The 126,445-nt window shown below is 42.0% G+C and overlaps 1 protein-coding gene across 2 annotated transcripts; it reads right to left on the bottom strand.

Annotated features, from left to right (window-relative positions):
- Positions 1-6,446: 6,446 nt before the first annotated feature.
- On the bottom strand, positions 6,447-83,143 carry EGFLAM (EGF like, fibronectin type III and laminin G domains). Of its 2 annotated transcripts, XM_051643270.1 has the most exons (24): positions 82,931-83,143; positions 64,359-64,468; positions 62,311-62,394; positions 60,334-60,360; positions 55,933-56,050; positions 55,542-55,677; positions 49,090-49,256; positions 41,752-41,867; positions 41,177-41,513; positions 38,580-38,680; positions 37,239-37,339; positions 33,040-33,184; positions 30,555-30,744; positions 26,667-26,792; positions 25,694-25,937; positions 20,706-20,817; positions 19,055-19,171; positions 17,131-17,311; positions 14,772-14,795; positions 12,586-12,664; positions 11,613-11,756; positions 8,903-8,986; positions 7,693-7,796; positions 6,447-7,126 (listed from the first exon to the last, which is right to left on the bottom strand). In XM_051643270.1, exons 1-24 carry the CDS (start codon positions 83,043-83,045, stop codon positions 6,972-6,974), a joined length of 3,117 nt encoding a protein of 1,038 aa, XP_051499230.1. In that variant the 5' UTR covers positions 83,046-83,143; the 3' UTR covers positions 6,447-6,971. The 2 variants fall into 2 exon arrangements, with proteins under 2 accessions (XP_051499230.1, XP_051499231.1); XM_051643271.1 differs by lacking the exon at positions 14,772-14,795.
- Between the last annotated feature and the right edge of the window lie 43,302 nt (positions 83,144-126,445).

The following is a 126,445-nucleotide window of genomic DNA, read 5'->3' as shown; positions in this document are numbered from 1 at the left end:
TAGGACACTTCCTCATTGTGTTTTAGTAGAATAGAGATGATCAGCTTCTATTGTGGTGGTAACATGGGCCTTCTGTTAGAGACAACTTATGTTACAGCATTTACTTGTCCTAGCGACAGGCAAGGAATTTTGTGGCTCATCTAACCACAGCATCTGAACTAGTGATTGACACACGGGCCTATCACAGTGCAGACAGGCAGGTGCCACATCACAGCATGTCACATAAAGCCATCACGGCATGGCAGCTCTATGCTGTCTCTTTGGAAGCGGTCTCCAAAGCCAGAGAGTCAATTCCTTATCTTGCAATAACAGATTGGTGCAACCTACAGGTATGACCAGCAATTAGGCAGGATGTGTGAGCTCCCATGAGCTCTGGGGAGGTGCAGGATCAAGGGTACTCAGTCCTTTAAGCAGAACTGAAGAGTACTACTCTGAAAAGACTGAAACCCATAGAGCTGTGGAAGTAGGCTTTGACTGTTCCAAAGGTGAAATCCCACAGCTGTGCTCCCAAGCCCTGTGATAGCTTTGGCCAGTGCAGGAACACCAGGGAGGAGTTCAAGACAGATCTCACTTCATCAGCTGGGCCTCAGGTCTAAAAGACAGAAAAGGATGATGGTTTTGCAGTATCTTCTGAAGGTGTTGCAAGTTGTTCAGATGTATCTTGTTCAAACCTCGGCAAGCCCTTTTGGATTTGGTACTTAACACATCTCAGGGACAGCTGGGTCTCTCCATCTATTAGCACAGAGGTACTCACTCAACAGCAGCACCAAAGGATCATAGAAGCAGCAGTTTTCTTCACAGGGACAGAGCTGTGTCACATCCATAGTGGGTGCAGACCAGCCCGTGCTCTGCCGCTGCAGAGCAAATGTGCAGAGACCTGTGGCCCTGGGGCAGGCAAGGTGGCTCTGGCCTCTCAGCACCTGCACTGCCCCTGCCTGGGTGCAGGATGCTGGGCTCCTGCCCATGGCCCCACCACCTGCCCTGCCTGGGCACAGGGTGTGCAGCCCCATGGCTGTGCCCATCCACTCCCAGGGCAAGGCAGGGGTTCTAGCCAGCGCAGAAAACAGTTACTGACAGTATCCTGCCATGCCACATTTGCAAAACATGGCCAGAACAGAGCACAGAATCATCTTGGTTGGAAAAGACCTTTATGATGACCAAGTCCAGCTGTTAACTCAGCACACTGGAAGTCCATCACTAAACCATGTCCCTCAGCATCACATATACACATCTTTTAAATACTTCCAGGGATGGTGACTCCACCACTGCCCTGGGCAGCCTGTTGCAATGCTTGACAAGACTTTCAGTGAAGACAGTTTTCCTAATGTCCACTCTAAACATCCCCTGGTGCAACTTGAGGCCTACAACTTGCTACATGGGAGAAGAGACCAACCCCCACCTCACTACAAACACCTTTCAGGTAGTTGTAGAGAGCAATAAGGTCTCCCCTCAGCTTCCTTTTCTCCAGACTGAACAAGCCCTGTTCCCTCAGCTACTCCTTGTAAGTCTTTTGCTCTAGACCCTTCATCAGCTTCATTGCCCTTCTTTGGATGCACTCTAGTACTTCAGTGTCTCTCTTGGAATGAGGGGCAGAAAACTGAACACAGTATTCAAGGTGTGGCCTCAATATCTGCAGGAGGGAGACTCCACAACCCCTCTGGGCAGTCTGTGCAAATGCTCAGTCACCCTCACCGGAAAAAAGTGTTTCCTGGTGTTTAGAAGGAGCCTCCTATTTTCACTCAGCAGCTTCATTGCCATTATTTGGATTAAACACTCCAAGCCAATTGTGAGTTGGAGCTTTTAATTTTCGGGGCTTTTGCAAGGTACCTGGGAATTAAAAATACAGACACTTCCACAAAGTAAAATCAGTCTGAGTTTCACGTGGTGTCCTGGCTAATGAAAGACACTAAGTTGTGCTACAAAATCACAGCAACTGAGTTCAAAGTTTTGGTAGTTATGGTGTGCATGGGCTACCCCATTTTTCACCATCAGGACAAGGGTGGGGAGAGGGACTTGAGCCCTCCATGTTTCCTGGACTCATTCCAGCTTTGAACAACCTGGTCTAGTGGGAGGTACCCCTGCCAATGCAGGGGGTTTGGAACTAGATGATCTTCAAGGTTCCTTTCAACCCAAACCACTGTGTGATTCTATGATTCTGCTGCTTCATTTTTTAATTGTGCTGTGGCAGGGGAAAAAAAAAATGGAAGCAAGAGAGATTGTATAGACAATATTTCCCCTCAGGAGTCCTCAAAAGACAGGAAAATTTCTAAGTGTCCAAAAAAGTGACCATGTATGGTATTCCCCCTAGAAACTATTTAAGGGTCTACAAAACAGAAAAAAATTTTGGAAAGCCACTGGTTTGTGAACCTGAAAGTGGGGTGTCCATGCTCAGCAGCCCCATTTCTTCCACACTGTCCCCATATGTTACTGTAAGATACAGTGCTGGAAAACACAACCTGTGGGGATGGATGCTGAAAAACTGGCACTGTTGTTTTCCTAGAAAGGGAGACGAAAGAAGATTGAAATAGAAATAGTGTGGTGGGGGGGAGAGAGACAACATTGTCTTTGTTCTATGCACAATAAACAAAGAAAAATGCTCTGACAGCAAACGGATACTCAACAGAAATGAGGTCAGTCGGTCGCATCGCTGCCAGGCGGTCTCTGTCACAGGGGCTTGGGAAGAGGGCACTCACAGACGAGTCAGGTCCTGCCCCTGGGGGTGCAGAGCCAGGACCTCACAGAGCTGTGTGACCACAGGTGCCAGTGCCAAGCTGTTACTGCTGTGTGGGAGGCCTGAGCACGGGGACACATCATTGCCAGACGAGGGGTCCATGGATGCCCATGGTGACTCAAACCAGTGTAAAAATGGAACGGGAGTCATGGGTATTGTGCTCACCAGAGCAGGTGACACCCTGACTTGGACATCAGAAGAAGGTGTTGATTTAGAGAAGGGAAAACCCTACTGTGTGCACACATGCCTCCCCAAAAAGTAAAATGCTAATAAAAAGACGCATCTGGTTGGTGGGATGTGGCTGCCACTCTCTGTGAGTAAACCACAGCTGCATTTTATTTAGCTCTTTAAAGTGAGGAGTTTTGCCCATTGAGGGGTGATGCCACCATGAAGAGAGCTGCATGTGCAGGGCCGGAATGATGCATTTACCACATGGCTTATTTTGCTTTATCAACAGAATTAAAACGTTTTCTCAAAAGCAAAGTCTGCCTGAGAAAATAGTAACTTTTAACAGGCATCTGTGGCAGGCTAATGCACCAGTAGGAAATAGCCAGCTTCCCAAGCCTGGCAGCCTCTTCTCTTTGCCACTTTGCTCCCCAGGGCCAGACTAGGAGGACTGGGATAGAAAAGAGCTCCTGGCCCCTCTCTTTGGACCACCCAGGACACACCAGTGCAGCAAGAATTTGCTTACCTTAGGGACCATTGCTAAGTCTCATCTGGCCTTATTTGCCCTTGATGTCCCTTTTTGCTTGATTTTTTTGCTTTTTTTTCACCTTCCATATTTTGCTTTAGGATGACCTGAGTAAACCTAACTGCTGATTCCCAAGTGGCTGGTCACCAGGGAGATGGAGAAATGGTGGAGAATAGTGAGACATGCTGTGCCCCAGATACAGTGAGGGGCAGGCAGGGAGCAGCTCTGCCCACAGCTAGTGCCCAGCACAAAGCCTGACTTAGCCCATCCAGGCTGGCTCCACAGGGGGTGTTTAGCCCTAGAAAGTGGAGGAGGATGTCTTTTGGGATTAATATAGAAAGTTAGGAAGAAGGCTGAGAAGTGCAATTCTAGGAAGGGGATTAAATAGGAAAAAAGAGGCACAAGCATCTGGGACTGCTGGCTTCACTGCTGGTTTGCACAGGCAAAAAGGACCTGGCTCTGACAACTGGCAAGAGATCATCCTGCAGCAGCACCAGGGTCAAGCTGAGCATCTGATATGGCCCAAGAATACATAACATGATTAATAAATGGTTTCGGAGGCAGTAAGCAGTATATCCAGGCCAGTTCCTGCGAAAATGACTAAGCACTCTGCCATGCACTGTTGGCCTTTCCTTCTCTTTCCCTGGCCTAGCATCAGAGGGGTGGTGGGAGTGGCTGGGAGTCCACTTCTGATCAGATGTTCCTGAGTTTTTGGCACCTGTATTCTGCTCATCCGTTTGAATGGAAACCCAATGCCTCTCACCCAGCCTCCAGCTCCACCAGGGAGAACAGAGATGTGGACGCGGGATGCTTCCCTCTTTGGAAGTTTCTCAGACTATCTTTAAAAGGATGCAGAAAGGACATTGTTTGTTTGTTTGCTTGGTGTTTTTGCTTTCGTTTGGTTGGGTTGTGGGGTTTTTTTTGTTTTGTTTTTTTTTTTTAAGCTGCAAATCCTGCAGCATCTTTGCAATTCCCCCCCGCCCGAGCGGCACCACGCAGCTGTGCCGCTCGTGCTCCGTCTGCGCCGCGGCCGGGCGATGCTGCCAGCTCCGAATTCCCGCGTGGTGACACGCACAGTTGGAAACAGGCGTTTGGGAAGCTGCCGTTTGTTGCTCTTCCTGTTCCACAACAACAACAACGGAGATATTTCCTACTCTGCATTTCAAAGAGCTGCTTTTGTTCTGGGTAAGTAGCGCCTTGTACCAAAACCCCTGTTACTCTGCAGTAAATTATCTTAAAATAGAGACCTCTCCCACCAGATGTTTGTCTTGGAGCCGCTCCCCAAACTGCAACAGAAATGAAAGGGCGGGTAAGGCAAGGTGCAAGTGACAGAGCAGAGGCTGATGCCGTTTCTGAACCAGCTTTGTCCCCTGTCACCAGCGGCATGTCAGGTCCCCAGGACTTGGGGTCCTGACGCCAGATCTCCCTACCCTGTGCCAGACAGGGCAGTGCCATTTGGGAGACATTCCTTGAGCACATAAAGCGTGACCCTTTCCCTTCAGCAGCAGTGGCTGAGACGCAGTCGGAGCACGGGCTGTCTGGCCACTGCCAAAGGGCTGCTGCAGTGAGCAGCTAGCAAGACCTCCAGTCTCCAGAGGTTGTTTTTTTTACCCTTTTTCAAATTCTGCACATTTCTCCTTTAAACTCCATGGCATCAACTTCCATTTACTTCAATTTTAAAGCCATGCCTTGAACATATACTTTATCCTGCTTTTTCAGGACCATGCACAGGTTTCTCCCTTTACACGGGGCTCCCCAAGCCAAACAAAACTTTGATTCTTCTGGTAAGAAAGCCATGAATGTCTCCAGCTACTCTGCAAGCTGCCCAGGTCTTCTACAGGTCCCATTTTTTCTGAAGTGTGACTTAAACAGGTTCACGTGTTGTACACTGGCATCACCATGTATTTTTCTGCTCCTTTCTATTTTTAGCAAGTCTCAGTATTTGTTCCTGACCACTGCTGCCATATCTACAAAGAGCACTAGAACTTTCACTCAAGTTATTCATGTAACCTTTTCAGCACACAGAAGAGGGGCTGGGGGTCTCCTTGACAGTTGCTTTGTATGTACCATTCTCTAGTACCAGATATTAATTTTTCCACTCGAGTGTACAACTTCTTACAGTCATCTGCAGGTGAGACAAGCCTCAAAAATATGTTTTAGCTCCCAAGGAGCTAGGAGCACTCTAGGCAAAGTAAAAAGCCATCAGAACCCTCCTGATCTCCAAACTTTTGCCAAACCAGGTCCTTGTAACTCACAGGCACTCTGGCAAGCCTGCGCCAATGAGGAGTCTGAGCCAATGAGGCTCCTGCTGCCGGCATGTGGGGAGCCCCACTGCATGGTGGGTCTTTCTTCTCCCCCACAATGGCTCACTGATCTGCTTCAAACAAAGAGTTAAGGAAGAAAAATCTTCAAACTATGAAAATCTGGTCCATTTCCTTAGTGTCTCGACAGCACTCCATTTGCCTGCTTACATTACAGTTTGGCAATATAGGTTGCATAAGTGTTGGTCCAGTGCCTAGAAAAACCATTTCATTTTAGAAGGACTGTGACCCACCAAGGTCTCTTGCACATGCTTTTTCTCATTTTTCAGCAAACAACCCCCGGTGATTCATACTACCACAGTAGCAAGCACTTATCTTTTTTTTCCTAATCTTTTAATCTGTTTAAGCCAGGAAAGCTTCATAATGTACAACTTTGAACTGTCAAAATTTACAAAACAAAAAGAGAAAATTTAAAACTGGTCATAAGTCACAAATATCCCCATCAGAACTGTATAGTACAGACATTAAGCTTTTTGTATAACAAATTTAAACCACAGGTCACTTTGCTATTTTTAGGTAAGAGTGCAAAGAGCTAATTGTGTAGTACACCTAAATGTTAAAAGTTATACCATGTAAGCAGATCTGCTGCTGCTATAAAAAATATACAAGTATAAAATTACTTCTACAAAATTGATTCATTGATTTTGTTGCCTGTAATAAAAAAGTAGACTTTAAGAACTTTCCTTCTCGACAAACAACAATATTTGAAACCAGTCACTGTAGATGTTATTTGCACAGGATGAAACATAACTTAGGTAAATCAGATAAGGAGAACTGCTTGTTCCAGGACATACATTTGAATGCATAGATACATTGTCTCATGGTATATTTGTTGAACAACAGTCATACCACTGCAGAGTGGGATGAGTGCAGGTGTTTCAGGACTGCTCTCTGGTATTACACAAGATAACCAATGGACCACAACACAGTCACTGAGCTACTCATAACATCACACACTTCTTTGCCATTTGCACCAATGCACAACCTTTAGGGTTCACTAAACATTCAGTGGGTAGAGGGGATGGGTTCCTACACAAAATATTCGGTTTTGTTTGATCAGCAGAGGAGTGGAGAGGTTTTTGGGGTTTTTTTTCAGGATTTCCCTTTGGCTCTGTCACCTTCCCAGATGGCAAAGGTGGGTCACCCAGAGAGGGCAGTGGCAGCCAGCTCACACTCAGCCACACACACAAGCACACGACAGGTCCTCGGCACCGGGATTCCTCTCTTGTCACTTGGTCCCACACATGTTGATGTTCTTCCCATCGGCAGCATCCTCCACCAGTGAGATGTGGTAGTCGGTTGAAAGTGTGAGGTGGGAGATGCAGCCCACCAGGCCCCGCATGTACTGCCTGTTTGTCTGCAGGGCTATTTCCTTCATGCCACCTGGGGGAAAGGCAGTGATGAGAAACTCTTTACTAACATGGGTTTCTGCTCCTTCTTGGCACACTGCATGCCCAGTAATGCCATTAGCCTTCCTAGTGCACCTCAAAAGTTAACTTTAACTTACACATTCCTCTGTGGTTTTGTGTTTGGTTTAGTTTGTTGGGGTTTATTAATACAGTTTTTAAGCACTTGAAAGTACAGAGGGGATAAGCAGAAGATAATAATTATTAACTAGGATAATTATTATTTATTGCAGAAATCAAAGCATCAGTAAGAGCTGAATAAGCTGTGCCCAGATTCTCAATAAGGTGAGGGGTTCACAGTAGACACTCACTGTTTCCCTCTGTACCTGCTGGAGGTACCAGAGTGCACTCAGTGGTGCTGGGCCTTTCTCATACCAGTCTACCCATCCCACCCCAAGATGCTTCCCTATGAAAAACAGGCTGTGGAGGACCAGAGACCTTCACCTTGACATGGACAGAGCTGGGATGTCCTCCCTGCCTTGCAGTCAGCCCCACAAACACAAAAATGCTCCTGGGTCCTGAACACGAACGGTGAACACTCACCCACATAGAGATCTCCATTGATATTTAACTGCCTCATTTTCCCAGGAGATTTACCAGTCCTGGCACCATAATCATCCACAGTTACTTTGCCAGACTGTCCATCCCTGAAAGGAGAAACAAACCTCTCTCATGCATCCAGCTTACAACCAAGAGGGAAGATGAGCAGCAGCATCTCCCCATCACCAGGAGAGCAGAATGATTCAGTGCTTGGGAGTGTTCCTGGGAAAGTCTTGGGACTGCAGAACCAGCAGTTTGCTATGGCAATCCAGACCCTTTAGTGTGGTTTTTCTTTTTACAGGGACTAAGATGTCAGAGACCTGCAAAAGGTGGGAGATGTCAGAGACCTGCAAAGAGTGGAAGATGTCCAATGGAAGGACACATTTGCAGAGGAGAAAAAACTGAGAAATAAGTAGATTGTACATCTCAGGGAGGATGGATAGGTTCTGCTGTGTTGATAAAGATCAGATGTAATATAACGAGTCAACAGCAGAAGCTTCAACAGAAAGGAAGAAACGGGCAAGCTAAGGTAGAACATACCTGGAAGTAGTTTTGTTTCCTCCTAGAGCTTTTAGGCCACTTCTGTTTTATACGTGGTCAATAACTGCATTGACAAAAGAGCCATATGATGGGCTCCTGTTCTCAATTTGGTGACACATTGAGCTAATGTTAGCTTGTAATTTCCAGGGAACTGATATCCCATGAAGAGAAGGATGCATGCTTTCCCTGCTGGGCACAGTCGCCTCCCATGAGGTAATGAGTTATAAATATGAGTTATATATACACTGCAAGATGTCTGCACCTCCTCCAAATAGAAAACGTAGGCATATACTGTCTGTGCTCCAGTGCTTGTGCCAGCACGCAAAACGCTCACTAGGGAATTTCAAAATGCAGACATTGAAGAAAAGCACTCTTAACCCAAATGGAATGGGCTTAAGAGACTGTCTGTCACAACCCCAGAATAGCACTGCATGACTTTGGCAGCCTGCCTCAAGCTGTGCTGAGTTTCAGAGTTGGCACTGTCACCTCTAATACAATAATCTTTGTGTACATCATCCTGAAACAGCCAAGTTGCTAACAGTTCAACTCCTCAGCGATGTGAGAGCATGGAGTGGCAGAGATTCACACCCGACCAACATCCAGACATGCCAGCCAGTACCTTTAATGGCAGAGTGGCTCCAAAACCCCTCCCAGATGAAGCACGACCACTTACCGAACAGCTTTGACCCTGTGCCACCGGCCATCACTGAAAGAGCCGTTCACCATGATGGAAGCAATGCCACTGCCCAAATTGTAGCTACAAATAATAATAAAAAAAGCATTAAAATTGTATTGTGTCCCTTACAATGACTGTCTGCCTGCCAGCTTTCTCAGACCTCCTTACTCTGTGCCCCATTCACCTGCTCAGCTCAAGAACAACCTTCACAGCTCGCACTTTGGAGAGACTGGTAAAGAGTCCTTTGGAGGCTCAGCAGTGGTGTGAGTCAGGCTCACAGAGGAACATGCAAAACTCCCTCCTGCCTCAGCTAGAGTGAATAACATCAACGCCATCCCATGGGAGCAAGGAGGGGGTCTTCTGCATGTCACTTCCTCTCCAAAACAGGAGGTTATGAAGGTCAGTGACCTACAGACCTTTGGCCTAATGGGTGAGACCAGTGGGACGTTGCAAACACAATAAATAAATAAACTATTACAAGAGAAAATAAGTGTGTGATCTATAACAAATCTGCAAATCATCTGAACTATAGGGAAGGTTGAGACCTGTGTTGCTAAAAACGATGAAGCCTAATAAATAAATACAGATAATAATGAAGTTCCCTACTTCAGTTGCAGCTCTCATTACTTCTTTTTGTTTGTTGCTACTAAAATTACTGAGCAGATAAAACATGCCCATCATGGTTACACTTCAGACATCTTAATTTCTGGTCCCAGAAACCTCAGCAAACCTTCACAAAGGAGAAGTAAATGCTACACCACAGTGAGCTATTGGGTGCTTAGCTGCCTAAATAAGCAGGATGAATTAGCCTGAGCTGCTGGATTTGTCTGCACGAAGCTTGGGAATATAAAGCCAACATAATCTCTTCAGAAAAGACTGAACCAGGAATTAAGTTCATGGCCAGGGTTAGGTACTCGAGAATAGCACATTTGAATTGTCAGCTGCTCAGAACAAAATAGTTGTTCAAAATTTCACTCCTCCCCAAAAGACTGAGTCTCAAACAAGCATCTTTTTTTTTCCCAGGAGTCAGATATTAGTCTAGGTTGAGAGCTACAGAAGAATTTGGATAGGCTGGTAGGTTTTTCTGCATTTGCTCTTCACCATCTACTTCAGTGCTCTTTTTCATCATCAGAGTTTTTATTTGGGGTCTTAAATTTTACACCCTCCTAAATGTGTGTGGAAGGTACAGATATTTCAATAAAATTTGGCTGTTCTGGTCTAAAATCTTTCTGTATCTTCATCATTTGGAGATAACAACAACCCTAATAAAAATGAACTGTGCCTAGAAAACAGACAGAATAGATTGGCCATTTACTACCCACCAACTTGGAAAGACAGTTTATCCCAGTGACATTTTAAAAATGCACCATTTCTGCAGAGTCAGTGAGGAAGCTAAGAGTTTTTGCAAAGTTAACCATAGAAAACCACACAAAACTCCCCAGTTTTAAATAAATATTTTAAATATAAAAGTGTAACTGCCAAGGTCCAGTTTCCATGGCAAGCCGGGAAAGAACATGACACACCAATATGATGTAGATTCAGTCCATGTTTATTAGGCTGCGTGCAGATTATATAGTCTCAGGACAGCGTGTACGCCGTCCACGTGGCAGAGCAAGGCTCTTGATTGGTTAGTACACACTGTTTACACGTCCCCATTCCCCTTTTGATTGGTCCCGACTCCAAACCCTTTGTCCAGCCCCCCATCCTGTTTACCCCACTACCCGACTGCTGTACATGACCTTCACTAACTAGTTCCCACTGAATGGCCTTCACTGTTTCTCTTGTTATCTAAAGTTTCTCATAATCATTCAGCACAGCTAGGGCCCCAACATGTAACTTTGTTCTTGTGTCCATGGTAGCAAACAGCACCAGGTAGTTTCAAATTAGCCTAAACTATTAACAAAATCTTTGTCATTTGATCAGGTGTCACACAACAGTCTGTAATAATTTTTGTAGTTTGCTGCTGCAGTATTTGTCTTACATGACCTAAAAGGGTATCATGAGCAAAGATACGGCTTTCAAAAGGCAGGAGTTCCCCCAAAAAAACCTGCAAAAAATAGCAGTTTGCCTAAGTGTCTGCAAGGGAGAAAGCAATTCTGGAGAGAGAGAACATGAGTTCAGACATTTCCCAACACTCCCCGGTTTCAGCTTTTTACCGTAATATTATTTTTTTCTTAAACAAGTTCTGTGGATGTTGGCTGTAGCAATGCCTGGCCTGGTGCCAGCTGGGTTTGTGTCACAAGTTGGATATCTGGAGGTTTGAGAAGGTGCACCCTCTGGTGAAGAGTGATTCTGCAGTCAGTACAGACATCAGCAGGGCATCCTTCCTCAACTGCTCACTCCTCACACCCTACACCTGCTCTGCTTAACTGAGATAGCAGGGGCTTCAAGGGGAGAGGAGAGTTACTGACAGCACTTGTACCCTCATGGGGTGACTTTTGGAAAACCATACTAAAAATCTGATGCTCTAAAAATTGGAAGGGAGGGAGAGGGAATGATGCTAACCTGACAGCACATTGTCTTTTCAGCTCACATCCTTTCCCAGAGAACAACAGGGCTCATCACTGAACAGAACTTTGATGCAATTGTCTCCCACTATACCAATGGACAAGTGCACTGGATGTGTTGTGGAGATCCCTTTGAGCACTGATTGTAGTGCATGCAGAAAAAAAAAAAAAAAGAAAAAAAAAAGGGAGTGACAGTTTACCTGAATATTAGTGCTCCTTCTTGAAGGCCTAGAGAAATGAAATCACTGTTTGGTCGCATGGGACTGTCTCCTCTCCACATCAAAAGACCTTCCTTCATTGTGGTTTTAAACCTCATGAACACATTTGTTCTTGATCCTGATACCCTGTTTTTACGTAGAGAAGAAGGAAATAGTAGTAAAATATTGAACTGGGACAGTGCTCTTTCAAACAAACCAGAAAGATGATGGCACTATTTCGTCTCTGCTGGTCTTGCTGGTTAATGCCTTGCAATTTGCCTACGTGCTGATGTGTGAGACACTCTGGTTCTCATCTCCATTTCCAGCATTTCAGAGAGGGGGAATTTAACTTGGTCCTCCAGAATCCCAAAAGCAATAGCTACTGGATTATTCCACACAAATAAGATAAAATACTTTTTCTCCCCAAGTCTAGTGTGAAATCCAGTCCAGTAGGTTTGCTGCCCTCAGAAGCCAGTGGAAGAAGCATAAGAAAGCACAAATCAGAAAGTCCTGGTAGGTCAGAGGAACCAACCTGCCAGTAAAGCCTCCCCTACCTAGTGCCTGAAATAGAGATTGATGCATTTGTTATAACAACCCAAAATTTTCTGAAATTTGAACATCTTGAAGCAGCCAAAAAGAAGTTTGAAGACCTAAATTCTAGACTAAACCAGGACTTAAAATACTTCATGTCTTCACAGATATCAGCTCTGTTTGTCTGTTCTTTGCTCTCAGAAAGCAGACACCAGTCCTTCTCCATATCAGATGTAGCCTGTGCATGCTACTTTTTAAAGGGTGGAAAATGCTCAGATATTATAATAGACTGAGCCATAAGCATATGCATAGAGATTTTTTTTCCTGGTATTTAGAAATATGGTAAAGCTTCAAACAGTTTAATATACAACATCCTCCCACATGATGATCCTAGCATTATAATGGTTAACAAACAGCATGTTTAGGTTCCCAAGAGATACTTTACCTTTTCAGGATATCTGGGTTATCATACGTGAGGTAACTGCGACCAATAAATTGTGGGATTTCAATTGCTTCAGTAATGGCTGAAAAGTAAATTAAAAAACAAATATGAGTGTCATTTAACTGACATGGAAATGGAAGAAAAACACAGACAAGATTACAGCATTGCCTGCTACAGGCCGGTAGCAAAGAACGGAACGTCCAGTTCATACCCAAATGTAAAGACAGTAGTTGCAATTTAAACAGCCAACAGTGCCTTACTTACAGCTTTAATGTCATGGGTCTCATGTATTGCTCCACAGTAAACATTAGCACAGTAAAGTATATAGTACTGGGAAAACACTGCAGATTTTATTTTTATCCCTGTTTCCACATTCCTTGATTCTCCATGCAGTCCAAGCCACCCTCCTGCCAAAGCTTATGCATTAACCAGCCTCTGTTCTTAGTCTAAGAAATTCCTCCCCAGCTCCCAGTGGAGCACCACATGCAGAGCACATGCTGGGACCTCTCAACAGTGCAAAGCAAGGCTGGAGGGCAGAAGAGGCAACCTGTGAGCTCCCCATTTTCTCCTTTCAAGTATGTGACTGCACAGAGCAGCTGCTGCCACACAGGGCTTACCCCTGGGCAGCAGTGCAGGGGAAGGCTAACTCCAAGGAGGCCATGTAGATTCCCCCTAATTCCTTTAGGTCTATTGGAAGCAAGACTGACTATGCTGAAGACTGTGTGACAGAGGCTGCAAAGCCTCTTCATGTGTACATTTGACATGTTGCAGTGCTCCCTTGGATGTTGTTCTCAGACCTCACTGGTGTCCCACACATCATCTCCCATTTCTCTAGGGACAGCCCTTTGTACAGCTGTGCTGTACAGCTGATGGGATAGCAGTGCACCTTGCAACCAGACCTGGAGCTAGTGTACTGCAGCCCACAGAGAAAACTTTGGCAAAATAACTCAGATGTGTGATATAAATCACTGAATATCCTGCATACATTGAGTTTGGCAGGCTATGAGCATTGGCCTGAACAGATTTTCTTTTGAGTGAACATCCTACAGTTCACTGCTGATCTCTCTTCACTGACTGCTGCATTCATATAAGCCAGTTTCAGAAATTCCTTAAAATAGCTGCCTTCATCCTATTTGCTTCTTGAGAACTAATCCCTGCAACCCACAACTAATCCCATCTATATAAATTTCGAGCTCTCCAGGGCATGGATGCTTGATTTCTTCGTGCAATGCAGAGGCTGGCTGGGCTTTAAGAGCTCACTGTAACACATATATGCAACAATTGGTGTAGTTCAGCAGCCCAGAATGGCAACATGAAAGTTAGCTCTAAGTGCCGAGACTGAGAGTTTTAGATAGTGAAAAATGCCCGTTTTCAACCATGCTGAAATCAGGAAAGCTGCATAATGCATCTAAAGAAACCACCACAGGCGGTCCACAGCCTGCAGCCTGCCGGCATCAGTGGACAGCTGCAAAAGTTGTGTTACACTCAGCCAGACAATCCTCACCGGGCCTGATGCTTTCTGCACTGAACAGTCTCTGATCACAGCAGATGGCAGGAGACCATAAAAGAAGCCCTTCTTCCCCCATCACATTCCAGACCAGCATTAGAGCCCTGCTGCCCTTGTCTTTGGCAGAAGGTGCCCAGGCTGTGCAGCAACCCTGGTGCTTGCTCTAGCACTCCATTTTCTGCCATGGAGCTTGATGGACATTTATCTCTGCTTGCTCTTTACTTACTGCACTGAATTTGGCCACAGAAAGCAATTTCAGCAACACCCTTGATGCATGCAGCAGCTTCACAACTGGAAGGGAACAGGTGCAGTAAAGACAATTAGGACTGAACACCTTCACTCCCTCCCTGCTCATCATTTGACTGAGAGGCACCAAAGCTCTCATGAGTCAGTGCTGAACTCTGAACTGCAGGGCAGCCTGAAGCAGCACCTACCCCTACAAAGCGCTCAGTCAGCTGCCTGGCCCCCCTGCTTTGTCAATATAAGGATCAGCTCTGCATTTGTCTGGATGTAGTTTAAAATATCAATGAACAAGGTTTAAGGACGTACTATATAATCCCATAAATATATTTGCTTAATAACAGAAACTTGCTAGGCGTAATGGAAATCCAGTATCCACCTTGCTAGAGCAGACACAGACACACAATGACAGAGCACTTTTCGAATTATTTGCAGTACTTACTGTTCAGGCAGTAACTTCCACACTCTGCAATGAGTCAGCACAAAATAAAACAAGAACATTTTGGTTTTATTTTTCTGTAGCATAAAAGTCTTCCTTCCAGTGACAGTCCAGTTTCATGCCCACTTTTCCAAAAATGCTTGATCCCCACTTCCCTTTTGCATAGGCAGTTATAACCATCTATGAAGGCAGCACTCTTTTATTAATGTTTTGCCCAAGTATTTATATTTGCCTGCTCAAAACACACAAAGATGCAGACAGGTAGGACCAGCACCAAAAACCACAGTTCTAGTTTTCAGTTCCTCATGATTCATCATGGTTTATCTGAGGACCAGCTCTAATCAGGGGAAAGCAACAGGTCACCGTTCTACTTTATAACTAAGTATAAAGAATTTATAGTTTAACACTCCCCACAGTTTATACAGAAGATAAAAATCCCAGCAATGCCAGCAGAAATTCTATTGAATCCTAGGCCAATGATCCATTATGATATTAATCAGTATCTCATACACCACATACCAGTATGATTTAAGTTGTTTTGTAAGTGACGTGTAATTTTGGAGAATGAGCTGCAGTTCCTCTCAATAACTTTTTTTTTTTCAGGGTTTGGGGATACAGCAGCGCACTAGGCCACAGGATGGAGAATGCACCTTCAGCCTCTCACATACTCTCTAAGTGCTCTAACCAAAATCCTGCGCTGAAGGAGGAGGGGGCACATGTGTGAATCCTGCCTTAGCTGTGTCTACACCCAAGTGAAGAGACACAGGTAAGGATTATTTTGAAAAATGTGCTCCAGGTTCATCAAAGCTGTCCTGGACTGAGTTTCAGGAGGAGAGACATCCATGCTCTCTGCACATCCATCTGCAAAAACCTGGACTTTTGGCACCAGTGCAGGAGGACATTGAAAGCACCTGAACGGCAGCCACAGGCAGCAGAACAGAAGACAGATGACTTGTGCTTTTGGCCAGTTTTAGATCTGAGATAAGGTCGGATACACATAGAAATCAAACCCCAGGATTCAGTCTAAGCCAAAGGCACAAGGGGCTTCAGGCTGTCTCCCAGTGGCAGTGCACCCCCTGGGGTGACACTGGGGAGCAAAGCAGTGGAATTCCAGGGAGCAGAGCAGTGGCATGCAGGCCAGGGGCAACACTGCCACTGCCACCAGGCTGCAGTGGCAGCAGGCAGCTCACACTCTGCTCTCAGGGCTCAGGACAGCTCAGAAGCAGACCAGCAGTGAGGAGCTGTGGCCTGACCAACACACAAGTGCCCACTGAATAGTCAGGCTGTCACACACCCAAGCTGCAAAGCATCCACTTGCTCTGACTGGCCTTGGAGATCCCGGTACTGCTGCAGATACCAACTTGAAGTCAGGAGCCTGGCACCGTGCACCTAACTAAAAAGCCAAAAGCACAATTCTCTCTCCTCCCCACAGAGAAGCTACGATAAATGATGTTGCTCCAGCTGTTACTTAGACCACAACAACGTAAGCAAATGGATTTCTTGCATTGCATTTTAATAAAATGGTTTTGTTCTAAGATACTGGTTTGGGTTTTTTTTGTTTGGTTGGTTTGGTTTTTTTTTTAAGAAAAGGCCAATCTGCTCATCACAATTTAACCAAAACCATTACTTCTAACTTAAAAATGTGTCCTGGGAGAAATGAAGGAGTGGGTGAAGACAATCATGTCAGTAAGTTCTTTTGAACGGAGTTCGCTGTTGTATTACAAAATCTTCCCTTAGGGATTACTTAAAATCAAGCCTGACAGTAGGCAAACATCTCCATCTAGTGGAGTAACCCAAGGTGTATTTTTTAACACCATGTAATCCGGAATCTGTAATTTGAACTATTACAGTGGCTCTAAGGGAAGAATAATGTGCAGATTTTCCTCCTTGGTGGTCTCTATTACCATACCAGAGCAGGGTTTGTGTAGATTGTGAAATTAGCATCAGAGTAGTCAGTGACTAAAAAAGGACTAGACCTTTCTGTATACGAGAACAGAGCTTGCTGTGAGCCCCAGGGAGGATAAAATTACATGGGTTATTAATACTCATGCATCAGGACACAACAATCACTGGCTGGAGTACATTGGAAGGAATTCCCCCTTTGTATAGCACTGAATCATTAGGAAGATGTATGAAGTGTATGCTCATGTTGGCTACCACAAACAACCAGATACCAGGCTGCTGGGATAACTGTTACCACATTCCTAAATAACAAAACAAATTCTTCCCTGGGTATGTGGGATATTCAAAGGGAGCTCTAATTTCCAGTTCAAGGGTCATGTATAGCAGCAATTGTAGGTGCTAAACCTCTCATTTTTGGGATCACCTCCAGACTGCTGGATTGAAATGCAGTCATGGTTACCTTTTTGGCAGTGTTGCCCATCAAAACCCAGCGGACAGTCACATTCATAGCTGTCTTTCTTGGGAACGCAGGTGCCTCCATTTGCACATGGGGAGCTCACGCAAGGGTGGGCAGCATTTGCTAGGTTGACTCCAAAAGTGAAATCTTGTTTTACATCGATTGCCCGGTCATTCAAGATAATCTATGAGGTAAGTAAAATAAAATATAAATAATTAATATTAATAATAAATTCATACTAAAGCCCTCCAAACTTTCAGTAGTGCAGTTCTAGTCAGAAGACTTCTCTAAAAGACCTCAGACAAAGGTAACTGTAAATTTTTGCCAAAAAACCTATATCTTGTGATGAGTATTTTCCAGCTGCAGCAGTCCAACTCATTATGTTGCTCACCCTGACCAGCTGGAGATGAATTTATATTATGTTTTGTGACACAGACTTAGGCAACCTGCATATGGTGTGACGCTGTGTAGGATTTACCCATTGTGTCTGAACGCCAGCGGAGCTCTGAGCTAGGATTGTAAAATTAGATCAGCGCTGTTGAGGGAAAGCATTTCTGAGCACAGGAAACCCACCAGGAGACAAGTGTTGACAACAGAAATACTAAGAGAACAGCTTGTTTTTCACATTTTCTGTTGCTTTCTGGGATCTCTTCTTGCCTGAAAGAAGCTAGAGATCCAAGAATGGATGAAAAAACATTATTAATGTATTCACAAAACTGTTTGTATATAAACTAAAGAGAATTGTTAAATGTTGGGATTTTCTGTATGTGTCAACAACATATGTTCTCCAATATAAACTGACACTTTTTATAACCTCAACTGATATCTTGGCAAAGAGTTTATGTGTGGATACAACTTCTGATCTGAGCTACATGACAAGAAGAAGACTGTTTTCACAAAGATACATTTTTTAAAGCCAGAAATGAGAATGGCCTGTTACTCTGGCTCCTGTGTAACTCAGATGATGGACTTTAGGGGGACTTGCTAGGGAGAAGAGATTGTATCAAGTCAATATATTTGGTTTCAAACAGCATTGAACAGGTTCAACAGCAAAAAGCATCCAGTCTTGACATAAAGATGGACCAGTGAGGGCTCCACTACCTTTTCAGCCTCTTTTTAACTTACAGTTATGATGTTCCAGTGATTAACAAGCCTCCACTCTTACAACTGTATATCCTATTTCCAGTCATTTAAAACTCCCAGGATTCAGGGCCCTTCTTTCAGCTTTATCTAAATTATTTCAAATATGACTAATCCAGGGAGAGAAAATGTTGGTTTGAGTTTTGAGTTTTCTTTTGATTACTTATTAGGACCAATAAACTTACAGATTTGTTCTCCAGAAGAGAATTGCACCCATGCAGAGCTGGCCCCACTGGAATATCATCCCTGAAGTCTGACAACGATGGAAAAGATCTCCTTCATTCATGTGCCCAATTGAAAATTGTAGAGAGGGGAAGGCAGTAAGGTTTTTACCTACTGCATGGTACAAGAATACTATAGCTTTTGCAGCTTCTTTTTCACTCTTTACTGTTTTGGTTACCTCAGACATTTAGCTGTCTTAGTGTGCACATCTTGAAGTCTTCGAGCATTTCTTCTGTTGATTTATTTATATATGATTGCTGAAGGGCACTTTGAAGCTTCTCATCTTGATACAGCTTCTTGCATCATTCTGAACTTGATCCCTTATTGGCTACTGATCACATAATAGTACAGTATGAAAATTATAGCAGTGGTAATATTTACTGCCTATTAACATCTGAATGACTTTTTACTGTGAAGGATGTGTTTAAGTACTTTCTGGTGGGCTCCTGAGATGAAATGTTGGATTATTTTGAATATTGACAGTAACATAAGGGCAGGTTTTCACCTGAAGTGCATACTAAGTGAGATGGAAATAAATATCTCCAGTGTTACTCTGGGCACATACCTTCTGGATGCTCCCACTGAAGGGCCTGAGGATCCCAGAGTTCTTCTTCACAGCATCATAACTAGGGACTCCACCAATAAATATTTCAGAGCTGCACTTAATCTGTGTAAAAGCCCCCTGCAAGAAGCAAAAGGAAAACGTTTTCATAGAGTAGATGGAGCCATGATTGTATCTTCAGATTAGCTTACATTAGGTTAGATTAATGCCTCTTTAATTCTGTTAATTGCACTTCTTTGTACAATTCTCTCAATAAATCCATTGTAGGACACTCTACTGACGGTGTTTTATCCTAATCAGAACTAGCTGAAAAATCTCAAGTATTTTAAACTTGGAATACTGAAGGAAGAAAGAGGAGAGAGGAGACTGACTGATTTTGCCTTCTAACTGCACGTCTAGCTGTATTTGCAATTACATGAGGGACAAAAACGTGAATCTAGAACCAGAACAAGGTTCATAATTTTAAAACCAGAATAAAGTCCAGAGACTCGCTTAATCTTTCCAACATCTGCAAAGCTAATCCATTGCAAGATGTGGGGTTAAATGGAAGAAACATTAAGTTTGCATTAGCTACCAGAAGCAAATACCAGAAGCTCAGGATACCTAATGGGACTAGTCAGTGACATGGAGTGAACTGGCAGGTGTAAGAATAGATTAGCTGTGTAACTCCAGTCCTGCAGAAGCTCCTGTGATTTCTTCATTGGGAGCTTCCAGACAACTCTTTGTCCACCTGCAATGCAGCACTTGGAGGAAAAAAAAAAAAAAAAATCTCATCTATCTTGACCCATCTATCTAAAGAAATCTCAACTGCTTCATTTGAATGTTTCCCAATCAATTGGTTTCTTGACAGGAAAACAGAATTTCAATCTTTTTAATTTCCTCAAGAAAAGTCTAAGCTTTAAATAGTTTCCCAGTTTGCAGAAAATCTCACAGATTCTTCTGCTAGCAGAATTTGGAGTTTGGTTTTCTAACCAGACCTTCTACTGGGAAAAAAATAAAAAGCATTTTCTAAGCTGTTCTAGCCTCAAGTTCTTGGGATGAAAAAACATCTCTGTGTATGCATTTGAGTGCTTAAGAGTGAATACTCTGCTTGGTACGTGCAAAATTTAACCTTATTAAACACTTGACTCACTATGATGTCTTAGTGAGTGAAGAATAGAATACAAGCCTTCATCTGTCTAGGTATTCCAGCTCTTACTCTGTGCTGAAAACTTATTTAGAAGGAAAAGCCAAAGAAACAATTCTCTTTCAGCCTCCTTCTTAGCACAATACAGGGAGAGGTATAACAGGATGTTTCATCCTTTTCCAGTTACTGCCTTTCACAGAGCACACATTGTTCAAAGGAATTAGCCACAACCAGTAACAATCAAGAAAAGAACCTCAATAACTTGTGAGAACCAAACTCAAAAATGTGAGTCCCCAGGTCCACTGGCAAGAGCAGTCAGGTTGTGATTTCAGCTGCCTTTACAAGGATACCTGTCTTCAGAGGGTAGACTTCTTGTGCAAAATTCCAGTTTTGGGCTTAAGAAAATGATGCTCTAACATGTACACTTTTTTGAGCTCATAAGATCTTTAAGAGCAGCCTGGGTTGTTTAGAATGCAACCATTTTTTGTCTAACAGCCCTTTTCATGACAACCCATGTCATATGCTCACCTCTGCCATCCCTTCCACTGGCTTTTGTTTGTCCACTTGTAAGATACCATTCTTTGCTGTGCGAGACACTTGCAACTCATGCCATTGGCCCAGACTGACAGGTTCTTCACTCCTGTTTTAGGGGGAAGAAAACTTTCAAGTATTTATCGGCTTTTGCCTTTCTGTTATTTTCAAATATTTTTGTCATGTTAAAAAGTCAAGTCCTCTGGGATTATTTTGTAAATAAAAAATAAAAATAAAACACTGTGTTTCTTTCCTTATAAGGAAGTAATATAATTTCTGAGTCTCATCAGCAAAGCAAAATAAGACTATGCTCCTACAGCAAATAACAAGCATTATACTTTCATTTGTAAATCAAACATTTCTATAAGCAGCATGCATCTAATCTACCTCCAAGCTAATTTTTTTGCTCTATCATTTATAAGACATAAATACAAATTTTTGTCTGAGCTGTACATCCTGATTTCATAATGACATAAGCCTGGAGATAAAGCTTCCCACTTAGTGGTCAGTCTAGTCCCATATTCTTTGTCTTTTTTTAAAACAGAACTCCTCTGTTTTGGGCTTTTATTTGCTCTATTTATGCAGCTCATTACAGTCACAACCACACACACGACATGCAGCCCCGGCTGCTGTACATTAAGGGGAAGTAACTAAAATATGACCTTAATGATGTGATGAGATCCTGCCTAGGAACAATAATCCCCACTTGTGCAAAGCATTCACCAGTCTCAAAAGGAAGTATTTTAAAACTGTTCTTAACAATCTTTATTAGTTGAGCACAAATATGAATAGCAGCCTGTATAAAGGGCAAAACCCCATTGCCCTTTACAACTTCTACAGAACTTTGTATCTTTTTTTCAGATGTCATTTTACTACACTGGTTAAAACATTTTCTGCCTAATGTTATCTTGCAGCCTTTCCTCCAGAAGCAATGAAAACTTGTGTTCGATTCAGTAGTCCAACTGGAAAAATCAGAAACTGTGTTATCTGGGACACCTGAAGACTTTCTAGCTTTCAGTGGGAAAAACAAACAAACAAACAAAAACAAAACAAAACAAAAAAGCAACTGTTTGAGGTGAAAGAATGTTTCTTATTTTCAGGCTATTCACATTTAAAAATGAAAATGATACATATAAAAATGAAAGGACTGAAAAAACTGTGATTTGAACTAGTGAGTCAATAGTGATTTGAATGCCAATTTAAAAAAGTGTATCATGTTGAAAATGTGAAAATAACAATTTCACTGTTTTCTTTCTTTTTTCTGATCAGTTGTTGTATCTATTTTGCTGCTCAAATTTTCTCATTTTAATTTTGTTGGAGGATGCTGGCAATATTCTTTGACTCTTGGTTCAGAAAACCCCCAGAAAAATAACACTGAACGATACCACTTGTCCTTTTTCATATGTAGGGGCATTTGGGGTTTAATTACCTTGGGTAAACAAATAGGCAACAAAATTTAATCACCTTGAAAAGTCAATATACATACACAAAGGAACCAGATAAGCTTGGCTACGTAATAAGTGGCAATATATGCATTTTATCTCCTCTGCTGATTAGGTCATCACCATGCTAACCTTCCTGCTCTGCTAGATTTAATTATAATTTGGGATGATTAAGCCTTGAAGAGTCATCAGTTCAGAGTTTCATGCTATTTCTTGGATTCACAGGCTTTCTGAAACCAGCATTAGTTTGGTAATGCTTTTTGCAGGCATTTCAACACTTTTGGCTCCTCATGTGCTGTGGGTTTAAGGACTGTTTTTCCCCAAGCAAACCAAACCTTAAAAAATACACCCAGTGATTACGATCTTGACCTTGTGGATGTCTAGCCAAGAGAAATCCTAGGGGACAACAAATTCTCCCCTAAGATATGTTGGTAAAGAGCTCAGTTTCTACATCTATGAGTCCACAGTGCGTCCATGCTTCTCCAGAGCCCCCTGCACACAGTGCTGTTTCCATCCTGGGACACTTCAGGCCAAACCCAAACTTTACCAACATCAGCTTTCCTCCTATTGGTAGTGACGTACATAAATCAGCTTGCCTCATCCTTAATTACAAAGACATTATAATTGTGTTCCGATGATATTACAATACTTATCAGCCTGGTCCTATGGAAAACATAGTCAGGATGACCAGACTGACTATCACCAAGGGTAGGTGTGAAGTACTATGATGAAGATCAGGGCAGACTTTTAAGTGTGTATTGTCTAAGCAGGCATGAAAACCAGGAATCTACTTATGTAATCACTGACAGCTGATAACAGGCTGTGAGTTGCACACCTCATCTAGAAAAAAGAGCTAAACAGGACATTCTGAGAATGTTCAGTGAAGCCTCACAGGTCTCCCCCATTACTCAGCTATCTCACCACACTCTTTTTCCCCAATGCATGTCACTCATGTCCTAGCTGGTGTCCTGCTCACTTGTCTGCTTTCCAAGAGAAAGAGCCAGTTTCCACTCCCAGGCACATACTTGTGGCTCTTGCCACATTTTACAGGCCTATATATCAGTTAAACTTTATTTTGAACTGCTTTGGAGCACTATAATATTTGGGAATGCGGGGGGTAGGGGGTGGGCGGAAGGGGTGGGGGAGGGAGAGGGCAGGGAAATTATGTCTGATTAATGTCTTATGCTTGCCAGCTTAGAAGATTTCAGGCTGTTGTTAGAAGAGCCATTTTGGGTTAGAGCAAAGGTCTCTGACATTGTCTATTTCTGCCACTTTTCACTAAAAGAACAGGGCAAGTATGGAGTGATTCTTCCCTCAATATATCCTCCCGGTTTCTGGCAATGTCTCATTTAGCAATTTCCTGAGTCAGAGGCTGCATCCGCACAATTTTGTTTGATCTTCCGCAATGGAGCTTTCTTCAAATTTGCCTTTTTTTATTGTTGTTAATTTATGTATAGTTATGGCATCTGTTACCTGCTGTGACAATTAGTTTCCACAACTTACTTATGTGCTGTCTGAAAAAAAAACAACAAAACAAAACAAAAAAGTCTTATTTTCTTTGCTGCTTTTTGGTTTGCAGTTTCACCAGTCTCCTAATTCATCCATATTGAAAAAATACAGAATAATAATTCCATATTTAATTCAATGTCTTTCACAATATAATGCCTTCCACCAAACTCTCTTTTCCAGGTTGAAGGGTCCTGCTCTATTTGTTAAAGTTGTTTCCTTCCCTCCTCTGCCTACCAACATGATGATTCTTTTTCAGTTTTGCTAATTTCTTCTGAAATTAAGTGACCAGAATGACAGCAACTTTTTAAGATGGTGTATTGTGGATTTTTGCACAGGCATTGTTCTTTATTCCATTCTTATTAATTTTCTGTATTGTATCTGCATTTCTGTATTTGTCTCTAAGTAGTTAGCTGTTGTTTTCACAGAAATACCCATGATTACTCCAGTATCTCTCTTTGTCTGACAGCACTAACTGTATTGTCACAGCTGTGTAATATCAGGCTTGAGCATGATTCTGATTTTTGCTCCCTAGAAATTTCATCTCTTCCTTTGTCAAGGGAATGAGTTTCTTTGCTTGAGTCCTCATTCAGTGGCAAATCAGTACATTTCTCCTGATGGTAGTATAGTTGAAATTCCTAATGTCCATCCACAGGAAACACGTGGTATGCAAGACTTGCAGGCACTACACACATTTTGCATAAGCTTTCTATAGATTATTTCTAAATATTAGCTGGTTGGCTGGACCACATCCAGCCCTTTGGACCACATCCAAGGTATTGAGTGCCTCTGTTCAGCCCATTGCCTTTCCAGAAGAGGCCAGGGAACAGCAGCGTAGAGACTGGGCACTCAGCTACACAGACACGGAGAGCAGTCCTTTTTGAGGCGTTTTATCGCTCCTATCCTGGACACTAATTTTAGGACCAGAGAGGTGGTCCTGCCCCTCTACTCAGCCTTGGTGAGGCTGCACCTTGAGCACTGTGTGCAGTTCTGGGCACCATAGTATGAGAAGGGTGTTGAGGTGCTGGAGAGGGTGCAGAGAAGGGCAACTAGGCTGATTAGAGGTCTGGAGACCAGGTCTTATGAGGAGAGGCTGAGGGAGCTGGGGCTGCTCAGCCTGGAGAAAAGGAAGCTGAAGGGAGACCCCATTGCTTTCTACAACTACCTGAAAGGAGGTTGCAGTGAGGTGTGTGTTGGCTTCTTCTCTCCAGTGACCAGCAATAGAACAAGAGGAAATGGGGTCAAGTTGCACCAGGGAGGCTCAGGCTGGATATTAGAAAAAATTTCTTCACACAAAGAGTGGTGAGGCATTGGAATAGGCTGCTCAGGGACATGGTGGGATCACCATCCCTAGAGGTGTTCAAAAAAGTTGTAGACATGGTGCTTCATAAGCCAGTTTAGTGGCTAGGGGTTGTAGGGTGAGTGCTTGGACTTGATGCTCTTGAAGGTCTTTTCCAACCTTGACGATTCCATGATTTTATGAATCATTCTTAAAAGGTATGTCTTTGTCTCAGAGCCTGGGTGACTTGTTTAAACTATGTACTTATCTTTTGGAGTACTTAAGTTATTAAAATTGGATATTAGTTTCAGATGCCCAAAAAAACAGTACTATGAGAAAACAGTGGACCTGGTATATCTTCCTGTGACACCTCCATTCTAGTACTTACTGCCTGGAACTGGAGAGCAGGGAGGAGGACATTCACAAAAGTGCCAAGATTGTGCCATTCTGTGGCTAGAAAGTATATGCATAAAATATTTACAGATCCCTTAACTGGCTATGGTACAATAAGAGAATTTATACAATACAATACATATCTGCAGTAAGATGGCAGCATGACATGGTAACACTTATAATAAAGCTTTGAAGTACAAACTTGTGTAGGAAGAAAATTCTGTCCCATTGAACACAGCTCCTTAGGCACTAGGGACTCACTGGGTCCCATAACTCATTAAAGGTTATTACTCTTTCCAGCCCACTCCTCTCCTGGATCAGCAACATGGCACTGTTGGAAAGCAAGCATAAGCAATGCTGCTTACCTGATAACAGCCGTTCCTGAGCCACAGTCGAACCTGAACTCCACGTAACCAGCCACCATGTTAATGGAGAGGAAATCTTTGCTGTCTGTGTCATAGCTGTACAAAAGGACACCAGTCTCTAAATCTGGACGAAATGTCATCTCAAACTCCATGAAGGAAAGGTAATTCTGTGGTTCCAAGGGCCAGGGAGTGCTAGCAAATGACTTTAAGGACTCGTTGAACTGAGGTATGGCCAAGGTGAGTGCTGGAAATCAAGAATACACAAGCAGGTCACTTGAGGTTTCAAGATGAGGGATTGACTCCTACCAACCAGTGTCAGTTCCCTTTGACAGATACTTAAAGTTAACATTAAGAAAAACAACATGAAAATTTTGTCTTCCAAGTTAAAAACTTTGTGTGTGTTTTTTTTTTATCTTAGCCAACACTGCTTACATCCTTAATCCCTTCCTTTTCCAGAAATGTATTTGTGTTACAAAGCATTGTGCTCCTTTTCTTTAGTGATTCACCGGTGTTTTTCAAAGTAATAAGCATGTACACAATAGGTGGTTGCATGAAAAATTCCTAGCACAGAAAATAATGCTGTATATATTTGGCTATTCTTACTTCTGAGATTTCAGCAGGAAATCCATATTGGGTCCTTTACACTCCAGAATATACAACCGATATTGATTTTTAGGAGAAAAGTGGTGATTTTTTAGAGCTAATAATGTGCAGCTGTGGAGTCGTGCACTGTTCTAACTTCTGAAATGTATGTCTGAGATACTTAATTATAGTTAGTTGAAACAAATAAAAAGGTTTGAGAATCACTGGTTATGTAGGAGCTGGGAGTGAATGGAGGGGGATGATTCCACTGTGTGCTTTTAAAAAGATGAAGTAAGAAGTACTCTCTTCTGTCAGTGTAATAGTATAAGACCTCCTTGGATGTCACTATGTGGAAAACACACACATGAAAAGAAGCTCAGCATTCTCTCACCTTCCTCACAATGATGACCTTTAAATCCAAGAGGGCAAAGGCAAATGTATGAATCTGCTTTGCTTGCAGTACAGGTACCACTGTTGATGCAGGCAGCCTCGTCACAGATGCCACTGCTACACTCGCCTAAACACAGAGTTAAACATCGATATGTCAGACAAGCTTGTCAAAGAAAATTTATTTGGCTGTTGGTCATTGCTACTAATGAGTATGATCTGCATTTCTGCCTAGATTCTTTCTTAATTTGTCAAATGGTTTGCAATTTCGACAATGTAACTTGAATTTTAGCATTGAATTTTTTAGTACCAGACCAGGAAGAGACCTTAAAATTAACAAAAAGTATCCTTTATTAAAATATCACAACAGCTGTAGCTTTCAAGCAAATCCTTGGATCACTTCTCTTCTGTTCTTCTTCCTATCTCTATTTCTCATAAAATAGAAGTCTCAGATTGTTTAGAAGCACTGTGACTCATTTAATTACAATCAACTTAAGTGCTTCATTGTTCACTGTAATTTATGCCATGGTAAGCACAGAAGATGTTAACCATCAGCAACTAATCTTATTAACTAAGATGAGGTTGTCAGCCCTCTTGTCTGCACTAAAAGGGATCCATATCATCAGCATATGGGGTTTTTAAGAAACATTTCTACTATGCTGGCACACCAACTAAAATAACAGGGAAATTATTTCTGTTTGCTGGAATTAAGCTGAAACTTTTGTAGAACAATTAATTTACTAATTTACTTCTTAAAATGGGTATATGCAAGGTTTCTTTTGTTTACTTTCTCCTCTATTTTAGTTTCTGTTTAAATAATGCTCCCCTCACGGATAGTGATAAACTGACTTTATACATAAAGTATATGACATCTGTGGTAAAAAAAATGCAACCACATCATTTGAAGGGGCAAAGTGTTTGTGACAAACTAAGAATTCCACATTTATTTAGAGGCACAATGGAATATCACCTCTGAGATGACACAGATGTCATGAGGCAGCTCTGACAATAAACACTGAAGGACAGTTTTGTTAACGGAAATGACTGAGAGAAGTCTTGCAAAACTACTGTAAGAAGGGGATATGCCCTTTTTGTTCTAAGTACAGCACTCTGGTTGTAAAGACAGTTTCCAGACCAGGGCACTACAAATCAAAACCTGCTTGGATGCGTTCCTTTGTGGCCTGTCTTAGGTGATCCTGCTCTGGCAGGGATGTTGGACTCAATGATCTCCAGAGGTCCCTTCCAATCCCCAACATTCTATGATTCTATGAAATCTTCAATAAGGTGCTGGCATTAGCACAGCACCAGCTTTACAGATTGGCTTCCCATCCCACAGACAGGAAGAGAAGCACAGAGAAGTGTGCAGATGTAAATGGCTGATGATGTCCAAGGTGGAAAAAAAACTTTTCCTCATCAACTCAGGACAGAGGCAGTAATAACTCTCATGTCATCTGGTACAACTCCCTGCCAGACCTGACTAGTCTTGTCTTGTACTTCCACGAATCTCCTGCCAGGTCCATTTTCCATTGTAGAGAGCAAAGCAGTCATAACACATGGCTCCAGGGATAACCCAAGGAGCATAAGCAAAATAGAGAAGTCCCCTGCACAGAAACAGGGTCTCCTTCCTTGTGGAAGGGGATAATTACCCCTTCAAATGGCTCCTCCATGCCCAGCTATGGGAGCAGGGGTGCTTGCCATGGTCAGTGAGCCATACTTTCCCGTTCTGGCTCCATTCTAATGGCTATGGTGAACTGGAGCAGGAAAAGTATCTAGTCTCAGACTCTTCACATACTTATCAATTTTTGCAACAGAAATGAGTAGCACTAGCTCTGTTTTACACATCAGGAAACAGAGATAAGACGTGGGCAAACAAGGACCTAGATGCATTGAGTTTGAGACACAAACAGAAAACTAAGACAGAGCTCATCTTTGCTGCATCTTCTGCACTCTGAGTCAACGCTGGAAGTAAATTCAAACAGATCAAAGTTAAACGATGTCTCTGAGAAACAAAAAAGGACAAGGAAATAACAATAATAGGACAGGTGCCAGGCCCACTGGTTGAGGGACAGCTTGAACTGGGGAGTCATGATATTCAAGGACAGGCTGCTCTCACAATGTCTCAGTGACTTATCACAGCATTCAGACCAGCATCAGTGACTACACCGAAACGACAAACCACTGGTCTGATGGTTGTGTCTGCCATCAGATGAGGAAGGAGGGAAGCTGCTGTGGGAGTACAGGGCCCTGCCTTGCCTGCTCCGAACCATGAGCACTGCCTCCCACATCAGACCCTACATTCATGATCAGGCAGGACTTATGCCACAGCCAGCAGAGACGGAGCAGGAGCAGGATGGGCCACTCTCCTCCCTGCACTCAATTCTACAACCCATGTGCCACAGCACCATTGATTTATACACAGTGCCAGCAGAAAACAAAAGACAGACTGGCTAGCAAAAGCCATCCCTAAACCCTAGCAGAGTGGACTTGCAATTTATTTATTTTAAGATTAACTTACATGGCATACTGTTTGCGAGTCTCTCCTGGAACAGTTTCATATAAGAGTGTGCAGCCAGGTAATGACAGTAAGTCTCTATCCCTAGTTTCAAGTCACACATGGCAGAACCCAGCATTTATTTTCATTGATGTTGATTGTTAATCATACAGTAGTATGTGGAGCATTCATGGATGGCAATGAAGCTAGATGCAGCCCAAACATAGATTCGGGCTCAGAAAACTTCAGCAGGGCTTTAATCTATCTATCTAAATTCCATACATTCTCAGTCTATCGTGAAATTACACTCTGATTCAAAACTCTTATTCTTTTCAGCATCTGTTTCTTGGACCACTCTGTTCCCCCAGTACTCAGAAGTTTGGTCATGTTATCTAGAGAATACAGAGTGATTGTTAGGAAGTTTCTCATTAATCACTTCCTTCTTGGGATGCCAAATGTACAGCTGTAGAAGAGAAGAAAGCTGACTTTGTGGTTGAAGCATGGCACAGAGAGTTCAGCAACATAGGATTTATTTCCTGCCATTACCACTTATTTTTCTTACTTGGGTTTACTCTTATTCTTAAACTGTTTAGACTGGGAGGTCAATCCACCAGGAATGTTGTCCTGTCATCTTTTCAAGTGCCCATTATATGTATGAAATAGAGATTAATAAATAAGACAGGACTAGTTAATTAACTTCCCTACTTCTTAATCTTGTAATCTGTGAGGGGGAGATGATGTTGTAACACCACTTCATAAAGCTGTTGAAATAATTTATTAAATGGTATTTTAAAAACACATTGGAAATGAAAACATTGGATGGGCAACAGGAAAGCCTGTTTGACTCATCAGTAATTGGCTTTCATGGGAAGCAGCCATTGTAATGCCCACAGCACTGCTGTGGGTCTGAAAGTTCCCTGCACTGCTTTGGACAAGTGCAATGATCCCTATAGGCAAAATATTTTCTTATGTCCATTGTCTTTTAAACACACAGTGTGCATAGTACTGATTTCTGATCATATGATTGTGTCAGCCAGGAGCACAGAGAGGCATCCTGAGGGATGTCGGTAGAAATACTGGTGCAAACATTGTGGTATCAGCAACGCTTGAGTCTCCTGTTTGCTCATGAGAACTGGTTTTACTATTGTGCTGCATTACTGCATCCACAAGGGTTTTGGCATAGTATAGAGATGTTTACTTGTACAATGTGAAAAAAAAAACCCTCCCACTAGACCCAGGAAAAGCAACATGCAAAGGGACAAAGAAATACCATGCCAAAAATTGAGACCACACCTTCCATCTCTCAGACCTGAACCATCGCTCAGTTTTTTTTCAACAGGCAAAAAAAAAAAGTGACCGCTAGTTTATTGCTGATTAAAGACCCCATATAATTGCACTTACCAACATCAGCCCCACTGAGAGCTTTCCCTAATGGCCAGGGTCTCATGTCAATTATCTTTCCGTTGATGCTGAGTGACTGAACACAGCCCTGAAACCCACGGTTGGTGCCTGCAGCTCTGACCAGCCAATACACGCTGGGGGCACCGCCAACGTAGAAGGGAGTCCGGAAAGTAATTTTGCTGTATTGACCCTGAAGGGAAAACAGGATGTCATGATGTAGAACAGATATAACATAGGATAACTAATTAACCCACACTGTGTATAATCAATTTTTTTTCTCCACAAGAATTATGTCAGGGGATAGGCATGGTCCTTATTGGTAATTCCTTTCCATTAGTCATTCCTCTACTCACTCATTCCTCTGTCACTTTAAATGCTACTTTTTGCATCTGCATCCATCATGATAACATGGACAACTTAATAAAAAATAAAAAGTTTTAAAAATCACTGTGTTCTGGGGAGGGATTGTAATCTGTCTTTTGCCACAGTTTCTTCCTTTACTTTTGCCAAAATAATTTGTCTTCTAAATTCTAAGCCCTGTGGGACAGAGGACAATGGAATATTGCCTTTTGGACAGAACCCAGCAAGTGCTTAGTCTTGAATAATAAATGACAAAATAAAATTATGAAAAATAACAGTAAAACCCATGACAAAGCATAAACTGATGCAACTATGACTTCAGTGGGGTTCTGCTCACTTTGCCAGCACTAAATTTACTCCCCATCTTTTCTTTTTTTTTCACCTTACCCTGCCTATAGAAACATGCATGTGCAAGTTTACTAACACTGCTATAGTGTGCATGGGAAGAAACAAACAAACAAACAAATGCCAGTGTTTACCGATGTGTCCTTCTGCCAGCAATGAACTTTAGCCTAAAAGCTCTCCGGATTTTTCTTCTCTGCCCTGCCTCCCTGATATTTATAACAATAAACTATATCCCTACAGCCTGTATTTTTCCAGGCTGGGTAAGCCAAGGCTATTGAGTGCAGAAGTTCACTGCAGAAACACATAAAATGGATCTCAGTTTCAGCAGAGAAAAATAATTCAGGTGGAGCCTGTGGCTAATGAGTACAGATGGTTCATTGTGGTTTTATGCCAGGGCTGTGGGCATACAGCTTTCCAGCTTCTCTCCAAGCACTTGCCATCTTCCATCACTTTTGATGCTCTTCCTCTGCTTGGTCTGTCAAGCTCCACTTCTCTTGTGTGGACACCTTGAGACTGTTCAAGTCAAAATTAACCAGGTCAGAAAAGACTACCATGCTGCTGAGACTAACCCAGGATATTGTAATAAGTAATAGCTGAGAAGGAGTCACTGGATCAGCAATACTACAAGAGCAGCAAGTCCTGGTGGAGAGCAGCACCTGCAGCGATTGGCTTTTTGTTCTGGTACAGCTGCAGCTAGAAAAATGTATGTCCACTATCAAAGTCTTCTTGTAATAGACTCTATGGACCATAACCCTCCTACTAGCCCTTTGTTGCACCTTTACTTCTTCAACTTTATCTTTCTTGGCTATAGGTGATCATTGCGATGCTTAGTAGCCAGATACAGCCTTACCAAAGTGCTGCACAATAGCATTAGTCTTTATTGGACATATTTCTCCTGATTCACATTTGTCCCTTGCGGGGCCTCACAGCTCTGGTAACACATAGTGACACACAATAGACACTGAAATTCTTCTCTCTGTTATTTTCAGCTGATAATAACATGAAGTGCAGCATTTTTGCCCTTCAGTGCCTGCACTTGGAAGTGTAAAGTAGTAAGATGTCTGAAGCCGTTTTTTTTTCGGGGCTAGGGATGGCATGCCAATAGTGGCTATCAAAAGGAAGAGGAAAGACATTTGAAACAATTTGCAACTGTCTTTTTTCAGTACCTGAATTTCATTTCTGTTTCCTGGTCTGGCAACAGCTAAGCAATTCTAAACATCTTCCTCTATTATATTTTATTCTGGTGACCTCATCTGAAATTGTTGATGTAAGTCAGGGCAGAATGCCTATCTATCTCCATTACTGAGCTTAAATCTATGTCATGGTATATGTGCAACTACATTTCTGTATACAAACCTTGTGTGGCTACACGTGTATCATGTATGAATATATACACTTAAACACATATGCATCTAATTCTTCTGGTTGAGAAAGCAGAGCAGCTCTCTGAGGCTTGAAAAAGAAAACAATCAGGAAGAGCAGCTGTAAAACCTGGCCAACTTTTAACAGCATGCTGCCTCTGAGAATAGCAAAGTGTAGCAGCAGGGCAGCAGATCAAGCATGGAGGATGACAGGGAAATTGTGAGGATAGTCAGCACTAGGACATTTATCCATGTGATTTCTAGACTAAGTATGTGGGACAGGAATCTATACACTGATCCTGGTTTACTAAATGCCTCGATGTTGACAAATAAAAATGTGCCTTTTAAATCTGATCAGACTTGGGTCATCATAATCTTCAGAGAGCCCAAGGTTGAGCTGCAAGTGCAGGACTACCTACCTGAGATCTTCCTGTCACTGGAGGATCACTGTCCATCCCCAGCCAGCCATTCACCCCGTCTCTGAACAACGTGATGGTGTGCCAGTTCCCCAACTTGATTTTGTTTTCACTTGTTATGACTGCAACTCCAGTGCCACAGTTGAACCTTGGAGAATGGGACAGAGAGGGCAAGGTGACAATCTTACATTAATCAAGTAACAGAAACCCAGTTTTAGACTCCAGATATTCCCTTCTCTCCTGGGAACCTCTCTGTTTCACATCACGTATTAGCAGACCACAGGAAAATTAGACAGCAGGTCTATATATGATCTGTTCTAAATTTCAAACTTCATTATCCGTCTTTCTTGCCTGGAGAAGATTTTGAATCCTCTGGCTGTACCAACTGCACCACAAAGCTTCTCAGCAGCTGAAATTGTTTCAAGATGGAGGGTATTACAATCTTAGCTCCTGCTATCACAGTAATTTCTCTTGGGAATTTTTCCAGCTCCCTCATAAAAGGCAGTGCTACCCTAAGGATGGCATACATGGCACCAGGCTTGCTGGTGTTGGACTGGATTAACCTTTCTCAAAGTGGGAGAGGGTCTTTTCTCAGGAGCTTGTGGGGCTCACTGACTGAGCTTTAAACTAGATTTGAAGGTGGGGGGATCATATCAGGCTTCTCTGTGACAAACTGTGGGATGACATGTCAAGGTTAAAGAGATGGGGTGCTAGTGATGGCCCTTAGCCTGTTGCTCAGGTACGTGCTGGATACACTGCAGCACACATGAAGTCTTTTGGAGGTGATCCAGGGGCTCCTGAGGTACTAGGAGACAACAGGGAGGCATCAGAGAAACACCCGGAAGGACTGCCAGCCACTCCAGTCAGCAAGTCAGCTTCTTTGGGGGCCCAACTTAAACGCCTGTATGCAAACACACGCAGCATGGGGAATAAACAAGAGGAGTTAGAGACGTGCATGTGCTTGCAGGGCTGTGATCTTGTTGCCATCACAGAGACATGGTGAGATAACTCCTATGACTAGAGCAGACTCTTAAGGAAGGACAGGTAAGATGAGAAGGTGATGTTGCCCTCTACATCAATGACCAGCTCCATCTGGGGATGGACGAGGACCTGACTGAGAGCTTATGGGTCAGGGTTAAATGGAGGGTAGGGACAGGACACATTTTTGTGGGGGTCTGCTACAGGTCACCCAACCAGGAAGACTGACTAGATGAGGGCCTTTAGAAACAGGGAAGAATAGCCTCATGTTCACAAACCCTGGTCCTTATGGGGAACTCGGACCACTCTGATATAAAATCTTTCTGGTTGGAAAAGACCTTTAAGATCATCAAGTTCAACCATTAACCTAGCACACTGTCAAGCCCACCACTAAATCATGTCCGTAAGCAGAACACCTACACATCTTCCCCACAGGGATGGTGAATCCACCACTGCCCTTGGCAGCCTGTTGTAATGTTTGACAACCCTTTCAGTGAAGAAATATTTCCTAATATCCAATCCAAACTTTCCCCGGTGCAACTTGATGCTGTTTCCTCTTGTCCTGTCACTTTTTACTTGGGAGAAGAGACCAACATCCGCCTCACTACAACCTCCTTTCAGTTAGTTGTAGAGACTGATAAGGTCTCACCTCAGCCCCCTTTTCTTCAGGCTAAACAACTCAGTTTCCAGAAGACCCAATGAGGAGAGGTGCTATGCTGTACCTTGGTCTCACCAACAAGGTAGGGCAGGTGGACAAGGTAAAGCTGAAGGGCAGCCTTGGTTTCAGTGACCATGAGATGGCGAAGTTCAAGACCCTTAGCGTAGCATGGAGAGTACAGAACAAACATACTACCTGGGACTTCAGGAGAGCAAACTTTGGCCCCTTCACAAACCTGCTTGGTAGAGTACCATGGGATAAAGCCCTGCAGGGGAGAGCAGTCCAAGAAACTGCTCATTATTCCAGGATCATCTCCTCCAAGCTCAGGAGCAATGAATCCCAACAAAGAGGATGTCTGGCAAAAACACCAGGAGGCCTGCATGGATGAACAAGAAGCTCCTGGACAAACTCAAAACCAAAAAGGAAGCCTACAGGGATTGGAAGCAAGGATAGGCAGCAAGGAAGGAATAAAGAGAAAGTGGCCAAGCAGGCAGGGACCAGGTTAGGAAAGTTAAAGCCCAGACAGAAGTAAATGTGGACAGGAATATCAAGGGCAACAATAAAAGCTTCTATAGGTGTGATGGTAATTAAAAAAAAGACTAGAAGGACTCAAGAAGGAAATGGGAGACCTGGTTACTTGTGATATGGAGAAGGTCGAGGGAGTAAATTATTTTTCTGCCTCAGTCTTCAGCTGCATGTGTTCAAACCACATTGCACAAGTCACAGAAGGCAAAGGCAGGAACTTGGAGAATGAAGAACCACCCATGGTAGGAGCAGATCAGGATCAAGACCATCTAAGGAAACCTGAAATTGCACAAGTCCATAGGACCTGATGAGATGCATCAGTGGGTCCTGAGTGAACTAGAAAAAAGCTTGGACACAAGTGACAAGTGGGGTTACTCAGTGGTCGGTATGGGAACTGGTGCTGTCTAACATCTCTGTCGGTGACATGGGCAGTGGGGTTGAGCACACACTCAGCAAGTTTGCTGATGACACCAAGCTGTGTGGTGTGGCTGACACTCTGGAGGGAACAGAGGTCATCCAGAAGAACCTTGACAGGCTTGAGAGGTTGACCCGTGCACTGTGCAAACTGCATGAAGTTCAGCAAGGCCAAGTGCAAGGTTCTGCACCTATTTTGGGGCAATCCCAAGCACAAATACAGGTTAGGCAGAGAATGGATTGAGAGCAGCCCTGAGGAGAAGGACTTAGAGGTGATGGTTGATGAGAAGCTCAACGTGAGCTGGCAATGTGCACTTGCAGCCCAGAAAGCCACTGTGTCCTGGGCTGCATCAAATGAAGCATGGCCAGCAGGTCAAGGGAGGTGATTCTCCCTCTCTACTCTCCTCCTGTGAGACTCCAACCTGGAGTGTCCAGTTCCAGAGCCTCCAACACAAGAAGGACATGGCGCTTTGAAGCGAGTCCAGAGAAGGGCCATAAGGATGATAAGAGGGCTGAAAATCTCTTCCTATGAAGACACGTTGAGAGAGTTGGGGTTGTTCAGCTTGGAGAAGAGAAGACTCCAGGACGACCTTGTAGCAGCCTTCCAGCACTTGAAGGGGCTACAGGAAAGCTGGGGAAGGAATTTTTTTCAAGGGCATGGACTGATAGGATGAGTGATAAGAGTTTTGAACTGAAAGACAGTAGATTTAGGTTAGATATTAGGAAGAAACTCCTTTGTGTGAGGAAGGTGAGATCCTGGAACTAGATTGCCCATGGAAGTTGCAGATGCCTCATCCCTGGAAGTGTTCAAGGCCAGGCTGGATGGTGCTTTATCCAACCTGGTTTATTGGAAGGTGTCTGTGCCCATGTCAGGGAGGTTGGAACTAGATGATCTTCAAGGTCCTTTCCAGCCCAAAGCATTCTATAATTCTATGATAAGTCTGTCGTTCTATGATTGACAGGAGAGTCTCTGTGGAGCTGAATGTGTTGTTTTCTCTGCTCTACAGTGCAGGTGAAGAGAAACACAAATAAGCTGCATCACTCATTTTGTTATTCCCCACTTTCAAATGATTCACTCTGATAGTACGAAGATCCTTGAAATAATCCTTCACATGATTCCTATCTATGATACTACAAGTAACACCCCCCATCTTCACTTAAAAATCCTGCAATTTCATCTAAACAAGGGATATGAAATTCAGTTCTGGCCCCCTTGCCAGCACTAAATCCTTTATTTTGCTACATTATCTGCAAGACCTTTTGCTGTGAAGCAAAAAAATTGATTATGCACAGCTCGATATAGCATAAACTTAGGAAAGGCAGTGCCTCAATAGCTTTTCTGATAATACAGCAATGAGTCCCGGACTAATGCCTAGCAGAAACTTATTTTTTTTTCCTTTACACCAAGGTCTAAGTAAAAAGAGGTCAACAGGGCAGAAGTCCACACACTAAAGAAGAATGAGAGAAAAAAATATTGAAAAAAATGTTTTATGAAGTAATACTGTACATTTCGTGCACTGAGTAGGGCAGAAGTCAGAGGCACAACACATATTCATCACATATAGCAAGTCCCAGAAGGCAGCAATGGCTCCTTCTCTTTACATCAGATTTGGGGTGGAGGTTTTACCTGAACTGGATGCTACGGCGAATGATTGCTAGTGACATAAAATCACCACGGCCATGTTCATTTTCTCCACAGTATAGCAGCAAACCATCTTCTGATTCAGCCTGCAACCACAGTATCAACATGAAAAATCAAAGTCTGAGCCTCATAGTGATAGAAAAATGAAAGCAGCACCAAAGCACTTTTTTTCCGGGGTGTGGGGAAGGGGGTGGAAAAAGCCAGAATTTTTCAGGTGGAGTTTTTAACTTGCAAACTGGTTGATCAATTTTGAATCCTGTGTTTGAAGAACCTAGAAAAACATTGCCTTAATGCTTAAATGGTGTAAGAACTTCTCTTCTACTTGCAGCATGATGCTATTGGACATAAAAGGCCTGAAAGTATTAAAGACAGTCAAACACGTCCCATGTGAGATCTCTGAGTACAAAATCTAGCAAGGATGTCCTGGAAAGTATGTTAAGCATAGGCACAAAGACTCACTGCACATGAATACACACACCCTGCTTCACATCTTCTGGGAGCCTGACGCTTCTCAAGCCAAACAACCTGTGCAGGCAGGATTTCTCCATATGTGCATGGCAGCTGACACAGTGGCTTTTTGCTGCCATCCTGCATTTTAAGCTGACACATTGTCAGAGGAGTGTCAGATCACCACGTGAGGCAATAGACTGCTGCTGCCCTAGTGACAGTCTCATACCCAGGCTGTGAGGCTGTCGAGTCTGACGTGGGAGCAGGGCTGTATCCACGAGCTCAGCCATCCTCCCTACAGGCAGCCCTGCCAGCATTAACACAAGGCACTGTGGGTTTTACACTATAGAGCTGTAGTGTAAGTAGTCCGGTATCTCGCATGGTAGTAGTAGCTGGTGTCCCAAACTTCAGAGGTGGAAAATAATGCCTGCTTCAGGCCTGCAGGGTAGGAAAAGAACTCTGGGTATAGGGCATTATTTTGCTCAGTACAAGAAATTCACACTTTCTTATATGCAAAGGTACTGCATACCACTTCCAAACTGCAATTCATAAAATTTTCAGTGTTATTTAGTCTGTAGCTCACTCATATGGCTATAACCTTGCCAATGTACACTGCCACTGCACTGCAATGCCAGTATTACTAGTCCCAGAGATTCTATCATGCACTGCCTATCAATAATGGATCAAAACATTTTGTATCAGTTTACCAACTTAATTAGCATCCATTGAAGGTGAAGTCTGATCTTTACAGATTAAGACTATGCATAGGTTCATCACAATTGCATTATAAGTTATACTGAAGCTAAGTTATTTTTCCATTGCTCGTATAATCAGAATAAGTGAATTAGAGTTACAGCTCTTGGAATTGCTTAAACTTACCCTGAACTCAAGGGTAATTTGAAATGTCTGATAGGAGTTTTTCAGTGGTTCAAAGGTGATGTATGAGTAGCCAGAGAACTGAGGATACTGAATAATAATATCTAAAAGCAAAGACAGAAGCATGTTATTTAGCAGTGTTCTCCCATATAAAAATCAATACAAACATTTAGCACTAGATAACACCATGTGAAAATGCAAGGCAGAGTTCCTCTAGAGACAGCCATTAGTCAGCAGCAGTCAACAATCGGTCAACCTATTGCCTTGTCCTCCCACCACCTTTCACAATTCTTTTATTCCCAAGGACCTGATGAACTTGGAAAGAAGCAAGAACTGAAGGCCAAATACTGCTCAACATTTTAATCGCTGGCTTCAGTGGAACTTTCTCCAGACTTTCATCCTTGTTACAGAAGGCAGAACACATCTACTTTGTATTTATTCCCTTTTAAGAATTCTTTTAACACAGAGACAAAAAAGTATTTTTCTGTTTTGCAGGATTGTAAAAACATATGCAGGAAATGTGGCCAGACTCCACACAGCATTAGTCACTGCTGCTCAATAGCTGTTGTGTCCAGCATCCACAGAAGCCTTGGATGGCTCATAAGAGCCCAGCATCTTCCAGTACTTCCCCCAAAACAGTTCAGGGCAGAAGGTAAAGAGAGTGATGAGGAGAAGAGAGTCGCTGCAGGCATTTCTCTGTCTCTGGCTGCAATAGTGGCCCTTCATATTGCTCATATCAGATAGCGTTATCAATCCTCACCCTTTGCTGTCTCATGCTGGGGACTGTCCCAGCTTCAGCACAGGAAAAGGAAATCAGAGAGATGTCTTACTGCTACCTTTGTGGCTCATCTTCCCAGGATGCACTGAGGATAGACACAGTTTCAGGCCTGAATTCTTAATTTTGCTTGGATCTAAGCCTAATGAGGAAGGAAGAATGAGGAATCCCATTCCTCTTGCTATTTGAATACAGAGTGGGTTTTTCTTGCACATTTGGATTGGGATACAGCTGTCTCAGCTTTTTGTTTGCAAGGCACACATTTTAGACTGAGGTGAACAGAACTGGTGCTGCAAACCTGACTGCAACTGCAGTAGATAGCAATTAACTCATGCCCTGATCACTAGCAGAAATGACTGGACCATGTAGCTGCTGATTGTAAAGAAAAGTCTGTTTCCATTCAGATTATGTACTACTAAACAGTATTGGCTGCTGTGGAGAAATTCAGTACAAGGGAATATAGGTTCATGATGCTACTGCTTACCAAGGAATAACACACTCCCTTGTGAAAAATAGTGGGTTTGGACTGACATTAACAAACCAACATTCTCCAAGTTGTATAGAGTTATGTCAGTTCAAATAAATCTTCAAGTCTTCATACTTGATCAAAGCCAAAAAACACATCTGCAGCTGTTCCATGTGACTGAGTCACAACGGATTGTTCTCAGAATGAACTCTCTTTACTCCAGCATTGGGAGGAGAAGATCAAACACCCTCTATGTCTTCATCCCTGATGCATCACTTATGTCTAACATGAGCCTGCAGAAGAAATGTGTGCCTGATGCTCTGCTTTGTGGCAGGGCCTTGATAGATCAGAGCAGCATGCAGAGGGATGTATCAGCTCTTTCTTAGATGGTGGGAAAGCACCACTACAAGCAATGTGACATTTGCTTTGCACAAGCTCTGGCATTCATCTGACACCTTGTTCTCGAAACAAGAAGAAAAATAACTCGGGGGGGGGGGGGGGGAAGTGACCTGCTTATAACCCGGAAGCTAGACTGGATGACCAGGTGATCAGCTCAACATCAGACCCAGCAAAAGGGCAAGGTTAGGTCTGCAGAGGGAGTGGACAGGAAGGTGACAAGGGAAGGAGAAGCAGGACAGTTTACTTCAGCTCATCAAACTGTTGCCCTGGCTCAGCTGCCCTGCAGAGCAGTGAGAGGACAAGTGGCAAGTCCTGACTGGGACAACCATGCTTCCTCACATTGACCCAGGCTTCAGGTCATGCTTTCTGAACTGAAGGGGTGGGTTTGTCCCTTCCTTTTCCCAGGCTGCCTGACACAAGTTCTGGGGCTACTACTCCAGCACTTCTGCCCTGCAGACCATGGGGAAAGCCTCCACTGGAGATGGTTTTACAATGGGGAGCTCTCTCACATCCCTGCTGCAGGATCAACATAATCTGATGGACCATGCTGGAAATGTAGGTGGTTAAGGGCTTCAGCTGCAGGCAAAAGGCAAGGGTGAAAGGGGAGCTAAACGTCCCTCCTGGAAGCTGTATATGCCGTGGCTGGACCCTGTCAGAACTGGGTGCCTACCAACATACCTGGTTCCATCATCCCTCCTAAGTAGGGAGGGGAAGGAGGATCAGTCTCCCCTTCACATGGTGTTTACATTCAGCTTTATTAAAGAATAAACTCTTCACATCTAATTGAGGAAAAAGAAGTGAAGGGGCTTTTGTCTGTACTATGATGCAGAAGCTGCTCCTGTCCTTAGGGATCCATTAAGCCTAGCTGGCTATTCCCAGCGCAGGCTTGACTTCATTCACCATGAAGCTGCTGCTTGCCCCAGACAAAAAGAAGCCAGCAGCAGGCATGCAGAAACCTACCTTCAGCACACATCTCTCCTCCTTTTCCCAAGTTGCAGTGGCAGCGTGAGCCACCCCGGTCATAGTCATTGACACAGAAGCTGTCTGCAGAACAGATGGCCTCATCACAGGAGAGATCAAAGAGGCGCGTTACAGAAGACATGCTGCTCTTCCTTGCTGCCCGAGCTGTAGTTGCCCTCACTGTGGTTGAAGGCTGTGTGGTGGTGGGACTAGAAGTACTAGGTTCAGAGGTGGTCACAAGAACCCGTGACAGGAGCCTGGAACTAGACTCTGGTGTGACCTTAGTTTCTACCAGAAATTTTCTGTTGCCTCCTTTGATAGCAGGAAGAGGTCTGAGCTGAAAGGAAATAAACACAAATTCAGTAAAACTTAAAATGCTGCATGGAAATTCAAATAATACCTTCCACAATACAGATCTGAGGTAACAAATTCATCCTCACTGAAGAAAAAGAAACAACAACATTACTGTATCCGAGCACATAATACCAGATATTAAACTCCCCTACAAGATCAGAGACTTAAGTATTGAGACTATAAAGAAAACAGAAATGTCAAAGTGAAATAGTGGTATTTACCTCTTCTATGTAAATGTCATAGTCTGAGTCATCAATATCAAATCCGTCATCATCACGAGTCACTGTGTCTGTGATATAGCGGTGCCCATAGCTTCCACTTCCTAACTCCTCAGAGCCTAAAAAAAACACAACTGGCATATTCAGTTTTTGTATTTTTTACCTCTTTACACACAGCAACTCAGATCTTACTACCCCCTGATTCACAACGTCTGAGGTGGTGTTAATGTTCATCCTGTACAGACAATCCAAGTGTCAACCTGAAGATGGGAGACACTGTTCAAATGATACACATGCAACTTAAAGTTAAGACTCTTTTTTCGTCACTTACTGTGATTCCCAAACAAAGCAGGTAAAGCTCAATCTTCCCACTGCAAACTGACTTTTATCCCTCACTCATCCAGGAGAATGGCTGTGAACTGCTGTACTGTGGACAACATTGTAATAACTGTACTGCTTTTAGATCAAACTTTTCTCTTTTTCAAATACACAGTCCCATATCTCTCTTACTGGTGATCAAATAAATGAAACAGCAAAAGAGAAGCATTTCAGTAGGACTTTTCTGGCACAGTCTGCTTAGGGCTTTATCTGCCTTCACTGGCTCTAAACAATTCTGAAATTAGCACCCTAAGTGTATTTTTATGCTATATTTTAAAACTCAGTTTAGCACCTCAAAAAAAGAGTATCATGTGTTATTCACATCCACAATCTGATTCTGCTTCTCCTCTCCCTGGAGCACTGAACTGTGCTGTGAATTAATCCATGCTGGAAGTGGGCCGTCTAAACAGCAACAGGGTCCTTGTAGGAAAAATCTCTGCTTTTCACAGGGGAGGGGAGGGGAGGGGAGGAGAGGAGAGGAGAGGAGAGGAGAGGAGAGGAGAGGAGAGGAGAAACAGTTCAGTTGGAGGGGACCTACAACCATCATCTAGTCCAACTGCAAGGTGACCTCTTCCATTCATTAGTGTATCAGAATTGCTTTCTTTGGCAACAGTGATTTCATAAGACATGCATTTCTACAAAAGAAGGTCAGTGTGCAAAACCTCTAACACAAACCTTCTAAATGTGACTTGCAGTTTAACAGAAATTATATGAACAAAGCAGAACCCAGCACTAACTCATCTCCCAACAGATGCAGCAATTGTCTGCTCATATCAATATTTTTCTTTTAAGTCAGGTCTGTAGTATAATAATTGCCTTTAAACTGTGTGTCTGAAGTGATTTTGGAACTAATTCAGTTCTTCTAACATATGAAACTGTAATTTACCTAGGAGTAACAGAAGCCATAAAGCTAAGCTGGGAAAAGGAAAAGAAAACATCAAAAACATGAGCCAGTAAAAACAATCTCATCTGTATTCAAACAAGCTGTGATACATAAACTCCATTTCCTAATTTAGAGGTCACAAGCTACAAAATAAACAGCCATTGTAGTCCAAATTCTGCCAGATTTTTTCTCTTTTTAAGCAAACTTTCTATGGAATTAATGGTATTTAGGTTCAATAAAGATGGCAGGAACAAAGTAATACAAAGAATGAAGTATCTTCATATTCACACGTAGGAAAACGTTAGGTCTCAAATTCACATGCAACTATGCACACTTGCTTACATGTGACATGATTTTAATGTGATTCCAGTTTTACAGAAGTGTGACTCTCCTGATTTGAGTGGAGTTATCACTAAACTACATCAATACCCTCCAGCATGAAATAAGACCTGGTAACCTGGGGGAGGAAGACAGTTTCCCAAGTAGAAAGGGTGTCTTTTTTATCTGGCAGACAAAAACGTTCCCATGCTTTTCCAACAGAAGACCTTGGGAGACAAAATTTACCCACTACTTCAAACCAGCCAAAGATTCCCTTCATCTTATTGAACTAGCACAACATTTAGAGCCCGGAGAGAGCAAAGACTTTACAGCTTATTATGGTTGGCAGATAAGACCGTTTTGAGGCTTTTCTTCAGGACCAGGCAAAGTATTTATTCGGAAGGTGTCCTAATATCCAAAGGTCTCTAATATAGTCCAAAAATCTCTGCTTTTTCTCCCCCTGGCTCCATCTGAGTTTCAGCCAGCACATACTACAGCTCCACCTGCTGACCTGTGAGCAGTTTCAGTAATGCACAACACACGTAGGAGCAATGAAGCATGAAGTTGTACTTTCTTCTACCTATGCCTGAATTTATACAGGCGAGTACACACACAAAGGATGAGACTATCTAACACTGGCTTCTCAGTTGCCTTGCTCTGCCCTATACTTGGTGTTTGCTCACTGAATGTGACTTGACACCCACGTGTGATGTGATGCAACAAAACTGCAAAGTAACAGCAGAGAAGCTAACATGACTTTTTGTAGAGAAAACCCATGTAAGCCCATCTCTTAAGAGTCCTATGCAGCTTTGGTGGAGAGCTCATCTCATAATGGGTGGCAAATCAGGGACAATTAAGCACAGTGGTACTCCGCAAATACTTAAAAAAATTACTACAGAGATTACAAGCATGCTGTATTTCATTAAATCAGTGTTTTGGTGTACAAGGAGATGAATGAAGCCTGCTTAAGACTTTTCCAGGTCCTTTAATCCTGTTTTATAACTAATTGTAAAACCTGTGGGGGGTCATGAACTTTAGCAGCTTCTTTGCAAATAATCAGGAACTAAGTTATATCAAAGAAATCTTTTTCGAAACAAACAGAAAGCCACACAAACTTTTGTTTTGCCAATTAGGTGGCCACCAGCATAGTGATCAGGAGACACAGGAGAGCGTAGGAGGTTGGCTAAGAGGCACTGCAACATGGGAAAACTGAGTGAAGTCTTGACAGACTAATCACCTTCATGCAGAACCCCTCGCAGGTCTAAATCCAAAATATATCAGGGGCATTTTAATCTCAGTTTTATTCTTTTCAATGACTCACAGTGAGGCACTAAATATCTCTTGATCTGTCTCTTGCTTTTTGTCCCTGTCTGCATAAATATGAGTGCTGCTTTTGTAAAGCCTTTGCGGACCTGTGGGAAACAGTTCTGTGGAAATCCTTATCCATTTGCTATCTCCGAGACACATCACCATCATTTACATAGAGGTTTCGGCCCAAGGGACAGTCCTTTTCGTATGCCTGGGCCTCAGCTGACACTTTCAAGCACTGTGCAGAATATTTAAGCACCTGTGTCAATGCCTCTCTCGGTATGAGCTTGGCTGTGACAGCAAGGACCAGAGGAAGGGATGTACCCAGATTAGGCAGCCACTTCTGTTACACTTGCTGTGGAGACAAGCAGGAGGGTATTTTTAACAGAAAACACTTCCTCTGTTGGTCTGGCAAAGCCCTAGGCTGGTGACCTTCCAGGCACAGTGCAAACCCCATCTGTTTCCCCAAGCAATGAAGGGTATTTAAGTGATGCAGGTGATGACACTTTGTTTGTTTGATTCTTTGGGATAGTTTATTTTTCTGTTACTAAACTTAATATATGGAATCTTCTTCTCAAGTAAGTTGTCCATGACGCACTGAAAGATTTGATACAGCAAAACCACAACAAACATGTAAGTGAAATACCTGCAACCTGCAGCTGTAATTAAGCAAGGCAACAAAAATTGATTTATTACATAATTTCCTTCTAGGAAAAAAAAATAAATAAAAAAGCACAAAAAAACCCCAAATCATAAATATATGAGAACCCTTGGGGAAATCTGCCATCTCTTTCCTCCCTGAAAATGGAGCAATGTATCATAAACCAAGCATACATTTTTTACTAGGAAAGGGGATAATTGCTTATAATCAAGTCCAAATGTTCTGCTTGCACAGACCATGGGAGGTCTGTCACACTAGGTGATACTATTAGCAACCCTGCAGAGGAACATTTTAGCAAAGGCAATGGTTTCCTCTCCTGACCCAAAACAATGCAGTCAAGAGTACTGCAAAGCCAGACACTTTTTAAAACCAAAATGAGAGAATTACATACAAGAATCAGATAAACCCCAGCAGAAAACATCCCCAAGTAGCATGGGCTCAGTGTCTTCGGGACTCATCTCTGTCAGCCTGCCTAGAAGAGCTGCAAGAGACCCCAGCCAATGCACCATACCCTGAAGGTCCACTGCACTTGAGGCAACACTTGGAGTTTGTTCTTCAGTTAAAGTAAACATCATAAAAGCACTAGTTACTTCAAAATAAGCATAACAATACAGAATATTCATGCACAAACCTATAAATTTTTAAAATCCAAACACACTAAGTACTTAAGTGCCAGCACTACCTGGACTAAGTGTAATGCAAAGGAGCCAATATGGACTTCTGCCAGCTTCCTAAGATATTTCAGATATTTCTGATTAATATACAGGCACTCAGAAAATAACATACAAGATTTGTGGCATGTTTCACTGTTCACGTGGAAGGAGGCACCATTTCAATAATGAAGGTAGTAATTCCTATGATTCTTCACCCTGAAGAGCAAAGATGGGTCATTGTCAGACGTGTCAACTGCCTGACACCCACCCACTAACCACATGTAACTAATAAGTATCTGCTGGAAGTTTGAGAGATTCAGGCATCTGGTGCCACCTGAGATGCATTATGGTACCTGAGGCATTCCCAGATGATTGTCAGGTGTCCGGGAGACACATGGGAGGCACGTGTCCTCCTGTAGTGACAGCTGAAAACCCCAGGACCTACAGGACCTCAAGCCCACCAAATGTCTGTACCTGAGCATCTGGAGGGAATGGTTAACTGGGCCAAAGAAGGTAACCATTGGCTTTCTGGCTACTAGAAGGGGGGAAGGTACTTACAGACACATGATGTGAATGAGGATTAAGTTTTACTTGGTTGGCCTTAAGCTTAGAAGGGTTTGGTTGGGTTTTTCTGCTTTTTTTTTTTTTCTTTGGTTTTGTTGTTTGGTTGGTTTTTTTTCTTCTGTGTTAAGCTCATCAAACATTTAAGTCACTCTTCAGGGACTTATAGTGTTTTGGGGGAAAATAAATGTTCAGGCTATGCATGGTTTTAATAAAGAAATTTTTTCACAACAAACGTTTAGCTTTTCTACCCATGCACAAAGTATTTGTGTATCTGGTTAACATCATACTAGGCTCTTACACAGACATTACTGCTAAAGCCAAGTGAGAGCTGTTATATAAAATTACTCTCCTGCTTCCAGAGAGCCACAGAACTTATTGCTAAAGGCATGCATCTGTTGCTGCCTTGAACACTGCTCCTTGCTCTGTAAAAAGGTGGTTGTTACAGTTATCCCCAAGATAACACAGGCTTTCACAGATAGTGGCTATGTGTAGTTTTTAAGCCTATTTGCAAAATTCACGAGCTAAGAGCAGCCTGACAAGGGAACATTTGCATTTGCCAAAGGACCCAGAGTTGGCTAAAATAGCCCTAAGTGCAAATGACCTGGTGTGGGCCTGGAGCACATCATGGCCATGATATGGCCCCAAACTGCCGAAGCGCTGCCCGTTATCGGGGGTTGACCCCAAGCGTTGCCAGCCCCTTGGTGCAGGGAGACTAATCTTTCAGCCACAGGAGAGCCCATGTGCCTACCATGGGCCAGCACAACATTTTTAAGCCTATTCAGGGAGCAGTGCAACACACAGAATACACTCACTCCTCAGGTCTGATCCAGGCAGAGCATCAAGCTCATGCACCCTATGAACCTCTCCAGAAATCAGTGTTTATATACACTAAGTGTGAATTTCACTCCAAGCTCTACTGACAAAAACCCACGTTTTAGAGCTATCTCGACAGGTCTCTGCAGAACAAGTGGTTCCCAAAGGCAAAATACCTTTCCTACAGTACCGCAGTAAATAGTGCAGCATGAAGACTACTCCACATTTATTAACAGAGCTATACACTATCTTTTCTGACCAAAGAATGCAGCCACTTGCATCCACAGATAAACACAATAACAAGAAATACACAAGTATGCCTAAGGCAGTAGGGATCCAGGGGCCAACAAAGCCCAGAGCACACTGCACCTTCCTGGTTTTCACAACCATACAAACGCTTCAGAAATTAAACAGCCCTAACAAACTTCATGCAAACTGTTAATGGCATTGAATTTATGACACAGGCAAAAAACCCTCAAAACTGCAATGTAAGAGTCAATGAAAACAAGGGATTCACAGTTAGGGGGGCAATTTAGGAATAAATCCTTCATGGGTTAAATTGGTGGATCGTTAAGGACCTGGTCCACATTTCTGCAGCATGCAGATTCTTCTTGCAGGGCTCACAGTCCAACCTGAATACCAGCTGCTCATTTTCCACCAGTTAATGAAAAATGATTTGCAATTCAACATGGAGGTGAGGAAGAAAAAGAAGTCAGTTTTGTTGCTCTTTTTTAATAGTTCATTGATCTGCTAAAATTATATCCAGACCTTGTCTTGCATGGTATCCTGTCCCATATAAATGCCTTCAAAACTGGAACTTAGAAGTACTGGAAACTTTTAAACACAATAAATAGTTTGGCACACTCAGGATATAGATCAATTAGTCCCTGTACCCTGCCAGCCGTGGGTCTGTTCCATGCACTTAACTCTCTGTGACACTGGGGTTTTTGCTGTGCAAGAGATGTGATTGTTGGCTTGGTTGGGATTCTCACATACAGCTCTGACTTTGGGTCTGATGATGAGCAACAGCATCTCAAGGTCAGCCCACTGACACACCAGCACTGACAGAGGATTACATCCCAAGGAAGACCATCAGAGGTGCCCAGGATCTACTCCTTATTGCAGTGTGCATGGCCTACCTTGCTGCACAAATGTGAACGTAATAGGTAACAAATTGTCATTATTCAAGTGCGTTTGAATGTATTTTCATCTAATAATTTTGCTACTCAGCTTCTGGTCAAAAAGGGATACTCACTTGTTTATATCATTATTTTAATGATTGTGCTCAACAGTTTAAGACCCTCACTCCTCAGAATACAGCATAGATTTGCTTTGTTTTCCCCAGTTGTTTAAATTATAGCTGTAATACGTACAGTACTGTTTCAAAGGACAGAAAACGGAATTAACATTGGACTTCCCTCTTCATTTTTCCTCATTATATTCACCTACCAGTTCTGTGTGAAGCCAGCACAAAATTCAGTAACTAGCAATCAAAAAATTTCTTGCAATGACCCCCCAGAGCAGAGAAACGTCATGGGATTGCTTCTGCTTGAAGCTTTTCAAATCTCTGCTTACATCTTAACTTTCACAGGATGTTGCAAGCTCCATGGGCAGGACTGAGAAGTGTCAGGCTGTGAGTGACTGTGCTTGGAATGTGGCTCTTTCCACCAGAAGCCCTCCCACAGGCTACCCCAGACAGATTTTATTTACAGATACACTTCATTCTTACATGGCTCTAATTACAAAAAGGCAGTTCTACTCACTGAAGGTTCGGATGATGTCGCTCGGTGCACTGGCAGGGCTGGATCCATAGGAGTTTGCAGCTCGGATGGCAAACTGATACTTGGTATTTGGGAGAAGTCCCTTGAGAACCATAGACTCCATCTGGATCTGCTCTCTTATTACTGTCCAATTGCTGTCAAGGTCTGGCCTTTAGGATCAAAAGAAGTCAAAATGATAAATAATTAAAGCTGGCTGTGTAAATTAATTGCCTTTAAACTTTCCTGGGAAATACAAAAAATAAATGAGATATAAGCCTGATAAATCATCATTGAAATCTTTTACTCTTAAGGGGCCAGACCATGCAACCACTACTAAGCTGCAAAGCCTGTGATATCAAAACTATCGTCATACAAAACCAATATTCAGATTTTGTTTATAAAGCCAAGGAGGCTGTTTAGAGGACAGTTTGACAGATCATGCTCTGTTTATCTATTTTCATGGATTTGGGGTTCACAGGTTTCAAGTGCGGGTATATTACTAGCAGTTCCTAGTCTCCTATTTGGCTGTATGAAGCAAAAGTTCACAACAGAAGGAAAGATCCTGATTTATTTCTAAGAGTTCATGCTCTAATGCCACCAAGTCACTTCAAACATGCACAAGCACTAGCAGGAGAAGAATCTAACAGCTGATCTCCCAGGCAATCAGATTAATCCACCAACACTGGAAACTCTGGATCCAGTGTCTTCTCTTAAAACAAACAAACAGACAAACAAAACAACAAACAAAAAACACACCCCAAACCAGAACAATAATACAGATCACACAGCCCATGCACGTAGATTTTGTGACAACATTCCCATGACTGCCTTTGGAAAAAGCCTGGTTAACTCCTGATTCCTACTGGAAGCCAACTGTCAATAAATGCTTGGTTTAAGTGCCATTATAATCCATCTAAAATCAGCAGAACCATTCACATGGCAGTTTTGTCTCAAATGTATAAGTTCATCTGCAGAGGGACATCAAAAAGGAGAGGGCTACTTCAAATGCTTTGAGAGAGCATTCTGATGCATTTACACAATTTCTATCTCTCTAACAGTGGTTTCTACTTAACAAAGAGAGAATGGAACAAGAAGGCAAGAAACTACTAAAAAAAAACACCAAAAAATGTAAATGTTAAGTCTAGGCCACCCAAAATATTAAAATTGAAGCCTATGAAAGTAAAATAAGGACAGAAATTCATTTCAGAGAAAATTATTCCAGTGTCCTCTAGTCAGATGTCCTTATGATGTTTATTACAGGAAATAACCTCCAAGTGCTCCCTGAATCTACCGATGTTTACATAGCACTAGCTGCAAGTGTCTCCACCAGTCTTCCTGTGAAAATTATAGCACAAGGCAGGCATTCTATATGTGTTTATTTGCAGCTGGAAGGAAATGCCAAAGTTAATGTACGTTTCCTTTTACCAGTCAATATGAGATTTATTGATCGCTGAGGTTTCATTGCTTTGTGCCAGCAGGGCCAGTGCAGTGACAAAGCAGCAGCAGCTCCCAGCTGCTTAGCTCCTGTGCACAATGCGCAGGGTGCGAATATTTCATTGTCTTGCTAAAAATAAAAATAAAATCAGAAAAACACACAAGATGCAATGACAGCTAAACTGACCCTCTTAAGTCACCCTCCACCACCATTTACTGGTGGACAGAGAAGCATGTCTTTTGGCTATTCTTTCATTGTTTCCCTTCCCTGAGCCTGGGCCAAGTTGAAAATCCATGGTGTTTTCCAACTGAAAGCTGTTAACATTGCTTCCTTCCACACACTTAGTAGTGTTTTCAAGTTTCCTGTACACATCTCTTTTTTTGGCTCTAATTCTAGCCCAAGAAATTCCTGCTTGCTCAAGAGGAGCCTCAACAGCCTCTTTGCGACACACCCTGCCGATGTCTGTGCCTGAATGCAAACACACACCTCTGAGGAAGGGGCTCAAAGGATGTACTGCAGTGTGGAGAGTCCTTAAGATGATCCTAAGATGATTTACAACATAACACAAACCCTAGACTAGCATTCAACTTCACAGACTGTCTCTTGCAAGGCTTCCTTCTGCAGAAGTGAATAATAAAGGAAATGCCTGAAAACATGTAAGCATCTGCAGCTGAAGGAAAGGGAACAAGGGAGATTTATCACTAGACCTTTGCTGTTTCTCCAGAACATTCCCTGTGTGAACAAATCGGTACAAGATGAAAAAATGGCAAACAGATGGGGAAAGGAACAAAATAAACTCAGCTGGTAATGGTGTCCTGGGCCAGCCAGCTCCTGCGTTTTCTAAGCTGGGAACATTTTGTTGAAAACTGTCTCCGTGGTCCTTTTTTGCATCAAAATTCAGTTTGTGTCAACTTACACATCAGAAGAACTCATTTTCATGCCATTTTTCCCATCTTTCTGCAGAGCTACATCCCTTGAACCAGCAAAGATGTCTCTGCCTCTGGCCAGGACATCACAGGGCTGCTCCAGAGAATGTATCTGTGCATGGAGAAATCAGACCTCTTTCAAGGGCATTTTCTGCTCCTGAAGTTACAGCTGTGCATCTCCAACACAGAAAGGCCATACAGTAAGAGCTTGGTCAGTGACAGAGTTAGTATGTTTTTAAGATAATAAACACATGGATCAAGTCAGTTATGGACAGATACACATCAAGGGCAGAATTCTGCCCCAAACATACCCAAAATGTTTGTATCGTTCCTTTATGTTATAACCCAGGGACTGACTCAATTTAGAAAGCAAAATCTTTCTGATATAGAGAACAGCAATTTTACACTCACTTGCATTTCCTCTTAAAATCACCTGGAAATTATTCAACAGGGTGAAGCACCTGCTAACAATCCAGTTTTTATACAGTTCTTGATTGTTCTTTTGTGCTACATTTGTATTTATATCAAGTAGCAAATTCAGCTCTACCTTTTTTTTACCTCTTCTTGCTGAAGGTGACAAGTACAACACATTCTTATTCATATGGAAAATACTCAATGAAGAAAATAATGCACTATAGGATATTAGTAATTATTATTTAACTTTATTGGCACACTTTCTACAAAATATAGTAACCACAACGCCAGTTCAACTCTAAGGAAAGGAAAAGTAGACAGTTTTCTAACCTCATACTTCTAATGCTGCCTTACATTGTTAAGAATATCCTCCTTAATTTCTACATCTTCCACTCATCTTTCTTTGTCAATTACTTTTTCAAGGATTTAACCCTCACAAATACTGAGGTACATATCAAGACAGGTGTATCCTGCATTAATCAGGAAAGCAGTATTAAAGGTATTTTTGCTGGATATTAGGAGGCATCTCCCTGATCAGATCCGTTGTTTCATGTTCTTTGCAAATGAAAGTAAATATGAATGCCCAGTACAGTGCCGTGCCAGGGACAGCTACTTCAACATGGATTGGATTCAGGGTTACACCTTTTTTAAGGTGGAAAGCTTCAAAGTAATTGAGAACTCTGTTCACACCACTATGCTGAATCTGCTCCACCCTAACACCCATATACATCTTCCCAGTTTAATCGGCAGAGCTCCTCTAGGTCATTGCAGGAGAAAGTTCATGTCATGACTGAAATACTGAAAAATTTCCCCACTATGTAAAGGCTAATTTGGAAACCTGTTGAGTCCATTTGCATACCAAATGACCTACTCCTTTTAAGGGATACTCTGGTGAAACACACGTGGTTCTGTAGAAGATAGCTAACTATAAAAATCCAGATAAGTTAGTCCTTAAGTTTAGAAGACTGGGTAGGCAATCAACAGATTAAAAATTTGAGTATTTGGAGCACTTAAGTGAAAATTTCCAAGACATTTTTGAGAATAAAATTTTTATAGTATCTTTAGGAAAAACACCCAAACTAGTATACTGAAGCCCATGGTCTTGCTTTAGGGACTCCGACAACAATGTTGTTTGTCATAACATACTACTCAGTGTAAAGAAACAGTATTAACACTGAGCCTGCAATCTTCCATGGATTCCATTAGCTATTTTGGGTTTAACACATTGTTCCAGACATTCCCTATGAACTATGCAGTGAGCAGTGAGACCTACATTAGCTCTCCTCATTTTCAGCATTTAGCCAAGTTGGGATCGTGTTCTCTTTATCATCCTCTTATAGTCAAGAGCCAAGGGGAGCCTGAGTTAGCTCAGCCCTTCTTACCTCTGAAACCACCTGCAGACCTCTGCTGCCTACAGCAAACCAACAGGTCCCAAGGGAAACTCAAGCACATGCCTAAATACAGGCCCAAATTCAGACCCCAAGCAGAGACAGACTGCAGGTTAGCTCTGGTTCCGATTAGATTATGGTACATGTAAACAATTAATGTATTGAATTATCATGAGGTTTTAAACCTTGATACCACAGCTGAGTAAATGCAAATAGTGTTTTTCTCTCATCTCAGTCTCTTGGCATGGTTTTTCTAGGGTTAAAGTCATAAAGTTAGTTCTAAGGGGACTGAAATAATTTCAACAACATCATAGCTTTTAGAGGCTTGTGCTGCACCCAAGAGATGTTACAGATTTGCATAAGAAAGTCCTTAATTTTCCAAAAGCATAGGATAATACTGTATTTCTTTGACATAAGAGGATTTAATTCTTAATTTATTTGCACTGTTTTGTTTTGGTTTTGCATTTGTTTAATTCAACAGCTCTGATTCATGTTAATAAATTTTATAGTAATTAAAACTACATGCTGTAAAAGACAATGAAGCTTAAAGTTAAATCTTTACCTCTGACTGCCATTAGGGGCTATGGCTCATTGAACTTTCTCCAAATATATAATCAAGCTTCCAAGTCTAAGTCTAATCCTAAAATTAACAAATACACTTCAGGCTTAGCTTTAAACCTCAAACTAAACAATGTAATCAAAACATAGTGCTGTTAGCAAATTCTTTCCCAAAATCTAAAAACAACAAAACACTGAAATTTCAATTACTTGCATCTTTCGACTTAAACAAGGAAGGCAGCTTTCCATTCTCCAGCTGAATAAAATCATTTCAGGGTGCACTTTCAGTGTGTTAGATGGAGATGCCCACTTCTTCCATTAGCAAGCCCCTGGTGCTATGAAGAGGTGTACCTGAACCTGCAGGCTTCACTTTCTAGCAAAAGCACAGAGGCGACAGCAGTGCAGTCAATCAGAACCCAACAAAATCCTGTCCCTGTTCACCAGGCAAATGGGAAAGAAGAGATGGGGAGCAAAGAGAAGGGCTCAGGTGATGATTGTGTTAAAAAAAAACAGGTATTGGAGAAATTTCATGGTAATGCTACAGCAGAGTTTACATGATGGCCATAATGTGTCTTTAGCCCTCATGTCCTGCCTCCCAGTGCAATCAATATTAGATGGCTTCCCACTAAATATGGGGCATTCTGATTCAAACACAAAGTGCAACATAAGTTCACAAGAAGGCTTTCAGCCTGGGAACTCTTTTCATTATATCAATACCTTCTATACTGTAACCAGACTTGAAGCACTGGAAAAAAATTAATTATTTTTGTCTGTTTTAAGGACAACAACTCTTTTTAAAAAATTAATGTGTTTTTCTGAAAAACGATTTTTTGACCTTCACAGCTCAGAACAGTTAAAAAAAACCAATTCTCTCTTCTTTTCCAGTAACCTCAACTAAAACCTGTCATCAAATGTTCACACAAAGGATTAATTTCCAAAGGTTGAATCTTGCATTCACTGTAAGGCTGAACATAGGGGTAAGTGCATGAAAATAAGCAGCTTTGCATACTGGCTTACACAAGTATATGAACAGTCAGGTATGAATACTTGTTTGTGTATGCAGATACAACCACCTCCTCCTCCTGACCCTCCATATGTATCTTATAAAATCAACATTATTGGCAGTTTTTCACAGTCCAGTTCTATCACTGCAAATTTTAGAGTTCAACATAAAAAAAAAAAAAAAAAGGAAAAACAACCAGCACCCCACCTCCCCCCAACAAAATCTAAATGGAAAGGCCAAATTTCCTGTAAACTTGATTAGCATTAGAATAACAAAGCAAGTCTGAGTTTTGCAAGCTCAAGATGTGAGACTTCTGTCCTAAAAAACCACCCAACATACTGAGCTTGCAAACCCCAGATTATTTCCTACAACAGCCCAGCATCCTTCTGCTCAGGGGAACTGCTGTGCTACACATTCTTTTCTCAGTATGGTTCAACAGCATCTGATGACAGGAGAAACTTAAAACTTCATTTGCCCAGGCCTTTACTAAAAAAAACATGGCAAACTAAGAGTTTGTTTTCTTCAATCAGAAGGTACAATTTATTGGTGATTTTATAACATACTAGATTAATTCCAGTAATTCAACACATACCCAGAGGAAAACTAAGTTTACCACAGATAGAAAGTAAATAAATCATGAGAAGAATCTATATGCAGTTTAACAGTGCAGTTTAGGTAAAAAATCCTGTAGTTCACAAACACTGAAATTCAGACTCCATGGGCATACTTGCCTGATAAACTCCACCGTATAGTACTGGATGGGAGAACTTCCTTCACTCTCTCCAGGCTTCCAGGATAATGCAACTTCGGAATCAGAAACTACCACAATCTGGGGCTGGTCAGGTGGTCCAGGGGGCATGCACTTGTCTAAGCCAGAAGAAATGCAAAGGAGCATCAGAGATATGGACAGGCTATCATCCACTTAAACCCAACACCCACAGACTGGGGAACCAAATTTAGAGGCTTCTCCCTTTACCTGTTGTCCCTCTAAACCAATATACTTGTGGAAAAAGCAATAGTAAAATATTACGATGACAGAGTTTCTCAGGTATGAGCAACCTGCCATGTGACTGATGTGTGCCCTGCCAGTTTTGCAACAGAGAGCCATGTATGCAGCGTTACCTTGGGATAAGGTTGTCACATCTCTGGGCATGCTGGGCCGTCCTTTTCCTGCCCAGCCATATGCTCCAACACTAACACGGTGTGGAGTGCCTGGCTTCAGATCACCAATAACAACCTCCTACCAGAGTCAAGAGAAGACAAGACAAGAACATGGTGAAACGTCTTCCATGTAACTGGTGATGGCATTGTGAGCTGGGATTAAGGGATCCTATACAGCATTTTTCATGTAACCTCCTAGGAAGATTGTCCTCAGACCAGCTCGGAAGCAACAAACACAAACAGCACCACGTGTTTCCTCTCAAGCTGCAGCTTTGCCCTGGGGAATCCACAGGGATGACCTGGACCCATTTCTCAGCATAACTCACAATGTTGCAGATGTTTGCATTCGCTGCCTAGTTGTTTTGCTGGTGAAGTCAAAGTCACAAAGTATTCCCTTCCTCGAGCCAATTGCTGGCATGTGTTATCAGTCTGGTACATTTTCTTTATTATTTTGGTTTTGTTTTAAATCCAGAGTCCGGAAGCTCCGGAGAAAGAAGCAAGTTGCTGCAGTGTGAACCGATGGTTTTTAATTTCTCACGGAGCAGGGATCAGTCCCAAAGCCTCTCACAATTTTCCTAGCCCAGCTATCAGCCTTGACCTGAAGCAAGCATTTCCCTTATTTGTCCTTCTACCACAGAAACAGAAAGATTAACCCACAACTACTGTAAGGGAGGCAATACTAACTTTCATCTGAAAACCTTGTGCTGCTGAATACTGTTCCAAGGAGCTTGCCGAAATCTCCCAGAAATTAGCAAATATCACCAAAAAACCCTAAATTTTATTACTGGCTGGCACACAGCATGGATCAGCTTCAGACATTTAGATCTGGTCTTTAATGGACCCTGTGTATGTGTGTATAGAAATCCAGTATTCTTTACATACAGCCTATCTGTGGAGAGATGCAAATCCCAAATGTACAAATTTTGACAGCATGTACAAGTAAACAGAAATACCAGGTTCTACAGCACAGACTGTTTTGGTGTGAAAAAAAGCACTTACAAAAAATCCTTTACAGAAACTTTTCTTCTCTTTCCATCCTTTGATATTAAAAACATTATTTACAGTGTGTTTGAAAATGTAGAGATCTCCTTTCTTTTCACACTGGAACAGACTTTAAATCTGCATTTCCAGTTGCAGTAAAATAGTAAACAATGACAAAAATTTATTAACTGCTAAATTTCCTCATGACTGCCTTTTGGACAAACTCTCCCTCTCTATTCTTTGGGGAACTCCTGTTATTACTACATCACTATTAGGCAACACCCTGCCATCTGTCATTTCTCTAGCCACAGTTTTGGAGCTCCATCACTGATTTCTAATTACCATTGACCATTATCCTGTTTTTCCATCATTCACCCTTGATCTGCTTGAATGATTTGGATTCATCTGAGAGAGATTATATCACTGCTTGAAAAGTAACTGCAGAGAGAGAGGCAGCAAGAACACTCACACAGAACAATTTATCTGGGTCTTTCCATCTTATAGGTGAAGTGACTGAGATCTTTCAAGAGGTGATCTGAAAAACCAGTTGCTGAAAACCCAGCACCTCCTCCTGATGAAAATACTGACGATCCTGCTCCTGCAATTCCATTCTCCCTGCCACACATACTGTCCATCTGTATTTAAACTGCGGGTCTTTGATCCTGATGGCATCCCTTTTTATTACATTCAATCTAATGAAAAAAAAGTAATAAAATCCTGCATTATATGTCTTTTTGCTTTCACACTATTCAGGAACTTGGCTTCTGCAGACAGTGGGATATTGATGTACTTGCCCCATATTATTACCTCCAGACTCAAGTCTAGAATGAACTAAAAAGAGTGAGTCTTATTAACAAGAAGGCCAATCAGATTGAAGTCATAATATCAACTTAGATTTTTAAATTCAACACATATACCCTCAAAACCTCAGGGAGGTGCTCTCTTGCCTTACACACACAGCTACACGCCTCTTTTTCTTCTGGCAATGTCCTCATACAGTGACATGTGAGATCTTTGAGATCAAGTACCTTCTAATCTTTAAGATCAAGACATCAGCGAATAGGTAAAGATTCAGGAAATCACCGAGCTCCTCTGACCAGTGGCAATCTTAGGGAATACCCACCTCACACCAAAACGCTTTCAAATGAGATTCTGGAAAATAAACACATTTCTTTGTACCCCACTGTCCAGGAGCCTGGGTGTACAAATTTCATCTCTTCTCTGTATTTAGGAGAAGCATCTTGAACCCAGGTTTTCTCCACCTCAAAAGAGACACAGCAACTTCACAGATAAGTAATTTAGGTGGTATGTTGAAGAGTTAGCTCCCCATCATTTCTGTAGTCTTTATCTTCAATCAGATTGCCTCTACAGTTTGAAACATGATACCCTAAATTGGACATTACGTTGTTGATGAGGCTCTACTAGACACTGACCTCATTTTCTTGTCTTACATAACACTCTTGCTAAAACCCTGCAAAATGACATTTGGTATTTTCATTACAATCTCACATGCTTGAATGGCATGAAGCAACATGATGCCTTTTCTGTGTTAGAGGGGTCAGGTGTGTGTAGAAACCTTATATCCCCCCCTGCCCTGCCACACAGCGTGCCCTCCCTCCAAGTGTGCTGAAACTGAAACCTGGATTACAAATTATCTTCCAAAGAAAACCTGTTTTCTGTTTTGGTTTGCTTTAATCCAAAAAAGCATCAAACCCTGTGTTACAGCACAGCTGCAGAAACTGAGCTATATTTAATGACACCTGATCCCCTGACAACTCCTTCCCCGCACTACTGGTCTCAGCTAGTCACTCCCCATTTCGTACTGGTGTCTTTGGTGATTTGATAGGGAGCATTATTGCTCTCTGGGGTTCTATGACTGACCTAAAACCTCCCACCTTTAAACTCTGCAAATTTTTCTTGCCTTTTTTTTTTTTTAAATATTTGTGTTCAACTTCATTAATATATTGCCCTGTAGAGCAACTGTCTTATTAAATTGTACTGCGTCTGCACTTCTGGCTGCTCTCTCTGATGTGTTCTTTATTACAAGATGACATCATGTAGCTATAATACATTATCCACTTTGCTAATGCACAGGCGCAAGCACACATGCACACACAGAAACAGGTGAGCCAGTTCAGCTCTTGCTAGGACAGTCTCACATGGTCCAGAGAAGCTTCTGAGGCAGCAGCAGGGCCTTACCTGGCACCATCAGAGGAGACTTGGTGACAGAAACATCAACTATGCACACTTAACCACAAAACTATTGCAGATTTCTGTTGAGTTTGGTATGAATACAACAGAAAGCATTTCAGCAAGAACACCACTTCCTGAGGATTAATGACAGCTGGGAGCTGATTAATCCCAGTCAGTCATACTTTTCCACAAGTACCCCTCAGAAGTGTTATTTTTGTCAAGCAGGAAAAAAAAGGGCCCAGCATGGAGCCTCAACTCTGAAATGCCGTAATTCAGACCCAGCTCAGCTGGGATCAAGCCAGATAGTCCTGGTTCAAGTACATCCTGAGATCTCTTCCAGACATCAGCCTCCTACAGTACAACCAAACTTCCCTTAATTGAGACCATGAAAGCTGCATGAGATCCACCAACTTTGTGGGATTTCTCTATTCCTAGAACAGATCTCAGAGAAAAAAGTTTGTAAGAGATTGTTGATGTTTCAGTTAAACACTGAAATTGTTGCCCTTATCCTACCCAAACTGAGCACCTCCTGCTTTTTTCCCCCTCACAATATGCCTAATCTGTTTAGTGCTCAGAGGAAGCAGGCTGGACCAAGTGCACAACTGGAAATAATTAATCTGAATATTTCACCAGCTGCAAAGCCATTGAGAGGGCTGGTATTTCTTTCAAACCTGTTTTATACTAGTTCTTAGTCTCCCACTCCTTCCTCCTGGGTGTTCAGTGGCTGGCCTCTTCCCACCCTCCTCCCCCTCGCCTCTTGCTGGACTGGCTCAGGTTTTTTCATCTACCTCCTCTCCCACTGCCAGACTGCTTTGTCTTTCCTGTCACTATGTGTCTGACTACACAACTGTCCTTGTCCCCACCAAGTCCCCACTGCCTGGATATAGCTCATTTTCTACACAAATTTCCTCCAGCAAAACAGGACAGCCATAAATACTTTCAATGACCAATAGGAAAGCTTATCCATTGCTAAAAAGGGAGCCACCATCCCTACACACATCCTCCTTAATTTTAAGCTTTAGGTATTATTTGCCACATTTTTACTACAAAGTACCCTGTGTAAGTGCTAAGTAGAATCACTATTTGAGACCAACTTTTGTGTGTGAATGTATGGTAACACCAGGTCAAAAATGTTCAATGTCATTTGAAATCACAGCTGCAACTAAGCTTATATGAGGCAATACTTACAAAAATTGCTTGTCCTTCAAGTTGACCCTGAGAAAAAGTAAAATAGGACTTGTTAATGAAGTAACATACTAAAAAGTGACAGCAATACTACATAAATAACAGGTCAGGGAATTAAAACAAGGTCAATCCATAGCAGTCTATGTGGCTGGTATTCATCTGTGTGGGTACTGGGATACAGACTGTTCTCCCAGCAAGAATTACTGCTGTTAGGATAAAAAAAAACCAATGTGCTGTTTGATCTTTGTTGACATTACTAAGAAGAAGGTTTGTTGGTTACTTTTTTTGGGGGGGGGCGGGGAAAGCAAGTGAAGAATAAAGAGATAAAGATCAGAAGGGAGAAAATAATGCATAAATAAAGAAATAATGTATGACGGCAACTAGATTATTTAATTTGCCATGATCCCAGAAACCTGCAAGAGTCAGAACTGACAACCAGAGTGAAGGAAAACTGCAGGAAGTCTGAGCATCCCCTCTCACTCACAGTTCTCAAAGGGAAGGTTTCTCAGCACTGCCCAACAGGATCAGGAAATACCAGTGAATGCGTATCACTGAATATCAAGTGGGGAGCCTGAAGGAAGAGGAGTGAGGAAATAAAGGAGAATAAAAACAAAGAGAAGAGAAAAGAGGAAAAAATTGAATTGTGACCAAATAAAAATTGGAAAGCCTGGAAAGCTCCTCTGAGCACACATGTAAGCTTTTGATTCCTGTCCTGTTAACCTTGCTGTCTTGTGGTCAGATTGCCCTTCGCAGAGGGTGGTATGAAAGCACTTCTCTCACGGCACCCAACCAGCAGCACTCCTTCACTCTCTGCCCAAGCAGAGGCTGGAAAATCGTTGTGTCTGCCTTGCTAAATTCAAAAAGCAGCTTCTCTGGGCTGAGGAAGCATCAGCATGTCTTGAGTACCCTTAAAAGCAGACAGTGTTCAAACTATCCAGGAGCAGAGAGGGGTTGCTTTCAACTCAGCACTAATTGCTCAGCTGTGCAGCAGAAGAAGATGGGCAGTGTTCATTTGTCAATGGAAATGGAAGTGGAAATCGGACAGAAAAAGGGAAGGAGGAAAGAGAAGGAGAGAGTAAAATAAAGTAAGAAAGCAAAGGAGTGATGAAAGGAAAAAGAGGAGACTGAGGGGCAACCTCATCAGTGTTTACAAATATGTTAAGGGTGAGTGTCAGGAGGATGGAGCCAGGCTTTTTTCAGTGATGTCTAGTGACAGAAGAAGGGGCAATGGGTGCAAACTGGAACATAGGAGGTTCCACGTAAACATCAGAAAAATCTTCTTTACTGTGAGAGTGACAGAGCACTGGAACAGGCTGCCCAGAGAGGCTGTGGAGTCTCCTTTGCTGGAGACATTCAAAACCCACCTGGACGTGTTCCTGTGTGATGTGCTCTGTGTGATCCTGTTCTGGCAGGGGGGTTGGACTAGATATCTTTCGAGGCCCCTTCCAACCCCTAAGATTCTGTGACTTGCACAACTGCAACTAAAGCAGCACTATTAAATTTTAAATTCTGTACTTCAGGAGGCCACAGACTCACACAGAGAAAAAAACACACTGAAAACTGTGTCTCCTTTAACTTACACACTTTCTTGTGTCAGACACTGCAACACACATACACTGATATTCCAGCTCTGTGTATAGAGTCATTCAATTTCCATTCCATGTGGGGAAGTACATAGAAAATGCACATTAAAAATAAAAATTCTTATTTTAGTAGATGTCAAAGGTCAGTACAAAGAAGATGCAAGCAATTCCCAATAGTTTTACATTATAAACTAGGCAGCAAACAAGGAGCAAATGTATATTCACACTGACTGAATCACAGAAAAAGTTTGTGATTTCCTTTTGATCAACACCAAGAGCACAAATGGGGCTTGGATCCTCAGTGTAGCCCACAAGCCAGCAGCAAGCTCACAGCTACAAGTTCCCACATGCAAGCTCTGCTGCAGTGCTCTGACTGCTGATGAAAAGAAATACTCACCATGCTAAGCATATCCAAGCTCAAGGGAACATCGTGTGAGAGCTGTTTAATAGCTTTGTCATCTTCAATCTCTGAGTAAAAGACCTTGGGAAGAAGATACAGTCAAGCTGGTTAAAGCAATAAGGCAATGCTTCAGAATGACTTCAAAACAAGTGCATTGTTATCACATTATGGGCAGCATTTGAGCCCATCATCATACTTTTCCAAAAGCATGAAAAGCCGATGCCCTTAAACATTCCCTTCATATTTGTTAGTTGTGAGTATGACCATCTTACAGTGTATACACTGAACTGAGGTGAAACACAGCCAAATTTTCAGGGCAGACTTGACCTGACACCTTTAATTGTGCATCATTTGGCCATGGTCAGCTTGGACAGCTAAATATTTGTGGGACTGGTCTGCCCAAGCTAGGCATTTTGCTTCATATAAGGAAGATACTTACATTATGTGATTACGTCACTATAAAACTCACTTTATCACAGAAGTCTCTCCATGCCTCTTTCTGTGTGCTGAATACTAATGAGCCAGAGCACTAATGTGCACAGAGGTCCCAAAATGCCAAAGGGTCAAAAGCTAAGATGAAGTGAAGATTGTTTCGATATAGCACTACCAATGCTATTCGTCATTGGTTTTACCACCATACCTCACATGAGCTCAAGGCTTAAAAATAAATGTGAGTGCTTGATGTACTGCACAAACAGTGAAAAATACTTACAATTTGTGACTATATGGTATTGGAACTGTTTGAAAAATATCATGAGCTATAGAAAAGGCTCTTACTCACTACATGAAAGAATGGACCCAACTACACACAGAGCCCATCTGAGGCAGCATCTGGCCACAGCAAGTGCTTCTCAGTGTCCTAGAGAACAAGCACTTTCCTGACAGAAAAAACAACCCTGCAGCTGGGCTGCATTAGTGTCATTTACACACCATGGGATGAAGGGGCAGAGATACCTGAAAATATGAGTTTCAGGGAATTTTCTCACTCTTGTAGTATATATCAACAATAACAACAGTAAGAAATTTTCTGCTTCTCAGAAAATATAAAATTACATAAAATTACATAAAATTTAATTTTGGAGTATTTTTTTCTGGAAATTTCAAGTCTTTCCACAAAAACAAAAATAAAAATATAACTGCAATTTGTATTTTCTTAAAGAGGAAACCAATTTACTCTAGTTGATATTGCACATTTTTGGTGGTAATTCCCCACTGACTGACTACAGTGTTGGGCCTGAGCTTCATTGACATGGAATACCTGTTGAAACAATATCTAATATACATTAATAAATGGCAAATTAGTGCTCATTGTTTTTCTGCTTGCACACTAAAATACAGAACCCAGGTTCAGCTAGCCACTCTGTATTGCCTGACAGGCAGCAGCGAATGTGGCAGAGGCTTGGAGGGAATCAGAGCCACCCCTACAAAATTTCTGGGTAAGACAGGAAAATCACCCCACTTCAAGCAAAATTCACCACAAAGGTAGGGAGGGAATTTTAAAAAGTCTCTTTTGATATGTAAGGCTGTGGCTGGGCTCCCAGAGATGTTGTGCAGTACAGTATGTATCAGGGGAAGTGACACCACAAACTCTCCTTCCCCTGTAGCTGCTGCCACTCTGGGAAGGTTTAGAGGTGTCGCTTGGAAAAGCTGCTCCTGCTAAAGCAATCCCCAGGCTGGATGGACAAGTCAAAGGATCTAAACAACCCTGGAATCACTGCACAGTGTAATATTGACCTGCTCTGCCCTATTTTACTGTTTTATCAGCTGCAGAGAGCACAAAAATCCTTGCACAAAAAAACCACAACAGAAAAGCAATCTATATCCCTTGGCATCCAACCCAAATTCCCATCATAGCCTTCTTCTGAAACACAAACTGCTTGTTAAAGCTACAGCTCAACCCGTTCAAGCTCCCTGATCACGTTCTGGGCAGTGGCACAATTTGTTACCAGAGCGGGCTCTCCCCCTTGCTTGGCTGGGCCATCAGGGCGGGATGAGGCCACGCAAGGCACTGCCCTCCCCTGCCAGCAGCACCCAGGGTCACCCACCGTGTATCCCGTGACGGTGCTCGCGTGCTGCTTCGGCATCCGCCAGTGCACGCTGAAGGCTGTGCAGTTCAGGGAATCCAGCAGAATATCGAGAGGAGGCCCCAGCCTGTCTGCTCAAAGCAAAATGAGGTGGTGTAAGAAGTCACAGGACACAAAACCTCTCCTTTAGCCATCTGGCAGGCGTGGCTTTGAAGAACAGATGTGTGCTACTCTCCTTTCAAACTGTCAAACATAGCCCGCTGCTCACATTTAGCTTGGGTGCACCTTTTGCCTCTCCACCACTGCCCTCCAAGGCAGCAGCAGGATAGCAGGAGAGAGAGGACAAAGGGGGACATCCCCTCTCCCAGTGGCAGCAAGCTGTTGATCAGCTGAAGACACCTCGTGGACACCTTCAGGCTCCCCCTTGCTGCCTCCCACCCAGGCTTCACATTCAACAGAAACACCAGAGCACCTCTTCAGCCTCTCACTGCTTTGGCACAGGCCGAGACCCCCTTGATGGGCCACTAAGAGACCCCAGGATCACGACCAGTCTCTCTGCAACCTTGATTCCTCCGTGACAGCTATGGATGGGAAGAATAACAGTTAAGTGAGAAGGAAGTTTAGCCCAGGGAGAAGAGCATAGAGGACCCCTCAGTTCCCACCCTCCCCTCTCCAGATGCAGGTGACAGCGATGGGATCTCTCGCCGTCAGGCTTTCAGCACTGCCACGATCAACCCTGCCTCCTGCAGTGGGAGGAGGGCATTTCTGTACAGCTACACTGGTCACACAGCACCTATCCATCTTCCAGGCTGATATTTCAGTACAATAGCTAATTCCGCTCTGACAATAAAAAAATGCTGGAGGAGAAGGGAGCCCTGAGATCCACGTCTCATGTTAGCAACTGCATTTACTGCCTGAGAAAGGGGGAGGTGGAGGACTGTGTCTGCTCTGTAACCCAAGCAAGGTTTTTAAAACAGTCTCTCCAAACCACCACCATCTGTGCTCTTGAAATCAAACCCACCTAACAAACAATAGTAACAGAGAACTGATTCAGACACTGCAACAACTTCATTTTTCCAAGGCAGCAGTTTTACTATATTTAGTTTTTTGCATGCTCTTATCTACAAAAACTTTAAGAGCTAAGGAAGCGCTTTTTTTCCTTTTTTCCCCCTAGGTCTGACAACACAAGAAGTAAAAACAAGCTACTGCAAAGGTAATTTTTAGATTTTTAAGCACGCTTACATCATACTTACACTCAACATTTCCACCAACATATTTGATTTGAAGCTAAATACAAAATTTAACAGCTTACAAACTCCACATAGTTTCAATCACCACCAATACCTGAGTAGTTAGAACAAGAGCAGAACTGATATTCTGCCTTTTTCAGACTGAGCCTGTGTTTTCCCAGTTATAGGAGATTTTTTGGATTATGTTTCTTCATTTGAGCGAGCAAGCATGGCCAGCCAAGGTCCATACCTGTCAGTTAACACTGGTCACTCTTCATTTTCCTGGCATTTTTATCTATTTATTCCTCTCCAATGCTGAAGAAATCTTGGACAGTGCTAGGTATAATAATGAAAGGATAAATATATAAATGAGGTTTAAGAAACCCTAACTTCTCTCACCATTCAATCCCTATGCCTGAAGCTTCAGCCTTTCTTATCTAAAAAAATTCCCAGCAGACTGTCTCATGGGCAAGGCTGCCCAAGCACTGCATGTGATGGGCTCCTTACCAAGAACTTTTTTTCCCTTTTTATTGTGGATACAGCACAGTGGGTCATCAAAAAAAGTCAAACAGTACACTTTCAGAGAAAGTAACGAGCTGTTGTATGATAGAGGCCTGTATCTTCTACACAACCCAAGGATCTTGCTTATCAGTTCAGCTTGAATGAAGATCTGAAGAATAACACACTATTGTAACATCCCCAAGATGTTTGTGTAGCTGTAACAGGACATTATATATCAAAGAAAAAAAAGGTATTTAGGGCTCTACCTGCATGAATTGTCATCATTCTCTGCAATGATCTAACCTGAGATAATGGAGCACACACAAGAATTAGAGTCTGCCCTAACAGGCTCCTACTTGGTAGACCCAAACCACCAGCCAGATTCCTAGGCTCCCTCCCAGCCTGCTATGTTTCCTAGAGGGTAAAGCAGGGAGCAGCAGTCCCCTCCCAGCCCTTTTCCAGGGACACCATCAGCACCTCCCTTTCCCCAGCTCCCAGGGAAGGGGCACAGAGGAGTTAAGTACATGGATCTTCAAGTAGACAAATAACCAATGCTTTGGGCAATGCAGTTCAGCAATCTGTAGGCTATTAAACATGTTTCTGAGATGATGGAAACTACCCAGGACCCAAAGACAGGGACATCCACACATCCATACTGTCTGTACAGTGTGTGGAAAAGGTTCAGACTCCCAGCAGATTCTGCCTGGCAAGGCTTGGAGGACATCACAGCTCACAGACCAACTCTGTAAGTCAGCACAGACAACTTTTAGGAAGGCAAGTTGTCCAGCCATGTAGATGAGAGCCAAACCATGTCATGCTACTTGTTCTCTGGGCCCTCACTCATTTCATTTATTAGCACAGCCTCAGTCTCAAGGACTCTGAGCACAGCAGTGTACCACCTCCTGTGCTCTCCTCCAGCCCTATGCTCAGCAGTAGCTGGACCATACATCACCACCATGTACCACCCACTACCCAAAGGAGAGGCAGGGAAGAGCACCCAGGGCTGGAGTATCACTATTTACTTAAGCAGCATTACAGATTCGGAAAACACCTTTCCATTCTTCACAGCACTAAGTGAGGCAGATGAGTATTAGAGCTTTAAAGGAAAAAAAATACCACCAAAACATTATCTTTTAACCTATTCACGGTTTCCTTGCATTACTTTCTAGAGAGGCTCTGTAAAACTAGTTTACTGGAAAGCATAGTTGCTGAAATAACAAGTTTTAATCAGCAATGAAAAATGCTTATATAAGGCAATCTTCAAATTCATATTCTGAATGCACTATAGGGCAATAGAATTATTTACAGAAAGTACTTGGTGAATAATTTGGAACAACAAATGAATTTGAAAAAATGCATTCAATTTGAAGACTATCTGCAAGCAGAGGGGCAACATCTGTTTAGTAAGGAGCCACGCCATTAATTATTCACCCAGCCCTACTAAAACACTACTATCTCCAGCTTGCAGCTGGTGAAAGAGACACAGAGAGCCAAGTACTGACCTCAGTTACACTGGCCTATAAATTGTCACTGGAGCGGTAAATACTAACTTAAGGCAGGGAAAATGAGAGCCAAGAGCCAGGGAGGTTTGTATTTCCATCCTCCTTGTTTAATTCTCCCTAGAAGTCAGAAAGTTTCCCAAACACAACAGACATGGTGGCAGGGGGTGTGCTTGGGAACCAGCTGTAAGCACCCTCAGCACCCAGCACTGTCCTTGCGAGCAGCCTTGGGCTGCTGAGCAGCCAAGCGATGGTTTGGGGAGCCTGCAGGACCCGCTCACCCTGCCGCCCTGTCCTGTCCTGCCTGGGGTAAAACCCTGCCACCCGCGGGCACGCCGGGGATGGCACTGCCTCCTGGCTAAACTGAGGAAAAGGAAAACCTGGCCCAGCCCTGCCTCATGCACACTTATTTCTTGGGGAGGAAGAGAGGGCAAGGCAGAAAGGAGCATCTCACGCAGTGTGGCAGTCCCCGCAGTTCACTGTCACCACTCCTGCCCTTGCAGTTTACTGATGTGTGTCTGGGGACTCCGAGCCACTCCTAGCTGCCAGAGTCCGAATTTCATACAACCTGGCAGAAAGCAAAAAAAATGTCCATTTTTGGACTGAACTTTCCCTTCATAACCATGATAAAGCAATGGCGGGATCTGACCCAGGCAACATTTATGCCGCTGAGACTCAGTAGATGTCGTGGCTTGGACAAAATCCTGCTGCAGCACTGTATCAGAGTGGTTTGTCAGCTCATCACAACTGTTGCAATACATATCACTGCTTTGATAACAAATTATTTTGAGATAAATGTGTGCTTGAGGTATTTTGCAAGATTACACAGAACATCATGTATCAGGCACACTAAAAATGGATACTAAAGCTGGTCTGAACATTTATGTCTTTATGATATGAAGGTCATAGACTAGGAAACATAAAAATAGTTTTCAAGGGTAAATTTTTTGGGGTATTTGTAGCTCTTCCTACAATTGAGGTCAGAAATACCTCTCTTCTTATAATTCAGCCCGACATGTCCACTAACCTGGTAGCACCTCACACAGTGCAAACACAACAGAGCCTCCTCCTCCCAGTAACCTGCTTGATGGGGCAATACATCTACTACTGGTACACAGTTTCAAGATCTGCCACAGTGATGATGCCACCTGCAGATGGCTTCTGCATGGATTCTGTGAAGACCTAAGAAGGTATGGAGATTAGCTCTGATCAGAATGAAGAAGGAACCCCCTACTGCCCATGCAAGGGGGTTGGAACTAGATGATCTTTAAGGTCCCTTCCAACCCAAACCATTCAATGATTCTAAGATTATATGATTATACAAAAATGAAATTAAGCACGTTCTGTACAAACACAGACATCCCCCTTTCCTGCCAGCCAGGCATAGGAAGTTCAATATTGTCCAAAATGCTTTGATGAAACTAGTAATGGCAACAAATACTTTGGTCCCATGGAGAGAAGCCCTTAATCAGAGGAGGCACACTGTTACACATATTATCACTACACTTTGCAAAAGTATATAAAATACCAGAATTTAATGAGGACTCAGCTGCAGATAAAGAATGTTGTGCTGACAATGTCGCATATACTTTTCTCCTTATGCCTATTCTGTTTTGTTTATACATCTCTTTGGTTCTGTACTTCTAAAAATAAGCAAAAAAACTGCTTAACCAGTAAAGAAGTCAACAAAGTGAGCTGAAGAATTCATGAGCCATCACCCTAAACTGGAGTTAATTTTACAATGTTTAGATAGTTTAAATTAAGTAACTTTAATAATTTAATAATACTTTTAAATAATTTAAATAATTATCATTATTTAATATTTGTCTTCACAAAAGCAACTCAAACGAAAAATGGTAAAAAAAAGCTTTCCCATCAATAGAAGTGCTGTTTCCACTGCAGCTCCTATCACTGCATGCAAGAGCCTCTGCCCATATATGAAACACCCAGAGGCTACTACCATGGTGGCCACAGGGCAAGTGCCCCCTGGGTATGGTCCCCAGGCTGTGACAGTCAATGACATACCACTGCCTCCTTGCCATCACTGAATCCACTAGTGGAGATGTCCCTTCCATGTCTACCCTTGTGATTCTAAGCAGACTTAGCTCGAGTATCTAATGGGAACTCTTCAAATCAACCCACCCACTGCTCCCAGCCTAACCATGCAGGCCTCATGCAGGGCTCGGGAGCAACCCCTTCAGCCTGACTCTTTCCTCCAGTTACTGCAAGAAAACTGCTACTGCAGACAGAAGCAAGTTCCTGCTTCCTTCCAGTCATGAAGTGACCCCAACATGTTATTACAGTGATCAGTGGTTATGGAAAAAACTCACCTTCAAAACAAACACATTTCTTCAGTTCATAAGCTTCACATCTTAAGTGCTTTGATTATTTGGATAAAGCCAGCTATGGTCAGAGCTTCTGTTTTAGAGGAAATTTCATAACTGATTTAAATTTTTAATCAGATTAAAATAATACTGCCTGAAAATATTTTTTTTTAAAATATTAATAAATTGAATATCTAGAATAATTTGGGCTGGGCTATTTTATTTTATAATTTTAATTACATTTTGCATATCATTTTATCCTTCCTTTTTAGATGTTTATGCAGTTTCACCTAACAGGTAGTTGCAGGTAGTTGCTGGTACTGAAATAATATAAAATTAATACAACAGATGGAATACACATGGGTATTCATTTGGTATTAATACATACAGTAATTCATTTAAGGGAAAATATATTATTTTCATCTTTATTAGTTTGTGGTTCGGGAAATAAAAATCTTCATACTACATATAATGATAGGGCATAGATTAACAAAACTATTTCATTACGATATTTTAAAATCTCTGTGGCTAGCAGCTAAGAGGTACATACTGAAGGATTCTTTATTTTTCTGGTTGATGTGTCTCCTACTTGTGCCCATGAAACAAGATAGATTTGTTCATAAACTGCCTGCTGTCACTACTTACAGGCCACAATGTAAGGAAAGGAATAAAAACTTCATGAAAGACAATGCAGACTAAGTCTAAATTGAAGTTTTCAGAACGAAATATTTTCCAGAAAGATAATTTCCTTTGGTTTTAATTTCAAACATTATTTAATTCAGTTCACTAATTAATAAAAAAACACAACCCTATGTTTTATTGAAATAGCATATTATAATTGAAAAAGGTGTTTTCAAGAAAAAAAGTCTTTCCATTCCTAGAGCTGGAACAAAGTGTCTTATGGCCCATTCACACTCCCACTGAAACACTGGTGAAATTCTCATTTGCAAAACAGTAACAGTGACAGGGTCTTTTCTTATTTCACTTCTTTTTCCAGACTGAACAAGGTTACGCAAACACCACAGTGGAACAAAGACAGCATGACAAACTGAAAAAAAAGGTCTGGAAATCCTAAATTAAAAAAATGTGCCATCTTTTCATCTCTTTGAAGTTTTTCCAGCTCCCACTGCCCAGCAGTGGTATGTAGGAAAGCCAGAATCTCCCAGCCAAAACAACTACAAAAGGACAATGACTTGAAACTGGAAAATTTCAGCCGGTCTCTCCTGGTCCTGCTTGTGGTGCCCAGAGTAGCAACATCAACACCGACAACAACAAAAAATGGAAAAATCTTGACAGCCATTGCTCTGAACAAGCCACCTACCTCTACTAGTGCCCTAGATCCTGATAATGGAAAATCCACTGGGTCACCTGCAGGCTGCTACAGTGAGCACCAGCACAGAGACTGCAGATGATCCAGCCCTATAGAGGTGTCATGATTTTACACCCAGACCACAGTGCACAAACCTTTGGAGAGACTAACCCAGTCTTGGTTAGTTCTTTAAAAATACTGGAATAAACACAAGGAAAATAATTTAAAAACATAAAACAAAAAACAGCCAAAAAACCCAACAACCCTAAGCACTATAATAATAGCAGGCTTGGACCCATGTGATGTTTTTCTGATGCAGTATATAGCATCTGTTATCTGCCCCAGGTACATCTGAGGTGACTGTCATTGGGGTATTTATAGCCCAAGGAAGAGGAATGAAGGAGGCAAAGCTCAGAACTTAAGCTACAGAGCAACACAGAGAATCCCATTAAAAAGGAGCAGGCACAATGTCAGTGGTGACTTTGTCGTGGCTTTTCCTTATTTGCCTTGGCCCTACAGATCACAGGAGAAAAGGGCAGAGGTGGGAAGCCCTGTTCCCCTCCCCAGGCTCCTCCTTGGAACAAGACTCCACTCCCAGAAAGGCTCCAACTAACTCTGCTGAGAAGGGAAGGAGAGAGGAGGGGAGCTCTACATGGTACACAGTGACTTTCAGGTGTGCAAAGGAGAAACTGAATTTTTAAACAATTTTCTAAAGACCTAGCTATAGAAAAAAAACCTTCTAGCTGTGGATGATTACATGCTGGAACTACTTTGGGGGAATTCCTGATGCTGACGGTTATTCAAAGCAGGGGACATCATTATTGCTGAGCAAAGGTCTAGTTTATACCTGTCCTGCCTTTGTCAAGAGGAATAGGCAGGGCAATCTTTGGATAACTCTTACAGGCTTGTGTTTTTAATGACTACTGCTCAGAGGCCAGTCTTACTGACACAAGTGCATACATTGTAACTGCATCTCAGATAACTTGGTGAAACATTTGTCTTACTGGAAGCGCTTTCCACTTTCAGTATAATCCTAGTGTACAGTTGCCTGTAAAAAGCACCATGATACTCGTCTGCATAACTTCAGGTACATTCCGGGAAGCTTGAGTCAAAATCCAGAGCATATGCCCCTAAAAACTGGCTTTCTCTGCAGTTGTCAAAGCCCCAGTGCAGAGACGTGGCTGCCTTAATCCCTGATGTCTCTGCAGCATCTTGGCCTGGCAGAGGAAAACAGTAGCCATGTTCCTATTCCCAGAGAAGGGAAGCACTGTGGCTCACCTCTCCCTGCTCCAGCCTACAAGGTGCTTGAATGCAAAGCTCAGCATTCTTCCTGGCTTGCGATTTCCTGGCTGGGCTCAGACCTGCATTGTCCCTGCGGATGTGTCCAGTGATCAATGAGCTGTGGCTGGCCCTGTCTGCCCTGGTACTGCATGCCTTCTCATTAGCTGCCTCACCAGGCCAGGTTTCAAACAAAAAAAAACCACAAAGTCTCAGGAAAGTTTAACATAAGTATTAGAAAACAGTGGAAAACAAGAAACACATTGGTATGTCTGTGCAACAGACTTCAATAATCCATAGGACAGGCTGGGTAAGAACCAGCATGCTAAGCGCACCCCCTGGCATACCCTCTGACCCTGTCTCTATACTGGGACTAGGGTAGGAACAATTTAAAAGCCTCTCAGCTGAGGGGCAGCAGCAGCTTTCCAGCCAGATGTCCCAGTGGCTTTGCACATGCTGCCTGGGTGAAACAGACCTGGGAGCCACAAAGGAAACTGCACTCAAGGGAAACTGTGTCACCCAGAGGCAGAGCTGCATCCCAGCCCTGAGCAAAAGCAGCAGCTCACTGTCAAAAGCAAGGGCAAGGTCTCATACTTTCTCCTGTCCTGCCACCTCCCCACTCCTCCATCCCTCTCCTTCCTACCCCAGGTCTTCTCCCTCCCCTTTTGCGCCAATTCAGTTTCATTTCTCTCACAGAAGTTAATTCAACCCTTGTCCCCCAGGGAAAAAAAAAAACAAACAACTTTTGAGCATGGACATCAGGGGATCTACAGAAAACATGACACTTCAAACACTACTGGAAGCAGAAACAGAAAAACATCAACAAAGTTTATCATAGTGCATAAAATTCCTAACCAAGTCTTGGGCACTGCTGGTGAAAATAAATTCTACTAAGCAGGGTATTACTGTTTTTAAATTAAATTATAAAAATAGACATGAAAGTTAGCCTGCTACATTTTCTAAGCATTTATAACATGGGGAAAATATGTAAGAGAACTACATCTCAAAGACTTTGTATTTCTAAAAAAATACAGATTCATTATATATAGAAATAAAAAGGGCAGTTAAGCTACAAAAACACCAAATAGATAACTTGAAAATCTCTTTTCTTATCAATCAATATCACTTAAGGGTGTATTTTCCAGGTGTTTGCTATCCAGAGCTTACTGTCATCAATTGGAACCATGGCAAAATTGTTCATGCTACTTGAAAAATTTTCTCCTTGATGTCCCTTAATCTCTTTGCTTTATCTATTACAAATTCCTCTCTTGCTGAGACATACTACAAAACTAAGCTCTTGAAGAAAGAGCTCACTTGGTATAAGAAACAAAATTCAAAGGGAGCTTCTGGGGAAAATGGTCAGATAGAAAAAACAGACAATTATACATGTATTACGGACATACACACACACAAAGATTAAAGTATAAAGAGGACAAAGCTGACCATGTGAGAAGCAACTAATCTGCAGGGTGAGGACAGGACATGCAGCATCTTGTGTTGCCACAATCCCTACAAGCCCTGAGTAATTGTTTTGAAGCTCATTATTGATGGACATAAGTGTCCAAGAGAGTGCCACACAAATAAACATTATGCCCAAGGTTCCAGCACAGGCCTCATACAACTACAGCACCTCAATGGCAGTGATCTCCCACCAAACATGTTTGCATTGATCACAACTAAAGCAAACACCTGCTTTCTCTATAGGAAGTAGAGCCATGGGTCCCATTGGTTTGTCTTAGGCCATGACTGGATGGAGGATAGCACCCAGGAAGCTAGATATGAGAGCTGAAATACACAGTTTCAAAAGCTACTTGTGAAACTTTGCAAAATCAGAGAGGATGAGGTTGGAAGGCACCTCTGGAGACTGCCTAGTCCAAACTCCTGCTCATATCAGGCTCAACTGCAGCAGGTTGGCTCAAGTCTTTGCCCACTGGCTTTTGACTGTCTCTAAGGGTGGTGACTCCACAACCTCTTCATGCAAGTGCTTAGTCACTCTAATTGTAAAAATGTCTTTTCTCATGTTTAAATGGAATTTATTGTGTTTCAGTTTGTGCCCATTGCCTACAGCTCTGTCACAGGGCAACACTGAGAAAAACCTGTCTCTGTCTTCATTACTGCCCCCATCAGATATCTACATACATTGATAAGAACCCCTGAGTCTTTCACTTCCCAGGCTGAACTGTTCCTCTCAGTCTCTCCCTGTCCCTGAGAAGCTCCAGACCTTTAATTATCTTCATAGCCCTTTGCTGTACTTGCTCTCTATGTGCATGTCTCTCTTTATTAAGCAGCCAAAAAACTGGACCAAATCCTCCAGATGTGTCTCACCAGTGCTTATTAGAGAGGAAGAATCACTTCCCTCCACCTGCTAGCAACACTCCTCCTAATGAAGCCCAGGGTGCTGCTGGCCTTTCCTCTGCGAGGGCACATCCACCAGGGCACAGTATCTGGTCAGTGATCCTAACCTGGCTGGAGAACACAGCTCAGTTCCAGCTGTGACTTGATTAAAGACTGCTGAAGGCCATGTCAGGGAGGAAATCTGGCATCTTCTCGAGGAAATTCTTCTCCGACTCAGTTCCTCCATAAGAAACAGGATAATTTCACTACCTTCTGCAGTCAGGAAGTTCCTCCATTCACCAGCACTATCAGTAAAAACCACAGAGGAAATTCTTTGTCTCTATTAAGTGACAGAAATAGACAAGTTTTTTTTAAACCTGAATACCCACAGAAATGTAGTGTGGGACACAGCTGTGTATCCACAGAGCCAGTAACAAGCAGTGGGATGTGAAAGCTGGGAGACTGACTGGGAGGGATAAAACCTTCTTTGCTGCAAGAGACAATGAAACATTGAAATATATCTCAGCACAAATACAGATGAAATATGTAGGGGAACAACCAGCAAATGACCCAGGCATAGTTACAATGTCCCCAAAGCTGGCATCTCCCTAATCCTCTCAAAGTGTTCCCTGCTCTACTACAGCTTGCAGAGTCCAACCCATTGTCCCAAACCTTTACCAGGGCTGCCTCAGCATGCAAGCCATTCCCTTCCTTGGCATCATCTGGTTAAACAACTCTTTTCCCCTTTTCACCCACTTTAGGTGCTGTCTATAGAGTCCTTTGTCCAGCAGTGATATTCTTCCCCTTATATTCTGTAGGCTTTCTCTTTCATCCTCCATATCTTACAGCTCCAAAGCGGTAAATGGCTCAAATAGTCTCATCTCAGCCTACTAATTCCATTAGCACTGTATAATATGGAGAGAGCTGCAGTTCTTGACTCTATAGTTCACCACACCATAGCACTGCCTTTATGACTGTTGAATTAAGATTAAAACAGGAGAAATCCACATGCAACATGTTCATGCAGGAACACGAACGTCATGAAAAGGGAAGTAAAAATGCCAGCAGGACCGTGATCTCTGTGTTCATGGCTGGAGTACCGGCTACAATGCCACCATCTCTGTAAATAGTCATCTTCATTAAAAGCCTACTTATTTTTAGAAACATGTTTTCTTCTCCTGTGATTATCTAGAAAGCAGAATATGAAACAGAGCTGAAATATTTCTGTTCCAAGTAACAAATTCTGGATTCTGCTGTCTCTAAACCACAAAAGTTCTAGTCCTAGGCACTTACTTTCCATCATGTGCAGTTTGACGGGATTTGTTCATTTGTTTATTTTTTTTTCCTAAAATGATATTTTGGTTAAAATTTCTCATGTATGAAAGAGTTTAACCTTAGCAAAATTCTCTATATCCTTTGCCTTTAGGATTTTTTTCAGAAGATTTTTTAGCTCAGCAGCACAAAGCAGGTCTTGATTTAAAACTATATGGGCAACAATGCCTCTGACACATCAGAAGAATCAAAATGATCTTTGTGTTTGAAAGCAGCATGATCGACATTCACAAGATGGCAATTTCCCCTCATTTTAGAGAGACAATTCAAATTGCAAATTCCAGATGTTCAAAGCTGTTGATACTTGACTGTACCATCATTTTCACAAGTGCCAGCAATTTTAAATTACTTTAAAAATCCAGAAAGGTGTAAAGGAAAATTTAGCTTGGGATTCTTCCAGGCTCAGAGTTCTTTCTGTGTGAGTTACACCAGCCTGACTACACTCTGAGGACACAGGGAAACTCAGAGCCCCTCAGTGTCCTCTTCTCAAGAACAACTACTCTTAGTATAACTGCTATATGCACTGTTATTTAAGAAATGTTTATAAGATTAATATATATATAACTGGAAAGACACCCCATCACCATTTGGTGATAACACTGAGAAAGCCAGGTGCAGAACATATTAGCATCTGCACATTGTTTTCCTCTTCTAGATCTAAAAATTATCCTGGATAACTTTAGGCAATGCCTGAATTAAAGATATTTGTAAGAAATCAAAGCTGGTGTATTTTGACCATCCAATTACATGGCCAGAAATTCAATAACAGAATAACAGTTTTTTCCCACTGTGCCATAGCTAGCTGTCCTCTTCCTTTTGAGTAACTCTCCCTGGGTCAATATTGTGTGGATTTATCTTTCATCAGAGCTCATTATCCTGAGGAGCTTTCCTCATGAGTAGTCATTATTCCTGGGTGTAGTTACACTGAGCTCAGTAGAAAAACTGGTGTGAACTTGGTGTTTTTCACACTATACACCTCTCTCCTAGAGAGTTTTATGGATCATCACACACTGTATCATTACCTAGGTTTGAGTTAACCTGATTGTGATGGAGATTTTCCCCTAGGCCTCCAATTTTCAGTGGCTTATGCCCTCCTGAAGCAGTAACTTTCAAAGATTAATTTGGCTGTGCTTGCTCTCAGCTCAGTGACTCTGAAAAGTCTGAAAAAAACCCGATGCTTCTCTTTTTCTGTTGTTTGGATATTCATATTATATGAAACAACTAATATGATTTTCATGTGTAAGCATCTTCACTAAAAAATTAAGAAAAAAAACCAGAAATAAAATCTTGCCTATTCTTACCAGAAGTATTTCCTTTCACTTTAAATTAATTACAAATAACAGGTTTTGGGTTTTCTGTGGTTTTAGAGGTGTTTTTTTAGATAGATCATTTGTTTGCACAGAAAACTGCTGGGAAATTTTATTCAAGATCACATAGCTAACATAGTCTCCTGCGTGCCTGAGGTTTAGAAAGTCTTTTAGTACATGATCACAGACCATTGTTGCACATTCACCAGTAAATATGGCACAAAATTGTACACTCTTTAATATGTGAACTAATAAATTCTGCAAAGACCTCTTCATGATAATTTAGTCAGATTAGAGGTATCTTCGATATAGTTTAATAACTTTTAATATGAGGAAAACTTTCCATAACCATTTATTTTAGTGTTCCACTCCATTGTGGTGCAAAAGCTATGAAAAAGTCCTATCAGTCCTGGTTTGAGTCTCCATCATGAAGCTACAATGTTAGTCACCTTTTACAAATGCGTTTTCAGTAAAACCACATCAAAGGGATATAAACAGAGTCAGGCATAAGCTTGAGTCCCAATATAAGCATGATCTGAGGAATGGGAAACTCTCAAGTGTACTCTCAGCTAACTGATGAGTTTGCGGGACACCAAAGACAACTCACCCAGTGCGATTTTCCATTTTAGGACAGCAGGGTACTCTCCTGCTCCTCAGGATGTTTTTTGGGTGAATCTCACCCAGAATCCCTGCCACTAAGTTTCGGGTGTATCTGATGGTTGGATGTGCTCACTACGAATGTTCTGTGTACAGTACACAGTGCTGTGCCCTGTCTGGTCCAGTGTCACTGTGATTCTGACAGCAAAAAAAAAGAGGGTGTTTTTTTCTGCAAGGCAGGCTAGAAGATATGGAGGCATTCACCTTCATATTATTAATAAGGTAATGCCTAGCCTTGACTAACATTGGGGTAGAGCTGTGCTGAGAACCCTACAGAAGTCCTATTACTGTCTAATGTGGCACAGGTGAAAAAGGAAAAAAAGCACAAAACCACTCTAGCTCCACTTTCAAAACTGAAAATCTGGACTGGGAAGGACTGGCAAATTCTCAGCAAGTCTGTCACAGGCTCAGGACAGAAACATTTGCCTAGTGCCTTAACTCCAAAACAACCCCTCTTCTCCAAAGCATCACTAGGAACCCCAGTATCTGGTATAGGTATAATTCCACCCATTTTTTAAAAGCTTCTTGGCTAGTTTTACCTTTCTAAACACTAATGAAAGTCTGTGTAGTAGTTTTAGGGAGAGCATTGGCAAAAGGGTGCCCAAGAGAAACATTTACCCAAAGTTTCCTTTTCTAGAGGAAGACAGAGATTTCAGGATGGAAAGGACACACTTTGCTGCAAATAAGTCTAATTAAAATGAGAAAACATACTTCAAAATGAGCAATTAGCAGGGACAGGCCAAGTAACATGCTTAAGTGAAATAATTTTGTGCACTCCCTTTGCTGCCCCAGAGGGTATTAGGAGAATGCTGGTATCCGGACAAGGTGGTGATGGGAGTGATCAGGGCTGGTGGGATTTGCCAGGAGATGGGCACAAAAGGTACAAGAGCAAGTCCTGTACAAACGAAAATGTCACACAGCATTATGACACAACATACACCCAAATAAACAACATGCATATATAATTAGTGCCTGGTTGACTTTATTGGTGTTGCAGACACCGAACAGTGTGATCTGATAGCCAGTGTTTTGGCCAATGTCTGGAAAAGTAAAGGAATTATATTAATCTTCCCCCAAATAAATTATTCACATCTTCTTCATTAGTTTTAGCTCACAGATACACACTGGCTCTGCCAGCTCTGCATCACTCACGTTAGGAATCATTCAGCTCTGGACTCCTTCCTTTTCTCCGGCATTTCACACTCACAGCAGATCAACCTTACCCTTGCACTCTGTACATGCAGAATTTATTATGCTAGTGAATTACAACTCATTCTATTGCTGTTACAATAAAATTTGTAGTCTTTAAAAAACTCAAATAAGCATCTTCCTTCCCGGACATTGCTACATTTTCCATATCTGTATATGTGCCTTTCAAGGCAGTTTGACCTATTTTGATACCTAGATAGGGCTAGCATTTCAAAAGCATTTCATATCCAGCAGCTCTTATTCTAGCCAGATTTTGTTAAAGAATTCAAGTATCACAGTGCCAAGTTATTTGGAGAAATGTAATTTACTGTAGTGCTGGCCAGGGAGCTAGACTCTTTCGAAAATCTGGCTCTGATACTGAGTGCTATGCTCTTGCTAAGTCTTCAGACTTTAACAGGTCTGATTCCTCCAGCATTTACACACAAAGCCAGTGATGTCTACAATTACAGACATCTGGGAAATAGATACAACCCTAATTCTTTGTTGGCGAGAATAAGATTTAAAAAAATATATAAATAAAGGAAATTCCTAAGAATCAGAAATGATTTTTTTTTCTCCACGCAGACCAACTCAACAGTTTTATTATTTTACAGGCTACTGGTATGTCACACTCTGATACTAAAAAAGCAGCAGTGCAATCCAGTGCAACAAGTTCATACAATGAACATTCATGGGAAATTAGCTGAGTGCTTGGCTCTTTCCACTATAATCCTCTAAAATCATAGAACCATTAAAATTCAATATTATCGTGTTTATAATAGTAGTGGTATTACACATTGGGGGCAAGGTTTTAGCTTTCCAGCATTCAACCAGTTGAGTGAAACTCGAAACAGGAGGAAAAGGTCTGTGTCTTCACAGAAGGCAAAAGCAGGAAAACAACATGAAAGCAGCAGCAGAAGTGCCAGCTTCTGGAAGTACAAGATTTAGAGAATCCCAGCCTAATCTGTTCCCAACTATGCTATTCACCACACGGTGTCTAAGGATTTGTTTTAAGCCCTTCCCAAAGTCTCTGTCATCCTGTTTCCTCGACTCCAGCAAATGTATCAAGTAACTGTAAATAAATGTTCAAATTAGTTCAGCAGCCATCAGGATGTTTCAAATTTGAGCACAACAGCTTTTTCTCTGAAGCTTAATTTAAGGAGTTGCATTTGTGGCCATTTTACTGTATACTTTATTTCTGACTTCATAGACAGATTTCTCACTCTATTGCTTTCTTGGGATTACAAAATTTATCTTTGTAGGGTGAGGCCTGAACAAAAAAATTTTGAAAAAATTGAGATATATTTGACAACTTCTTTTTCTTTTGACCCACAGGGTCTCCCAGTCAGCTCCAGTTATTGAAGATGAACTAGCTTTGTAATTTCTATCTCAATACAACCTTGCACTTCCACCTCAGTCACAATTCCTGTAAAGTCTCACTTCTGTTGGTATTAAAAGGGCAAAGCGAAAGAAAAGAAAAGAAAATTTTTAAAAAAATATATTAAAAAGACAAACTTAAAGGAGTTTTTACTATCTTAGCTCTTCTTCACCCAGAGCTTTTAGATGTGCCAGCAAATGACAGCTCCCTTTCACTCTTAACCACCCAGTGACACACCACAGAACAAGGCAGATGTGAGTCACCTGGAAATATAGCTGTTCTCAGTGTTTTGTCAGCAACACTTCACAGCAAAGACCCAGCCACAGGATCCTAAAAGCCCACAATTCCAACAGCCCTTGGCAGAATGCAGATGGTATTTAAATAATCTACTGTTGCACACAAACTGGCTGAGGGATTTCCCTCTTCAAATCTTGCTACAATTGGATTTTCAAATGTTTGCACAGATTTTGAAAAAAAATGCTCCCATATAAAACTGGCTACTTCTTACACAGTGAAAAAAAAGGTAGAAAAGGAATGACTGAATCAGTCAGTGAACCTGAAATCATATAAGCTATTAAAAAAAATAAAAAAGGTGCAGCTAACAGAACTAATATAAACACGTTACTAAATTAATTTGTCTCTTCCACAGTACTACTAATAATTTGTTCCCGAGTTTATAACTATTTTAATTCAACACGTAGGATACCCTCCCACTAGGCCTGTCATCCTGCCCTGATTAGGGGCAACAAATACATCAGTACAGTAGAGGAATTTTTTAAAATGCTTACATGTTTCCACCCCCAACTTTACAAATCTAGAATTTTAATGCAAACTGCTGATCTTCTCATTCACAACTACTGTCTACCTAATTTCTTCAAGTACTTATGGAAGCTATTATGATAACCAAGGATCATGGGACTAGATCCCTAAGAGACAAGGTCAGACAAGTAAAATTAGCCATCTGTCCAATAAGGGCTTTAAGCTCAGGCTGTATTTAAGTATTAAGTTTCCAACTGTACAGGCATTTTTATTTTTCTTTCCTTACAAGAGCAAGAGAGTGCACAATACTGATTCTAAAAAACAGCAATACATATCTTTTAATACTCTGGAATATACACAAAAAGGGTCTGATCCTGCAACACTTTGTGAGCTAAGGCAGAATTTGGTAAACTTATTATTTTTTTCCTTGATCTGACACCAGTGAAGCTAGTGAACAAAACTGGTGTTGGGGTCAAAGACTCTGGGACAGTCTCAGTGTATTAAACTATCTGGGTGTCTAAACACCACGATTTTTTAAGTATGCAGAATGTCAAACTTCACCATGCGCTCCGTCCCATCTTACTGTTTACATTTTTCCTTACTGTTTCATGTGCTGCCGACTGCACGGGCTATAAAAACTGCTCAGAGTCCGGGTTTTTAACTTTCAACAGCTAAGGACCACGTACCACCCTCATCAACGTGCAAAAAACCCCGTGAGAGCCGTGGGAACTCCCCTGCAGGTCGCAGGTAACGCTCAGCCAGAAGCGGGACCTTGCAGCACCCCACACCATGTTTGGTGCAGAATAACTCTATATTCTATTAAATTATTGCTTCCCTAGACATTTTTGCTTCACATTCAGCAGTGGGTGTCTTATGCTATCCGCTACCACGCACATAAATGTCACAGCCAAAGCACAGCCCTGCCGAGGGGAAACCTGCGGCTGGCACAGAGGTTCACCCGGCTCCAGCTCTGCTCGCGCGGCACCACAGGTTGCGGGCTCCGCGGAAAAAACAAAGCAAACAAACAAACAAAAAAAGGTAAAACTTGTGCCAGTTCCTCCCGCAGTCGTAGCAGTAAGGTCCAGGTCCGTAACTCCAGTGAACCGCCGCCCGGCACGGGGTGTACAATGCCAGAGAAATGGACAGGACACCGATTCTGGAACTTCGCCGCTTCCAGCGGCGCACTCCCTGCTCCTGGCTGGGCATCCTCTCCCACTCCCGGGTGGGAGGACAAAGCAGAAGCTTGCAGGGAAGCTCCAGGACGAGTTCGTGTCACACGGCAGCGCCGAGACCTCCAAGTCAGGTTCCAGCAGGGGCCCGAGGGGCGGCGGGCACTGCCCTGACACCGGGCCCCGCGGGCATCACACGCACACACACACACACACGCACACTGCCCCCGCGACAATGCCAGTTTAAAGGGAGGCGAAACTCGTCCGTGCGCGATGGCCGCGCTGGACGGGCATCCCCCCGCCCCGGCACCGCCGCCCGCCCGCCCTACCTTGCCGGCGGGGGATGCTCCTCCTCGGGGCCGCCGCGCACCCGACGCACGAAGCCAGGAGCAGGAGGGAGGCGAGCCAGGAGCAGAGGCGGTGGCAGCCGCCCGGCACCTCCATGTGAGCCGCCTTTCCCCGCCGCCGCCGGCTCTGGGCAGCAGCCGGGCGGGGAGCGGGGCTGGGGCCGGCGAGGAGCGGAGCGGCGGGGCCCGCAGCGCTCCGGGCAGGGACGGGGAGGGAAGGGAGGGACGGGACGGGACGGGAAGGGAAGGGAAAGCGGGGGGAGGAGGCTGGGTCCGGCCCTGTGATGGGATTACCGCGGCGGCGCTGGGCACGGCTCGGCACCTCCCCCGCGGGGCGCAGCCGCCCCCCGCCGCGCCGCAACCCCCTGGCCCCGCGACGGAGGGGCCGGGGCGTCCCCTGCCGGGTGACACCCCCTCCCTTCCTGCCGTGTCCCCTCGGTAAGCCGGCGCTGAGGTGTGCCCCTCTTCCCACAGCGGGGACCCCGTCCCTGCCCTCCCTCTGCTCAGAGGGGTGTCGTCGGCTCCCTCCCGTACTGCGGGACCCCAGCTCGGCTGCTCCTCTCCCCAGGGGGCATCGGCATTGACACTTGGGTTCATGGCTTCTTCCTTTTTTCCCCTGGTTCCCCGGGGATGGATGGGGGCTGAAGAAGTAGCCAAGTTCTGGGGTGAAGGCAAAGCTAAAGAGAGGATTCAGTGAGGAAGCTGTTGCTGAGTTAAGAGGATAAATTAAGTTTAATCCCCTCAGATGGAGGCTGAGGCCCATCCAGCCACTCAGACTAATATAGAATCCCCTGTGGAGATTAGAGGGGATGGGGAGAGCTGGGGGAGGAAGGCATGGGGAAGCTGTGAAGTTTGAGGATCCCACAAAAAAGCAGGAATGGATGAGCAAGAAGGAGCCTAAAGCATCCCTGAAAACCAGTATAGCACTGGTGGGGTGAAGGACCAGATCTTTTTGGTCCAGTATCCCATCTTTGAAATGTAACAGACAGGAAGGCACATGAAACTTTATATTAGGCAGATGTGAGATGATCTGCCCTCTGGTCTCATCCTAATGTCTTACTTAGAGATCACTTTAAGCTCTGAAACATCAGAGTTGTTATGTCTTGAGGGTTTGTGTGAGCTTTGTTTTGGAAGTGAACTGTATTTGTTTGTTTTGCTGTTCATTTTGGTAACTTTGAGTGGATCTGATGTCATATAAATTATGTATGTTTATACAGTTGCTTTTTGAATTTAATTAAACTTGTAACACTGATACTCTGTTCAATGAATTCCAGGCTGTAATTTTATTATGTGTGAAGGAAAAAAAGAAGGAGAAGATCAGAAGAAAAACTGTCTGTCTGCAGGAACAATTCTGAGAGAGGAAAGCTGTACCCTTTTGGGGTACAAGAGGAGACAAGGAAATGGTGATGAAGTCCATTTGGGCAGAAGATCAGAGGAAGGGAGTTGGAGCCCATATCCTGTAAAAGCACTGCAAGTACCTCAGAAAGAATTTGGAGGAGAAAATCAGAGAAGACAGTGGAGAGGACAGCCTTTGCCATCCTCAGGGACACAGCAAGGAGACAGAAACCTGGACTTCTTAGAAAGGGCAGCTTGTGAGTTTTGGAGTGATCTGTGCTGGAAAACAATGCTTGAGGCTGCAGGAATTAGAAATGAGGAGTATTTCTGTTAGTGTGTTTGAGGTGCCAGTGGTGTCTCTCTCACACCCTTATCAGCCTGCCTTTAGAGAGCTGGAGGAACTGCAGTATGTATGGGTGGGAGAAGTGCCCATGGCAGGAATTCCCAGTGGGGAATGTACTGCAGTACATTGTGAAACACCAGTTCACGAAGCAGATAATGAACTCTGGACTCTGTATCTGCCCAGAAGTCACAGGGGGCAGCTAAGCTGGTTCTTGGTCTACAGTTCAAGCGATTGCTATTTGTACAGTGTGGTGTCATCAAATTCCTTCCTTCCTTCCTTCCTTCCTTCCTTCCTTCCTTCCTTCCTTCCTTCCTTCCTTCCTTCCTTCCTTCCTTCCTTCCTTCCTTCCTTCCTTCCTTCCTTCCTTCCTTCCTTCCTTCCTTCCTTCCTTCCTTCCTTCCTTCCTTCCTTCCTTCCTTCCTTCCTTCCTTCCTTCCTTCCTTCCTTCCTTCCTTCCTTCCTTCCTTCCTTCCTTCCTCTGACCTTTTTTCTGGCAGCACTCAGCCTCTGTAGTTTGTTTGCTCTCTCACACCCACCTATCTACCAGAAGTAAGCTGTGTTTTAGTAGTAGCTAGATTTGCTGAGGCCATATGGATTGAATTGAAAAAGTTCATACTCCCAAGTTTTAGGCAGTTGTAAGATTCAGGCAGATTTTGTAATTTCAGTTACAGTTTTGGAAGATTATCTCTGCAGCATACAAGCTGGAAACTTGCCTTCTGCTAGAATGGAATGGCATATTCAGTTCTGGGTTGCATGGACAGATGTTCTTGAAAATCCTACCAACAATGGTAATCCACCACAAGCCCATTGAATTCCCTCTAAATAACAGAATGAATCCCAGTGGCTTTCTCACTGGTAAGGTTCTTAGACTCTCCTCCTTGGCACAGTTCCCAGTTGTCTTCCAGTAGCATAGTGATTAACATGAATAATGCTTGGTACACATTTGGTACTGTATCCACTCTCTAGAAAGAGAAACATTTTAGTGGACTGTCTAGAATTAAAACTTAGAATTAGGTTTCAAAGAAAAATGCAGTGTACTGAACTGGGAGAAGGCAAGATGAGTGTGTGGTCCATGTAATTCTCAGAGTGCTGAGTTTTGGGACGCCAGTCTCAGCCTCTCAGTCATCATTCTCTTACAGATGAAAAAATTGCCTTTATTGTGGAGGACTCTGGGATGCCAGAGGAGTACATTTGTTAGTCATCCAGTTACTTCTCCTTGTCCTCACCTGAAACTTTTTTTGTCTGGATCCAGCTATAATCAGTGGTCTGGGATTGGATACAGCCTCAGAGCCATCTCTGTGCCAGTGACAGGATATTTTTGCCACCAAGGCTATGTAGATCTGTAAATTATCCATCATGTGCCCAGTTCACCAGTGGTTGTGTATGGCTGGTGATAAGGACTGAGGCACACTCTCTCAGAAATCCATAAGCCCAGGTTTCTAGTGGTGGTGGAGGCAGTTTTCCATCATTGTCTTTTTAATGTACTCCACTGGGGAAAATGCTAACTAAACCAGTCTATTAATTTGGATATACTAGACCTATGTTCAAGTGAAATACTCCATTCTTTCTCCTATATTATGGGAGGGAATTGGGCTCCAGACTGCAGTTTCTTACTCTGGGAAGCAATGGAATACAACAGAGAGCACAGAGTTTTCCCCTCATATCTCTTCTCTAAGAGGCAGCACATGGCCCCTCTCTGTGCATACTGGAACAGGAATGCAAGGAATTATTAGGAAATATCTAAAGCTTAATGTAAATTTCAACCACCTTGAAATGGTGAAGAGATGAGTTGATCCTGTTAGGTTCTTAACTTTTGACACTATCTACTTGTTGCAGATCTGGGTCTGAACTGAGCCTTCAAGACTCTTGTCATCTCCCTGTTTTTCATCAGACAGTCTATGGAGCCTAGATTTAATTCACCTGGGGCAAAAAACCCAAACAAACTCTGTTTAGCCTTTACTCATACTTTACTGCATAAACTATACATTAGAGACATGCTAGACATTTACACATTAAATGCTGAAAATATAAAAACAAGCAGCATCAGTTTTTTATTTATTCCCCAAACTGACCACTTAAGCCCATCTTTCCAAAGGCTCAGGTTCTTTCTCTCCTCCAGTGTCTCTCATATGGATTGGCTGTGGCATAGTCAGAAAGTCAACACAAATGAGCAGTCCATACAACTGCAAGCAACAGCTGTGCTACAAAGAAGTCCCTCTGCAGACCACATCTGCACCAGATGAGTCACTACAGTCTTTTTTTATTACACTGCCAGCTCTATCCCCTATCTCCCTATCTCCTATTGTATTTCAGACTATTTTTATTCATTACATTTCACCAGTTATTTGTAGTGTGTTAGGACTTAAAAACCACAGTCAAGACTAGTTGTTCTACACACATGAAAAAATAGATAACATAAATCCTTGTTGTGCCCAAAACGTTTGGGCATGAAATAGGTAAATGCTGAGATCAAAAGGGAGGCAAGGGAGGATGATTAGTAATTAGATACATAGTCATAACCCTGCAGTCATCTGCCCAGTACAAACCATTAGGTTCCTAATTGTTGTCTCCCTCTTTTGCCCTCACTCTTTTTCACTTTTCTTATGCCTGGTCAGTATTTATCATGCTGTAAAATGCTCTTTCCTAACACTCTCTACATTTTTATTAAACATAGGATGACACTTTGGCAAGCATCAGCAGTTTATTTATAATTAGTAATTACTGTGCATTACATTGTTAAAACAATAGGATTATAGTGGATAAACATTTAATGTTCCTTTCTTCCACTTGTGGGCCAATTTTATTACTTTGTTTAAAATGAATGTGATTAGCAGTGAGCAAAATCATCCATTTGTGCCAGCACTCCAGAATGGATATTGTAGTTCATGTGTTCAAATCCTGAGGTTTTACCCTCAGATTCTTTCTGTAAATAGTACTGTTCCTTACTTTGTCTAGCAAATAATTTTACAGCATTCTGGTCATGGATTAGGCTGTCAGCATGCCAGAAATGCTCAAGGTAATCTCCAAAGATCACTCAGTCTTAGTAAATTTAACCTCAAAATGGGCAGATTCATGAACACAAGGAGCCACTTGGAAATGATGCTAGCAACGTGAGTGGTAGTAGTAAATGCCAAACCTTACACCTGTGGTTTGCGATAAAGTTGCTGAGTTATTCTTTCTGTTAGAGTTATTTCTGCATTTAGAGGTTCTAGTTTTAACAATTTTGTTCTCCTTCTACTTTTATCTTCTTTGGCTAGGTTTTGGTAAGGTGGAGAAAGTATTATTTTGAGCTCAGAGAGTTCTTTATATTGTCCCTTATTTGGCTCAAAAGAAACAATATAAGCACAAAGACCTGAATTCCAAAAAATTCTCACCTAAGAACCTAAGTATATTGTTAACACATTTCTTTCACCTCTCACAGTCTCATCTCAGATAGGTCAATATTTGCCAGTTGTATTCCAGGTGATTTAATGGAGCACATTCTTCTCTGCTTGTTAACAAGACGGTTCTTGCCAGACTTTGGACCTATGGTAAATGTAATGTAAAGCAGCAGAAGGCAGAAAGGAACTCTTTTACAAACCTAAGTGTTTCTTAGACACTCATAAAACTTGCTTGCATCAAATATTACGTATCCAGTATTCGTAAGTGTGGGAGGTGTTGAGGAAATCATGCATTGCCCAATATAGGCTTATTTTTCTTTTCAGTTTGTGATGATAATGTAAAGAGAAATTAATGATCCACAGTGCTTTAAGGAGTTCAGGGCAACATCTTCACACTTGTTCTCCTGTTTCAGTTTTTCTGCTGGTCTCAAAAAATATTACTTCAAAGACTGACTTTCATTATTTTTCTGTTCAACATAATATGTATGCTCTTCGCACCCTCTCATCCGTTAACCTCACAGATCAGTGCATGTATCATCTCCCAGGGTATTTCTTCCACTTTCCTGATCAGGATTACAGAACGAAGAAAAAAGAGATGCATCACAAAGCATCATCCAGAGTTTACAGTGAGTTCCATGCATCTCTGGACCTGTACAGTTCATTTACAGTGAATATGGGGACGGGAGGTGAATTCTGCAGAAATAACACTTTAGAAGTACCACAATTCGTGGCTTTTTCACATTTGCTCTTAATTCCCATTCCATTTGAAGTAGTACCCATACAATAAAGACAAGTGAACTATAGTCTGCCACTAATGTCTGAAGAAGGAAGGGAAAAGTGAAGTCTGAATGGGGGAATGCTGATCAAATTTTATCTCTTTCCCCTTATGCTGATGATGCTGCTGAGAGGTAAGTGACAGGGCTCTCCTGATGAATGGATGGAGTTTCATTTCCTTTACTCACTAATACCACTTCATGGTGCCTCAGTGAAATACCAGATTCTCCACGAATCTCACCACCCTCTTCACTTGCAGGAAGAGCAGTAAAGGATGAATTTTCAGAAAGAATGACACATCCAGGAAGGTCGTTGAAGGTGAAGAGGATGACTACAAGATCTGCTGGTTCACTCAATCAGTCTCTTCCTCCCTTTCCATAGGGAAATGTAAGGACTGGAGGAACCAGCAAAAGTTTTAAGAAGCTGAATTTTTCTTTCTAAGTCAGAGGGTCAAGGAGAAAACTTCAGTATTAGTACCACATACCTTGTAGGAGCCCAGTCATGCTCTTGAAGTCTCAGTTTTTTAACAGATCACCCTAGATGCAACACACTCCATCACATACCAGATGAGCTTTGGACCTTGACATTTAAAAACCTAGTTGTAGGCTTCACATGGTCTCCCACTTTGGACAAATGTAAGAAATAAGGGGTCTTCAACTAATTTTGTGCATGGATTCATCTAAAATGTTCCTCCTCTGTCTCTTTGTGAAGATCACTGAAATCTTCACTTGCCACAGTTAATTTGCTGTCTCATAAACACAGAGATAATACTGTAGAGTTAATTTCAGCTGTCTTGCATTTTGATAAACCTCTAAGAAGCTTTGGAAAAATCACAAAACTTTTGAAAGATCGTTAAAAGCAGTTTTTCATTTTTGCCCTAACACAGTAATAATACTTCTTCAATAATAGCAAGTTCCAATCAATAGACCATTAAGTTACTGACAGCACCAAGACAGAATCACATGGTGAAGAAATCGTGAAACCTTTAACTTTTTCAATTTTGGCCAAGAAAACACAAGAGAGTTGCATTATTTATTTCATAAGCCTAACTTAAATTATCTTACCTCTTCATGTAATCAGAAAAGCCCCTGCTTGAATAAGTATGAAACTAGTGAGGTACTAATTGTATCAAAAGATGATGATTCTTATTCTTTGGGCTGAAAGGTGTTTTACGCAATAATTTCCTTTGGCCACACCTGCATAGAGTAATACTGAGGTTCCACCAAATCCCAAGGGACAAGTTAATCTCTTGTTTTAAGCATGATTGTTTGGAAGCAAATGCTAGCACATAAATAGCACAGACTGTTCGTATATGGGAGCTCAGACACTCTTTTTTTCCCTGAAAGCACAAAACCAAGTGGTCTTTCAGGTAGTCATAGAGCAGCAGATTTTACAGACTAGGAAAAGTCACAAATTAGCTTTTCTTTTACTTCTAGTGACTATGCAGTGAGTTCACACTTCAGGTCTCACCTCTTGGCAGTTTGCGAAACACAACAAGGAAAATGGTGCTGGTCTGTAACACAGTTTCAGAAGATGACAGTATCGTTCTGCTGATTCAATCATAACTCTGAAGGTGGCTGATGGCTTCTGTGGAGGGCAGCTGTAAACACACATCACATGTGATACCCATGCTAGAGTATTTCAAGCTACTGGTTGGCTGTGCTGCCTTCTGGCATGTTTGTGCATCTCATTTTCCTTTGACTTTGAATTTTCTCACTGTCAAGAAACATGGCATCCCAACTGCAAGTATGAAGTCACTGTGAGGGAGTGCTTTAGGACTCCAAGTTTGGTATGAAATTCCTGGAGAACACCACGCAGTCTCCTCCCAGCATCAGCCTGCTGTCCATCCCCATCTTGCACAGCAGAACATGACATCACCGATTACCGCTGAACACCTCCTCAGGGTCTAGGACAACTCTCGGCCACCAACTCTGCACAGGACATTTCAGCATGGACAACTCACAGCCGGGACAACTCTATGCCAGGACAACTCTATGCCAGGACGCCTGTATGCTGGGACAGCCATCTGTGGGGACAGCTCTTCACAGATCAGCAGATGACACAGAGCTGTGCCATTCCTTATCTGCTGAAGATGAGGAAGATCTGAAGAAGAGGAAGATCTGAAGAAGAGTTGTCCCCTCAGAGAGCTGTCCCAGCACAGAGATGACCCAGCATAGAGGTGTCTTGCTGGTGAGATGTCCTGGCAGTGAGTTGTCCAGTGGGAAGTTGGCTTCATCCGTGAGTTATCCTGCTGCCAGCTGGCAGTCCCTTTCTGCATCCTTGCCTAGAGAGGATATGAAGAGGGACCTGCCGAGACAGCTGTCCACTTGCCATGGACCTGTTGATTTATTTTGTGTTGGAGAAAGTGAAAAGAAAGGTCTGTTCAGCTTGTAATTTCAATGTGAGTTCATTCCTTATCTGACCACATTCGTTATTATTGATGTGATAGGAATAAGACACATTGCTTGTAACTTGGAGCTCATAGTTCTGCAGACCTTGCATAATTAACTTAATGGGCTTGATCTAAAGCTGGTAAGCTCAACTGAAAGACTTTTTGTGACTTTTGCAGACTTTGCATGCTAGATGGATGTTGAGGGGTTTAGACATAATTTATAACACCTCTCTGCTTGGGGCCACTTGAAGCTGCAACCACTTTGTTTCTGTTGTAGTTGAACTCCAGGCAGAAAGAGCAGCTGCTATAGTGAGGAAATTTCCCTTCCTGTATTTTGGTCTATGCCAGATATTTCTGTGCAGATACCAAACAGTACGGAAGTCTCTGAGCTACGCTACTCTCAACATAGCAACTACTAAAACTCTGTCTAATCTTAATGAGTCCAGAAATCACATGTGGACTCTGAAAGAAGAGCCCATAAAATTTAATTTCTAATTAAAAGTTTAAAAGCAATAAATTATGCTTTGGCTTAACAAGAAAAGAGAGAGAGGAAGCTATCAACCCAGCCCCCTAGAGACAGCTGTCTTTAGTTCTTCAGGTGTACATGCTACAGATTAATAGGATTTCCTACATAGTCTTAATATCTGCATAGATATGATTCAAAAAGAATGGTAAAGTGAACTAATTCAGTTATAATACTGAAAATAAAGAACTAAAGAGAAAAATAAAATAATAAGATAATTTTTTTTTAGTATTAGAAGAACTGAGAACTACACACATAGAATCATAGAGTCATAGAATCATTAAGGTTGGAAGGGACCATAAAGATCATCAACTTCTAACCCTTCTGCCTTAAGCAGCAAACCCTGACACTAAACCAGGCTACAATAAACCTCATCCAACCTGACCTTACCTCCAGGGATGGGGCATCAACCACCTCCCTGGGCAACCCATTCCAGTTCCTTACCACCATTAGAGTGAAGAATTTCTTCCTAATATCTAACCTAAAACTCCCCTCTCTCAGTTTAAAACCATTACCCCTTGTCCTATCACTATCTTCTCTGATGAAAAGCCCATCCCCAGCTTTCCTTTAGGACCTTTTCAAGCACCAGAAGGTGCTATAAGGTCTCCCCTTCTCTTCTCTAGGCTGAACAGCCCCAACTCTCTCAGCCTGTCTTCATAGCAGAGGTGCTCCAGGCCTTTGATGACCTTTGTGGCTTTTCTCTGGACAGTCTCCAACAGCTCCATGCCTTGCCTGTGCTGAGGGCACCAGAGCTGTACACAGCACCACAGGTGGGGTCTCACCAGAGCAGAGCAGAGGGGTAGAATCACCTCCCTGGCCCTGCTGGCCACACTTCTTTTGATGCAGCCCAGGATGCAGTTGCTCTCTGGGCTCCAGCACACACTGGTGGCTCATGTTGAGCTTCTCTTCAACTGCCACCCCCATGTCCTTCTCCTCAGGACTGCCCTCCAGCCATTCTTCCCCCAGTGTGTATTTGTGCCTGGGGTTGCACTGACCCAGGTGCAGGACCCTGCACTTGGTCTTGTTGGACTTTATGAGGCTGGCATTAAGTTTTTTAGGGACTTCCCTACAATATCCATTTGAAACTGTTTTGGATTACCGTATTCTGTAATATTAAAACCTCATTAGTGCTGCGGTGGTTTTGTCCAGGTTTTATTTTCAGAAACACATCTGAGTGTACATTATGTAGTGCTTGCAGTGCTTGTATAAACAGCTTGTTTACTAGATGGGATGTGGATATCACCATCAGACCTGCTGCTGTATTCGGGATGGTACCTAGAAATCCTAGAAAATGTGCAAAAGTTCTTAAATTCTGTCCAGACAAAATTTCCAGACAGAAGAGAACACAGACAAATGGTTGCTCTAACTATATTGAATAGCAGCCTACTTCACATTTATGTTCTAGTAAATGATGGATTCTATCAAAAATTAGATAAATTACCTTCTTTGGAGAAGGAAGTAAATACTGACCTTTACACAGCTTGAAAAATGAAAATACATCAGCTTATACTCAGTGTAATCTATCCATCTCTAGCTATATCAGTAGAGCTATTCTAGATTTATACTACCATTTTTCAGTTAAGAATCAAGGTTAAGACAGAGCAGCGGTAAGGGGCACATAAACAACTATAGATTAAGTGGAATTAATTGGGCTATTTTTCAATATTCTAGTTAGTCAGGGACAGTATTTTTTTTTTTTTTTAATTTTATTTTTTCACAAAAGGACCCTCCACATAAAAGTGTCAAATCTCACAGCTACTGGGTGCAGGAAACCCAAGGATGTTATTAAGAGGAGATATTTACTCATTTTGTGCTATGTAACTCTAAATTGTGGCTTCATCTGGACCTGCCATAGCAACAAATGCCACCAATGTCTTTGCTTTGCAGCCACCTTTCCTGATGTCAACATCTCAGCTACCAAACAGACAGATGGCCAATAAGGATATAAATGTATTTCCTCTTTACATCAAGCATATTATCTTTTTTAATGTATTAGGTCAGGGTTTAAGTCAGGACAGCTCCCTGGAGATTGCATCATCTTCAGAAAAACATAGCCCCCTGGAGTGCCTGAGGGTCTGGCCCCAGCCTGCTGCCCTACAGCAAGAAGGGGCGTAGCAGTGAACAGCTTGCTCATGAAACAAGAGTTCAGTATTGGTGTTGCTTGTGTTTTCCAAACCCCTCCTCAGAATCTTCAGGGCTCTTTTTTTTCCCACCTCATCCAAGTGAAAGACAATGATGATGAAGTCTTCCTATTAATTATTATAGAATCATAGAGCCATTTCTGTTGGAGACTTTTAGGATCATTGACTCCAACCGTTAACCTAGCACACTGCCATGTCTACCGCTAAACCATGTTCCTCAGTACCAAGCCTGAGATGATAGTGAATCAACCACTTCCCTAGGCAGCCTGTTCCAATTGAAAGTAATCTAACATGATATTTAACAGTACAAATTATTTTGACTATTTTACACATGGAAGATATATGTGTGTTTGTTCTCCCTTTGGCTACTTTAAGAAAAAAATACTTTCAAAATAAAGAAGTACAGAGCAAACTTAAGCCCATAAAAACTTGTCAGGTCTTTATAGGTTTCCAGATGCACTCTGTTTAAGAAATAATAGATGTTTGCTACTGTTGTGCTGTACCTGTGAGACATCATGCTGTTTCTTGGAGTAAGCCAATTTAAAATCTATTGAACCCTGTTTTGCTGGTCTCATATTTAGGTCTCTTTTCTCAATAATACTGTTCTGCAGCTTTCTGGAAATAATTTTTCTTTGATTTATTTCTATTCCTGTACCAATTTCAGAAGTCATGCTATTTTTTGGTAAAAAAGACACTTGGACCTGCCTAATGATGTCTTCTTTACATGCAATAAAATTTCAGTTATTCTAGGCTCACTCTTTTAACCTCCCAGCCAACTAAACTGTGTATGTTGCCCTCTTCCATAGCCTATAAGTTCTTCAAGACCTTGATTAACCAAACCTGTTGTGAGATGCCCATGTAGCACATAATTAAGAGCCCGAAATTTTTTTCATGTTCATTTTGAGAGGTATTACAGCAATATTTACTGCTGAAGACCGAGACTGTAACCTTTCCTCTCACTATGAAACTGACACTCACTTGATGTGGACTTTAATTCTTAAATAACTGTTTTCTCTGTCCAGCACAGTCAAAAAGCCACAGCAGGAAGAGGGTGTCTGCAGTGTCCTGCCTCCTCTGATCTCCCCAGGATGCTTGGGCTTTCAGGCTGTGGTTCACAGCCACACTGTAATACCACTCTCTGCCAGGGCCCAGAATCCACATCAGAAAATCCTCAGACTGCACAAAAACTCACCCAGACAATAGTAAAGTGTTCTGCCATCAGGTCCCTAACTTTGAAGCAGTTGTGACAGCATGGACATCTGAACCCCACAGGCAGATCTGTCACCTTCAAGTGCAAAAGATTTGTTGTTACTGTGGCTGTGACAATCCTTCCAGACTTGCTCAGCTGCTGGTTATAATCACATGCTGTAACCACTTCTTTTGCTATTTGCAATCCTATTGTTCATGTACTCTAGAAAGAAAAGAAAAAAAAAAAAATGAAAAAAAAAATAAAAACAAAACACAAAAAACCCCACAACAATTGCTTTAGGGAGTAAAAAAAAATGTTGTCTAATTGTCTTCTTATAAACAGGAAGAATTTCAAACAAAAAATGTGACTCAGAAATGCAACCATACACTGGTGGGCTTGGTCCCAGGAACTCTACTTCTCTTTAAAGACTTATGAATATCTAGTCATGTTAAAAGCATTTCAACTCCCTGCCCATGATGTACATACACAAGATACTTTGCATGTCATGCAGAGCACTTAGAAACAAAACATAAACGTATCTTTTCAACTAGCTACAGTGGGAGCTTCAGAAATCAAATGCAAAAGTGCAGGCCTGTAAAAGCTGTAGGGGATCATAGGGGTTTGTTTATTTATTTGCTGGTGTGACATGCAGTCTGAGAACTAAATTGACACTGCTCCAACTTAGCAGGCGAAGGAAATAAAGAGGCTTTCATTCTCCCATACCACAAGAAGGAAAGTGGTGCCTTATTCACATAAGGAAATGGGCAGCAGCAGAGTGGAGAAAAACAAGTTCCTCCCATTCCTGCAGAAGCCAGGCACTGTCAGAGGCTGATGGCAAATGGGAGCAGAAAATTACGTAGGCTAGATATAATCGCTTTTCCAGAACAAGGGAAGGAGCAGGAGGTAGGGCTAAACTCCACACTTTGATCTCCACCTAAAGTGATGCTGGTCCTCCTTTCCAGCTCAGCTTAGACTGGAGATTCAAAATCCAGCCCTAAGGGACTCCTCTCTTTTGTTAGATTTGTGGGTCAGTTAGACTGTACATTGGAAGATGTTCGAGAGGATCAAAAGGCTGGAAATTCTTCAGGAAATAACACACACACACAGAAAATTACTAGCAAAGAAAGGGAAAATGCACATGGATAGTCAATAAAATTGAAGGACAGCTGCAGGCAAAGGGACATTTCACTTTTCAGGAGTAAGTCTCATAAATAAAGGGACTGAAACCTTCCACTTGCTCCTGTCTGTGTAAATAAACTAAAGGGAAAGTTATAGTTCTCCCCCAACATGTGGTCTGGCACTACCTCCCAGGTGTAGCTGATGTTGTCCTTCCTGACCTCCGCTTTGGAGAGCTGCAGCCCAGTCTGAGATATAAAACTACTTCCTGTGATGGTTGCTGCTCCTCCCATGCAGCTAGGCAGAGAAAGGTTGGGCAGATGTGGGATACCACAGCTAAACTTTTCCCTTTTGAACTGAAGGGAGAACTAAGGAGAAAGGCCTCTATGCCAGTGGTTGCTGTATTGTTCCTCCCTTTCTCCTCAGAACAGGGGAGAATTGTGAATTAGACTAGACACAGCAACTCACAAATTTTGCCATGTTTTTAGGGTATCAGGTCTATGACATGTCCTTGACATCACCCAGGTGATCCAGCTCTTCATTTCTTCCCTTGGAAGTCTTTATAATGCAGCAACTACTGTTGGATAAAAATGGACATACTTCCAGTTGGTGGAGACGTAAAACGAATCACTTCTAGTGAATAAATGACATGATCTTCAGTGTACAGAGTTAATCTACTAAGTAGTGAGCATGACAGATGCATGCAAATATGCTTCATTAATCCTGTGCATGGTCAATTTGTAATTCCACACCCAACATGAATCCCTAGGAGTAAAGAACCAAAAAAAAACCCCAAAAACCTTAGTGAGGGTTGGGTGGAAAAAAGTGGTACTAGTATTCACAACCTAATAATAAGGCTTTATCACACAGCAAGTCACAAAATGCATGGTCAGAGACAAGAACAAGAGGGTTTATTGTAGCCTTGCCTATAAACAGAGAAACTATACTAACACAGTGGATAAAAGAAAAGAGAAAATAAACTAACAGGGAAAATAAAATTCACTTTGTTTGCAAGGAAAAGATGAAAGTACATGGACACAGTCCTGAAATGTGTTTAATGTAAGTACAGACAGAAAGATTTGAGAGATATATTCAAAAAGAGGAGGCATCTTGATTCTCAAAGGAAGCAAGTGCCAGATGGAGTAGGATCAGCTAAGAGAAAGCTCCAGGGGGAAGAACTAGACACAAGTCTTTAAGTGTGAAGAGTATGTAATGTCAGAGGACATGGAACAATTCTAGGGATAGTTCTAAAGATAGGCAGTCACAAAGATAAAGGAACCAGCTCAGAACAACAGTTCTCTTGAAAAGCTACAGGAGCTCTGGATCCCTCAATTTTTAAAAGAAACATTTGGGATGACCACAAAGCCTGAGTGTCACAGTGACTTAAGATGTGTGCTTAATACCTATTTCAGCAAAGGAATATATGCAGTGCAGTGAATGAATATATCCATTATGTTCCATGACAGATTTTGTTTGAAGTGGTATTTTTCTGTGAGGAGAACAGCATTCAGAGATCAATCTGGATGGGAAGTGAGAGTGGTGTGTTCAGGACAGGAGGGTGGCTATTAACCATACAAGAGAAGGCCACTTTGGTACAGTGAAAGGCTAAAAGCCAGTGTAAACTGTAATACTCAGGTAGAGAGGTAACAAACTCTTTGTGGGAGCCATTTATAATGTGACAGGGACAACTGGCCACCACCATCTTGTCACCGCTACTTGGATGCCACCAACTGGCTGCTGCCAATCAGGTGCCAGACACTTCACCAGAGACTCCCTCATGGGTAAACTGGCCGCCAGTTGGCAGATGGTGGCTGCCAATTGTCCTAGATCCTTTCTAACATACCTCATGCATTAACTTAGAGTATTCTTAATACACCATTTTCTGGCTACTCTATAACTATTCCTCTTTCCTGGGTAGGAAGCAAGAGACAGCTGTGCTGCTCCAGGAACAAACTGGAGGCCAAGGCAGCAGTAGAGTTGGGGCTCAGCCTTGGGCAACCATGGAATTATAGAATCATAGAATTGCTTAGCTTGGAAGGGACCTTTAAAGGTCATCTAGTCCAGCCTCCCTCCAATAAGCAGGGACATCTTCAACTCAATAAGGTTGCTCAGAGCCTCGTCCAACCTGCCTGTGAATGTTTCCAGGAAAGGGGTATCTGGGCAACCAGTTCCATTGTCTCACCACCCTCATTGTAAAGTATTTCTTCCTTACATCTAGTCTGAATCTACCTATTTTTAGTTTAAAATCATATCCCTCATCCTATTACTACAGACCCTGCTAAAAAAAAACCTTTCAAATATGACATCCATGTTATATTTCTGAGGTTACCCCACCTCTTCAGTGTGAGGAGAGGGGGTACCATAAGAGAAACCACAGACACACACTTTTGATGCCTGTGGGAAGAGTGAGGGGTTGTACAAGTGTTGGGTTCTCCTTTACCCAATACAACTTAGTCCTTAACAGCAAGTCAAGAGGCCTTATGGTTTCACAAGAAGGTGTTTGTGCTACCACAAAATTACTAGAAGAGAATTAGCAATGAAGAAATGGGATGTCCAAGTTCCATACTGAGCTTGTGCAAGGAAGCCATGTAATCTGGAGTGCTCTGTCTGGCACCTGTACAGCTGGACATGGCTGCACTCATTCTTTTGCTCACATGGCAAGGTGACAGAGAAGTCCTGAAAAATGAAACTTCTCCCATTCCCTGAGAAAATGAGAAGCTAACTCAGGGTATCTGCAGCAGCTGTCAATTCCATTTGCTTTTCACTGCATTCTGGGACAACAGTCTTATTTTATACTTGGCTACCAGCATGATCCAGCTACTAATAACAAATCAAAATAAGGTCCAGACTTGTGATTTCATGCGTGGCAGTGCAAAGCCTGCAAGTCAGCACCTGAAGGGAAGTGGCACATGATCCCAGGGGAAATCTAGGGTCCTGTGCACCAGAGAGCCAGTACTAGCTTCCTGGCTGTAGCAGACAGTGATGCACAGCAGACTGTAATATACGGAGACAGGCTATGCTGTCCTATCAGCATGTTCAGGTGTAGGGGCCAGGGAGCTAAAGAGAAACAGCAGATATTGTTTGTGCTGTGGGCTAAGCCTGCTGCAGATTCCAGCACACTGTGGTGAGGAGGACACCAGAGCAGGCTGGAAAGCTAAGTTCGATGGCTACCTGTATCTCTGTTAGGGCAAGACTAGGAAAAGGTGAGACAAAGTACAGTGTAGTTTGGGAAGGGCCAAGTTAGCCTGTTATTTGTTTATTTGTATTTTAAATAGTCAGCCCTTGTGCAGTCCTTACTATGTGGTCTATCACAGTATCTATCTCTCAGCACTGAGGCTGGGACAGTGAGTTTAAGCATAGCACAGCTCTGGCTACCAGTCTTTACCAACCTTGTCTTGCTGCTTTTGTTCATCTCAGGCATGCCCTTAGCACAACCTGCTGAAATAAGTGGCTCCTCCAGATAAAAACTATGATGTAAGGTTAAATTCCAAGTTTTTAGTTTTGAAACTAGAGCAGGATGAGACCAGATTACCACATCAGACATTACAGCTGGGCTTCTAAGCTTAGATAGATAAGTATCAGCTCTGGATCCAACAGAAAAGAGCTGAGTTTGTCTGGAGCATGAGTTCTTTTCACCTCAAGAAAACCTGCATAAAATCAGACTCAGTGCAGGGAAGTGATGGTCTTGAAGAAAGCTTAAGTATATTAGACCTCAGTGCTCTGAGAGAGATGAGTGACACAGCTACCACAACAGCTGCCTGGAACATGCAGCAGAAGTTCCTAGTACTTTCTTGAGGAATATTTAAGAGAAAAAAAAAATAAAAATGGTAGGCTAGACTGAATGTTTTAAGCTACCTCCCCTGGGCATGGGTGAAAGTCCTATACACTCTCATTAAATGTTACAGTGAACAGCACAAAGGAGTTTTTATTCCTGTTTGCACTGTGGCAGAAATCAGGATGTGGTTATGCTTAACACTGCACAGTTGTATAGTCTGCTTCCATTCCTACTCTGAAAAGCTTTAAAAATTGCAGAAAATGTGTAATATGAAATAACACTGTGCAGATTGAGAGATACACAGGAGTTTATTCTTCTGTCTAAACACTCCGTTTTCTTTCAAAGACCTGCCTCAGCTTCCTTCTCCAATTCCAAAGTAAAGTAGATGAACTAGTGTAGGAGAAAAGTTTCCTGCAAATTCTAATCTTAAAAATCCCATCCACCCCTGGGAAAACCTAGATTTGACAAAATATTTCCATTTTCCAAAAGAACATTTTGAAACTAACTGACATGCTTAATTTCACAATGTCAACACTTAGTTTCAAATTGCTGTTTTAACACAGATCATCACTTAAATATCACTGTGCAGGAAATATCAATTTAAAATAGAATGTTTCAGTCCAAAATAGCATTTCTAGAAGAGAACTGGTAGAAGGAAATGCATATCTTTCAAAGGATAGATTTATTAGCAATAGTCTAAAATGTGATCATATCATTGCAAACATTGGAAAACTTTCAAGACTCAAAATCATGTTACTCATTTGTCTTAATTTTCTTCAATGCAACAAGGAAATTCCCAGAGAGAAAAGGTAAATCTTGTCTTGATCTTCATTTTTTTAGAAATTTGCTAAAGAGTGACCTGTAAGGCTATTTTACAGTTCAAGAATTCTTATTTATTGTTCCTGTGACATACAATCATTAGATTTCTCATTAAAGTTGTGTCTGTGTTATTTCTTTTTTCCCTTCTAATGTTTCTATTACACAGCATTAAGTTACTAATTTCTCCAACCTAACAGACAAACCCAGGTTTAAATTAAAGCCAGTAGGAAATTTGCTGTCAGCATTGGCAAGGACAAGGCGCAGCCTCAGGTTCCTTGCCTTTATATTTTTACCTTAACAGTATCATTATTCAGCCAAGCATCTGAGCAGCACCTGATTCACAAGCTGATGACGCAGGATATGCAGATTCCACCATTCTATTAAATTCAGGCCACTGAACTGTGAACTCATCACTGAAAAGCATCTACTGTTGTTTCTGCATTTAAATCACTAGAAAAACTTGTGTATTTTCTTACTAGGAATTAACCAGAAAAGTAAGCCTAGGAATATGATCTATTTTCACATTTAATTAGAGCATTCATGTTACTGTTCTCTGTTTTACTTCCTCTTTTCCAGAAATGAACTCTTTCTTTTTTTGCTCGGAGCTATTCATGCCGGATAAATCTCCTCATTCTCATACCATCGATTGTAATTTGTTTTGTTATTGCTCTGTATTTTATTTGCTAGATTCTCCAATTTCCACATACAATAGGTGAGATAGAGAAAAAAGAGTGAACCCTATCCACAGAGAAACTTTTGCATTGAGTGCAAAGGGCCACAAAGCTGTTGGTGGTGTAATTGTATAAATAATTTTAAAAGCAAAGAAAATAGATGTGGAATGCTATTGCTGAATATATACTTCCTGTCACAGTTGGTTACTATTTTTCTTAAAGGGAATGAAGTTAGTTTTATTCTACTCCCAAGCTGTTCAAAACCCACACAGACACATGCAACAGCTTATGACAGCAATAAAGGATGAAAGTATTTTCCTGCATGGACAGTACTAGCTCCATCCAACTCACCCTGCCTGTGGTCAGAGTCTTTGTCAGCGCATCATTGCTAAATTCTCTGAATTTATGGTGATTTAATACACTAAGCTAACAGGTAATGTTACTACTGCAAAATGTATGTGAAAAGCAGCTTCAGTACTTGGGGAAACATCTGCTTTCTCTCCCCTTCCTGCCACTCTCCTAAAGATATAGGGCACAAGCCTAGGGCTGCATCCCTCTACTCCAGCAGGAAGGGTCCTGCTCTCCTGTACACAGGTGGTGGGAAGCTGAATTTGTTGCTGTGTGCAGCTCTTTCTGCACTGTAACGACAAGCAACAAAGAAAAATCCGCATGAGAAGCCCAGTATATGGAAATGGACTTTTCTTTCACGGACCAGGAGTCCCTGTGGGGTTTTGGACCGAGAGGAGATGTGGCTCTTTCCTCTTCTGCCTGGAAGGGCCCAGCTGTTAAAGTTGAGTGAAGACACTGCACAGTCACACTGCACCAGGACTCCTAAGAGGGCTCCTTGCTACCTGAACTTGTCCACACACAGATTCTCCTCAGTCAAGGTCAAGGAAATTTCTCAGTGGACACCTCCTTGTACTGAAGTCTAGGATAGGTTTGTTCCACACAAGCAGTTAAAGCAGTCCTCATTTACTGGGAGACAGACACAGATGCTTTAAAGCAAAGCACACATTTCACTGCATTGGTTTAAGATCAACACGGTGAAAAAGGCTTGTCCTCTCAGAAGGGTCACTGCCTGGTGAGAGTGTTGCAGTATCTTGGTTATCCCATGTTAATTCCCTGTGGATGCTCATCTTATTTATGTCCTTTGGAGAAAACAGAACACACTGATAGGTTAGCACCTCATCACCAAGCTTCAGCTCTTCAGGGCAAAGAAACCCCTGTGGCACCTAGATGGATGTGCTCTCATCATCAGTAAAGACATCTCACAACCACTGTGCTCATATCCTCCCACCTTTGGCCCTTTGGATAACTTCGGGAGAAAAAGGAGGAGCATGGGATCTACAAGACTGATTCTCACGTGGAAAGTGAATAATCAAATAATAACAGGAACTTAGGAGCATTTGTTATGAAGGACAGTGCCTCTGAGGTCTCTAGTGTCAGGCTTCTGCCCAGACTTAGAGAAAAAAACAACGAGGTTCCCAAATACATCTCCTTTCCCACACTATTTATGCAGCACTGGGGTAGGGGCAAAAGAGATTTCTGCAGTAGGATCAAAAGCTGTGCTGTATCCATTTTACCATGAGGTAAAGAGAATAGACACATATCCTTTCTGTGTCAGAACACTTTCTGTAACACATTTTGGGGGAGACTGCTCTTACTGAACAGGTCTTTGCATGACAAGCTTAGCTGTTGTGAGATTTGGACTCTGTAGCTAAGAACTAAGTTTTGTTCGCAGTCTGACTTTCCATGCCCCGCTCCCCTTTCCGCTGTCTCCTATGGCTGGTAAAGTGCATAGTGTTGTTCTGTTAAACAGCTCCTGGACACAGCCTGACTTTGTATTCTGCCCATCCATAGGCATTGCTTGATGAGAGGGGGCATTGTGCTGCCAAGAGCTGCTGGTTGGAAAAATACTTCTGATCATGTATAGTGCTATTGTTGTTCAATATCACTGCTTGACTGGCAAAGCTGTATCCTGACTTCTGCTACAACACTCAAGCAAACATATGTCAGGGAGGGAACCTGGCAATAAATCCCCAAAGGCTTAAGAGCTGGTGAATGGCAGAATCCTGTACAAAATGCAAAGTTCATTCCCTTCCAAGGAGAAGACACGCAGAAAGATTTAAAAGAATTCAGTTTTAGTTTCCTTCTCTGTGAACGTCATGTCAAGTGCTCAGATGGCACTTGCCTAGTGCAGTTCAATACTTATTAGGCCTGTAGAAGTCAAACTTCTGTGAGAGATGAGGAACAGACAGCAGCTGACCACAGCAATGGGCTGGGGAAGGCATTAGGAGGTCAGAAGAGCAGCAGAGAACAAAGTGAAGCTGTGAGGCAAGACCTGAGCTTTGAATTTATTTAAATGAGGGGTGAGATGTTTAAAATTATGTGGTGAACAAGAAGGAGCCTTTGGAAGAGCAGTTAAGCTTAGTGAGGAATGATCACAGATGGAGGATCCATACCAATAAAATCAGAACTCACCAAAATTTCTTGCCCCAAAATTAATTACTGGTTTATCTAGACTTAATTTGTTCAAGAGTATCTGGTTCAAACTATATTATAACCATTATAATCCCACAAAAAAATAAGCCCATGTACCAGAGTAATGAGATAACCCAGCTGTAGAGTTTCCACTAGAAAGTAAGTAAGCTCCTAGCCTTTGCATTCAAAAGGAAAGCTTATTAACATGACTGAAGGTAGCATAGAAATAGCTGGAAACTGTAGCAATAAAGCATATGAACTGCCCTTGTACTTCAGTAACAGCCCTTCAGTCCACTGGCTGCAGCAGGAAAAAATAATCCTGGGGTGTTGTAGGATAAGAAGAATTCAGAAAGGCTTTCAGGGGAGAGGCTCACAGGACTGCAAGAGGTCTCCTGTACCATTTTTCCTGGAATAACAGGCAACCATGGAAGAAAACTTCAATGTGAGGCACCAGGGTAGACTGGCTATCAAGAGTCCAGCCCTGCCTTGTCAGCATCAGAGATAACAGACACAAAGCCAATCCTTTCAAAGAAGGGAATTGTTATCCACATTATATTGTGTTTTGAAGAGCCTTTCTATATGTTCTGACCTGGCTGTAGAAGAAAATTCGTTCAGATCTGCTTCAACATGAATATGTTGGTGAACTATGTTCACAGAGCTGTTTCATGTGCAACATCTTCCTGCAATGTCACTAGAATAAGGGGAACACATCCTCACACTGAATTGCAGTACTGACAATCCCCAGCTTGTCAGTGGCCACTGATTGCCCTCAATGGAGCTGAAAGTGTTTTACTAGGAAGAGGTTACATCAGCACAGCTGATGAGAAAACTCAGCTGTGGAGAAGTGAAGCCACTCAGCCATGTGGGGTCAGCACCATTCAGTGGAGTCCACATCCATGGAGTCTTCTAAGCCTGGGTGGTGTCTCTGCTCCATCTGTGCCACAGGAGAGGTTCTAGGCATTGCAAAGGCCACCTCTGAATCTTTCTTACATCACAGTGGGTTCCCCATCCTTAATATAGATGATCTCGAGGCAAAAGAGGCACTGAAAAATGTTAATATAAGCATTTGGGTTAATACAAACATTTGGCTGTAGTTTAGTGGACACAAGCTGGAACACAGGGACTTCCATTTAAACATGAGGAAACACTTCTTTACAGTGAGGGTAACAGAGCACTGGAACAGGCTGCCCAGGGAGGCTGTGGAGTCTCCTTCTCTGGAGATATTAAAAACCCACCGGGATGTAGCCCTGAGTAATGTCCTCGAGGTGATCCTGCTTTATTGGGGGAGTTGGACTAGGTGATCTCTGGAGGTGCCTTCCAACTCTGACAATTCCATGATTCCATGATTCCGTGAATTCTTAAGGCCTTTGTGGCACATATGTCTAAAGATTGTGGTAGCAGCAAGAAAGAGAATGTTCCAGCACTTGCGTGTCACCTGCGAAGAAGTTGTAGCAACCCTTATTTTCAAAACTAGCTAAGTTGGAAAACTAAATTAAGGGTCTGGCAATCCAAAACCATTTCCTTAGATGCCTAAACACAATTTAATTTCAACTACCTCCAGCAGAACACATAACTTCTTATACCTCTCCATGAAGGGATCTCCAGGTAAAAATAGAACTCGAAAACAAAAAGAAGGGTTTTATTCAATGGGAGCACAGTTTCTCACTTTTCCTATTTTAAATGCAGAAATGCAAATATCTTATTTACTTTGTGGAAGATTATGGATGTGCGACTGCTAGCGACACAGTGCAATGAAAATGAAATCTTCACGCAACAGGCTTAGATGGAACTTGCAGGAACGGACATAAATACAATGTATTATTCATTTCCTCCTTGTTTATTTGCTGTTAAGGGTATGAGGGTTTGATATTGAAATGGCTTATGATTTTGGAGTGCAATAAAAATTAAATCAATGGCAAATAATGTCCATCATTTAAGAACAATTCCTTATGCTATAAAACTTCATTTTGTGTGGTGCCTTTCATACCAACTACATCCCAACAGGTTATGCACACTGAAAGAATATAATTACAGAGATAAATAATAAATAGGAAAGGGAAAGTGCCACTAAAGAGCTACTAGCAAGTGAAAAAGCATAACTAATATACTATAGAGCAAATGTTTCTCTTACTTAGCTTGGTAAAATGATATTGGTGCATATTATTCACTTGGAGAGCTACTGTTGGAAGTGGTAAAACCCCCGGCATACTCCATTTTCAAAGGCCACAATCAGCAGCAGTTTATCAACTGCTACACTGGAGAATATGCCAATATTTAAAGGCCATCAACTCAGGCCCATAAAAGCTAAGGGAAGGCATTTGCTTTCCCTGTATACTGGTTCAGGCTTGAGAGTACTTATTAAACCAGTAACATACATCTTTCTTTTTCATTTAGATCCTCACATCAAAAGAACAACACGCCAGAAGGCCTTTTACAACAATGACAAAAAAATCACCAAAGAAAAGAAAAACTCTTTTAACTCTGCAAACTTGATGCCTTTCTAGCACTTTCTACTCAGGTGTCATATCATGAGATACTTGGGAGAAAATGTGTTTCAAATTGTAAATTAAACTCAGTGGGGGAAAAAATATTTTTAAAATCTTAATTAATTGTGTTCTTCTGAAATGTAAAATGCAGTAAGTAAGGTATTTGACTAATTGACATATTACTTCCATTAGGCATTTTTCTTTCTGATATAGAAGTTCAAGAGTTCCACATAAACTGGGGGAAAAAATTATCTGTTAGAGTAGAAAACAAAAAAAAAATATACTTGCACACAGACAAACCAGAACAGAACGCAGAATAAAAACAAGTGGTAAAAATAATATTTCAGCTTCAAAATCTACTTTACAAAGTCTTGAGATAGGTTCTGTTTTCTATCTGACAGAACAGGCATGTTTGCAGACACTTGAAAGAAAATTGCATGAATACATTAATACATTAATTGTATAATCCCCTTCTCACCATTGACACACCTTCCTCAAATACTGCTGAATCAGCTCACTCGAGTCTATTGAAAACCTTCCCAAACCTTCCCATAGCCAAGAAAATCTTCTTTCCGTTTATGTCTTAACCATATTTCACAAGCTCTGTTCTTCCTTCAGATTCCCAAATTCCTTCTGCTGCCTCAGATTTTGTCCCTTTCTAACTTGAAGGTCAGTATCTAAACCACTTCCTCAATTGCTTTCTTATCTCTACTCAGCAAATCTCCCCAACAGTACACATCATGCAGCAGAAGTCTCTAGTGCCTCTTTCACCCCAGGCCTGCTAGAAAGTGTCCCCTGAGACACGGCATAAGTAGAAGTATAATGTCAAAGAGCTCCAGATTTTGAAAGTGACTGCCAAGAACATGCTGAAAATATGCAAGTTTTTTTATTCTCCAGTGGGAAGACAATTTTCTGATAGACTTGGAAAAAAAGAAAAAAAAAAAAAAGAAAAAGAAAAAAAAAAGGAGCACTAAAAATCTTGTTACCAACAAGGAAGACAAGCTTTGTTACTCTGTTGTATTTTAATACTGCAATAGCCATTGAAGTTCTTGGCCAGTTATTTTGTATTATCTGGATTTATCTGGTTATCTGGGTTTATTCAGCCACCCACCCCCAAAAAAGAGACTGTGGTTTCAGAGAAACATTAACTAGAGAAGACAACCATCACTCTTCATTTGAACTTTATCAAAGGTTCTGCCAGACAGGGCTGTGAAAACACAGAGGTTTCCCCTCCCACAAAAACATGCTACTCAAAATATGTTTTGTATTATTTTCTCAAGATCTAACTGAGCAGACACTCACAGGGAGAACCATTCTAAAGGATAAATAGTGAACATAAGCTTCTTCCTGGTAAAATGGAATTTGGTTCCTGCAGATACTTTTCTACATCTCTTTATGAGTATGTATAATGTAGATACCACGAAGGGTTTTAAACTTTATCACCATGTAGAGCATATACTGTAACCTTAGTCTTTAGCCTAACATGGAGAGGCATAATCAGATCCAGTGTCCAATTAAAGCTGGACAAATTCAGTGTGGAGAAACCCACACATTTTTAAGAAGGAGAGTAATTAGTAACCAGAACAAACCCACCTAGGATCATAGTGGATTTCACAAACTTTCACTGAAGGCTGGATATCTTTCTAGAAACTACGATACTCTGGGCAAACAAACACTCCACTCAACAGAGTTACATGCATTAGTAACGTATGGCCTGTATCACTGGCCCGTATCGTAAAGGATGTCAGAGAAAATGTTCTTGTGAAGAACCATATAACATGAACTTATAAAAACAAACCAAAACAACTTATTAAGCCATTTCTTGAGCAGTATACCTACTGCAAAAATAACAAAATTAATCTTTCTGCTGTAAATGTAGTTTTTCCACATTTAGAATATGGGGTCCCAAATTCAGCTGCCTAGATACCACAGAAAAGGAATTTCAGGGGAACTTTAGGGCACTGTACTAGCTGTAGAGTCAGTAATTGTAACAGCTTTCAGCTCATGCATCCAGCACTGTCATTGTCCTGAAGCAGTAGCAACAGCTCTTGGCTGCAGGTACAATAATAAAAAGACACTGATACTCAGGCAATTTAATCTCCATATCCTCAGTGGAAGAGTTAACAAGCAGATCTTTCTATCCTGAGCAGAGTAGTTTGTATGCATGAGAGGATCTCTGTATTAGATCTTACATATGGTTAGAAAGGGAAGAGTTGTAAGTTGGAAAGCAAAAGCCTTCCTTAAAAAGGCAGTTCCCCAAAAGTAATCTAAAAGCCCCAAACACCATTAATAACAAGATGTGACCAGCTTTATAAAGAATCTTGGTATTGTGAGCTTTGCAGAGACATGTTAGAGCCTGAGAAACACCAGCTCCTAAACTGGCTTTTTCACTCATGTCCCTTAAGGACCAGTTAACCATTAACAACTTGCTTGACTTGGACCCTTGAAGGAAATCCAGCTTGTAATTATAAATTCCTACTGAAATCTAGATTAATAAATGTGTTTAGGAATATTAAGCTTACTATGCAGTACAATCTAAAGCATCAACATATAGACAAATAAAACATTTATTTTTAGTTAAACCCTTTATTTTCAAGACGACAGATTTTTGTAAGCTGAAAGAGGTGCCAGCTGAGCAGAGTGCCTGCAATCACCGGCTTTGTGCGACATCTAGTGGGAAAAAAAGGGCTATTGTCATGGATATTCAGTTAGACACACACTAATACAAGGAGGCAGATCATCCTACAAACACAACAATAATACGCAGAATTATTGCGAGAAACACAAGAATACTCGCACCTGAGTGCCTGGGGAAAAAAGTAGTCTGCTGCTTTGAGCGCCCTTCCCACAGCACAAACCCTTTCTGCTCTTCCATTGCACTTCACTGCCCTGAAGATTTACAGACCATCCCATAGTACCTTCACGCCCTCCAGCAGATTCTGGCTCAGAATCTCCTCTGCCAGAAATTTTGCCTTTGTATCAAACAGCATTTTCTTCCATTCAAGTAGTCAACCATATGTTTTTTAATCCATTCTAACTTTCGGCATTCACAAACCTATGCCAATGTTTTCCATAGTTCAGAGTCTGTGATATGTCCTTTTGACTTCAAGTCTGGCACTACCTTGGTTCATTTAACATCTCCCAGTTCTGGTATTATTATGAAAAAGAGAGACTCTCTTTCTATGTACTTTCTCTGTATCGCTCACAATTTTATAGCCATCTCTGGAACTGGAACAGGCTGCCCAGAGAGGTTGTGGAGTCTTCTTCACTGGAGACATTCAAAACCCACCTGGATGCGTTCCTGTGTGATGTGCTCTAGGTGACCCTGCTCTGGCAGGGGGGTTGGACTAGATGATCTTTTGAGGTCCCTTCCAACCCCTAGGATTCTACGATTCTATGATTCTTCTGTTTCCTTCTGTAATGTATCTTTTTTGCAGGTGGAAGTATCCTTGCCTGTTTAGTTGATTCTTGAACAGATGCTGTTGCAATTCTTTGCTTATCTTTGCCACTCTTTGGAATACTATTTTTTAGGGTTTCTTGATTTTTTTATAATTTTTTTTCCCTCTTATGTCCTCTCAGCAACAGGAGTTGCTGGAACTGGAAACAGTAGTCAGGATACACTCATACCATGAATTTCTGTATTAGCATAACGGCATTTCATTTCTGCTTATTTTTTAGTTCCTAGTAACTCTTACTATTCTATGCTTAACTGCCACTGTAGAGCAAGCTGACTGTTTCACAGAAATACGTTATGAGACTCCTTCCTGGGAGACAATTAGTGTTGAATCCATCACGGTGCCTGTCTTGCTGTTTGTGGTTTTTTTTCCCAAAGGTATAGCTTCATGTTTGGCAGCAGTGGATTTCACTAGGCATTCTATCCTCTAGCCTACCAACAGCAAGAGTTCTTTCTGCAAGTTACATAATCCATCAGAGCTGTTTCTTGGTATTGCTGCCCTAAGTAATTTATTATCACTTGCAAAATTTGTCGTCACCTCCCCATTTCCTTGTTCTACATAATTTATGAACAGGTCAAATAGTACAGGTTCTAGAAGTGATTGCCCAAGGACTGAAACAAACCTGCATTTTATTCCTTTTTTTTTTTTTTTTTTTTTTTTTCTACCTGTAACCAGTTATTAATCCATTAAGGACCTTTAATCTCATTTGGTCATATATTAGGGGTTTTCCCGACACTTTGAGAAATCTTGTCAAAAGTCTGGAGATGAGCAGGTGCTTACATAGCCAAGAGCTTCTTCAAAGTGTTGCAACACATTCCTGAGGTGCTATTTTCTTTCTGCATAGTCACAGCCATCCTTCTCCACTATGGTATGTAAATCCATATCTGATTACCTGATCTGATTTTTTAACTCAGTTTCTACCAACTTTTCTTATAAGACTTATTAAGACTTGCTAGTCTGTTGTTTCTTGGTTCTCGTGCTGTGCTGCTGACATGCTTCCCAAATGCTAGATGTACATATCCTATGATATTGGTCATTGCACACCTCCCAGGCATATGCAAGTGTAAACTTCACCTTCATTATGCTAAAATGAGTTTGACATGAACATAAAAAGACATAACGAAGATGAAAATGTCCTGCCATTATAGCATCATTCTTGAAAAGAACAAATAACATGAATGCCATTTTGCAGTGGTTCCATGGAGCCTGGATTGAGCTCCCCTGCACTCTCTGTTCTATCAGGCTCTTTGATATTACCCCTCCTCCCCAGTGGTTGCCTCAGGCAAAAGCAAACACAACCATGGGAGACTAAACAAAAACAAGAGGGTGAACCACAACCAGCTCTATAACCTTGAGACTAGGCTGCTTTAAAGATGTGTGTTCACAGTGAGCTCATCAAGCTTACATCATGTTAAATACAGGTAAATGAGAGCTAGGTAAAATGAGAGAGACCTGTTTCTCTTCTTCACCTTGTACAATTCTCCTTTCAGTCTTGTATATCCCATTTCTCTTCTTCCAGTTCTCCTGCTCCTAAATCTCTCTGGAAACATTTCTTTTTGAAACATTTCAACTTCACTTCTGCAAAATTGTGTTCCCCAGGGTAACATACATTTTGGGATGCTCACCTGCCTTTATGAAACAGCTAATAATTTGGGATGGAGCCCCTGATTTCGTCTATATTGTTAACTCAAGTAAATGCAGGCAAGTAACTTATTTCTTTCTTATTTGAACAATGTCCTGCAAAGACTTTCCTCACCTCTTAAAAATACAGTTCATGAAACAGGAGAGTTTACTCATTTTTAATTATCATTGCACTACTGAGATTCACTAATATACACTGATGTGTGAAGATTAAGCAAGAGCACAGACTGAAAAATCAGCTTTGTATCATGCTTTGAAGGTTAACATCTGGCTTCAATGGATGGCCAGAGGAATTCTGGGACAGTTAACAGAGGCTGCCCTGCCTCCAGCTGTGAACAAGGCTCATTTACCAACACCTAACAGAAGAAGAGGAGAATAAAGCATGTTTCATTTGCCTTCTTGCCACTAGTCACACAACCACACACAAAACTGGCTGAGAGATGTACTCAAGTAGCTAATGGAGCACTGCTTTTAATTAGAAGAGACATGAGAGGGTTTTTTAATGCTAGAAGCTAGCCATGTTACTGCTAGCTAAGGGGAATTCAGAACATGCATTCATACATCAAATCTCTGCTATGTTGTTTATGAGCAGCAATTTGAGATCAGGACTGGATTTGCAGAGGAATGTGAATTGTAAACAGTTTGCAGAAATGGCAACCAAGATTCCAGAATGCTTATTGTAGGCCTGGAGGGGTTTGTGAGGCATTATTGTTCTTTAAACCTAATTACCAGGTACAGTTAAATCCTAGGCCAGATTTTCATCTTACATCATCCAAGGAAGGCTGAATTTGATCTTTTGAAGGCATGTCAGTCAGTTGCTGGCAATACCATATGCATGGTCAGCACCAGATATGCTCACTTATGCTATTTCAACACTGCTAAAGGAATCCCTCTAATACTTTATGTTTGGCCCTGAAATTAATTCAAATAATTCTGACAAGGTCCTAGTCTACAGGCAGTGCAGAAGGCATTTCTCACTCATAAAGCTTCAGCAGGAAAGGAAAATAAGAGAGCTCTTATAATGCTTTGTAAGAAACTGAATGGTTTTACGCACTCCTGTAGTATCAAAACTTGTAAACTCACAAAGTGTGTGATTTGGAGAAGCAACAAGACCCAATACAATCAATCACAGCAAGTGCAGGACTTGCAGTTCATCAAAAGACCACCAAGGAAAGCAGGTCTGTTGCCAGTAGGTTTAAACTGCAAGTGAGAGGTTCCACCTACCAAAAAAGGCTGAAAACTCCCATGTTAGCATACTACCAGGCAAAAGTGGCCCAGAAGCAAAATTCTGATTGAGGTCAGTGTTCTCAGTGTTCAACGCAAAAAAGTTGCCTAAGAAATTCGAATCAGCTTGCAGATTTTGGGTTGCACTGAGTACAGCTTGGACCAGAGGCACTCTCAGGTGGTCCCCTCTCTGTAAAAATCCACACAAGTGTGCTATGGCAAGAATACTCCATCAGCAAGCAGTGATTTTGTATAAAACGGTGGCAGCGATGCGGTGGCCAGCAGAGGGTGCCGCCGGCCCACGGTCCTCTCCTGGCCTTGCTCTGTCCTTCCCTGGCCCCGTCTCATAGCAAGGTTCTGCTATTATTATTATTATTATTATTATTATTACTATTTTCCTCTCCAAACTCCCTCTTCTGAGCACGTTTCCTTAGCAGGGACGGTCTGTTGATTTTGGTCTCAAATGCTAGAGAGGTTCCCTCGCAAGACACAAGGCAGGAGAAGCCCAACAAACAAACAAAGCAAAACAAACAAAACAAAAAAGGCAGTATGAGAAAAGTAGAGAGGCAGACCAGGACATAAAACAGTCAAAAAGAGCAACACGTCCTATGGCACATCCAGAACAGGGATGGAAGGGGGATCAAGAACAGCAGCAGCTTAGCCTAGGAGTGATGGTTTCTCCAACTTTATTAGAAATAGAGACCAAACTAGGAGAAAACCTGAGCAGGAGTATTATTAAAGAATTATTGCAGGTGTTAAGTTTTAGGATGCCTGTTTTCAGTTACTTGTAAAATATTTACACTTTATTCTCATTTTTCTTACATTTTTCTTACATTTTTCTTAAGAATCTGATTGATTGCTGCTGACTATTAGATAAGTGCACTTTCCTTAAATTTTACATGAGGCTGAGTAATTTCAAGATGGTTTGGGGTTTGACTTCCCAGGATCGAGATTCTCATATTACTGACACTGTCTTTGCTTATAACTTGTTTGAAATGAACGGAATTGTTTAAAATCAAAATGAGTTTGTTCAGACAGAAAATCAGTTCTTTACACAAACAAAACAAAAAGTTAAACATTATTAGCTAGATTTTGTGTATTCTGTCCTGTTGTTCTGCTTGTAGAGCACCCTGTGGGTCATAAAATTATGCCTTTTATGGTTCAATTTTTTTTAATGTTATGTTAATATATAATCCTTGCAGTGCTCACAAGACCATAATGAAGGTCAGGGCTGAATAATGCAGTGATGTCTTCAGAAGTTCCCCACAAGTGAACTTCAAAGCTACTTATCAAAGGTGCTAATTGTCCTACTCACTTCAACAGGTTGAATTTGAAATGTGCTGTCAACAGTTAACTTCATGAACTCTAATTTCAGTGCTGCTGCATTTACCTCGCACTACCTGCGGTGCAAGAAGCACTACCTGCGGTGCAAGAAGCACTACCTGCCAAAACGCCTACAGCTGCAATTCTCTGCCTTTAATGTTCTCGTAACTGCCTTCTAATACAAAAATACCTGGGCCTACTACTACATTCAGACCAGTTTGGTGAAATATTGTGGAGATCCTACTTTAGATACAGTATTATATCAGGGTTAGAGCTGAGCAAAGTATGAAGGATTATAGAATCACAGAATCCTAAAATGGTTTGGGTTGGAAGGGACCTTAAATATGATTTAGTTCCAAACCCTCTGCAGGGGCAGGGACACCTCCCACTAGACCAGGCTGCTGCAAGCCTCATTCAACCTGGCCTTGAACACTTCCAGGAAGAGGCATCCACAGCACTGCTGGGCAACCTGCTCCAGCGTCTCACCACCCTCACACTAAGAAAATTTCTTCCTAATGTTTAACTTAAATCTACCCTCTTTCAGCTTAAAGCAGTTCCCCCTCATCCTATCACTCCATGCCCTTGCAAAAAAAAGCCCCTCCCCAGCTTTCCTGGAGCCCCTTCAGGTACTGGAAGGTGCTATAAGGTCTCTCTGGAGTCTTCTCTTTTCCAGCCTGAACAAATCCAATTCTCTCAGCCTGCCTTCATTATGCTTAATTTGAAAGCCTGTATGTAATCTCACAGTAGTTTATCATACAATTAAGTGCTTACTAAGCCTGTTTCTAATTTAAGACCTCTGATCTTCTTACTTTTTTTGCAGAGATTGAGATTATAACAAAGACTGAAAGGCCTGTAAAAGCACAGTCCTAAATATATCAGGAATGTCAATAATGAAGTATGCAATTCCTTCATTTAATACTGGCTTTCACAAATATTTGTGGCACCCATGCAGCTGAAGTCTCTTTGAACAGTGAGCAGAAGAAACACCGGATACAGACTTTGCATGCATTGTCTTTCTCAGCCAGTCATTCTCCCACTGCCCACTCCAGTCATTCTCAATTTTTTTCAAATGCCAATTAACAGGTGTGAGAAATGCTACTTCTTACCCAGAGACCAATGTCTGCATAACAGTGATACTATCTTGGCAATCCAGTCTGCAGCATAAATATCATGGTGTTTGAGCCCTTGGGGCCTGTGGAGTTTACAACTATGCTGTCAAGATCTCTTCGTTGGGATAGTCCTTGAAGTCCTGCCAAGACGTAGGGGACTCCAGTGCTTTTATGTGCTCCCAAACAGAGCTCTGGCTCCAGGAGTCAACACTCTCGTCAGGCTGAGTGATGGTGTGAATCTCAACCCGCGAGCTGAAATTCCAGCGGGGAGTGTGACAGTGCATGCTTGCATGATGATGCCAGTGAAGCAGGTGACACGGGCAGATAGCTGCAAGGAATAGTAACTGGGTGGCTTCTTGTTACATATCCTCAGAACTTCACAGGATGGAATTAGAGAGAGAGGAACAGTTACAAAATGAGGTTACAAAATCCGGATGTCCTGATCAATTCGAGACAGTTGCAAGGTACCTAACACTGCATGTGCAGGCAAGAAGAGCATTCAGCACTGGGTCAGGATCTGTTTGCATCATATTTTGACTAATCTAAGGATTAATCACATTGCAAGTCAATGAGCTGTTACACTCTTCCAGGCTCTCCAGAGACTGCCTGGAGAGAAAAGAAGGGGTTGGTATGTCAAAAGGGTGACACAAAAAGGCACAGAGCAAGTATGTTTTCCTTGTAATAAAAACCTACACAGGACAAAAGTATCTCAACACAGCTTGGAAAGAAAAACAGGAGTTAAAAGGGCAAAGTTTATCTCAGCCACATCCCCAAAAATCAGGAGAGTTGCATCACTTCCAAATTTGGCCTTCCAAATGGAGAGGAAGAGCAGCAATTTGGACTCTGAAGCACTTTTGTTAATTCTCAGAAATCCCCAAAGCCTTAGAAATGAACACAACTCTTGCAGTACATGGCACCATTAACAGGTTTCTGTGCATTACCTGCATTTGTGCTGCTGTTAAGCCATGAGTACTGAGGTAGCACAGCTGCTTTTCACCTGGGCCAGAATTTAAAGGCAGGTCTAAACAGACCATTTAAATGGCTGTGTTAATTCTGCTGACAGCTGGGGCTGATTTTGTAATTACCCTCCAATACAAATAAATGAGCTAAAATCTTTTAGCTTAACCATGGACGTTCTGTTGAATGTAAAGTGGTTCTGTCACTGTCACGGTTTTTAGACTATTCATCCAGGGTAGCATGTAACCCGGTGGCAATCCTTGCAGATGCCTGCATCAGCACCAGCAGTGCAGTCCTAGAACAGAGTGGGAAGCTGTTAGACCACTCACTGCTTCTGAAAAGCTCTTCTCTTGTACTTCACCACTAACACAAGGCACAGTTTGCCAGATGAGGCAAAAATCAACAGCAGAAACCATATCTGAGAGATATCATTAATGAACATATTGTTCCTTTCCCTCTGCTGACCTTCAGGAACAAATGCATTTCACTTGTAACAGTTTTTGCAGTAAACAAGGCTGTTAGTGTCACCAATCTCTTTTAAGAGTCTATGAAATAAATCTATGTTCAGGGTCAGTTCTGCAATTTACCCAGTATCCTTAACCTCTGATAGAGAGTACTGTTGTAACAAAACACTTTTGACAGGATTGTCCTGACTCTTCTTTAATGTTCAATACTAGAAAGTACTGGGCATCATTCTGTTCACTGAAAGTAGCAAAAACTCAGATAAATTACAGATTCACAGCCAACATGCTGTGTTTCCTGATAAGACTAATTTTGAGCCAAATTCTGCAAAGTATTGTTTATTTACAGGAAACCTATAATTAAAATAGAGAGTTTACTGTATTTAGTAGCCTGTCAGAGACTCTTGACTCCTTTTAAAATTAAGGCCCTAGGAAATGCATTTTAAGTGCTGACTTTTATATAAAAATGGGATAAAGCAAAACTGAATTCACCTGTCAAAGTGGTTCCTCCATAAAGTATAATGGAAAATTATTCAGTTAAGTTAAACCTGTGAACTGAAAGGGGAGCTGTACTACTCAGGGATAATGCAAGTTATTCCAGGGTTGTGTAGAGACACCTTTAAATTCCATGTAAAAATGTAAAAGGTAGGTTTGTGTTTTATCACGTGGTTCCTAATGATAAGTCACATACTGTCAGACCCAAGATGGAGAGAAACGGATTGCAGGTTCCTCAGAGAGGACAAGCAGGTTAGTCTTTCAATACCCTGTACTTGTAACACTTCAGTTGATGTTCACAGTAAACACATTTAGGCTGGCTGCTAAACATCAGCTTTTCCTAGCGGTGATCATTCAGTGGGTTACGTTTATAGGATTCAAACTGAAAGACTGTTCTCAGCACTCTGAGAAATTGAAGGATGTGTTTACAAATTGACAGATTTAGCTAAACCAAGAACTTCTGTGAAGCTGTCTTAACAGATCTGGCCTCAAAAAAATCCCTGATCTCATGGTCCTGGAGTTAACAGCAGTGCTGTCCACCCCAAGAAGCTGCACCACTGCCAGGTAGCATTGCCTCTTCTTGCTGTCACTTGCTCTTGGGCTACCTCTATGCCTGCCCAGCACAACTCTAGATCTTGGGTACATCCCAGACACCAGCTTTGCTTTTACATCTGCAGTCAATAGAAGATTGCACTGTGGTGAATTACAAGGAACAGAGCTCTTTCCTGTGGAAAAGATGCATTTCATTTATTCTCTGCCATCTTTAAAAAATTTTATATGGAAAATGTTTGGGGATTTGATTTTCTTAAAGATATTTGCAGAGCAATCTGTGCTGGCCCTGAAATTCCTTTTGTTTCTTCTTCAGAGTATATGGATTTATTAGCATGTTAAAAGCATTTCCTTAGGTTTCTTCATCACTACCAGCTTGTATTTTTCTATGGTGCATTAAGGGAAGTAAACTGAATGCAAATACTTTTAGAGAGAAGGCAAAACCAGCAGCCCATTTCCTAGCAGAGTATCACTCATGTGTGAGCAACTTATGGACTCAGGTGGCTGTGACCAGCAATCTGCTCTAATCCTATGCCCATGTTGATCAAAATCTTAGGCAGACAACTGATACTGACCCTATTCACTGTATGGTGTGTTGACTCCATCCCAATGGCAGTGAGTAAATGATACTGCCACCCACAACCACCTGTTCTGCCCACGTGGCAGCCTGCTACCAAAGAGGTCTGTAGAGATGTGGCAGCCACCTCCAAACACAGGACAATGTGTCCTCTAGAACATGGGCACGTCTGTCTGTTGTTATGCAGTCAGACATGCGAGTCTGGGTCTCAGTTCAAACGTCAGTCTATAATGCAGCCCAGACCATTAAAAATGTGTGCATGACAAGCTTGGAAATGCAGATTAACAAATTCTTTGCAGCTATGTCTGCAAGGCTGAAGGATCCATGGATCACCTTCATTCAGGGTCCTGCTTAGGCCTTGTAAATCCTGATTTTCTTCTGAAGCTATCCCAGGACTTCATAGGCTGCTTTATAAAACATTGTTTAGGATTGTTATGGTCTTCCCTGCAAGGACAGAGTAATGCTGTGGTGGGGGAACACCACTAAGCAAGGTGAATATGCACCTCAGACACAGCTCCATGTCTTAAAATCCTTTAGGTATGTCTTCTGCCAAGAGAACTGGGCAAGGTGCTTTCTTAAACACATGGAAGTACTGTGACAGACTCACCACATCTTTCCAAATGTTCCCAAAAGTAGGGCAAACTTGTTCTACACATTATGACATGATCTACAAATGTGTTATTACTTGGCATTGTGTCTGTTACTACCAGATGCTCTGCTGAACCTAAGTGGAAGATTCACATTATTAGGAATATATTCCTACAGATCTTTGCAGGTTTCTCTTTAGTTAGAATGTCTGTTTTAGAAAAGAGAATACTGTAAGATAGTGGGGGGTTTTAATTTTTTTTTTACCAGTTTTATTCACCCCATATCATACTTTGCACTCCTCAATTAGAAGGGAAAGGAATATGAAACTATATGAGCTCCCAAAATGAGCAGTTTTTACCTTCAGATACTTCAGGCTGAGGTTACACCACACCCAGAGAGAAGCATGCAGGATTTCTAGCACTGGCCATAGGTGAGTTGTGGGTAAGGAGAAGAAAGCTGAAAGCTGAAGATGAACGAGAAAGCAGAGAGGAGGAGTTGAGGACATCAAGAAGTTATCTCTGATAATTACTGAAACTGCTCTGTACTTGCTGAAGGGAAGAAAAGTATTTTGGGACATATTTATTTAGCAACTGTGCCTAAAGTTTCAAATCATACATCTAGCCAAAATCTCTTTTTATCCAACTGAAGCTGAACCTCTGTAAGATGGTATTAAGCAGGGAGGATCACATTACTGCAATTACAGTGGCTAACATTACTTTCTCTGTGCAGGTGCACAAAGTGCTGCTCCTTTGAACCTGTCCTACCCAGCTTGTTCTGAGCTTTAGCTCCCTGGAACACTGCCTTCCCTTAAGTGTTGGAGCAATCCCAAAATTTAACCTTTCCTGAGAATAAGTTAGGACTAGGAGATATTTTGGACTAGGAATTTGATTCTGGAAACAGGCAAACAAGCTATAGAGTCTGGGATCTTTGGGCTGTAACAGCTATTATTGGACACCACAGAGGAATGGTCAGCTGATGCTGACCCTGATGGTGCAACCCTGCAGTTGCCAACACAAGGAAATTCCTTCACTTACAAAGCCAGATGATGTGTGGCACTTTCAGATGGAGTTGTTCTGCATACCATCTGCTCACTGAGCACATTTTCATAGACAGATAATGCAGAACAGGAATGCATCATAAATCATACACTACCTCAATACATAGTATCTCTCCTGCCTGAAATTGATGCCTTGCCCCAGCAGTTAGCTTACGTTAGAAAAGGTGACCAAGTCAGGAAAACAAACTGGCTGACTACAGAGCTGTCAAGATCAGCCTAGTCCTCAGCTAGAGACAAGTCTAGACAGGGATTTATGCTTAGAATGCAATTTTAATGATAGATAGATAGATAGATAGATAGATAGATAGATAGATAGATAGATAGATAGATAGATAGACAGACAAACAGACAGATAGATAGATAGATAGATAGATAGATAGATAGATAGATAGATAGATAGATAGATAGATACATAGATAGATACATAGATAGACAGACAGACAGACAGACAGACAACAATGGACTGCATTATTTGAGAGAAAAACAGGTAGCATATCCACAGTATACAAAAAAATGAAACAAAACTCCATTCACTTCAGTCAGAAGATGAGAGACTGACTCATTCTGTGCATCCCAAAATAAATCTAAATAAAGCTTTTTGTTTATCTAATTCTGAATTATTACTGTGTGTGGTCTACTGTCTGTAGTCTTACTGTGGTAGGGCATTTGACTCTCACTTCTTAGAACATGAAAAAAAAAAACAGAACCCTCCTAATCCATTTTTCCTACTAATTCAATTCAAAAAATTGCATTCAGTTCCCAGAAGTGTTCTAGCTTTGAGCTTTAGGAAATGAAGAAAGTGTTTGAACTTTCAAAATGCCTTGCATCATTAGTTTTACTAGATGCACAATACAGTAATCATCACAAGTGCTGAAACACTCATGTGGCTGACATTTTATTAAAAAATGGAAAGATACAGATGGGCTAATCCCTGCAAAGTGCGCATGCATCACCACAGATGACTTTATAGTCTTAGGCCATGGTGCACAACAGAATAAATGTGTGGGCATTAATGATTTCCCATGCAGTGTGCTCCATAGGTCATCAACCCAACACAGCATTTATTCTGGTTGAATAAAATGCTTTGGGCAAGTAACATCACAGAATCTACAAGGTTAGCAGTTGGGGCTTTTTTGCGTTCTAGAATGCACCCAAAGGACCATTACTAGCTGTACACATGGCTGCGCGGGACAGCCCCCAGCTGGTAAAATTAATGCACAGGCACTGATTGAATGTTTACATCTCTTACAGAACTGGTGCTGTGATTTTCAGACATGCCTCCTAACCCTTCTTAAGATATATAGCAGGTATCAGTTGTACTTAACAATATCAACTCTGTCAAAAGTGGAAATATGAGTTAAACAGAGGTGTTGACTTTTTGTCTGACATCGTGGATGACACAAGCAGCCAGATCACTAAGTGAATAAACAGATCTTTTTATTTTCCCTGCATCTATATGAGCACTGGTTATTTCTGACACACCTGTAAAGCCTCTGTGGAGTTTAAAATAAGTGTCTCACAAAGGAAGTTTGATTTAAATACACTTTTGCTTGTGGGATCTGATTTTGGAAGAGATGGGCCAATAGTGCCATTAGAGAGACATGCCAAAGAACTGAAAGCTTGAATATGTACCAGTTAACATCAAATCCCTTGTTCATCAGGGAAAGTGCTTGCGTGCGCTCCTCATATAAAAGCAGGGTTGTGTGTTAAAGCTGATAAAGCCCACATATAGCTTCCTTACTCTCTATTTCTGAGAACATTTGGATTAAAAGAGAGAATCTGTTCTACCTTATTGCCTGTTCCACAAATAAAATCATCACCACTTACATTAGAACAAGTTATAAAGCAACAGTTCCACTGCTCATTAAAAGCCTCTATAAAACACTGGTTCCATAATACATGGACAAGATGTTGCTTCTGCCCAGAGCTGTCAGCCTGCACAGTGCACTGCTCTTTCCATCACAGTTCCTGGTCCAAGCAAGGGTAGTGTGTTGACCCCAGCTGAGAAACAGTTGTTTCTTCTCCTTCACCAGAGGTTAGTTCGAAGGAATAAGTAAAGCCAAAACCAGCTTAGCTACTCAGGCTGGACTGCCTTTTCTGGAGTATGCCAAAGAATGCACCAGAGGGGCCTTCTTTTTAAGGGAAGATTATCACCTCAGTATATAAAAAAATATTTGGTACCAGATACATTTTCCACTTCCTCGGTCATAATGGGAAAAGTTTCCTTTGGATTTGCTTATTACAAAGAGACATATTTTTGCTTGCTGTGAAAGGCAGAAGCACATTCATGCACCTCTTTTTCAGTTCCAGTTCCTTTACCATTCAAAGAGAAGCAGGTTGAATAATAAGGTGACGGCTAACTAAATGTTGTTTATCCAATGAAACCTGTGGGAAGCACTTTGGGAGGCAGGAGTATTTAGCCTCACATACGCTTGGGTGCAAATGCTGCTGATGCTAACCCTTCTCTCATCAGATAAAGACGTCTGCCAGGAATTTCAGATCTGCAGGCTCTCAATTTTTTAATTCATACCATGGAGACAAGGCTATGGGTATTGTCAGGATGCAGGCCAAGCCTGGAAGTTCTGTTGTCTGCAGAATCACAGACCTGCAAATAGTGGGCAGCCCACGATTTCGTCCCCTGCTCACCCCTACAAGTGTAACCAGTAAGTGCAATAAATGATTGCTCCCTGGGAGGTCCATCTAGTGCCAGGGAAGGCAGTGAGACCTCTGCTGTCATCGCAGACCAAATGTCCTGCATAAGAGGACTTAGTGTGGCTTTATTAAAAAAATAATAAAAATACAAACTGTCTCTTATCTTACCATTTAAATAAAGCCTGGCAATGACCTATCTCCATGGGAGACAGGCAGTTCTGCCTGCAAGACCAAACTGGTTGTGACTGAAGCTGAACAAGGAAAGGCAGGTTTGAGCCAACTGCAATATTCATTCTCCAGCACTTCTAATTCTCTTCCAATGTGTCTGTTATTAAGAACTTGGTATTTTCATAACAGCTGGATAACGAGCAGCAGGTGTTTCTGTGGCAGCATATTGAGAGCTCAAAGATTAATGTGTCATTTTACTATTTTCATTCTGATATCTCTATGCTGATAAATGCTTGGCAATCTTACCATCCCATTAGTAATATTAAATACTGTAAACCTGGGGTTTCAGGAGATATAAACCATTTTAAAATTGAATGTGACCAATAAAATGCTCTCTGGGCAGTTTTCCAATGCAAGCACTCTCCAAGCCCACTATCAAAATACGGCATAGACAGAGCTACTCGATATTTCTTTCGCAATCTAGGGCAAGAGAGCTTTTGGGGTCGTCCTTTGTGAACAAGTATGGACATGAACATGTAGATATTTCTGGTTTTAAATAATATTGCAACATGAATCAGTAACATTTGGAAGACCTTCATTTAGGTTTTCCCATCAGTGCTGGACTGAATATTTGGCAGATTGAACCCCCTCTGTTACATCACTCTGTTCTGACAAACTGTGCTCCTCTCATACATGAAAGATGACATTGTTTTCTTCAAAGCAAACTCAAGAATAAAGACCAATGAGCACTGAAAAAAGCTGAATAGGGCCTTGGGTGGGGGTATGTGTTTGACACAGAAGCTCTTCTTTTAGAAGCACAAGGCTGAGACAAGTTAGTCACCAGTCTGATTAAGTCAATCCCAGTTCCAGTACACTTTCTCCAAGGTCATCCAATGAGTCAATGAGCAAACTAGGCTGAGAAGACAGGAGTCCCATCCTACTAGAGCAATAGTTCAACTTTATTTATGTAGCATCTTGTGATTATTAAAGTCTTTTTTTTCCCTTTCTTTATATAGGGAACATCAGGAGGCAGCCCAAAACAGGCATTATTTGAGAGTTCATATCAAATAAGGTATGTAGCAGGTCAGCATCAACAGACAGGGAGCAGAGAGGTGGGAGTGTTGAAGAGAGCTTTGGGAAAGGTGCAGAAATTAATCCAAGACTCATGATGAACTTTAACATTTAAACATTTGCTGAAGGGAGAAAGAAAAAAAAAAAAATTCAATCCCCAAATGAATGGCACTAGAATGTGACCCTAGGAAAGGTCATTAAAGCACAGAGGCACTTTTCCACTCTGTTTGGTTTAGACACTAGAATGCAATCAGGATGCTTGGCAGCTCTGAGCTTCTACAAGCACCTTAGCAGCATTAAATTTAGATGTATATATCCTGCTGCCTTGTGTCTCACCCATAACAGGATCTTTTCTCTGCCCTGAATAAACAAAGCCTGATCTTTTCCCACATAATTTCTATTTCAGTAGAAACACAGAGGTCTGGCTATTGGTCTTGACTTCTATAAGCTGCTTTCCTCTATATATGGGCTGAGTCACAAAAAATGCTGAGCTGCTTCTGGACACAGTCTGAACCTGGACTCAAAATGACACAAGCAGAAGCAGATTTGCTCAGACCCACTTTGTAGGGGGACTTTCAAGGAAACTTTGAAGAGAAAAGTAAGTGTTTTGAAGCAGCCCAGAGAGAAACCTGCAAAGTACTGACCAATGAATGCCAGAACTTGTAAGGTCCCATGGTGAGTGTGAAAGTGTTGGGCATGGAGGTGAACTGCATATAGCTTAGCTGCTCAGCTGTGTTTATGTTTCAATTGCCAATATTTACCTTCTTCTCCCATTTACCTTTCCTTACAGTCATGCAGACCCTTTACTTAAATGTACAGCAGAATTTGTTGCACTAAGCCCTCAACAAATACAGTTTCAGAAACACCAGTAATGACAATTGGAAAACAAAATGCAACAAGAAGTCTTCCACACAGACTCCAAGCTCACATAAAGAAAACTTTCAAGTTCCTAGATTGTCACAGAATGTTAAAAGAAGGAAAATTATCACAGCAATGTGAGTATTAGCAAAGGTTAACAAAGCTAAAATCCGAAAGTATCTTCAGAAGAGCTGCCAGTCTCAAAAGCATTGCAATAAAACAGGAAGCCATGAGGACATGAACACGTGGGTCTTATCTCACCTATGTCCGCAGATGACTGTCTAAATGTGGAGATTCTGGACATTTAGATGTAGTAAAATATCAGTAAGTTTGGCTGATTCCTGAAGCTCACAATAATTCTAGGTGACCAGGCTTCCTAATTTCCAAATGTCACATTTTAGGAAGGTCTTTTTACAGAGGCTTGTGGGAAAGGGTGTGGGGTGAGAAGCAGAGCTGCTACTCTCCTCTTCCACATATCCTTTCTCTAGCATAGTCTACCACCCTCTGAAGCTAACCACTGCGTTTCACCTATTCAGACAGCAGAGTAACCTGGCTTGGCATCTGCTGTTGCCATTCAATAACTGTTTCCTCTCCTGTGTCCATAAGTCATTGTTAAATGAGGATGTGGACAAGGTGGCTTCCTATTTCTGTCCTCCTTCATGACCCATGGACATGAATTGCTTTGATGGCTGATCCATCTCTTTTCCAGAAATAGGTATCCCCAGTGCTGGCCTCTCCCAGTCTCTTCCTGCCTTCTTTTAGAGCAGGACTGTAGAGACCATGATAGGGCTGGCACTACACAGGAAAGAGACTGTGGGAGGTGGGTGATCTCACTGCACAGAGGAAAAGGACACACAAGGAGGCTTCTTACCTTACTCTTCCCTCCTGAGGACAAGAGTGCTGTGAAGCCAGGTGAGCTCAGTCACAACTCAGGCTCAGCCTGGTCTGCAAAACCACCTAATGACAGAACATATTCAGTTAAAAACTGTGCAACATATGTTTAACTGCCCACAAGTTGACTGGGACTCAGGAAGCACCAAAGCTGGGTTTAAAAACCTGTTCTCACAGCTTGAAAGTAATGCTCTTAAACCTAGGGACAGTGTCAAATGGGGACTGATTAGCAGAAATTCGCTGCTGATTTTGGAATGTAATTGCCTCATATCAGTAGAGTTTAATTTCAGTTAAACAGATCACAGTGATACTCTTTGAGTCTGGGTAAGCTGATCTAAGATGAAGCTGCCAGTTCAGTAGTTTAAAATTAGAGCAATGCTCTCCCTCCTTCAGGCCCCCCAGCATCATTCTTGCTACCACATGCTAACCCCGCTGCAATCTGATGCTGCACCCGACCACGAATTGCTTTGGTCAAGTGGGAGGCAATGAGAACATAAGCACCACAGCTACAAAAGTCAAATAAAATTTGCTTTATTACAAAAAGGATGAACAAACATGAGGACTTGTTTCTGTGGCACTGTGACAGCCCTGTGAATTCCTTCTATGTAACACAATTTCTTTGTAGGACAGGGATGTGCCATCTCTTTAGGAAAAGGGAAACTCCCCAAAGAGAGTGAAATACAACAGCTATGAGGGACTCTTTACCACCTGGAAGATAGAAATGGGCAGGCAAGCACTAAAGATCAGATAGTGGGTAAGGACCCCTTCATTAAAACTAGGTAGCTAAAGAAAGGGAGGAAAATTTGAAACAGCACACTCAACTACCTGTCACCAATCATGAATAACCCAGCTGGTTGAGAAGGAGCTCTTGCTCAGACTCGTGGTGATCTTATTCTCAAGGAAGGACAGCTCTGGTGCCCTACTCCAACACTTCAAAGCCCCATATCCTCTTATCTTCAGGGTTTGATCACTCACCCCTGCCTGGTGATGTCAACT

Source organism: Apus apus, chromosome Z (genome assembly GCF_020740795.1).
Source record: "Apus apus isolate bApuApu2 chromosome Z, bApuApu2.pri.cur, whole genome shotgun sequence".
NCBI classification, from domain to species: domain Eukaryota; kingdom Metazoa; phylum Chordata; class Aves; order Apodiformes; family Apodidae; genus Apus; species Apus apus.
This window is presented reverse-complemented; position numbering and strand designations above follow the sequence as displayed.

Coding starts and splice junctions, on each gene's coding strand:
- EGFLAM (XM_051643270.1), bottom strand. CDS start 83,045: ATGGAGGTGCCGGGCGGCTGCCACCGCCTCTGCTCCTGGCTCGCCTCC. Junction 19,172..20,705: donor CAGTGGAAGGGATGGCAGAG/GTGAGCATATGA, acceptor TGCTTCTTGCAG/GGGGCTTTTACACAGATTAA. Junction 8,987..11,612: donor GAAGGAGCACTAATATTCAG/GTAAACTGTCAC, acceptor TATTATTTGTAG/CTACAATTTGGGCAGTGGCA.